This window comes from Lepus europaeus, chromosome 19, assembly GCF_033115175.1.
Source record: "Lepus europaeus isolate LE1 chromosome 19, mLepTim1.pri, whole genome shotgun sequence".
Lineage (NCBI taxonomy): Eukaryota > Metazoa > Chordata > Mammalia > Lagomorpha > Leporidae > Lepus > Lepus europaeus.
Window position 1 is genome coordinate 16,387,913 of NC_084845.1, and position 112,702 is coordinate 16,500,614.

The following is a 112,702-nucleotide window of genomic DNA, read 5'->3' on the forward strand; positions in this document are numbered from 1 at the left end:
AGGAGGGAGGGGAGCAGGGACCGAGCACTCCGCACCCCGGTCTGCTCCATCATTCATTCATTCATTCATTCATTCGCTGACACTCTTACTGAACGCCTTCCACCTTAGAGATACTATTCCAGGTGCTTTGGGCACAAAAGAGCCAAATAACTAAGTGCTGGCAAGTGCTATCAAGGAAAAGACAGCCGGAGAGGGTGCTGGAAGCAGGGCTTGTGATTTTAAATAGAATGGTGGAGAAAAAAATTGCACCGGGGAGATGACCCTTGTGCAAAAGGCTGCAGGTCAGGGAGCCAGCCAACTGGCTCTCCAGGGGCAAAGTTCAGCAACTGCGAAATTCCTGAAACACAAAATTCCTGTGGCCCAGCAGGTCAAGCTGCCTCCCATATCAGATTGGCCTCTCGTATGGGATTGCTGTTTCCAGTCTTGGCTGTTCTCCTTCCCACCCAGCTCCCTGCTAATGTGCCTGGGAAAGCAGCAGAGGATGGCCAAGTGTTCGGGCCCCTGCACCGACATGGGAGACCTGGGTGGAGTTCCTGGTCCTGGGTTCGGCCAGGCCCAGCCACAGCTGTAGCCGTCATCTGGGGAGTGAACCAGCAGAGGGAAGGTGCCTCTGTCTTTCCTCTTCCGTCACTCTGTCGTTCAAATACACGAATTTTTTAAAACAAACAAATCATGAGCATGCTCAGATGTTCCAGAAATGGGAGAAGGCAAATGTGCCTGGAGTGGAGAGGAAGTGGCAGGAGATGAGGTCGGAGAGGGCAGGGGCGGCAACACAGGGCCTCCGAGTCATTGCGAGGACTTCACTTCTGCCCTGAGAGGGGCAGGAAGCAGAGGACCGACATCACCTGGCACGGCAGAGAGAGTCCGACACCTGGGCGCTGGGCCGCCAGGGTCATGCAGGCCAGAGAGAAAGGGGGCTTCGGTCGGGGCAGTCGGCGGTGTCCTGGTCCACGGGACCCTTCTTTACCCAGAGGCGTTCGGGGCCAGCTGCCAACTCAGTCTGGACTGAGTGTCCACCCAGCACAGCCCGACCGCACTGAACAGAAGCTGTTCCGCTGGCGTTCCCTGGGACTCTCTCCCGCCTGGGTTTCCGGTCCATGCCAGTAACTCGTCAGCACTCCCACCCCAGGGCCTGCGCTTCTTTCTGAACACAGCCTCAACCAAGGGGAAGTCCTGTCTCCTAGCCACTGTGCCGTGAGCCACCTACCTGGTGATTCCGCAGAGGCCTCTCGGCCAACAGTAGCCACAAGCTCCCTTTTTCTAGTAGTTTCTTTGTGATGACGTCAATCACCTTTGTCCAGAAACACTACCTCCCGCCCTTGTGTTCCATCCCACCTCCCTGATTGCATCACGGATGAGCACACGGACCCAAGCCAGCCAACCAGTCATTTCCTGAGACCCTGAAGCCAGAAGTCTCTGCTTTGCTGAGGGTGCTACGCCGCCCATCGGAAAGGACAGACCTGAGGCTCAATCCCTGGTCTCGAGGAGAGACAGAATGACCCCCAGAGACACGCCACAGCGACCCGCACAGGGCCAGTGTTCCTGGGGTCAGGCCGCCGGCAGCCGATGTAAACCAATGATTCCCTTAGAGTTTGAGTCGTGTTGAGTTACTGCTTGTAACTCCTGAGTCTTGCCACTGATCGCGCGGGTGTTCACCTGCCAACTGCCACCCTGTCTCCTCCAGGGTCCTTTCCCACCCTCCCAACCCACAGGAGGAGAAAGAGGGGAAGCCCAAGATGGCTGCCACTTCAAAAGTTTTGCCCTTTGACATTTCCCCGTACACCTCCAGCAGTTTGGCGTCTACAATTCCCAGCAGCTGCAGATCTCCCCGCACTATTTTAGGTCTCACCTCGTTACTTCGAAATTCCAAAAGTTACCTCGCTTCTCCTTCTCAGTAAGAAACTCAAGTTCAGATCTGAAGGGTGAGAAGTCCTTGCAGCTCAGGAAAGCACAAAATGGAGGACAAAGGAAGAGCACCAGGAGCGGGAAGCCACCCGCAGTGAGACGAGGAACGGGGAAACCGCCCGGGCCAGGGTGTCTCCTATGAAGCTCCTGGCGGATCCTCTCCCACGTCACCCGGCAGGGGCCTCCAGCTGTCCTCCCCATTCAACACAGGGTAGCAGAGTTGAGAAGGGCCAGTCTGTGGGAGGCAGAGAATCAGCCCGGGGTCGCCTGACTCCTGCCTGAGCCCTGTTCGTGACACTTGCTTGCAGCCGTGGCACACAGGTCCAGGGACAGTGGCAGAGCAGGCAGGCCCCTTCCCCTCATCAGCCTCGTTCTAGTGCGGTACCAATGAAGCCTCTATGATACAGGAGACTTCAAAAAGCTTGTGGAGGCCGGCGCCGCGGCTCACTAGGCTAATCCTCCACCTGCAGTGCCGGCATCCTATATGGGCGCCAGGTTCTAGTCCAGGTTGCTCCTCTTCCAGTCCAGCTCTCTGCTGTTGTCCGGGAAGGCAGTGGAGGATGGCCCAGGTGCTTGGGCCCTGCACCCCATGGGAGACCAGGAGAAGCACCTGGCTCCTGGCTTTGGATCAGTGCAGTGCGCCAGCCACAGTGGCCATTTGGGGGGTGAACCAACAGTAGGAAGACCTTTCTCTCTGTCTCTTCCTCTTAATGTCTGTAACTCTACCTGTCAAAATAAATAAATAAATAAATCTTTAAAAAAAAAAAAAGCTTGTGGAAAGTGATACTAAAAGACACATTAATTCTTGCTCAAGAATTTTGAAATCCATGCATTTTTAAAGATTTTGCTTATTTATTTAAAAGGCAGTGTTACAAAGAGAGGGAGAGACACACAGATCTTCCTGGTTAATGCCCCAGGAGCTTCTTCCTGGTCTCCCACGTGGGTGCAGGGGCCCAATCACTCGGGCCATCCTCCACTGCTTTCCCAGGCTATTAGCAGGCAACTGGATCAGGAATGGAGCAGCCGGGACTTGAACCGGTACTGCAGAAGGGGCCCCACATAGTTCTTTCATAGTAAGCCCTAGAAGCTTCTTCCTGGTCTCCCACGTGGGTGCAGGTGCCCAAGCACTTGGGCCATCCTCCACTGCTTTCCCAGGCTATTAGCAGGGAACTGGATCAGGAGTGGAGCAGCCGGGACTTGAACCAGTACTGCAGAAGGGGCCCCACATAGTTCTTTCATAGTAAGACTCTCCACTAAGGTTCTGAAGACCCCTACAATAATCCTGATTAACAGGGAGGAAATTTACACGCGCCATGGGGCCAGTGCTGTGGCGCAGTGGGTTAAACCACTGCCTGCAATGCCAGCATCCCATTGAGTGCCAGTTCGAGTACCAGCTGCTCCACTTCTCATCCAGCTCTGTGGTGTTCGCTGCTGGGAAAAACAGCCCAAGTATTTGGCTTCCATGTGAGATGGAGTTCCAGGCTCCTGGCTTTAGCCTGGCCCAGCCCTGGCCGGTCTGGCCATTTGGAGAGTGAACCAGTGGATAGAAGATCTCACTCAGTAACTCTGACTTTCAAGTAAATAAAATAAATCTTCAAAAAACAAAAAAAAAAACCCTTATACGTGGAAATGGCCAAGGGAAAGGACAGCAGGGTGTGCAACTGCAGAGGCAGGAAAATCCCAAAACTTAGAGCACCAACACTGGTCCTGTTGGCCTGGATCCAATGACCTGTGAAGGCCAAGAGTAAGAAAACCATCCAAAAAAAAAAAAAAAAAAAAAAAAGGGCAGGGCATGATCAGGCACCAGTGTGGGGTGGTGTCAGTGCAGTGGCATCTTTGGGAATTCAGTGTTATTTTACGTTCTGAACAAATGCTAAACCCATGACACCTGTCAGCGGGCAAACGGCTGGGTCCCGGGCTCAGGATGCCTGGGATCCTGGAAGCGCTACACCGGGAATCCTGGAGCTGCTGGAAGCGTCAGGTGCAGCCGCGAGGCGGTGGAGGCTGGGTGAGGGCCAGATCAGGGCACACCCGACGGGCAGGCCAGTTCGGACGCGCAGGGAGAGCCCCGTCCCCCGCTCACTGCAGCGCGTGGCGCGCACAGCCCCCAACAAGAGACGGTCTGAAGACCGGAACCCGAGGCACGGGTCTGGCAGCCCAGGGACGGGGTCTGTCCTGGGCCCCGGAGAGGCCGTCCGCAGGAGGGCGGGGGCGGGCCGCCCCGGGGATGCTGAGTCACGCAGCCTCAGCCCGGCCAGGAGACCACACCTCCGCGCGCCCCGCGGGGCTCCAGGCGCGGGAGCAGCTCACGAACCCGGGGCCCGGGCCGGCCTACGTGCAGCGAAGGCGGGCGCTGCGGAGCGCTGCGCACGCGTCTGCGTGTAGGCAGGCACGTCCGGGGTGGGCGGAGCGCGCGCTTGTGCGCATGTCTCTGCGCAGGGCCGGGGACGGTAGCGAGGAAACCTCTGCGGCCGCACGTCTGGGATGGAGGCGTTAGCGCTCGTGCGCATGCACCACGGGGCGGCGGCCGTGCGCATGCGCCATCCAGAAGTCGTGTGTGGTGGGACCCTGGCGCGTGTAGGAACTTGGTGCCCTGGAGCACATAGCTGTCCTGAAGACTACACTTACTGAAGGGCTACGTACGTACTCGCAGCCCTACTTGCAGCTCCTAATGTCAGTCCTTTGCTTGCCAGGTACAGGCTGGTTTAGTCCGGCATATGCCTTTTTACGTTTAGTTCTTTTTCGCTAGTAGAACTTGCCAATTCTGGCCACAGCGACACCTTCCATCTACCCCGGTTGCTAGGCAGTAGTCCGGGGTGGTCAGCCCTCACGCTGCACTCGTGGCCGTGAACAGGCCCAGCTCCCTGCTCTCTCTGGGCCTTCATCCCGACGAGAGGGGCAGATGCTAACGGATTCCAGGGTGGTGGGAGTGTTAAGGGCTGTGAGAGGCAAAAGCCAGGTTGCAAGGCGGGCTCTGGCTTGAGACCTGGTGGAGGGGGCGAGCAGCTGTGGGGGGACCTGAGGTTGTGAAGGGAGAAGCCCGGTGAGGACCGGGTGATGGCAGTGGAGACACAAGAACGTGGAATTCGGGTGGGCTTGGAGGTACGTTTATAGGCCTTGCTGGTTAACCGAGTAACGAAAGGAACAATCTAGAATGTCCTCCAGGTTAGCCTGCACAACAGCTGGGAGGACGGATGGGCAGTGGTATTCTTCCAAGGGTGGGGAAGATGGGGTCGTGTTGCCCAAGTTTCAAGGCCTGGCTGCGTCTTCTTTGCAGTCCTGGCTCCTAGGGACGATTTGGCCCCTTCTGTGTCCTCTGGGCCCACATGACAGACTCAGTCTCGACACTAGCCACATCCACAGGCCTGGGCACAGCCAGCTGCCCCTGTGGGGCTGCGAGGCCAGCCTTGGGCGTCACTTCCGGCGGCTTGCCCGGGGATGAGCTGCTTGTTGCTGGGGCAGCCAGTCAGCTGTCCACCGGGAGGGGTTTATTTCCTGTGTCCGGATCAGGGAACAAGTCACAACCCAGACCACGTCGTGCACCATGGGCCGCCCCTCACAGGCCCTTGCTTGGTATGTGGCGGTCCCCAAGCTGGAAGCGCCACTCTAGCTAGCCCTCAGGTGGGAAAGGAGGCTCACAAGCCTCACAGACACCTGGGCTGCCTAAGCGTCCTCCATCTCCGACAGCCCGGCTCCAAGGAGCCTCCGGGAGCTCAGGTGCACCGTGCATTCTGCTTCCATCCCCTCTCACCAGGAACACAGGCAGCACTCTAGCTCCACCACTGCTGTGAAAGCAAAGCCAGTGAACAGCGCTGGGTGCCTGTGTTACACAGAACAGATCTGACCCCCCCGGCCCCCACCCCCGCTAGCTTTAATATTAACTCCAGTGTATCCCCTGGCGCTCTCCTGCGACGTGGCTGTTACTAAGCAGTCTTGTTGTGAGGTGCATTTCAAAGGCTCAACTCGAGGGCACCTCAGCACACAGAAGCCAGAGTGGTATTTCCACCTGTGGTTATACCCTAAGGCTCACTCCCCTATCACCCACCCTCCAGTTGGGGTTCCATCATAGTTTTCCTTCTGCTTGGCACGATGGCATCACCAAGCGAGCCAGGTTCTTCTTACCCCTCTGCTGCAGGCTGCTGGGGGAGCATGTGGGTCATGGCATCCATACTTGGTGGGCTGTGGGTGTTGCAGACCCCAACCCAAACAGTATACATCCTTTCAGGAGACGGCCTCCTCGACACTACGTCATCTTCACTTGTGCAGGGGCCTAAACCAGCTGCAGCCTTAGGGAAGCCAACAAGAGAGCTGCGGTTGGTCACTGTTTGCTGCCCATCCACTGCAGCCCCTCCTCATACCCACAGTGGTCCTTCTCCTTGCCAGACCTCAGAAATCGGAGGGTGATCTAAAAGCCAACTCATGTGCAGCTTTCCAAAGTGATAAGCCAGCCATGGATTCTAATGGTGTCTGCTGCAGTTCATTGTAAACAAAGATACAAAGTATTATTAAATGTATATTTTTAATAAAGCCAATAGTTATTTTACTTATAGGAGCTTTAAAAGTAAGATACAAAATGTAGAGTTCCAGTTTGGAAGCATTATAACTATTCACACTGTGTCCTGCTGATGCCCGAGCAAGGCAGCCACACCCGGCCATGCAAAGGACACACACACTCACACACGCACACACATGCGCACTGGCGAGACCCCTCTGCCGAGCGCAGCACCTGGAATTACCAGTGTTCAGAGCAAGTGGTGCTGGGAACACAGCACCTACATGGAGACCACACAAATAGCTTCACACAGTCTCACAGCCCATGGAGATGCAATTACAAAATGTCAAACTGGAAAGTGACAATTAGCAATGCCACCTGCACTGGGGCCTCAGGACTGATTTCTGTCCAGGGTGAGGTCTTTGGGGAGGCACTATTAAAACAAGAGTACGTCAGTATAATAGAACTTGGAATACAGGGTACTATGGACACATTATTGAAGAAAAAACTATCTTACAAGAAGAACAGCCACAAACGACTTTAACAGACTGCGTACACTGTGACAGCTAACACAACAGACGAGAGCCACGCAGGGTCGGTGCAAAGCACGTGCCTGAAAGAGTCTATGTACAAAAGAGTTCTCTGTAAACATGGTGAGGTGAATGTTCAGAACCCACGGTGAAAGGATCATAGGAACAGGCAGCAATGGCATCCCCACATAGCACAAAAGACAACACTCGAGGCCTGGAAACAGCCTAACAACACAGTACTAAAAAGTCAGGTGGCTGGGCTCAGACACCCTAAGGGTCCTCTATAATTAGTGTGTGTGTATGTGTGTACGTACATACATACATACATATATATATATTTATTCTTTTTGGTATTTTTAAATATAAATTTACTTATATCTGTAGAAAAATGAGAACATAAATGTGTTATTACAATCTTTGCTGGAAAAGCTTATATGGAGTTAGAAAGAATAAACCATTTATTAGTAGTTAACATATATTAAAATGGTTTAATGATTTAAGAAAATATAAAAAAAATATTAATACTGTCAAACTTTCATACCAGAAAATATTATGGATTTTTCTCAATTAGATTTTTTCAAAGATGAAATATGAAAAATTTAAATAAGTTTTATATAAAGAACTTTCTGTAACCTCAATTAATATACAGTGGGATATCTACTCTATATAGATATATTTATTATTTCTCAATTTAAGCACCATTCAATTCTTCTGGATCCATTCTGGCTGGAAAATATCCCTAAATCCACAGGATGTTATCTATTTAATGGCACATAGCAACTGAAAATGAGGCAGAGTTTTATTTTTTTTTTAAAGACAAGACTAAACTGATTCCTGTCTACACTGAGCCAGCTCACAAATGCTGCCAGTGCAGGCATCTGCACAGCACTGCTCTGCCCTCATCCTGGAGGTCCCTGTCGATGCCTCTGGCCACATGCAGGGTCTGAGAGCAGCCAGCTGGCTCACTTCCAGGATCATCAGGAAATGCCTCCAATCCTTTTCTGAAAATCTGGTAAAGGCTGCACCCCTACGGTGGCAAGGAGCTGGTCACCCTCAGAAAACCCAGGTGATTGCTTCTGGTCACAAATATTCTAAACTTTGCCCTTTTTGTGGAAGCTTAAATAAAGATAGTGTTGAACAAACTCCAGCCAGTGTATCTGTCATCTTAAATTATTCAATGTATTTTAGGCAGGAGATGTTTTAACTAAAAAACTAAAGGAAAAATAGCTAGAAAATACAGTGATTGGTGTGGTCATCACAACTTGTTAAAGAGAGGGTCTCAGAACATGGTCAGTTTGCTCCCAGCCTTCAGTCCTGGTGCCTTCCCACACACAGTGGGACTAAAATCTTAGAGCTGTGTTTCTCAGAGTGTGGCCCAAGGCTGCTTACATCAGAATCCCCTGAGGTGCTTACTGAGCCTGCAGATGCTCCGGCATCCCCCTGAGGGCCAGAAACCGTCTGCAGCTGGCTCTCCGGACGTCTGATGCCTCCAAAGTCTGTGAAGCCAGGTTTTAAAGGTTTGGAGCTGCCAAACATCCCCATCCCCAAGAAACCACCCCTGGGACAGGAGTGCACTGGTCCTCTGGGGAGCTGGTGTCAGCGAGTCGCCCTGGGGTGGGGATATTCACCCCCACAACCTGGGAAGGCATTCAGACTGGCCCTGGTCAGTACTGGGGCAAGTAGGCCGGCCTGCGCTCAGCCTTCCCAGGGAAGGCCTTGAAGCCCTTGGGTGCCGCCTTGTGCGCTGGTGGGGGCGGGGGCTGCGGTGGCGTCTGCACGTAGCTGAAGGAGGCGGCACTGCAGTCGCTGGTGGCAGCCCACACTGGCGACTGTAGCATCTGCATGGTGTCATTCCACTGGCTGCCGGGGCTGGCGACGGCATAGAGCGGTGTGCTCGGGCTGGGCAGCGTGCTGGGCAGTGGGGAAGGGTGCTGCCACGGTGCTTTGGGCGGCCACGTTTTGGTTTTGTTTTCCTGAGACACAGAAGAAGGTTTGTAAGTGGCATTCCTGATGTATCTTTTCCCGCCTCCCTGGGCCTCTGTCCCTTGCTCCTGGCTAGGAGGCAAGGTGAGAACCCCAGTCCTGTCCAGGACAGCAGTGGTCTCCACCTACACTGTCCAACACAGCAGCCATCTGCCATGTATGGCTGGTGCAGCTGAGCAACTGAAATTTTATTTGTGCTTAACTCAAACAGCCACATGCAGCGAGTGGCTGTTGTACTGGCCATTGCAGCCCTGAAGAGTCCCCTCCGTGTGGCTCTGAGTCAGCCAGACAGTGTTCACTCAGATGAATCATGAGAATATAAAGCTATTCACCACAAAGAAGCCCCCGGGCTCTGAGGCCCCCTTCACACTGAGGTTCTGCAGTCGTGCCCACAGTCTGCACCCACGGGGCCAGCCCACGTACCTGGCTCATGTCCTCCACTGTGGTGAGGAGAGGCGGCGAGGGCAGCGTGCTGGTTTCCTGCTCTCCGCTGCTGTGTTTCCTGAAAGAACCAAGAGCTCAGAGCACTGATTCCCCGCCTTCCTGCTCAGCTTCTCTTCAGGGGACAGACATTCTTGCTGCCTGGCTCCAGTGTCTCCAGGTCTGGTTCTAGCTACGAGAGGGAGACCCTGGATCCACTGTATTCAGGATAAGGGGTCAGCAATAAATGGGGCATTCCTGCAAGTTGGCACAGGCAGGTGGGGTGGGAGGCACCTGCGTCCACCAGGTTTGGCTTTCTGTTCACTTAGTCACAAAGTAATGGTGTTACCATGCACTGCGGATATGCGACTCAAAGACAAAAGCCTGTTGATTTTACTGACACCAACGGGTTTGTGGGGCAACAGTGGAGGAGAAAGGCAGGAAGCAGAGGACAGGCTCAGCATCTCTTACGCAGATGGCAGTTTCCGCAAAGGCGGCGCAAGGGGCCTTCTGAGATGTCTGCTTGGTTGCAGTCTACAATGAAGTCAAACTCCTCGCTGGCCTCAACCTGCCACTCCTGCAAATGTCCCACACCCCTGCCACACAGCATCCTTGATCCCTCTCTTCCCAGCATCCCACTGCCCCTTCTCCACCAGGAGCTCCCCCACATCGTTCAGCCCCTGCTCATCAGAAGACTCTCAACTACCCTTCTGAAAACAAACCCTGCCTGTCCCCGCCTAGCCTACCTGACTTTTGTTCATGGACCCGACCCAATCTGCTCTTGTTTATCTCCCATCCCTCACTGGAATGCAAGTTCCACATGGACAAGGGTTTGTCTTGTTTGCCTTTGGACCACCAGGGCCACCAAATGAATGAATGAATGAATGAATGAGTGAACTTCTGAGCCTCAGTTTCCCTACCATGTAAGGGGAGGGATGTTAAACAGTACTTAGAAGGTGGTTGTTAAGGACTGAATTGTGTCTAATTTCCCCTCGCCCCTTGCAATTAAAACGCTGAAACCCTAACCTCCTATACCCCAAATTGTGCCTATATAGAGACACAGGAGCTTTAAAGATATGATTATATTTGAACTCATTAGGCTGGACCCTAAGTCACTATGACTCACAGAAGCAGCTTAAGACACAGGCACACACACAGGCATGACCTCGTGAAGACACAAGAAAACAGCTGTCTACAAAGCCCTGGAGAGGGGCTGCAGGAGAAACCAATCCTATCCACATCTCAATCTCAGATGCCTGGCTTCCCGGACTGTGAGAAAATGCTTGCTGTTTAAGCCCCCAAGCTATGGTACTTGTTATGGCAGCCCTAACACACACATACAGCGATTGTGAGGCACTCAGCCCAAACCCCGGCATCCAGGAAGCACCCAACTTGTGTTAATGATCACCATGATCTCCAGCACCACCATCACCACAGTGTGTCCTACTAAGACATCCTTCTGTCTTCACCACCCACTCCCTACCACTTATCCACTGAAGCCTGACCCTGGCCTCCCTTTCCACACCACAGCACGACTTCTGGGGTCTAGAGGCCCCTGCACGTGCTCCAGTCCTGCCCAGTGCACTGTCTGCCACCTCTGGGCTCCGTTTCCCCATGCTCACAGCAGTATCTCCAGTTCTCTTTACCCAATTTCTTCTCATTTCAAGACCCATTATTTTTCTCAACTTTGAAATATTCTGCAGAGGTCATTTTATCTAGTAGCACCTTTGACAAAGAAGCTGAGGGGAGACCTTTGTCCAAACTGCAGAACCTGCTGACGAGTCCAGATCAGAACTTGGTTGTCCTGGCTCTTCTTCTCCCACAGAAGGGGCTGCCTCCTACAAGGCAGGGCCAGCACCAGCAGACCCTGTCTCCCAAATCTGCCCTCACTTGCCATAATAATTCTGGTTACCAGAACACTGCTCTGCTAGCAAAAACTTAACCCAACATTAAGTGACATGGTACCAGCTCTTCCTCATAGAAAACACATTCTGAAGGTGTTCAGAGGCCTGGAGCCAGGCAGTCCTGAAAGTTCCCCCACCTTTCCACCCCAAGATGGGCTGGGAGGGATGCGGTTCCTGTGGCCTTCCCAGAGGAGTAAACTGTGGGTCACACCCACATGTCCCTTTCTCCTCTCTTCAATTTAAAAATCCCGTCACAGGGCAGGCGTTGGGCACAGCAGTTCAAATCCTGGCTCTGCTTCTCATCCAGCTTCCTGGTAACGTACACCCTAGGAAGGCAGATGATAGCTGAAGTACTTGGGTCCCTGACACACATGTGGAAGACCTGGATTGAGCTCCTGGATCCTACCTGGCCCAGTCCTGGCTGTTGCAGGCATTTGGTAACTGAACCAGTGGTTAGAAGATGTTTGCCTGTCTGACTTTCAAATAAAATGAAAATAAATAAAATAAATAAAAATTACAAAAAAAATCTCTTCATACCTTCTCTGCTTGACAGCAGCAACGAGGTCAGGCCCTGAAAACATGGAGAACAAGCTGTCGCCATTGGCTGAGGACGTCTCATCGCTCGAACTGGCAGAGTCTCCCTGAGCACCAGACCAGCCGCTGTGCAGGCCATCCCTGAAAGCCAAAGAGACAAGTTGGTACTGGGCCTCCTACAGCCAGTCCTCAACAGAGCCGCGGCCTCCAGCCCGACAAGAGCAGTCCGTTCCCTGTACTCATCTCATGACCACACAAAGGTCTCTTGTGTTTTCCTTTAAAAAATGTGAGGTTTTCTTTCTTTCCCTTATTTCAAAATAATACAGATCTATCACTTTCTTTTATTCCTCTCAGAAGCCTATACTTTCAATATGAAATTTATCTTAGAGAAAACAAAAAAATTGAGATGGTCTCTAGCTGCCCAAGCAGCAATATGGGGACATGAGAAATCCACAGGTGTCATTAGGATCCAAACCCACAGTTCTTTCAACACGCTGGAGTAAGAACCTAGAACTTTGCTTGTGGTAGGCTGTGAGAGCATTCCCCAAACCACAGAGCCCTGCTCATGGCAGTATAAAGATGGTGGTAAACATGCTACTACCTCACAAACGCCATCAAGTAAGCTCCTGTTCCAGGGCAAGACGGTCATGAATTTATACCAAAGGCGTATTCACAGAGACACATCACCTCATCTGGCACCCTAGTCTAGTCACCACACTGTGACCCCACATGGGGGCTTGGATTGAACTGCCTGACAAGAATGCACAGAGGCCGAGGAGGTAGCCTTCCCACCAGGCTCCACGGGGGCAAACCCAGCTCCCACCTTTGGCTTTACTGTTGCACCTGCACTCACCCTTCTGTGAAGAACTCTGGGAAGGGCCAGGTTCGATGGGCATCATCCATGGGAGGCCAGTGGCCCCGGGGGTGGCCTGGACGGCGACCATGCTGGGCTTGCCGCTTCTGCTGCATTGCCTGGCTCACTCCAGCCACGTAGCGTGCAAACTCTGGGTCTGAGCCCACTGTGTTGAGACAGAGGGACAAACAAGGCTTGCATCCACATTGGCCTGTTTGTGCTTCTCTCTCTACCCTCTGAGGATGTGCTGTTTGTGCACAAAGCAAAGTCATGAGCTGCCAGGCTTGTGCCACACAGAGCTGCTGGCGGCCTATGCTTGGTACCCTGCTATGGGGAGATGGGGTTCTCAGCACATAGGTCTGAAGATGGGACATGATGTGAGCAGAGACTGTCAGGATGGGCTACAGGACAAAGGCAGGCTGACTGTGAAAAAGAAAAAAGGTTTGATTTATCCACAACTACTTTAAAGACAAATACTATTTAAAGTTTTCAATGTCTTGGTGCTAAGTACTTACACAGCCTATACCCATCAATTTAGAAAATCAATGATGACTTTGGTCAGCTGGATAGCCTGAAAGTTATCTGAGCATCAGGGTCAACCAGAGAGAGGACACGTGTGATTCTCAACTGAGCCAAACTCTGATCCAGTATTTACCTGGATATTAGACAGCAGACTCACCCATTCAGTCTGAAGATAGTAAGAGTGCCAAAGAATTAGAAGAAATTCCAAGTCAATTAAGAGGTGGCTAGAAACATACAGAGCTGATGTGCAGGATAGTACAAGTGGGAGAAAAAACCCACAGATGGTATTTACAGAAACTGCCAGACAAAACGACACAGCAGGAAAGCATCTCTGGAGCACAATTAAATGTGATTCAGCAGCGCACACTTTTGGCTTCCAACCAGGAAAGACGTGGGGGCACTATTCCATAATCAGCTTGTTCTTATGGCTCTGTCACAGGACCACTGCGTGAGGCCATGTGATCTGTGCACTGAACAGAATACCCTCACTAGTAGGAGCAGAGATCAAGGCCTTAATCTCAGGCAGTCAAGTCATGCCCCAGGGGCCATGTCTGCCAGTCCAGAGGGGTGGTGTTCTTTTTTTTTTTTTTTTTTGACAGGCAGAGTTAGACAGTGAGAGAGAGAGAGACAGAGAGAAAGGTCTTCCTTTGCCATTGGTTAACCCCTCAATGGCTGCTATGGCCTGCGCACTGTGCCGATCTGAAGCCAGAAGCCCGGTGCTTCCTCCTGGTCTCCCATGTGGGTGCAGGGCCCAAGGACCTGGGCCATCCTCCACTGCACTCCCGGGCCACAGCAGAGAGCTGGACTGGAAGAGGAGCAACTGGGACAGAATCCGGCGCCTCAACCGGGACTAGAACCTGGTGTGCCGGCGCCGCAGGCGGAGGATTAGCCTAGTGAGCCATGGCGCTGGCCTTGAGGGGTGGTGTTCTAACTGCTCCTCCTGAAGAAGGCACCTTCTCTAGTCCACCTGCCCAGAGAAGTGCCCTACCTTCGTTTGCACACCAAGCCATGCGGACTTCATGCAGACTTTTTTGGTTAAAAAAACCATAGAGACCAGGAGCCAGTGTGGTGGTGCTGCAGGATAAGCAGCTGCTACCTGCAGTGCCGGCATCCCATACTGGAACGCCAGCTCAAGTCTGTTTTTCCATTTCCAAACTAGCACCTGCTAATCCACCTGGGAAAGCAGTGGAAGATGTTACCTGCACGGGATACCTGGATGAAGTTTTTGGCTCTTGGTTTTGGCCAGGCTGAGCCCAGGCTGTTACAGGCATACTGGGAAATGAACTAGTGGATGGAACGCTCTGTTTCTCTCTCCTTCTCTCCTGCCTTTCAAATAAGTAAATAAATAAATCTTTTTTTAAAAAGATTTAAAAAATACAAGCAGTAGGAGGAATTTTTAACAAGGCAAAAGAAAATATTTTCTTCCCGGCCGGCGCCGCGGCTCACTAGGCTAATCCTCCGCCTTGCAGCGCCAGCACACCGGGTTCTAGTCCCGGTCAGGGCACCGATCCTGTCCCGGTTGCCCCTCTTCCAGGCCAGCTCTCTGCTGTGGCCAGGGAGTGCAGTGGAGGATGGCCCAAGTCCTTGGGCCCTGCACCCCATGGGAGACCAGGAGAAGCACCTGGCTCCTGCCATCAGAACAGCGCGGTGCGCTGGCCGCAGCGCGTCTACCGTGGCGGCCATTGGAGGGTGAACCAATGGCAAAAAGGAAGACCTTTCTCTCTGTCTCTCTCTACTGTCCACTCTGCCTGTCAAAAAAAAAAAAAAAAAAAAAAGAAAATATTTTCTTCCTATATTAATAAATGTTGGGATGTTTAGCAAGGAATCACCTCTTCTGGTGGTTACTTACTTAAACAAATATTTGTATATTTATTCACAATATTTCACATGCCTCTTGTGGGTGGAAATTTTCCACTTGTGTGTGCCTTTTGCTAAATGACAGAAAAAAGTCTCCAGCTATCTACCTTACCTGACTCTCAAACTCTAGAAGCCTTTTGAGAGGGTTGTTTTTTCTGATTCTAATACCAGCAAAGACATGTGATATATATATATATATATACACACATATATATATTATGTATACATATATATGCCTATATCTATGAATGTATGCATTTAAGGTCATTTACTTGACAAGCAAAGAGACAGAAAGGGACACACAGAGAGAAAGCAAGCTATCGCTAACTGGTTTACTCCTCAAGTGCTTACAGATGACAGGCTGGACTGAGGTTTGGCTGGGGTGAAAGCCAGAAGCCTGGAATTCAATGCAGATCAGCCACATGAGTAGCAGGAACCTACAGTAGAGTTGTCACCTCTGCTTCCCTGAGTCTGCATTGGCAGGAAGCTGGAGTCAGGCGCCAAAGCCAGAAATTTAACCCAGGAGCTCAGATGTGGTATGAAGAGATCTTAATTATTAGGCTAAACACCTGCTCCCGTTCTGCTCACTTTTAATCAGGTTCTTTATAAATTGGCTCATCTACTGTATTGATCTACAAAAGATCTTTTTTTTTTTTTTTTTTTTTTTTTTTTTTTTTGACAGGCAGAGTGGACAGTGAGAGAGAGAGACAGAGAGAAAGGTCTTCCTTTTGCCGTTGGTTCACCCTCCAATGGCCGCCGCGGTAGCGCGCTGCGGCCGGCGCACCGCGCTGTTCCGATGGCAGGAGCCAGGTGCTTCTCCTGGTCTCCCATGGGGTGCAGAGCCCAAACACTTGGGCCATCCTCCACTGCACTCCCTGGCCACAGCAGAGAGCTGGCCTGGAAGAGGGGCAACCGGGTACAAAAGATCTTTTAGATGTATTTATAATAGGGAGGTTAAGACTCCATTCATGGCGGTGGCATCCCATATATGTACTGTTTCTAGTCCGGGCTGCTCCACTTCCGATACAACTCTCTGCTAATGGCCTGGGAAAGCAGTGGAAGATGGCCTAAGTACTTGGTCCCTTGCAACCCACATGGGAGACTCAGAAGCAGCTCCTGGCTTCTGGCTTTGGATTGATTCAGCTCCAGCCATTGCGGCCATTTGAGAAGTGAACAAGCGGATGGAAGACTGACTCTGTCTCACCCTCTATCTGTAACTTTGCCTCTCAGATCAATAAATCTTTAAAAAATTAAACATTATCTTACTGATCTTCAAAAACAGTCAGAAAATAGTTCCTGCCTGTCTCTGACCTTCTCAACCTCTGCTTCCAACTCTCATTAGATTGGGTCTGTACTTGCTTCCAGTAAGGTTGTAGCACACAGGCCTCATGAAATCCTCAGTGATTATATCTTACATTGAAACAGGGCGAGGAGGTCTCACATACCTGCAGGATCGAAAGGGAGAATCTCTCCCAACATTCCAAAGACTCCATCACTTTGGTCACGGTTGGGCCAGGTGTTATTTCTAGGTCCCTGTGGCTTCTGTCCCAAAACTTCTGACATTACATTATCCATATAGCTGCTCACCAGACCCAAGCTGTACAAGTCAGAACTGAGATCAGATATGCCAGGCCACTGGCCAAGAGGAGACAGACCTGGTCCAACGGGCTGTGCTGGCTGCTGAGAAGAGCCATGTACCCATTTCCCAGGAGCCCGAGGCTGGGGTGGGGGCTGCTGTGTTCCAATGGGTTGGAGCAGGTGTTGGTAGTATTGAACCTGGGGTTGTTGCTGCTTTGGGGACTGCTGCTGAGGTGCCAGTCCTGGCTGGGGTGTCAGAGGTGTATGTGCTCCAGCCTGGGGTGGCCGTGGTGCAGGGGGCACTGGCAGTGATGACGGCTGTGGCTGCATGGGTCCTGCCTTCTGCTCCGTTACCATGGCTGTGGCAGCAGAATTACGCCTTGTCACCAGTGGAGAACCTTGATGTGACTGGCCCATGTTAAAGCCCGAGAGAAAATCTATCACCTCTTGCATTTCCTGATCGGTTGGTAAGTTCATACCCTTCTCATCCTTGCCATCATCCCCATGCAGGAAGTTCTCATGCCTCTCCATGAGAAAACCATTGGCCATTGGATTACTGGAATTCGGAGCCGACTGTGATGGGTCTGTAGTCCTAGGGAAGTTACCAATGTTCAAAATGCTTTGTAACCTTGTATCAATATTACTGGGCATTTTGGCCTTCTCTTCTGAACACCCAGCTATGAAGATGTTTTTGGAAGGGGTACTTGGGATGGAATAATTTGTGTTGCTGCTTGAGCTGGTACATGAAGCTTTCTTGGTGAACCGGGATGTAAGTTTAGAGAATGTCTTCTGCAAGCCACCTGGAGGTTTGTTTCCATTTCCAGAAGGCAAGTCAGCTTGATTCCCAAAATCACAGATTTCCCTTTGGAGCTGGATCTGTATGCAAGGTAAAGCTTGTTCCCTATTTAGACAGAAGTATGTTTACAGAGGGGGGAAAAGACAAACATACACATTGGAGAATGAAATGCACCTCTTTTTAAGAAAGACTTTGAAAAAACAAAGATCTCTTATTTTATAGATAAATACTTAGAAATGAATGCCCTAAGGACTGTCAAAGTGTCTGAGACATGGCTGTGAAAACCGTAACATCCAGGTTCTGGCCCGAGGATTCAGACTGAGTGAATCTCTACGTGTAGCACAGGAAGACAAAGCATGCGTCCAGTGAGGAGGCCAGGAGCTCTGTGTATGGAGCATAGGGACTGAGAGCCAGGCTGATCCAATACAGGGAAGATGCAATAACCCATGAGGCATGGGGTCAGGGAGGGTTTGGGGATAGCAAACCCATGGCTGCTTCCAAAGTTTTCTGAGCACTGCTCCTGTAGCCCTCTAGACAGAAAGGGCACGGGACAGCAGCTGAGGCAGGAGATGGCCGGTGTGACCCTGAAGAAGTCACTTTACTGTTCAGCACCCCCAGGTGCTTACAGGCAGGAGAAGAGACATATAAAGATGTCTAAGGTCCCTACCAGTTCTAAAATTAACAATTCACCCGGAGGTCATTTTGGAACCGTCAGCTATATGAATACATTTCATGAATGATATGTTTTCTAGACATTTCTGTTTTTAGTTCATAAGAAGGTTATAAGTTGGGTTAAAAGTCCTCTGAGTGGATTTATTCTCAAATGATAAAACCAATGAATGTGAAAATGTAAACAAATTGGGGAACCTGGGTAAAAGGCATTTAGTTCTTTGTACTATTCTTATAACTTTTCTGCAGATTTAAAATTATTCTAAAATAAAAAGGTACAAAATGCCTTATTTATCCATGCCTTAATTACACGATCAGTGTAAGCACACAGAAATTATATGCAGTCAAGTGCAGACCACCTGCACACCAGGGCAAGAGGCTGAGGGGTACACCGACCTCCCTGTTCTCCAGCGGTTTAGGTCCAGCACAGCAGTGTAGAGCACGTCCACCAGCCCCAGCGTCTTCTCAGGGTCGAGGCTTCTCTGCAGCAGGGACATGGTGGCAGGGTCTTCTTTCAGGCACCTGGGCATAAATCAAATTAGTTTTGGCTGCCCTTCTTTGCAAAGATGTTTAAACAGGTCTCACAGAAAAGGTTACAACTGAGTCCAGTGTCATGGGGGCAGCTGTTTAAAGCCACTGCTTATGATACCAGCATCCATGAGTGCCTGTTTGAGTCCTGGCTGCTCCACTTCTGAGCCAGCTCCCTGTTAACACACCCGGGAAAGCAGTGCAAGATGCTCCAAGTGTTTGGGCCTCTGCCACCCACACAGGAAACCTGGAAGCAGTTTCAAGGCTCCTGGCTTCACTCTGGCCCAGCCCCAGCCATTGAGGCCATTGAGGCTGAGTCAGCAGATGGAAGATCTCCGTCTCTCCTGTTAGGCAGAGTTAGAGGGAGAGAAGAGACACTTCAGAGATCTTCCATCCGCTGGTTCACTGCCCAATGGCTACAATGGCTGGGGCTGGGCCAAGTGGAAGCCAAGACCCAGGAGTTCCATCCAGATCTCCCATATGGGTAGCAGGGGACCTAGTACTTAGGCCATATTCTGCTGCTTTCCTAGGTGCATTAGCAGGGAGCTGGATTGGAAGTAGAGTAGTCAGGACCTGAATCGATACTCATATGAGATGTCAGTGTTACAGGTAGTAGCATAACCACAACACCAGCCCCAAAATAAATCTTAAAAAAAAAGTAAACAAAAAAAGGCTACAACTTACATACTTTGGGCACCCAATAAAAATTCAATAATTATCAAAAAAATTTAGAGAACAGGGCTTAACATGGGCACCTGCTATTCTTTAGGAGAAGGAAGCAATAGGGCCCATTGGAGTCCTCCGACAAGAAATACAGATGTTTCTTAACTTATGATGGAGATATGTCCTAATAAACCCATACTAAGCTGACAATATCCTAAGTCAAAAATGCATTTAATACATCTAACTTACCAACCATCGCAGTTCATCCAAGTTTGCCTTAAATGGGCTCAGCGTATATGTATTAGGCTACAGTTGGGCAAATATCTAATACACAAAATGCATTCTAAGAAAATGCTGAGCATCTCATGTAATATTGTACTGGAACTGAAAAACAGAACGACTGTATGAACAGACTTCTGCAACACCCTATAACTGAGCAGTCTTAAGTTGAACCACTGTAAGTCAGGGACCATCTGTATATATTTGGTCCCTGCCTCCAATTCCTGACACAGAGCTCCTAAAACCTTAACTTCCATGGTGATGGGGGGGACAGGAGCATCTTTTGTTCTGATATTTGGTCTTTGATCCCAGTCCCTGACACAGAGCTCCAAAGGCCCTCAGAATTTCCTGGGTGATTGGTGTATCTTCTGTGCTGCTGAGACTATCTGTGTGGAGCTAAAGATAGCCTAAGAGCAAACCAGGACTAAAACCTTGGGACTTTTACCCTCTGGAGATGGGAGAAGAGTTCTGACTGAGTTTACAACCAATTATACCTACACGAAGCAGCTGCCATAAAAATTCCTAAATTAGAGGGTTCACAGAACCCCCAGGGTGGTGAACACATTGAAATGCTGGGGGGGGGGGGGTGCTCCTGCAGGGTGAACGGAACCTTTGGCCTCTCCCAGCATCCCTTGCTCTGTATGCCTCTTCAGCTGGCTGCTCACCTGCATCTATGCTAACAGCCTTTAAAATAAATCAGTAAATGTAAATAAATCTTTCCTTGAGTTCTGTGAGCCATTATAGCAAATTGCCAAACCTGAGGGGTGGATTATGAGAACCTCCAGTTACAGCCAGTTAGTAAGAGGGACAGGTGACAGCCTGGGATTTGGAATTGGCATCTGAGTGGAGAGCAGTCTTATGGGATTGAGCTTTTAATTTGTCTGCACTAATTCCAAGTAGGAATTACCTAAGAAACTAAGAGTCAACGGGGGAAAAAACACTCATGGTCTTCCACCTGGACTCACCACAAATTTCTGTGTAGTTAAGAATCATGGGTGGTGCTGTGGTGCAGCAGGTAAAGCTGCCACCTGTAGTGCCAGCATTTCATATGCCAGTTCAAGTCCCGGCTGCTTCACTTCTGATCCAGCTCTCTGCTATGGCCTGGGAAAGCAGTGGAGGATGGCCCAAGTGCTTGGGCCCCTGCACCCACGTGGGAGACCTGGAGGAAGCTCCTGGCTCCTGGCTTCGGATCGGGGCGGCTCTGGCTGTTGCGGCTCTGCTGTTGTAGCAGATGGAAGACTGACTCTCTCTCTTTGCCTCTCCTTCTTTCTCTGTGTAACTCTGACTTTCAAATAAATAAATAAATATATCTTTTAAAAAAAAATCAACACTAAGTTGCCAGGGAGTGCCAGGCATTTGGTACAGTGGTTCAGATGCCACCTGGGGCATCCACATCCCCATAGAAGAGTGCCTTGGTTCAAGTCCTGTCTCTGCTTCAGATTCCAGTATCCTGTTAACGCACTCTTGGTGGCAGCAAGATGACTGCTCAAGTACTCGGGTCTCTGCTGCCCATCTGGGAGCCCCAGACTGAGTTCTGGGCTCCTGGATCTGACCTAGACAGGCCTAGCTATTGCAGGTATTTGGAGAGTGAGTCAACAGATGGAAGATCTCTCTCTCTCTCTCCCTCTCTCCCTCTTTTAGTCTGCCTTTCACATAAATGAAAAATTAAAATAAAAAAAATTAAGCTGTATGATACTAAGTGTCCAAAGTAAATTAAGAGAGATGTTTAGTGTGAAAAACACATGCAACTTGGTTGTTAGGAGTGTTGTGTGAGTACAGGAAACAATGGTTTTCCTTGTAGGTCTCCATGGATTTCTATCTTTTTTGTTTTGGTTTCATTTTTTTTTTTTTTAAGATTTATTTATTTATTTGAAAGTCAGAGTTACAGAGATAGAGGGACAGAGTAAGGGAATCTTCCATCCACTGCTTCACTTCACAGATGGCCGCCATGGTTGGGACTGGGCCAGGACAAAGCCAGGAGCCAGGAGCTTCTTCTAGGTTTCTTAAGTGGGTGGTAGGGGCCCAAGTACTTAGGCTATCTTCTGCTTCTTTTCCCAGGCCATAAGCAGGGAGCTGGATCAGAAGTGGAGCAGCCAGGACTCAGATCAGTGCACATATGGGATGCTGGCATTGTAGGCAGCGGCTTTACCTTTTTCTTTTTTAACAAAGATTTATTTATTTATTTGAAAGGCAGAGTTTACAAAGAGAGAAAAGGAGAGAGGGAGGAAGGGGAGGGAAGGGGGAAGAGAAAGGGAGAGGGAGAGGGAGAGGGAGAGAGAGAGAGAGAGAGAACACTTTCTATCTGCTGGTTCACTAATGGCCACAATAGCAAGAGCTGGGCCAGTCTGAAGCCAGGAGCCAAGAGCTTTTTTTGAGTATCTCAAGTGGGTGGCAGGGCCCAAAGACTTGGGCCATTTTCTGCTGCTTTTCCAGGCACATCAACAGGCAGGTAGGTAGGAAAGAGCATCTGGGACTCGAACCGGTGCTCATATGGAATGCCGGCATCACGGGTGGTGGCTTAAACCACTCTCACAATGCAGGGCCCTTGTGCCTGGATTTCTAGTAGGAAGGAAAGGACTCAACGAGGAGCTGCTTTTCGACATCCTGATGTCCTCTCACCATCCAACATCTGGTCTGGCCCTGATTTTCCTCCCTGCCCCGTTTGTATCTGAGGCCTGGCACAGTATGTGCCACTTCCATAGCATGCTGCACCTATACCCAAGAATCTAAGAGTCAGTGTGGGAAAACACACTCCTGGTCTGCCCCCGGACTCACCACTGATTTCAGGTAAGCAACAAATCCAGCCTTCCCATAAGCCATACTTTATTAATTATCACAAGCTGATTTTACCCTTTCCATGATGACTACTTCATCCCCCCTCCTCTCCCCTCCAAGCTGTGATATCGGTCACCTCTCTCATCTCAATTCTCACTAAATTGAGAAAACGCCTGAAAGCAGATGAGATCTGCTTCGTGTTGCCTCACCACTAACTCTAACAGTTCACCTGTGTCTGTGTCCACATACTGCCCTCCTTCCTGTCTTACCTAAGATGTGGCCTGATCTTACCACCAGGGTGCCAGATGCCACATACCCTTGGCTTCCCAAGCATCATGTAATCACCCCATTGCTTCTCAGAGAAACTCCTATTGGCACTCAAATCAGCCTCACTAACCGCCTTCTCTAGGCCCCACATTCCACTATAGATGCTGACCTATTTCTCCACTTGCTGCTTTATCTCCTATTCTCCTCTTCCTCTACACTAATGGGGCTGCATTCCCTAACTCCACTAAAACAGCTTTTATCAAACTTAGATCTTGCCAAGTCGAGGGTCATTATCTGTTTGCACTTGACTCGGTCTCTTGGCCACATTCTTCAGTTTCAGAGACCCCATATCCACATCCACATCCACTCATTCCCTCCTTCCCACCTCCCACCTCACTGGCAGCTCCTTTTAGGTCTTCTCTGCCACTCCCCCTGCTCTTCTTCTCTCCTAACACCTCTGGAGGGTGAAATGTTCCAGGGCTGTCTTGCGGCTTTATCTCTAACACTCAAATTTCCTTCAACAGCCTAGACACCTTACTCCTGAGTTCCATCATCCTATACCCAATTGTATCCCGAACGCTCTTCTTACATACCTTATGTATAAGCATCTCAAAGGTAACCTGATCAGCTCAACTCTTTTTTTATTTTATTTTTTTTATTTTTTTTTATTTTTGACAGGCAGAGTGGACAGTGAGAGAGAGAGACAGAGAGAAAGGTCTTCCTTTGCCGTTGGTTCACCCTCTAATGGCCGCCGCGGTAGCGCGCTGCGGCCGGCGCACCGCGCTGTTCCGATGGCAGGAGCCAGGTGCTTATCCTGGTCTCCCATGGGGTGCAGAGCCCAAACACTTGGGCCATCCTCCACTGCACTCCCTGGCCACAGCAGAGAGCTGGCCTGGAAGAGGGGCAACCGGGACAGGATCGGTGCCCCGACCGGGACTAGAACCCGGTGTGCCGGCGCCGCAAGGCGGAGGATTAGCCTGTTGAGCCACAGCGCCGGCCGTTCAGCTCAACTCTTGATTCTCTCTCTCCCTGCCAAAGCCACTACACACATACACACAGAGAATACTAGGAACTTCTCCAGAAGTAAACAACACAACTGCCTACTTCCAATCTATAAATCAGCTCAAATTCCCTCACATGCTACATCCAATCCATCCGCAAATCCTGACAGCTCTCCTTCCAAAATATATTCTGAATCCAAGCACTTCTCACCATGCCTCTTATCACCACCCCCTTCCAGGAAACCAAAACCTCTTGTGCCTCCGGACCAGGATCCCAGGTGATCCTCACTCTCCTCCTGCCCCTCCAAAATCCTTCACACAGCTTCCTAGAGGGTGAATCAAATCCTATCACGCCTCTGTGTAACACCTTCCAGTGGCATCAGATGGTGACTGAAAAAAACAAAGGCCCTCCCCACAGCTCTCAAGGCCCTTTGTGACCTGGCCTTCCAACTTGGTATAGACCTATGGTCCTCACCTGTTCCCTGAATGGTCTGACCACATCTCAAGTCCTTTGCTTTTGTTGATGCCTTCATTTGGACTTTTCTTCCCTGAGATCCTGGCATGGCCAACTGGTTGTCCAGGTTTCCACTGTCTGTTCAAGGCACCTGTACCAGAAGCCTTTTCTGAGAGGGAGACATGAGCAACATAGGTCCTAGAGGAAGACACTGCTAGATCCTGGGAACTCTGGGGGTTAAAAGTGAAAGAACTGAACACCTGTGAAGCCACCCTAAAGAGACATCAGGACTTCCCAACAGGAATTTGGCTTGAGAAGAAATGCATCTTCAAGGATGAGACCTGGCCAGTCCCAGATGCAAGCCAGACTCTGTTAGTGCCTCCTCAACCTTGGGAGAGAATGGATTCTCTCAGGCTGTGATCAGTGATGATCAGGACACACCTGCTCCAGGCTCTCAAGCCGATTTCTGGTGGTGGCTTTGCGTGTCACTCATTTTGCTCACTAGGAGAGCACTTACTGCTCATGCAAAAAGGAGTACTATCGTACCTGGTGGCAGTAATTTCTTTTTTTGAAAAAAAAAAAAAAAAAAATCAACCGACATTTTAATTTTATTCACCAGCTTGAGAACTGATCAACGAAATGGTTTTAAACCTGTCCTGCTGACAAATCACCAAGACTTGCTTAAGATTAAAAACTCAGTTCCCTCAAGGCCCCCATAATTCTTGACTTTAGCACCTACATCTCCATACAATGCCAGTTCATTCCTCAGGCTGTGTTTGCTATCCTTCTGACTGGAATGCTCTCCCTATGTGCTCTCCACAGGGCTGGCTCCTGTCAAATCAAATGTCACAAACTCGAAGAGACCCTTCCTGCCTGAGTTCTCATCCTACATAGTCTCTCCTCCATCTCAGTCGCGATTGTTCCCCATCACAAAGCGTCCTCCTCCTCTGCACGCCTTCCTCCATCTGCCAGTGTGAACTCATCTCTCACACTGTCTCGCTGCCTCCTCCTCTCCACTGCTAAGCCAGCTCTGTGAGGCACAGGGACCCTGTCTATCCTGAGTTCTCATCCTACATAGTCTCTCCTCCATCTCAGTCGCGATTGTTCCCCATCACAAAGCATCCTCCTCCTCTGCACGCCTTCCTCCATCTGCCAGTGTGAACTCATCTCTCACACTGTCTCGCTGCCTCCTCCTCTCCACTGCTAAGCCAGCTCTGTGAGGCACAGGGACCTGTCTACCTTGTTCATGATTAACTTCCCAGAGCCCAGAAGAGTGTTTGGCTCAGGGTAGGTATTCAGTAAGTATTTGTTGAAATAAAGGATAGGTTAAGCACAAAAATTATGACAGCTTAAAAACGTAATATATGGGCCAGCACTGTGGCACAGCGGGTTAAAGCCTTGGCCTGAAGTGCCAGCATAATATATGGGCGCCAGTTCTAGTCCCATCTGCTCCTCTTCCGATCCAGCTCTCTGCTATGGCCTGAGAAAGCAGTAGAAGATGGTCCATGTCCTTGGGCCCCTGCACCCATGTGGGAGACCCGGAAGAAGCTCCTGACTCCTGGCTTCGGACAGGTGCAGCATCAGCCGTTGTAGCCATCTGGGGAGTGAACCAGCGGATGGAAGACCTCTCTGTCTCTACCTCTCTCTGTAACTCTGTCTTTCAAATAAATAAATCTTTTTTAAAAATGTAATATATTACTCTAGAAGAAAACACATTTGGCAGCTAGACCCTAAAAGCACAGCATATAATAAATTCTTGACTTCGGCCGGTGCCGTGGCTTAACAGGCTAATCCTCCGCCTTGCGGCGCCGGCACACCAGGTTCTAGTCCCGGTTGGGGTGCTGGATTCTATCCCGGTTGCCCCTCTTCCAGGCCAGCTCTCTGCTATGGCCCGGGAAGGCAGTGGAGGATGGCCCAAGTCCTTGGGCCCTGCACCGCATGGGAGACCAGGAGAAGCACCTGGCTCCTGGCTTCGGATCAGCACGATGCACCGGCCGCAGCGGCCATTGGAGGGTGAACCAATGGCAAAAAGGAAGACCTTTCTCTCTGTCTCTCTCTCTCTCTATCCACTCAGCCTGTCAAAAAAAAATAATAATAAAATAAAATAAATTCTTGACTTCCTTTTTTCATCAATATCATTTTTCCTAAGATACAATAAGCAACTAATTCTGTTTGGATTCTTCTCAACAAGCCCATATTTTGTAAAGGTTGAACATCCCTAATCTAAAATGTTCCAAAACCCAAAAACTTTTGAGCACTGACATGATACCACTTCTGGAAAATTCCACAGCTGGCCTCATGTGATGGTCATAACCAGAATTCAAGTCACTAAAGTAGACTATAAGATGACCCTGAGCCTTTGTGTATAAGGCATGTATGGAACATAAATGAGTTTCATGTTTAGACTTGGGTCCTACTCCTGAGATACCTCACGCACGTGCAAATATTCCAAAATCATAAAAAATTAAAAACACCAAACAACTCTGGTCCCAACAGTTTCAAACAAGGGATAGGCACCCTAAAATTCAAAAGAGAAACAAAACAGAAAGCTAAAATTTTGTATCATTACCAAAAGCAGACAGCAGAGGGAGCCTTTGCAAAGAAGCCCAGTTTTCAAGGTCTTTTTTCAAGCAGGTGAAAGGGCCAAATTTTGCAAGTAAATCTAAGTGTTAACCTTTTAGTATTAGCTGTTCACATTTACCCAACTATCCAAAAGTTCAAACTGGTTTCCTCAAAATGGGAAACTTGATGAAGTTTAATTAGTATTTTATTAATGAGAACTTGAGTTGGAAAAATGAATTCAGAATCCAGAAACAAAAATCTTACAGAAAAGAGTTTCTGCTGTTTGATGGAAATGAAGTTATGTAATATAAATTTACCATGAATTTCAGGACACGGTATACCACCAACAATAAAATTAGAGGCCAGCATTGTGGGGCAGTGGGTTAAGCCACAGCTTGCAAGGCGGCATCTCACACTGCTTCCAATCCAGTCTCCTACTAGTACTCCTGGGAAGGCAGTGGAAGCCAGCCCAAGTGCTTGGGTTCCTGCTACCCATGTGGGAGACCAGTATTCGGTCTGGCCCAGAGCTTGCTGTTGCTATCATTTGGGGAGTGAAGCAGGGGATGACAGACCAGTATCTCAACCTTTCAAATAAATAAATCTCAAGAACCCAAAAAAAAAAAAAAAAAAAAAAAAAAAAAGCATGCAATTTAAACTTCTGGATAGGGGATACTCATAGAAGGATTGGGGACACAAAATACAGTGCTCACCCTCACCCTTACTTAATATAATATTTCAACAAATTCTGGGGTTGATGTTTACCCTAGAAGTAGGATGCCCACACACCACACCAGAGTACCTGGGCTCAATTCCTGGCTCTGACTCCTGATTTCAGCTTCCTGCCAATGCAGAGCTTTGAAGGCAATAGTAGTAGTTCATGTATTTGGGTTCCTCTTATGCATGTGGGGCACCTGGATTTCCTTACCGGCTCTTAGCTCTAGTCTGTAGCTGGCCTGGCCCTGGACATTTTGGAAATTTTTGGGGAGTGAGCCAACAGATGGGAGCTTTCTCTCCAACGCTTTTGGTAGAATCTACCTTTGCACCCTCACATTGGGATGCTGGTATCCCCTATCAAAGAGTACACAGTTCACATCCCAGCTCCTCTTCTGATGCAGCTTCCTCCTAATGAGTATCCTGGGAGGCAGCAGATGATGGTTTAAGTACTTGGATTTTTACCACCAATGTGGGAGACGCAGAACTACTTTGAGATTCTTGGTTTCAGTCAAGTTTATAACTCTGGCTGTTGTAGGCATTTGGGGAGTAAACCAGCAGAGAAGGGTCTCTTCCTCTCATTCAAATAAATAAATATTAAAAAAAAGGTGGTTTAAATACAATTTGTTTGCATATGCAGTTACCACTTTAATCCACTTAAGCACGTGGGGGCCAGCATCGGGGTGCAGCGGGTAAAGCTACAGCCTGCAGTGCCAGCATCTCACGAGGGATGCTCCATTTCTGATTCAGCTCCCTCCTAATGATCTGGAAAAGCAGAAGATGTTAAGTGCTTCAGCTCCTGCTACCCACATGGGAGACCTGGAAAAAGCCCCTGGCTCCTGGCTTTGGTCTGGCCAAGTCCTAGCCGTTGTGGCTACCTGGGGAGTGAACTAGTGACTGGAAGATTTTTTTGTCTGTCTCTCCCTCCCTCTTAACTCTTCCAAACAAATAAGTAAATCTTAAAAAAAAAATTTAGGCAATGATAGTAACTCTGTTCTTTACTATCTCCATCTCTTCCTACTTAAATGATTTAAATGTTTTCTCCATGGTTAATACTCATTCAGATTACAATTTTAATAGCAAATGTCCCCACAAAGGGAATTTTTCTATAGTAAATATTTAAAATTCATGATGAGAGATTACTATTTAAAGGAATTCTTCATAACTTAAAAAAAGCAAATGTCTTCCAATAGATATTTAATTTTTGCTACATTCCAATAAAGCTATGAAGCCAATCCTTATAGTGAAACACAGGTACCTCTCAGACAAATACCTACAGGTAGAACTGGGAACTGCTGAGGTCGCTGAGCTCATATCCCTTAGAGTTTTTTTTTTGAAAATTTCTTTATTTATGTGAAAGGCAGAGTCAGAGGGAGAGACAGACAGGGGAGAGAGAGATCTTTCATCGATGGTTCACTCCCCAAATGGCCACATGGGCCAGTAATGGACCAGGCCAAAGACCCATCCAGGTCTTCCAAGCATGTGGCAGGGTCCCCAAGTACTTGAGTGATCACCCACTGCTCTTTCAGGCACAGTTGCAGGCAGCTGGACTGGAACCAGTGTTCATATGGGATGCTAGTGTCATGGACAGTGGCTTAATCTGCTATGACATAATGCTGGCCACTATTTTAGACTTCCGATATACTAAACTGCCCTTTAGAAAGGCTGTGGGATTTGTTCTCCATTTAACAATCTCTGCCTGTTTTTGTAGTCTGACCCAAAGCACTACTGTCACATTAAATATTGTTACTCTAAAGCAATTTAGTATTTTGGACAAAATGACATCATATTGTTGGTTTTCTTACTTGTTTCTTATGTGTCTTCTTTTCTGGTTTATCTGATCATGTTCCATGCCCATTTTCTGATTTGTAGGAGCTTTCTTTTTTAAAAAAATATTCTTTATTTTTTTTTTATTTGACAGTGGAGAGACAAAAACAGAGAGGGAGAAAGAGCTCGCATTCACTGCTTCATTCCCCAAAGCCTGTACTGACCAGCTCTCTCAGGCTCCCAAGGAAGCAGGAACCCCATTACATGCATCATCATCCCTGCCTCCCAAGGTCTGCACTGGCAGGAAGCTGGAGCTAGCAACTGAATTCAGGCCCTCAGTGTGGGACACGGGTGTCTCAACTGCTAACTACAGGAGTGGTTCCTACCAGAGCATTAAAAACAAACGAAAAAGAACAATCTTAATTGTGTTACAAGTATTGTAACTGAAAATGGTTCAGTTTGTATCCAAATTGACACTGAGTGTGTAAAGACAGGAGCTCAAAATCAGCAGGGTTGTAGGAGGAACAGATGAAGGAGAAAGAATTTTATGCTCTCCACTCAGCTTCAGAGAAACACTGGAGACATAGAGGAAATGATGTACGACGTTTCAAAGCTGTGACTCTTCTAACAAAGAAAGAACACTGCTCCTTATTCAATGGTGTAGACCGCGTCAGTTACATAGGGTCAATGAGACTACTTGCAGACATCACTGCTTCCTCATCGTGGACTAGTAACCATGACACAGGCCACTGGCAGACCATTGGTGCTCACTGACCTGCACATGTAGAAAGACCTGCCATGTCAAAGCAATCATTTAAAAAATGTGCAAGCTTCAATCAGAGCTTAGGCTTCAGCTAACTTAAGAGTCACATTACCATGTGGATGGGACTTGAACCACGATTCTGGAGCCTTCTAAACTGATCTGGGGTGCATAGGCTTCTTTATTCTCAATCTGTGCTGTGTCGACCACCACCTGAGAGAGAAACAGAAACAGCAACCAGCTTGCAGAGAGGAAAACATATCCAACACACAAGCCTATGGATGCCGAGTGACTGGCAACAACTTCCCTGGCCACGCAGCTATGCCAAGGAGAGTCACGGGCCCCATGAAGACAACAGTGAGTAACAAAGACGACTGAATGTACAACACTTCTTTAAGCAGAAACCATGTTCTGGGTGTGGCATTTGCTGAATATCGTAAGAACCTTTCCAAACCATAAATATATTAATTAGGAATGACTTTATTTCCTTTGTTCTAGTTATTTTTTATACTATACACTTGAAAGAAATAGAAATGTCACTAAAAGTCAAACTAATACCTCAGAAAAGCTCAACTGTAATGACGACTACAAGCCAAAAGTGGATGAAGTTTTTCAAAAATTCTTTTATCCTCAATCATCAACAGAAACAGAACTACTTCAGGAAAAAGAACCAAACCTTGTTTCAAGGATTTCCTCTTATTTAGGAAGGGGAGTTTCTATATACAATCTAAAGAGTGACAAAGTAATGAATGCATTTTCAAATGACAAAAAGAATTTCAAGAAAATCCTAAGACACCTTGGATATCAAACCTGTAAGATTTCAGACGGGGTGCAGCCGTGCAGCGTTCTTATCAGGGCTCCACGCCGAGCCTCTACTGGAGCCAATTTCCATTCCACTGCTGTAAACAAGAGTTCCCACAGCTGGTGCTTTGGAAAAGGCTTCCTGTCCAAGGAACAGCTATTATGGGACCACACAGGTGTTTCCTCAGGCCTCCCACCCCAGAACCATAATCTAATGGTTCTTTGTCACACACAAAGGTGCCCTACAATCAAGGGCTAAAGAACCAGGAAGAATGTCTGCTCTCTGAATAAGACAATTTTTTTTTCTTTTAACTTACAATGTTTTCTTAAGACTGCCTGTGTGTGTGTGTGTGTGTTCTCCCACACGCCTTTCCTGAGAGCACACGGCCACAGGGCTCACCCTATTTCAGCTCCATGGTCTCTGTACCATGCATCACTCCCCTAAGCATCCTCCACACTGCAGCAACTGCAGCAGGGGAGAGCAGACTAGATTTCTCTTGGGGGTTCCTGTACTGAGGAGCAGATCCTACAGGACATCACTAGTGAGGACAGGCCCATGCCGACCTGTACAAGGCCGCACTGTGACGAGCTGGGCCACCTGCACGAGTCCTCATCTGAGTGAAACTGCAGGACAGTAACCTCCCCCTCCCCACCGCTCTTTCTATGGGGACAGTTGGGACTCACACTAAATATCCGCTCTTTCACTTTCTTAATCTCTAGTTAACTTCCTCTAACTTCTGACTGAAATGCTCTATCTTTTTCAAAAGAAAGCAGATATAATGGCCTGGGAAAGCAGCAGAAGAGGTCCAAGTGCTTGGGCCCCTGTTCCCATGTGGGAGATCCGGAAGAAACTCCTGACTCCTGGCTTCAGCCTGGCCCAACCCCGGCCACTGAGGCCATTTGGGGAGTGAACCAGCAGAAGGATGATTTCTCTCTATCTTCCTGTAATTCTTTCAAATCAATAAATAAACCCTTGAAGGAAAGAAAGGAAGATGTTTACAGGGATGGCATTTGGTGCTGTGGGCTGCTTAAGATGCCCACATCCCATAGCAGAGTGCCTGGTTGAATCCTGGCTCCCTGCTTCCAAGCCGACTTCCCACTGGAGTGAACCCTGGGAGCGACAGATGATGACTAAGGTAGCTGGGTCCCTCTCCCCACAAGGGAGACCCAGATGAGCTCCAGGTTCCTGGCTTTGGCCTGGCCCACCCCCGGCTGTTGCACGCATTTGGGGAGTGATTCAGGGCATAGAAGATCTCCCCCTCTCTCTCTGTTACTCTGCCTTTCAAATAAATAAATAAATAAATAAATCTTAAAAAAAAAAAAAAAAGGCAATGGAAACAAAATGGGGGGGTGGTGTTTACTAGAAAATGGAATGGCACCAAGAAAAATCTAATGGTGCTTTTAGCTGTTCTGATCCCACCCAACTTTGGCAAAAGTTTTTTCTTCTCTGAAAGGTCAGAGGATCAAAACATTATTTTTAGTTGATGCAATTTAATTGCTAAGAGGGAGGTAAACAGAAAGCTAGGGTTCAAAGGGACTGGTTAGAGCACTACTTATCAGCATGGTCATGGGAGGAGACCTGGAGGAAGTGCTATTGGAACTGACACCAGGAAGATGAGGAGTGAGCCAACATGGAAACTGGAGTGAAAAGTATTTCCAGGTAAAAGGGCATCGTGTGCAAAGGTTTGACACAGGAAGAAGTTTGGTAAATCTGAGCAAAAGAAAGGACATCCACTGTAGCACCAGAATAGGAAGGCCAGGTCAAGGCTCCTGTCAGATTGGTACTAGTGCAATGGTTTTCTTAAAATGAGCAATGCCCTCAACATAACTTTGCAACTAGGTTCTCTGCAAGTATATACTACCAATCTGTAACACAAACAAAAAAAGGTTTTATAAAGCTGTTCTTCCTTTACTATTTTCTACCTTGTCTGAATTCTATAGCACTGAAGAACTTGGTAAAATAACCACATCCTTTCACATGTATGTGCTCACCAGTCCAGCTTGGCCAAACAGCAGCTGCACAGCAGTCTTGCAGGCGCCCCGCCACGTGGACGGGCACACCTGATTTAGAACTTCAGTCACAGGAAGATCTTCCCTGGATGTGATTCCATTATAGCAGCCTGCATCCTTGATCAGCTGTAACATTGTATGCTGGAGATGGAGAAGAAAAGAGTTCACATCTAACACAATGCCATGCAAGGTTCTAAAATGTGTGGAAATGTGTTTACATAATCATCTTCAAGAGAAAAGCATTTTATGTACACCCAAATCATGTCATTTCAGTTTCTTAAATAGTTATTTTGGGTGGCCAAGTGGTCAGGTATGCTCTGTAGGCTCTGGAAACCACATAAGTTCAGATTCCAGATTTCTATTTTCTAGCTATGTGACCGGGGGCCTCAGTTTCCCTAACTGTCAAATGGGGGGAAAAGGCAGTATCCACTTCATAGGTAAATATTAAATAAGACAGTGTTCAGGAAGCCATTGGCACAGTGCCTGGCAAATACAATGCTCCACAAATGGTCACTGTTACTGCAGTATTATGACAAAGTTTCTCCTCACACATCGTTCATAGAAGTCTACTGATAATCATTAAACAGAAGCAATATTTCATAGCATACTTTCAGCTCTTTATGTTAAACATTTGAATAAAATTATGAATAAAACTAATGTTTCACAAGTATCTCATTGAAACAGTCACCACGGTTCTGCTTTTAGGCCTCGGTTTACTGAAGAAGATCAGTGTCTCCTTCCTTGGCCTTTGTTCTGTTTTTTTTTTTTTTTTTTTTTTTAATTTTATTTATTTTTTTTACAGGCAGAGTGGATAGTGAGAGAGAGAGACAGAGAGAAAGGTCTTCCTTTTTGCCGTTGGTTCACCCTCCAATGGCCGCTGCGGCCGGCGCATCTCACTGATCCGAAGCCAGGAGCCAGGTGCTTCTCCCGGTCTCCCATGCGGGTGCAGGGCCCAAGGACTTGGGCCATCCTCCACTGCACTCCCGGGCCATAGCAGAGAGCTGCCCTGGAAGAGGGGCAACTGGGACAGAATCCGGTGCCCCAACCGGGACTAGAACCCGGTGTGCCGGCGCCGCAAGGCGGAGGATTAGCCTGTTAAGCCACGGCGCCGGCCTTTGTTCTGTTTTTTAATCTACATTCTTCACAAGCCCTTGAGTTTCCTTTAAGAACTCTATTTCCAAGTGCATGCTCTGTTGTTGGAACCCCACGGAAAGCTACCGTCTTGAGTTTCAGATTGTCAGCGGCCGACTCGTTAAAGGAGACACCCTTCAGGAAGTGCGATCCGATCTGCACGGGGACGGTGGGAAGCTCACACTGCATGGGTTGCGGGGGTGTCTGCCTCCGCCCTGTCTGCTGGGCTTCCGCCTCACTGCAGCAGCCCTGGATGAAAGAGGAGAGGTGACCCAGAGCACACCTTTCAGAACACTCGATCGCATGAATTTTCCCACAGCACCTGACAGCTCCCAGGAAGAAGAGCATACCTGCAAACTTGCTTCGATTGCCTTTGGATTCAGGTGGAAGCCAGCTTTCATTGCATATTCACAGTGCCCTAAGCTTTCCAGAGCTATCTTATATGCCTACAAATAAATCATTTCCAAGAATCAAGATTGTATAGCAGATTAAAAATGAAAAACTCCAATTAAAACAGAAATTTAAAATTTCTATAGTTATTAAAAGACTTGAGATCAGCTACTACTTTTTACCCTTTAAACTGGTTCAACATCACAACTTTAACTCCCTCCCTCATTTCCATCCCTTCCATTTCAATATGCTGGTTCTAAAAAACATACTTGTAAAGCACTGTCAATTTTTATGTTCAGCTCCTTTAGCTGGTGCTCAGGAATTGCTGCGCTTTGAGAACAAAAGAGCTGTTGAACTTCAATTCCTGCCAGGCGGCCATCACAGCCTCTCTCTCTCAGTCTGCATGTTGCCTGCAACATAAACAGTGGTTGATCGGTAAGGGAGAATGCTACAATTATTAGCAAAATTGAAAAATAACAACAAAAATCTAAAACTAAAGGCAGTTATTAGCAAAATTAAAACAATAACAACAAGTCTAAAACTAAAACAAACAAGAAACCACCTTAGCATTCACTATAAAGCAGAGGTTTGGATTGTTTGTATTACAAAATGAGCAGCTTGAAATTTTGAAGGCCTAAATGAATCATCTTAAAGAGAAAGCAACCCTGATACAGCTCTTATTTTAGGTACCTTGAAAAAACACTTCTCTATTTGTTATTTGTTTCTAATAGATGTAATTCACACATTTACCATTTTCCCTGCTTTAAAAAGATAACCTTAGAATATAGGCATTTGGAGTTTCCAGAATACAAAAAGGAAGATGATACATGGTTGGGCGTTCCTATACACCAAGGTAAAAAAGTACACCAATACAGAACAGGAAAGAACATAAACTGCAGTATTACTGGAGAAGTAGACCCTTTAAAATTTGACTATAAAAATTAAATAACTATTGTTCAGTCATTAAATAGATTTATGGAAAAGACAGAAAAACATGGAGTAACTGATCTATGTAATGATGAAATGCAAAAGTTATACATAAGTAAGGATTAGATGAGAAAACAGAAAAATATTTGACTTATTAGAGGGTTGAAGGATTCAGGATAAACTTTCAATTTCCTTTTTTTTTTTTTTTTAACAATAATATCTGTGAAGCAAATAAAATTTTTTAAAGATTTATTTATTGGAGAGGTAGAGTTACAGACAGAGGGAGAGACAGAAAGGTCTTTCATCCGCTGGTTCACTTTCCGAATTGCCACAATGGCCGGAGCTGGGCCTATTTGAAGCCAGGAGCCTCCCAGTCTCCCATGAGGGTGCAGGGGCCCAAGCACTTGGGCCATCTTTCACTGCTTTCCTGGGCCATAGCAGAGAGCTGGATCAGAAGGTAAGCAGCCAGGACCAGAACTGGCGCCCACATGGGATGCTGGTGCTGCAGGTAGAGGCCTAGCCCACTAAATCACAGCACCAGTCACGCAAATAACATTTTAAAACTATTAACTTCTTAACAATTTGACACTCCTGTTCATGGCGTCAGTAATCTCCCTAGGCTCTAGTCATGAGTTGCCAGGGCTATGGAAGCCTTTAGAGTTCGCTGACTTTGGTCTTATTCCGATAGGGTCATAGTCAAAGTGGAGGTTCTCTCCTCCCTTCGGAGAAGGGTATCTCCTTCTTTGATGGCCCCGTTCTTTCCACTGGGATCTCACTCACAGAGATCATTCATTTAGGTCTTTTTTTTTTTTTTCCCATGATATCTTGGCTTTCCATGCCTGCTATACTCTCATGGGCTCTTCAGCCAGATCTGAATGCCTTGAGGGCTGATTCTGAGGCCGGAGTGTTGTTTAGGACATCTGCCATCCTATGAGTCTGCTGTGTCAAATTGTTAAGTCAGCAACAGGAGTCACTGTGTACTTACACCCCATGCGGGATCTGTCCCTAATGTGTCGTCTAAAGCCAAGTGATGCTATGACTGGTACTGAAACAGTATTTTTATACTTTGCGTTTCTGTGTGGGCGCAGACTGATGAGGTCTTTGCTAATTATATACTGAAGTGATCTTCTGTATATAAAGAGAATTGGAAATGAAAAAAAAAAAAAAACAACCTGGTGTTAAAATGGAAATGGCATAGAAAATTAATTATTTTGAAAAAAAAAAAATTATGTAGGATCTCTGTCTTTAATGTGCTGTACATTGCTATTTAATGCTATAATTAGTAATCCAATGGTAGTTTTTTCACTCGATGTTGCTATATGGGCAAAATGTTGAAACCTTTACCTAATATATACTAAATTGATCTTCTGTATACAAAGAGAATTGAAAATGAATCTTTACATGAATGGAAGGGGAAAGGGAGGGGGAGGGGGGAGGGTTGCGGGCGGGAGGGAAGTTATGGGAGGGGGGAAGCCATTGTAACCCACAAGCTATACTTTGGAAATTTATATTCATTAAATAAAAGTTTAATAAAAAAAAAAAAAAACTATTAACTTCTGTTCTTATAGGCCACTGCAGGAGTTCTAATATCTACTAACTTGTAATACTACAGGAAAATAACTAGCAACTATAGTGCTATGATGTCCCAAAGCATCACAAAGCATAAATACCACTCCAGCCACTCCCTAAGTCCTGACAGTCTCAGTGCTGAGAACCACCTGACTCTCAGAACCTTCCAGTCACAGCCCACAGGGTGTGGTGTCAGGTACCACCAGATACACGGCGGAGAACAAACCTGGACCCTGCCTTCATGGAGCTGTAAGCCCAAAGGTACATAAGTAAAACAGACAATTAAAAATGCAGGTAGACACAGTGAGAGCACGCCTACAAGGAGCACTGTTAGCTGAGATACCAGCGTACAGGCTGAGAGTTAAAGGAGAAGGGAGTCACTCAATGGAAATGCAAGAGTTGTAGTAGGTGGCATGAGGGGTTGGGACCAGCAAACAGGTCCTTGATACAGGCCGGCAGCCAAGGCAGCCGTGAATAAGACAGCTCCAAGGGACAGGTTGGGAGAGTGGCCACAGATAAGGCTGGCAATCAAGGCAGGAGCCAGCTTAGGCTGGGTGAGGCAGGTCACGGTAGGAGGGTCGACACTTTACCCTAAGAAAATGAGAAACAGAGGGCTGGCACAGTGGCGTAGCAGGTAAAGCTGCCGCCTGCAGCGCTGGCATCCCATATGGGTGCAGGTTCGAGACCCGGCTGTTCCACCTCAGATCCAGCTCTCTGCTGTGGCCTGGGAAACCAGTAGAAGATGGCCCAAGTCCTTGGGCCGCTGCACCCGCGTGGTAGACACGGAAGAAGCTCCCAGCTCCTGGCTTTGGATCTGCACAGCTTCGGCCATTGCGGCCATCTAGAGAGTGAACCAGCAGAGATGGAAGACCTCTCTCTCTCTCTCTCTCTCTCCCTCTCTCTCTTTCTGTGACTGTGAATTTCAAGTAAAATAAATAAGTCTTAAAAAAAAAAATGAAATGAAAATGGCCAATATCTAATAATGCTGGATTCATTAAAAAAAAAGAAAATGAGACACAAAATCAACTAACTTTAAAATGAAAGACTGGGTATTATGTTATAGCTTGACAGGAATAAGAATTTCTGGGGTTCCACTGCACAGTAGAGTAACTATAGGTGATGTACTATGTATTTCTCTATTAAAAGAAAAATTCAGAAGATAGGATTTTGGATGCTTACACTACAAAGCAATGTTATTACCTGACTGGATACTGCACAATGTATATACATATAGAATGAAATATCACACAGTATCCTATGAATATGCAAAATTTTCACGTGTCTGTTACAACTTTTTAAAATAACAAATAAAATAGAGCCTAGGGGAAAAGAGAAGAGCACCCAGTAATCTCAGCGAGGCAGTGATGATTAACATGGATAATGGACCTGCAGGGTTTTCTGGGTGGATTAGCTGTAGACAGGACAGAAGTGAAGGATAAATCTCAGGTTTCTCAAATGAGTGATCCAATGGATGGCCCCACTGCTAGCACAGGGAAGATGTGGGGGGGAATTAGGGGCATGGGAAGATGCTAAGCCCGAGCCACCTGGGAGACATAAGGGAAGCAGCAGCTGAATTCAAGGGACTGGAGCCCACAGGACATAGCTATTCTCACACCTCTGAGGCCCTCCCTGAGAAACAAGTGGTTTTTTAAGTCCTAAAACTGAATGGAGACTGCAAGGAGAAGGGCACCTGAAAGTGAGCCCAGGGAGAGCTAGCAAAGCAGAGGAAGAAAGACTGGCCCAGGTCGGGGGACGGGGTAATGAAGAAAGATGCCTTCTTGGATGCCGCAAGGTGGTATTTCTGCAAGGTGCTGAATACAGCCAGAAAGGTTCCCTGGGTCTGACAACACAGAGAGCAGAGCCTCTAACCTTGATGAGAAGAGGCGTGTTCTTGTGTAGCAGTGGAAGCCAGACTGCAGAGAGATGGATGGTGCTTATATACAAAGTTTCAAAGTATGCCAAATGATCCTTAACATTATACATGTATGATACATGTATTATACAAAATACTTTACATGCACATACCGTAAACTCACACAAGAGTCATAGACTTCAAATGTGAAAGAAGTCATTTATAGAGAGGAAGGGAGATGAGCAAGAGAGTGGAGAGGTACTAAGCAGATCCAATGCCATCTGTAACAATACTTTTCTGATGGAAATAAAGGGCACAAAGCAAACGCTGGAAAAGTTAAGACTGATTTGCCAAAGCTAGAAGGAAGACACACTGAGGTATATGATATTTGCTATATGCTTGAGGTACTTCATATTAGTTACTTTTTAGAATGAATACAAGCTGAGAAAAAGGTTTTTTTTTTTTTTTGTATTCAATTCTTTTAAGAAATTGGCTGTGAAAAGAGCAGAGAAACAGGGCAGGGTAGATTCTGCTGGAAACATGTTTGGGCATTGGCAGAACAGGCTGAGCGTGAGAGGAGACACAGGGTCCCACCACAGAGGTCAGGCCCTCAAGGATGGGCGCAAGGTGGGGTGAACCCTGGACAGGAGGAGAGGATGCCTCCTCATTTGTTGTGAAGGGGAAGGAAGAAAAAATGGGTCTGAAGTGGGGGTGGTGGTGGAGGGGCTGCTGCTGGTGGATTCTATTTTCTGTGCAGTGTTGGGTAGAAGCAAATGGAGTGCAAAGGGGACAAACTGAATTCAGTGGAGAAAAAGGTCATGGTGAGGCAGTCAAGGGGTGGCCAGGAGGCATCTTATGGAGTGGGTTTTTGGCGGGAATGATGTCAGCAAATGGGGCAGAGAAGACATGGTCAAATTCTAAGGTCTGTGAATGTAAGCTCACTAGGAAGAAGACTGGAACCCAGGAGCCAGGAAAACCTGCAGGGTTGTAACGCCAGAGAACAAGGTGAAGTGGATTTGGGGGCACTGCCCAGCAGACAAGGCCCGTCCCTATATGGCCTCGACTGACATTTCAAGGCCTTTCTGATAAACAGCAAGAAACCCTTAGGAAAGCCTTTAACATGAAAGACCAAAACCAAACAAGCCAACAGGAAAAAAGAAACTGAAAGGAAATTCAAAAGAAATGGCAACAATCTAAAAACTGAAATAAGAAAATCAGACATGGTACAATGTGAAAATGTGAAAAATCATATTTAAAAATTTGATTAAAGGGAATTTCTAAAACATAAAATATTTTGCCAATTTAATTAGGAGTGATTCAAACTAGAATCATAATAAATCAATATGAATTATCTTTGACTTTGTAAATGGAGCAATAATCATAACTTGGAAGGATATATTTTCTTTCTCTCACTGGAAACGAAGGGGTACTAAAATGCCTAGAAGAAATGTGTTATCACTGGTAACTGGGCAAGTCTCCTTTTTTTTAAAAGAGCTGACTTTGATCAGCATGTATTTATGTTTAAATTCTAATGGTGGAAAAGGTACAGAGACCAGAAAAGGAGCTCACTCTAGCTGGGATCCCCCACTCAGGGGCTGAGGGAATGCTGTGGCCCGCCACTGTGGCAGGTCCTCTTCAGTCAGGAGGCTACATGAGAAAGCAGTTGTGCAGAAGAGGAGAAATCTTCGCTAGTGAGCTCGTCTACTCCTCCTCACTGATAACGATGCCAGGCTATCCCACGTTACTGCTGTCTCTGCTCACTAGTGGAGCCAACCTTTTGGTCCGACTCTTGCTGGTAGCTGGATTTTTAAAAAATTATTATTATTTTTGTTTTTTAAAGTTCAATTTATGGGGGCCAGCGCCGTGGCTCATTTGGTTAATCCTCCACCTACGGCGCAGGCATCCCATATGGGTGCCAGGTTCTAGTCCCGGTTGCTCCTCTTCCAGTCCAGCTCTCTGCTGTGGCCCAGGAGGGCAGTGGAGGATGGCCCAAGTGTTTGGGCTCCTGTGACCACCTGGGAGACCGGGAGGAGGTGCATGGCTCCTGGCTTCGGATCGGTGCAGCACGTTGGCCGTGGCGGCCATTTGTGGGGTGAACCAATAGAGGGAGGACCTTTCTCTCTGTCTCTCTAACTCTGCCTGTCAAAAAAAAAAAAAAAAAAAAAAAAAAAAAAAAAAGTTCAATTTATTCATTTGGAATTCAGAGTTAAAGAGAGACAGGGAGAGATCTTCCAAACACTAGTGCACTCACCAGATGGCCACAACAGCTGGATTGGAAGTGGAGTAGACAGGACTTGAACCAGTGCCCATAGGGGATGCCGGCATTGCAGGCAGGGGCTTAACCTGCTACACCACGATGCTGTACTCCTGATGGCTGAATTTTATAAACATATCTGTTGTTCTAGGCAGTATAAAGTGATACTGGAAAACTGCTCAAATCACATGCACAGCAACTCACAGAGAGAACCTAGACAGAGTTTTAGACCACTTAAAATAGTGAAGAACTGAAAAAGCTACAAAGGTGCTACGCACTTCTAAAGAGAATGATTTGGCTACCAAAAAGCAGACAAAGCTCCCTTGTACATGGAGCTTTCATGGTGGTGTAGCTGTGGCTTTGGGGCCTTCCACTCCAGCTGTGCGCCAAGCACCCCTCTAGCCCTCCAGCTGTCTGCCGGAGCACTTCCCTCCCTGGCCAGCTCCACCCTGCCTTTCCCGACTCAGAATACAGCCTTTTCCCAGGTGTCACTCCATGCAGAGTCAGGGCCCTTCTTCCAGGCTCTGTTCATCTCCATCACAGGCCCATACCCTCGCTTTTGCGGATCAGTCCTTTCTCCAAGCAGGCTGTGAGGAGAGGCTGTCAGTGCAGTGCTGGGGGCAGGCCTGGCACAACATGGACACTCACAAAATATTCACTGTTAAATGAATGAGCAAGCAAGTTTAAAACTTCCATTTCCAAAGAAAACGGCTGTTTTGAGAATCAACAGGCAAAGGCCCTGTGGAGCCTCTCCTCTTGGAAACCAGGGCACCCACTGCCAAAAGCCAGGGTTACCTCAGCAGCCCCTCGCCAGGACCGTACAGCTTCCTCCAGTTCCGGTGTATGGCCCATGCTGGATAAACTGCTGCCACTGTTGCTATTCTTTTTTTCTGGCACAATGACCTCAGCAAAACATGAGTGAGCCACTGGCTGGACCTTCTGTAATGCATGAGTCAAAAACTGGAAATGGACTTGCACCACTGTCAGGAAACATCTCCCCAACACCTGTGAAAACAAGAGTCAGGGATTTTTAGGTTGTGGGTTGCTGCTGGATTAACACAATAGATTTTTTTTTTTTTTTTAATTTATTTGACAGATAGAGTTAGTGCAGTGAGAGAGAGAAAGAGAGAAAGGTCTTCCTTCTGTTGGTTCACCCCCCAAATGGCTGCCATGGCCAGAGTTGCGCCAATCCGAAGCCAGGAGCCAAGTGCTTCCTCCTGGTCTCCCATGCGGGTGCAGGTGCACAAGCACTTGGGCCATCCTCCACTGCCTTCCCGGGCCACAGCAGAGAGCTGGACTGGAAGAGGAGCAACCGGGACTAGAACCCGGTGCACATATGGGATGCCGGTGCCACAGGCGGAGGATTAACCAAGTGAGCCACGGCACCAGCCCCAAACACAATAGATTCTTAACTATCAACTTGGAATTCCCAAATCATACAAAGTTAAAAAGTCACCATGTGGCCAGTGCTGTGGTGTAGCGGGTAAAGCTGCTGCCTGGAGTGATGGCATCCCATTGGGGCACCGGTTCGAGTCCTGGCTGCTCTACTTCCAATCCGGCTTCCTGCTTATATGCCTAGAGAACAGCAGAGGGTGTCCCAAGTGCTTGGGCCCCTGCACCTACATGGGAGACCCGCAAGAAGCTCCTGGCTCCTGGTTTTGGCTTGGCCCAGCCCTGGATATTATGGCCATTTGGGGAGTGAATCAGAGGATGGAAGACCTCTCTCTCTCTCTCTCTGTCTTTCCCTCTCTCTCTAACTCTGCCTTTCAAATGAGTAAATAAATCTTTAAAAAAACCATAAAACAACAACAAAAAAACCTTTGTTCTTATATATGGATCTAAGGTGCTGATGCCTAGAAATCAAAACAATTCAATTGAATAGCAAGTCCCAGTGTTCACATGGATGTTGCAACTTCCCACCACGCCTTCCCCACCTGTGTTCTCCACTCTTCTCATTTGGACTGCAGCTCATGGCAACCCTGGTTGCTTTTGAGCTCTTGCTGAACCACAGCCATGCACAATTCCAATAATATCCACATTAATTCAGAAGGCAAAGTAAAAAGCAGGATTAAAAAATATGAAAGGTCACGGGAAGGTGTTACAGTGTAACAGGTAAAGCTGCCACCTGTAATGCCAGTATCTCATATGCTTGCCAGTTCATGTCCCAGTTGCTACTTCCAATCCAGCTCCTTGGTAGTGGCCTGGGAAAGCAGTAGATGTCCCAAGTCCTTGGGCCCCTGCACTTGTGTGCAGACCCAAAAGCTCCTGGCTCCTGGCTTCGGATCAGCACAGCTCTAGCAATTGCAGCCAATTGGAGAGTGAACTAGTGGATGGAAGACCTCTTTCTCTCTCTGCCTCTCCTTCTCTCTGTGTAACTCTGACTTTCAAGTAAGTAAATAAATATTTTAAAAAAATAAAAGGACACTGCCACCCACATGGGAGAACCGGATGAAGCTCCTGGTTCAGCCCTGGCCATTGCAGCCCCTGGGGAGTGAACCAGCGGATAGAAGATATCTCTCAGTACCTCTGACTTTCAAATAAAAAAATAAATAAAATGTTTAAAAAAAATCCAAAAAGTCAGTTTGGCTAAAAGATGTTCCATTGGAAGTGGAATGCAAAGATACGGGTTGTTTTAGTAACAGAGCTACTGCATAGTTATACAACATATTTCCACTCTTACAAAACAAAGTTGACAGACCAGTCTTCTAGGAGTCAACAAAACATACCAGGCAATTGCATTCATTAGTACAACAGAAACCCATTAGCCTGACATGGATTAGTTTATTAATAGTCCACACAGAAAATTAATTTTTAAAAGAGATTTATTTATTTGAAAAGCAGAGGTGGATAGGGAGAAGGGGACGACACTCCCTCTTAACGTGCCTGGGAAAGCAGGAGATGGCCTAGCTTAGCTAGGAACTTCTTAGTCTTTCATATTTCTAGAGGCCACCTGAGATGGCTCTCTTGATCCACAAGTCTGATCCGAAGAGTCTCCCCCCATCCTGCTCTAGGTATGGTGTGCCCAGATGTGCACAGAGGCTTTCTTCCTGTACTGCTCAGTGCCCATTCACTTTTCCTAAATGGGTTCTCAAAGCCACCCCTAAAAAAATGGATGGTGGACCCCACAGGCCCCTCTGTTTTCACTCAGTTAGCTTATGAGCCCCACTGGTCTAAAGGTCAGTACTGTTTCTGATGTGGGTGTGTCTAGTCCAAATAAAGGTAGCTGCCGCCACCACCACCACCACCACCCAAAGTAGGGAGGGCTGGGTCAGAAGTGGAGCAGCCAGGCCTTGAACTGGCACCCATGTGGGATTCTGGCATTGTGTGCAGTGGCTTAATCCACTGCACTACAACACTGGCCACAGGAAATTCATTTTAAAAAAAGATTTACTTATTTGAAAGGCAGAGTGACAGAGAGAAAGAGAGACAGATCCAGAGAGAGGTTTTCTATCTGCTGGATCCCTATCCAAATGAGGACAACAGCCCAGGCTAGGCCAGGCTAAAGTCAGGAATTCCATCCAAGTCTCCAACATGGATGATAAGGACCCAACTGCTTGAGCCATCACCTACATCCCCAAGCACATTAGCAGGAATCAGGACGGAAGTAGAGGACTTGAAGCAGGCACTCCAATGTGGGATATGGCATCCCAAGTGGTGCCTCAATCTGCTGTGCCCCCACACCTGCCCCGGAAATTCATTTTTAAAATATACTATACTGATAGGTGGTATTGACATGTAATTACAGTAACACAGGTATACTAGAGATACGATGTAACATAAACATTTTAAGATACCAAGGTACATCTACCCAGCAACCTCTGGCTAAAGCTGTTGTCTGATACTGTTGCTCCCAGTTGTCTTCCTTGTGCTAACCACAGCTATAATGTGTTCTCTACAATTCCCAATTCTTCTTTCTTTAAAGTACGGCAAGAATTTGCACCTTGCAAAACACAGACACCTTCCAGATTACTGGTATTCTCTTCCTATTCTCTTACAGTTGTTTTACATCAAGCTTGACAATACAAAATAATCTTTTGCAAATCCTTTATCATGTTCCATAATCTTGTGGCTCCTATTTTTATATTTCACTGGCTTACATAGTAGATTACTTACAAAAATATTTTATTTCATCCAACTGGTTAGGACCAAACCTCAGAGGGGCCACTTGCCCCCAGCCGCCAGTGCCCTGCCTTGGGGAGATGGTGAAGGTTGGGGAATGCTTTACCCTGCTTTTACAGGGAATGAAACCCAGAGAGCACGCGTGCGCCAGCTTAGTCCTGTCCACAGACCCCTTAGCTCCCAGCACACACACCAGGCACTGCCCTCTCCATCCTTGCTGGGCAGAGCTTGGTTTTCTGGAGAAACCAGTATAATGCTTAATTCTTTGGAATTCTTTTCTCCTCTGTGGAAACCCCCAAGATCAAACTAAAGCAAGCAAAGCAAACACCTCCTAAAATCTCACACCAAAGCATCCTCCCACCACAGTGAACAATCAGGCTCAGGCTGGACTCCCCGCCCTACCTCCCTCAAAGCTCCTCCCCACTCCCCATCAATAATCTGTGCTGGATTGGGCAGGGGCAGGAACAGAGGCAAGAGATCTAGGAATCCAGCTAGACGTGTGATGTAAATAGCATTTATTTAGCATTGTATACAAAAAGCCAGCTTTAATTCAGCACTCAGAATATACTTGATCTCCGCTAAAGATTTTATTTATTTATTTTTTTTACAGGCAGAGTTAGACAGTGAGAGAGAGAGAGAGAGAGACAGAGAGAAAGGTCTTCCTTCCGTTGGTTCACCCCCCAAATGGTCGCTAAGGCCGGCATGCTGTGCTGATCCGAAGCCAGGAGCCAGGTACTTCCTCCTGGTCCCCCATGCGGGTGCAGGACCCAAACACTTGGGCCATCCTCCACTGCCTACCCAGGCCACAGCAGAGAGCTGGACAGGAAGAGGAGCAACCGGGACAGAATCCAGTGCCCCGACCGGGACTAGAACCTGGGGTGCCGGCGCCACAGGTGGAGGATTAGCCTAGTGAGCCGCGGTGCCAGCCTGCTAAAGATTTCACATGGGTGTCTCATTTAATCCTAGGAACAACTCGATGAAGTCATCCCCATTTTATAGACAAAGAGACTGAGGCTCAGAAAGGTTACAAAACTGTGAAAGATACACAGTGGATGTGGCATCGTCACTTGATCCAAACATCATTGCCTTTAGCCAGTAGGCCCACTGCCTTCAACCCTCTAAACACTGGAAGCAGCTGTGGGGTGGCAGCCCTGAGACCAGTCACAGGACAGAAACTCAACATCAGCTGGCATAGGCTGAGGACATCCTGAAGCTCCTCACAGGGAGGAGGAGAGGAGCTGGCTCCCCAGGCACAAACTCGGCTGCTGCAGCCTCCTCCTACACTCTTGGCAGGCTGCAGGAAAGAGGGAGGGGAGAAAGTGAAGATAGCACGTACCACTTGCCTGCTCTGGGGTCACATTCTCACAGCCTGAGTCATTCATTCTTCAGCAAATATATACCACATGAGTGCCTAATATGTACATAGTACAAGAAGCCTGAGGATGCTATGAGAAAGAGAATAAGCAAGTCCCTGGCCTCGTGTACTTCACATTCTAGTGTGTGTGCGTACGGGGGGGAGTGACAGAAAGGAAAGGTTCGAAACTACTGCAGAAGGAACACCTCCAAGGGGCATGGTAGGAAGAAAGAGGCTCTCTGAGGGAATATCAAAGGAAAAGAGAGGGCCTCCCCTCCTGTTCTAAAAGGAAAGATTTGGAGAAATGGCTCTGAAGACCTGGCACAGGATCCCTAGGTGCAGAACAGGACACTCTCTGACATGCCCACTGCTCTGACGTATGGTGGGGAGAGTCTTGCTGCAGAATGGCAGGGCGATGGGAGAGGGAGGTGCGGCTACTGAAGCAAGCAGGGGAAGAGACACAGACACTGTTAGTATGTGACCTCCACCATTCACTACACATTTGTCCTTGAACAACTCGTTTAATCTAAATTTCTTCCCTATAAATTCAGAGCTCAGGGGTCGGTGCTGTGGCGTAGCAGGTGAAGCCGCCTACTGCATTGCTGGCATCCCATATGGGCACCAGTTCAAGTCCGGCTGCTCCACTTCCGATCCAGCTCTCTGCTATGGCCTGGGAAAGCAGTGGAAGATGGCCTAAGTCCTTGGGCCCCTGCACCACACAGGAGACCCAGAGGAAGCTCCTGGCTTGGGATGGGCACAGCTCCGGCCATTGTGGCCAATTGGGGAATGAACTAGCAGATGGAAATCCCCCAACCCCCCCGCTTCTCCTTCTCTCTGTGTAACTCTTTCAAATAAATAAATCTTTAAAAACAAAATACAGAGCTCAGATACTGTGGACAACCCCCTCCTACCCATGATATGTGTGTAGCATCAATCCTAATTATGATTGTGACAAAATTATTTACAGGTCATTCCTTAAAGCCAATCAGGAGCAGGTGTTGTGGTACAGCAGGTTAAGCTGCGTCTTGGGACGCCCACATCTCAGATCAGAGTGCCCAGGATCAAATAGCAGCTACTCTTTCAACCCAGCTTCCTGCTAATGTGCCCGAGAGGCAGTAGATGACGACTCAAGTACTTGGGTGCCTGCCACCTACATGGAAGACCTGTGTTGAGTTCTGAGCTCCTGGCAGAGTTCTGCATGACCCAGCTCCAGCTATTAGAGGCATTTGGGGAGTGAATTAGCATATGGAAGAGCTCGGTTACTCAAAAACATATTCTCTCTGCTTTTCACATAAAAATAAATATATAAATAAATATTTTTAAATGTAAAAAAAAGTCAAGCAAACCAATGGTTACCCTGCACCTTGGGAACATCTGTTTTTCTAAACTAATAGAGGCATAGACACCACCTCTTAAGAAGGCAGAGTTCAACTTCTAGCATGCGTCTGCCCACCTATTTTCTAAGATAACTTGTGTATCGGCCCAGTTCCTCTCATGTGACAGACCCCACTTTTTCTAACTCAGGTATGGGTCAATCCTTGGGGATGTACCCAACAAATCTGGAAGACTGTGTGTGACCCCTGGACCATAGAGTTTTCCCTTTCATGCAGAGAAACTTTTTTGGATTCAGGGGTTCAGTAAGCTTGCAGAACAGATACAGTATGAATAGATACCGTATGAACAGATCAGATGGGTGGTCAAAGACACATAGTGAATTTTAAAATGTCAGTGAAGCTCTATGAGTAGCTACCATTTAAAAACGTTTATTTTATAGGTCAGCACTGTGGCATAGCGGGTAAAGCCACTGCCTGCAGCACTGGTACCCCATACAGGCACTGGTTCAAGTGCTGGCTGCTCCACTTCTGATCCAGCTCCCTGCTAATGCATCTGGGAAAGCAGCAGAAGATGGTCCAAGTACTTGGGCCCCTGCACCTGTGTGTGAGATCCAGAAGAACCTCCTGGCTTCGGCCTGGCTCAGCCCTGGCTGTTGCAGCCATTTGGACAATGAACCAGAGAATGGAAGATCTCTCTCTCTGTCTCTCTCTGCCTCTTTATAATTCTGCTTTTCAAATAAATAAATAAATCTTTTAAAAATGTTCATTTTATCTACTCAAAAGGCATACACAGAGTAGGGGGAGGGTAGAGAAAGAGAGGATCTTCTATCCACTGGTTCACTCCCAAATGGTCAGATCGGCTGGGGCTGGGCCAAGCCAAAGCCAGGAGCTCCATCTGGGTCTCCCACATGGTTTCAGGAGCCTACTCACTTAAGCCATCATCCATTGTCTCCCAGGAGGCATTAACAAGAAGCCAGGGGTCAGTGCTGTGGCATAGGGGGCAAAGCTGCCACCTACAGTGCCAACATCGTATATTGGCACTGGTTTGAGTCCCAGGTGCTCCACTTCCAATCCAGCTCCCTGCTAACGTGCCTGGGAAAAAAACAGAAGATTGCCTAAATGTTTGGGCCCTTCACCTATGTGGGAGACCCAGAAGAAGCTCCTGGTTTCAGAATGGCCCAGGTCTGGCTGTTGTGGTCATTTGGGGAGTGAACCAGTGGAAGATCTCTGTCTCTCCCTCTAGCTCTCTCTGTAATTCTACCTTTCAAATAAATAAATAAATAAATAAATCTATAAAACCAAAACAAAACAGGAAGCTAAATCAGAAGGCGAGCAACTGTGACTCAAACCAGCAATGTGATATTGGATGTACCTCAAGAAGCGGCTTGAGTGTCACAACCTCCACCCAACAGCTACCATTTATTGAGTGTTTAACCCACACCAAGCACTTTACATGAGGTGAAGTGACCACAAGATGTGAGTAGTTAACCATTTTACAGATGACAACACTGAGGTTAAGAGACAGAAAAACTCGCTAAATGTTAAGCAAATAGTAAGTGGGGGTCTCCTACCAGGTCCTTTTGACTTCAGAAGCTGTGCTCCTAACTACCAGGATAGCTCCTAGGACAAGATCCAGGATGTATTCAGACTAGTGGAGGGATAGTAAGAAGAACAAAAGGAACTCTAGAGTACAGACAGCCATCAGAGATCCACTGAGATGGAGCCCTGTTCTCTGGGGATCCTAGATGGTAGAAGAGAAGGACACATTGTTGTTTTCCCATTTCCTGTGTGTGCTTCACATACGGTTCCAGATGCGGTATTCATAGATATAACCAGCATATCTATCTATCTGGCCATTTTTATATCTTAGACTATACAACAGATTTAAATTTAAGGTCATCCCACTTTATTTATTATTTTATTATTATTATTATTTTTGACAGGCAGAGTTAGACAGTGAGAGAGAGAGAGACAGAGACAAAAGTCTTCCTTCTGTTGGTTCACCCCACAAATGGCTGCTATGGATCTGGAGCCAGGAGCCAGGTGCTTCCTCCTGGTCTCCCATGCGGGTGCAGGGCCCAAACACTTGGGCCATCCTCTACTGCCTTCCCGAGCCACAGCAGAGAACTAAACTGGAAGAGGAGCAACTGGGACAGAATCCGGCACCCTAACTGGGATTAGAACCTGGGGTACCGGCGCCGCAGGTGGAGGATTAGCCTAGTGAGCTGCAGCGCTGGCCCCATCTCACTTTATTTTTAAAAATTCATTATTATTGGCCAGCGCTGCGGCTCACTAGGCTAATCCTCCGCCTTGCGGCACCGGCACACCAGGTTCTAGTCCTGGTTGGGGCGCCAGATTCTGTCCCGGTTGCCCCTCTTCCAGGCCAGCTCTCTGTTGTGGCCCGGGAGTGCAGTGGAGGATGGCCCAAATGCTTGGGCCCTGCACCCCATGGGAGACCAGGAGAAGCACCTGGCTCCTGCCTTCGGATCAGCACGGTGCGCCGGCCGCAGCGCACCATCCACAGCGGCCACTGGAGGGTGAACCAACTGCAAAGGAAGACCTTTCTCTCTGTCTCTTTCTCTCTGTCTACTCTGCCTGTCAAAAAAAAAAAAATAATAAAATTCATTATTATTTATTTATTTGAAAGGCAAAAATAGAGCAAGAGACAGAAACTTCTAACTGATAGTTCATCCCTCAAATGCCTACAACAGCGGGGCTAGGCCAGGCAAAAGCCAGGAACTCAATGCAGGTCTTCCATGTGGGTGGCAGGGAATCACTTGAGTCATTGTCTGATGCTTCCCAGGGTCATTAGCAGGATGCTGGATTCAGGAGCAGCACTTGAATCCAGACACTCTGAAATGGGATGGCAGCAATCCTAAGCTCTATGCCAAATGCCCATCACTAAGGTCATCCTATTTTAAGACCAAAAGACCTCCCCCCTTTCTGTTCCACTGTAGTTGTTGAGGCTCGACTTATCTGTCAACTTCTACCTTCCTAAAATCTTCCAAAATTTAATTTTAGTGATTCTTTTCCTAGGGGTTCAGAACCCAAATTAGTCCTTAATACCTGCATGTGGTTGGAAACATGGAGTGTCCAAGTCCACGCTATCTCCCAAAACACTTTATGACTTTTTTGGGTAATGCTAAGTCAATTGTTCTACTCAATTTCACTCAACAATTCACCTTTCTCATATGCCTCCAGAGTGAAGAATAAGTAAAACTGACATACACACATTTATTTTGTTCAATCTGAAAGTCTAGAGGGAGTGAAATGAAGTTGATCCAGATTGTCTGCTGTTATTACAAATTCCAAAGCCATTCAACAATTTCTTTGTCTTCAATACTTACTTATACCTAACATTACACTTGGTCCAAAGTGTCCTCAACCTCATTAAGGCCTCTTTTGTTTGTATGGTAATTCCAGAGTCATTAGGTAAGGACCAAGCCAACAGACCAGAATACAATACAGAGATTTAAATGTGTCTCCAGAGAAACAGAGAATGCAGTAGACCATGCCTGGGCCATGGAAAGTACTTAGGAAGATCACACTACATTACAGAAATGGAAAGAACAAGCTTACTAAAACATGTAAAAAAAAAAAAAAAAAGTAACAAAGTACAATAGAACCTTCTTTCCAGCCAGAGTTAACCTCCAGTCTAGAGAAGCTGCTATGCTATGTGCAGGAGAAAGAGCAGGGAAGGACAGAAAGCACCAAACACCACTAATTCAGATGCAGGATTACATTCTGCCCTGGGCAGGCTGCTTTACTATGGGTGAACACACCAGCAAAGACAGTTCGTGAGCTCTATTAACTTCACAGGCAAAGCACTGTAGAGTACAAAACCTTTTAAATCAGTAATACATATTTGTTGTGAATAAACTAGGGAGGAAAAGATCAGCTAAATAAATAGGGGCTTGCGCTGTGGCACAGTAGGCTAAGCCTTGGCCTGCAGCGCTGGCATCCCATATGGGACTGGCTCAAGTCCTGGCTGCTCCACTTCTGATCCAGCTCCCTGCTAATACATGCCTGGGAAAGCAGCAGAAGATGGTCCAAGTCCTTGGGCCCCTGCACCCATGTGGGAGACCTGGATGAAGTTCCTGGCTCCTGGCTTTGAATCGTTGTAGCTCCTGCTGGTGCAGCCATCTGGGGAGTGAACCAGCAGATGGAAGACCTCTCTCACTGTCTCTCTAACTCTACTTCTCAAATAGATCAATCAATCTTCAAAATAAACAAACAAATGAATAGTACTAAAAAGTCCTAAATAGATAAAATGGCTGATTGTGTGTTTTCTATACAGCCTGTACTTGCTCCTATGGGTGATTTTGCAAAAAGTAGTTACTTTGTTTTCAAGATAAAATATACCAAAAATTTATTACCATGTCAACACACATTGGAAGCTTTATAATTCAGCTGCACTGCTATACTTCTTACATAACTAATGTGAAAGGCCACTCCAGGTAACAGTCCACATTAATTACTGTAGACAAAACTGCAGTCTTGAGTAATTTTTCCTATTCACAACCCAAGTTTTCTTCAAAAACAAACAACTTTATATTGTGTGCTTAAACAGGGCAGAAATAAAAATATATTTAAATTATCCAGATATCATATGACCTAGAAATCCATTAGGGTTGAGGCAATTCTTTTGTTGATTAGAGTGTATTTTTTGGTCCAGCAAGAACACTAAAGTATCTCAATTGATTACAAAGACAGAGTTCACAAAAGGAAAGTGGTCTCCATGAGCACTACCCTCATCATAACACATCACTCAGGAGAGGTTCCCTCTGCATGCCAGATCCTCCCACATTAGCTCACCGAGACAGAGACCACCACCTCCATTGGACAGCGACACTCCCAGCCACGGTGCCAATTGGTAGCTACTGTGTCAAGTCTTGGGCCATGTTAAGGAAGAGGCCCTACCTCCTCTGGGCAGCATCTTCCCAGAAACCCTTACTTCCCTTGGCCAGTCTAGGATGCCACACCTGCTTCATTTTCTTCCTCACTATTTCAGACACTCTGGCTACCTCCTGTTCACCTTCTGATTTCTAAATGTTAGAGGGCCCCGTGGCTCACTCATCCTCCAGCTACACTCACTTCCTTGATGATTCTTCCAGTTTTTTTTAAATACCATCTACTGACTGGTAGTCCTCAAGTTCTGAACCTCAACCTGAACTCCAGATTTGTTTATCCACCTACCTTCTTTTTTTTTTTTTTAATTTTATTTAATGAACATAAATTTCCAAAGTACAGCTTATGGATTACAATAGCTTCCCCCCCCCCATAACTTCCCTCCCACCCACAACACTCCCCTCTCCCACCCCTCTCCTCTTCCATTCACATCAAGATTAATTTTCAATTATCTTTATATACAGAAGATCAATTTAGCATATATTAAGTAAAGATTTCAACAGTTTGCACCCACACAGAAACACAAAGTATAAAACACTATTTGAGTACTAGTTATAGCATTAATTAAGCACCTAAGAATAACTGTGTATTAATTACAGAGTTCAACCAATAGTTTTAAGTAGAACATAAAAAATACTAAAAGGGTAAAATATTAAGTTCTTTTTTTTCTTTTTTGTTTGTTATATAGTTATTATTTTTTTTTATTTAATAAATGTGAATTTACAAAGTGCAACTTTTGTATTGTTTCCACCTACCTTTCAAAAGTTGCATGTTGGATACCTACTATGGAACACAGACCTATTACTCAAGCTTGTTCTGCTGCTGCTCCCCATTTCAACAAACAGCAGCACTAGTGATCTGTCACCTTTGACTCTCCTCTAACAAACACACATGTGCATGCCAAGGCATGACATTCAAAACACAACTGCTAAAATATTAATCAGCCTTTTAGAAATTTCTGATATATGCTATGACATGGGTACACCTAAAAGACATTATGCTAAATGAAATAAGCCAGTCACAAAAGGGCAAATATTTCATTTACACAAAATTCTGGGAAGAGTCTAATTCAATACAGACAAAGTAGAATTAGAACTGCCAGAGGCTGAGGGGAGAGGGGAACCAGGAGTCATGTTTAACAACTCTGCAGTCTGTTTGGGAAGAAGAAGTTCTGAAGATGGATGGTGCTGACAGATGTACAATGCAATTTTTTTCATTTTTCTTTAATTTACTTATTATTTATTTGAAAAGTGGAGTTACAGGGAGGGAGAGGCAGAGGCAGAGCCATAGAGGGAGAGAAGTCTTCCGTTCACTGGTTCACTCCCCAAACAGCCACAATGGTCAGGGCTGGGCCAGACTGAAGCCAGGAGGCCAGGAGCTTCTTCCAGGTCTCCCACATGAGTGCAGGGGCCCAAGTCTTCCACTACTTTCCCAGGTGCCATTAGCAGGGAACTGGATAGGAAGTCGAGCATCCAGGACTCAAACCAGCAAACATATGGGATGTCGGCACTGCAGGCAGCAGCTTTACCCACTCCACGAAACAAGCTCCAATGTGAATGTTCTTAATGCTACTCAACTATACACTTAAAAATGAATATAATGGCAAGTCTTGTGTTATACTTTACTACAATAAAAAATAAACACCTGGGGCCAGCGCTGTGGCGTGGTGGGTTAAGCCACTGTCTGTACTGCCCACATCCCATATGGGCACCAGTTCAAGTCCTGGCTGCTCCACTTCTAATGCACCTCTGCTATGGCCTGGGAAAGCAACGGAAGATGGCCCAAGTCCTTCGGCCCCTGCACCCACATGGGAGACCCGGAGGAAGCTCCTGGCCTCAGATCAGCGCAGCTCTGGCCATTGAGGCCATGTGGGGAGTGAACCAGCGGATGAAAGACCTCTCTCTACCCTAGCACTGCTGGTACTGCCTCTCCTCTCTGTTTAACTCTTTCAAATAAATAAATCTTATATATATATATATATGTGTGTGTGTGTGTGTGTGTGTACACCTGCTTCTAGTTACTTCCTCTGCTACCATTATATTCCAATTGAGAATATCTTGCTTGGATTATGATAACAGCCTCTGAACTGGTGTCCCACTTGTACTCAATTAATACCAGATCTACACATAACAAAACAGAAAAAACACAGACGCTTAAGTAAGAGTGATGGCTTGGCTTTTTTCCCCTAAGGTAAAACAGATCCAGGGGGAGGCTGTCCAGAGCTGGACTGGAGACTTCAGGGTATCACAAGGAACCCAGCTGCCACCTCTCTGCTCTGTATCTTCACAAGGGCTTCCATTCTTAAATAGTTCTAAATGGCTAACTGACCTCCAGCCATTCTGCCTATGTACTAGACAGAAGACTGGAGGAGGAGGGACCGCCCCTTTTCTTCTAATAGGACTTTAGTCTCACCCATTACTTTTTTTTTTTTTTTTTTGACAGGCAGAATGGACAGTGAGAGACAGAGAGAAAAGTCTTCCTTTGCCGTTGGTTCACCCTCCAATGGCCGCCACGGCCGGCGCACCACGCTGATCCGAAGGCAGGAGCCAGGTACTTATCCTGGTCTCCCATGGGGTGCAGGGCCTGAGCACTTGGGCCATCCTCCACTGCACTCCTGGGCCATAGTAGAGAGCTGGCCTGGAAGAGGGGCAACTGGGACAGAATCTGGCGCCCTGACCGGGACTAGAACCCGGTGTGCTGGCGCCGCTAGGCGGAGGATTAGCCTGTTGAGCCACGGCGCCAGCCCCCACCCATTACTTCTTAGTTACATCTTCATGAACCAAATCTTATTCAAGTGACCACTGCTAGCTGTAAGGGAGACTGGGAAGAAGTATAATTGTGTGTCCTATTCCAGGTACTGTGTATCTAAAAAGAAGAATCAGTGTTGCAGCATCTCCTGTCTCTTGGCAGGGCCTATGAGGCTCTCTGCCGGGCCCTGCCTCACTCCTCTTTCTTCCAGGCTAGGTGGGAGGGTCTGGCATGAAGACTGTGTGGTCCCAGTGAGCTGGGAGGGGAAGAGGACTAGCTGGAAGTTGAAAGCACCAAATCCGCAGTCAGGATTGGGCCACTTCCATCTGCAGCACAGCACGTCTCACACCTAGTGCCGCTGTTTATTTACTGTCTCCTCTACCAGGCCTGGAGCGCTGCCGGCTGTTCTCTCAGCTCTGCCTGCCTGTAGCCAGCTCATCTGTGTTTTATGGAGGACGGTGAGTGAAGAAGAGACCTGGAGCTCACTAAGGAGGGGTTCTAGAGGGCACATGGGCTCACAGGGGTTCCTCCACATCAGGCCGTTTCTTTCTTTTTAAGAAATGTACTGGTTTTCTTTTTTAAAAAATGTTTGTTTATTCATTTTTACTTAACTGAAAGACAGAATGGCAGACAGAAACATCTTCCATTCACTGTCCCACTCCCGTAACAGCAGGGGCTAGGGTAGGTTTGAAGCCAGGAGCCAGAACTCCATCTGGGTTTCCCATGTGGGTGGCAGGGACTCAAGTACTTGAGCCATCATCTGCTGCCTCCCAGGTCCATGAACAGGAAGCTGGATCAGAAGGTGGAGGTGGGACTTGATCTTGGGCACTCATAGATATGGGATCACAGGCATCCCAACTGTCAGTTTAACTCCTCCAAGCCACAATGCCCGCCCCTCACATCAGGTTATTTTTACTTTCCTGGCTTTGATATCTCACCATTAGCTAGAAGGACACAAAGCATGGTCTCACACAGAGATGGACTCAGCCAACAACCCCCCTATTCCTAGACTGTACACCAGCCTGAGGCAGCGAAGAGGTAGCAGACACACAGCACACTTACCCTAGCACTGCTGGTACCAGAAGGACTTTTAGGCAAATGCCACTTTTAGGTGCCCAGATTTTTGACCTGTAAAGATGAGTGAGGCTGCAAGAACAGGCTATTGTCCAATGCTGTGGAATCTCTGAATAACTCTAAGAATTAATTCAGGGGGCCAGCACTGTGGTTCGATAGGTTAAGCTGCGGCCTGTATTGCTGGCATCCCATCTCATATGAGCACCAGTTCAAGTCCCACCTGCTCCACTTCTGACCTAGTTCCCTGCTAATGTACCTGGGAAGACAGCAGAGGATGGTCCAAGTGTTTGGGCCCCTGCACCCACAAGGGAGACTCAGATGAAGCTCCTGGTTTCTAGCTTCGGATTGTCCCAGTCCTGGTTGTTACGGCCTTTTGAGGAGTAAACCAGCAGATCAAAGATCTCTCTTTTTCTCTGCCTCTCCCTCCCTCTAACTCTGCCTTCCAAATAAACAAACAAGAGAGAGAGGAAGAGAGAGACAGAGAGAAATTAATTCAGGAAAACTGGTTCTACCTAAAATTATTCTCATATTCTATAAACTTTCTATGTTCCCTTAGAATTTGTCTACCAAATATAATTTTCTCTTAGATTCACTTGTCTTTTTTAAAAAAGCAACTCTAAAATTTTAAATTGTATTCTCCTTTTTTTTTTTTTTTTTTTTGACAGAGTTAGAGAGAGAGAGAGAGAGAGAGAGAGGTCTTCCTTCCGTTGGTTCATCCCCCAAGTGGCTGCTATGGCCAGCGCGCAGCGCCGATCCAAAGCCAGGAGCCAGGTGCTTCCTCCTGGTCTCCCATGCGGATGCAGGGCCCAAGCACTTGGGCCATCCTCCACTGCCTTCCCGGGCCATAGCAGAGAGCTGGCCTGGAAGAGGAGCAACCAGGACAGAATCCGGCGCCCCAACTGGGGCTAGAACCTGGGGTGCTGGTGCCACAGGCAGAGGATTAGCCTAGTGAGCCATGGCGCCGGCCAGAAACTGTATTCTCCTAAAACAAAGCAACACTGCCACTCATTCACAATTCACTCATATTAGGAACACATTATTTCTTCTTGACTTCTATCTGCCTTTGGGCTCCTGCCTGCAGAAGTGTCTTTTCTATTCACATTTCTCCCTTGATTCACTTTTATTCTCTTAATTTTTCTGAAGACTTCTTCCTTTTCTCTTTATTCTTCTACCTTGGTTTTCTAACTGTTCTCCTTGCTGTCAGACCACTTCTTATGCACAAACCCCTTCATGCAACAAAGCCTTTGTTGGGTATTCTGACAGATGACCCCTATCGTGTTTTCAGAAGTTTCCTGCTCCTTTGTTTTAAGCTTGGAAAATGTCCAAACATAAGCAAAAGCAGATCATAAAAAACTCCCATGTATCAGACAAAAAGATCCAATAATTCATCAACATTTTGCCACACTTTTTCACCTATCTTTCCCATCTTTAAAAAAAAATTTTGAGGGGCCGGCGTTGTGGCATAGCAGGTAAAGCTGCCACCTGCAGCACCAGAATCCCATATGGACACCAGTTGGACTCCTGGCTGCTCCACTTCTGATCCAGCTTTTCCCGGCCTGCGAAAGCAGTAGGAGATGGCCCCTACACCCATGTGGGAGACCTGGAGGAGGCTCCTGGCTCCTGGCTTCGGATCAGCGCAGCTCCGGATATTGCAGCCAATTGGAGAGTGAACCAGCTGATGAAAGAGCTCTCTCTCTCTGCCTCTATCTCTGTCTCTCTCTCTCTCTCTCTGCCTTTCATTCTCTCTCTGTATTACTCTTTGAAATAAATAAATCTTAAAAGAAATTTTCTTTGAAAGGCAGAGAAACAGCACACACAGAGACAGACAATTTTCCACCTGGAAGTTCACTCCCCAGATGCCCACAACAGCCAGGGAAGGCCAGGACAAAGCCAGGAGCTCTGCATTCAATCCAGGTTGGCTACAGAGAAGGCAGCGACCCAACCACTAGGGTGAGCGTTAGCAAGAAGCTGGAATCCGGAGTAAAACTGGGACTGGAACCCAGGCACTCTGATACGGGACGTGGGTATCCCAGCCTGTATCTTAAATCACTAGGTCAAATGCTTGGCCCCCACCCCCACCAATTATCTTTAATGTGGTTTGAATCTTAATGTCAAAAAAGGTAATTTTATTTGATTACTATATCTCAACTTTGTTTTAAAAATATATTTTTAGGGTTTTTAAATGTTTATTCTTATTTGAAAGGAAGAACAAAAGAGAGATCTTCCATCTACTGGCTCACTATCCAAATATCCACAACAGGATTGAGTCAGGCCAAAGCCAGGAGCCAGGAACTCTATCCAGGTCTTCAACATGGGTCACAGGGACTCAAATACTTGAGACATCATCTGCTGTCTCCCAGAACATTCATTATCAGGAAACTGGATTGGAAGCAGAGTTAGGAATTGAACCAGGCACTCAGATATAGAATGAGGGAGTCCCAGGCAGTGGCCTAACCCATTGTGGGACAATGCTAGACCTTCTTTATTCTCTCGTATTTATTTAACCTATCTTTCATCTGCTGGTTCACTCCCCAAATAGCTGCAACAGCTGGGGCTAAACCAGGCAAAAGCTAGGGGCCTACAACTCCATCCATATCTTCCATGTGGGTAGCGAGGACCCAAGCACTTCAGCCATCCTTTACCATTTTTCCAGAGGCATTAAGAGGGAGCTGGATGGAACTCAAACCAATACTCTGACATGGGATGTCAGCGCTGCAGGAGATGGCTTAACCTGCCATGATACTAGCTCCTAAATTTTCTGAAACAGCACCTCCTAATTTTTTTGCACACCACTGGCTTGTTGAATAAATCAGGTCAACTGACTACAGAATATAATACATTCTGAGTTGGTTTTAATTCTTTATAACTTGTTCCACCATGCTCCATATTTCCTGTAGAAATTAATTCTGCATTTTAAGGGGGGAATCGGAAGAAATACAGGAACACATTATAGGGGTGCTGTGTAGTTTTTACTGGATCACATCGGGAGGCATCATCATCTGTCCATCTAATTTCGCTGGCATCTGGGTGCAGAGGGCCTAATCCCTTCCTTACATCATTTCCCATTAACCTTTCACCAAATGTTTTATTGACCACTGTTGGAGTCATGAATTCATCACAGTCTGCAACATGGAGATTTTTCTAACTGCATCATCCCTTTTACACAGAAGAATGCTAAGATTCTTTTACACAGAAGTTCCCCTCAACTACTAGGGCTATTTGGTTACCTCCCCAAATGGTCTATAATATAGTATAGTATATTACATATATATATATATTCTATATATATGTTCTATATATGTAATATATAATATAGCAAGGAATATGCTTATTGATTAATCCTTTACTTCTCTCCTTTTAATTAGCAATTTTCCAGAAATAATGAGTTGGTTGCTCAAGCATTTCTCAACAAATCAAAGCCAAGGGGTCCAGCCCCTCCAGTGCAAACGCCCTTTGGCTCTAGTGGCTTCCATCCACGTAGGAGGAGCCAGGTAGACAGTAAATCTTGTCCACAACTCAAGTTTGCAGAATCACCCAAGTTGCAACTGCTTAACTGATACCAGTTTATTCTAAAGACTAAAGTCTGAAGACAGTCTACATAACAGCAAATTCACCTCAGTAAAAAAATAAACAGGTCAAAAAGAGTGATGAGAATTTAGCGACAGTCTGAAAGCTGGATTTCTGTAAGCTTTTTATGAAGTGAACTTCAGTCTCAGATGAACCACAGCAATTTGGATTTTCATTTGGCACATATAGTTAGGAAATATTTACTCCATAAAATCTGTTATAGAAGAACTACTAGTCAAAAAATAAGTAAGACTAAATCTTACCTTTAGGAAACAAAAAGGGAAGAGTATGCCAAGTCATTTAATTCCATTAAGGTTAATGAAAATCACATTTTGAAAATGGCTTTTAGTATTTTCCATTACTGTTGCTCTACAGTATTTTTGGCATATAGCTATCCAAAATAAATGTTAATATATCTGAATTCAGATCTTTTTTTTTTTTTTCTTGGACAGGGAGTTATAGACAGTGAGAGAGAGAGAGAGACAGACAGAGAGAAAGGTCCTCCCTCTGTTGGTTCACCCCACAAATGGCCGCTACAGCCAGAACTGCGCTGATCCGAAGCCAGGAGCCAGGTGCTTCCTCCTGGTCTCCCATGCGGGTGCAGGGCCCAAGCACTTGGGCCATCCTCAACTGCCTTCCCGGGCTACAGCAGAGAGCTGGACTGGAGGAGGAGCAACCAGGACTAGAACCAGTGCCCATATTGGTTGCCGGTGCTGCGGGAGGATTAGCCTAGTGAGCCATGGTGCCGGCCCCATGAATTCAGATCCTTAAGAGTCAGTACTCACAAATAAGTTATTTCAAACACACTCATAAGTAATCACATAGTACACAACAGGAATTTGCCAGCACATTAAACTGAAAACCAAAGTTTAGTTATGCAAGGATTTGAAAAAATGTTTGCCTGCCCATTCACAAAGTGGGGAAACTCGGGAAGCCAATAAAAATGCAGGAAAACAAAGACATAGGCCCCTTAACAGCATTCAATTCCTGGGAGCCCTGCAGCTGCCCTGGATGCCACAGGAAACCAAAAGCCCTCTAGCTTTCCAGGTATGAGAAACCAAAAGGAGAAGTAGCAGCATCAGTATCCACTGCACAACGCTGGCAGGGCCCAACCTGCTGCCCTCCCTTATCCTTCTCTTTAGGAGCTGACCTCACCCTTCCAACCTGGCTACCCTAGGAGTGACAACCTAAGTGGCCCCTCTTTATCTTTCTGCCCCACTCCTACTCTCTCTTTCCTTCACTCCACTTCAGCCACAGTAGGTCCCTCATTGCTCTTAAAACATGCCAAGGGGCAGGTGCTGTGGCGCAGTAGGTTAAGGCCCCAGCCTGTAACGCCAGCATCCCATATGGGCACCGGTTCGAGTCCTGGCTGCTCCACTTCTGATCCAGCTCTCTGCTATGGCCTGGGAAAGCAGCAGAAGATGGCCCAAGTCCTTGGGCCCCTGCACCCACGTGGGAGACCCGGAAGAAGCTCCTGGCTTCAGATCAGCTCAGCTCCAGCCGTTGTGGCCATTTGGGGAGTGAACCAGTGGAAGGAAGACCTCTCTCGTTCTACTTCTCTTTGTAAATCTTTCAAATAAATAAAATAATTCTTAAAAAAAAAATGCCAGGTTGGCCACAGGGACACTGTACTAGCTGTTCCTTCTGCCTGGAATTCTCTTTTCCTGGCTACCAACAGGGCTTGTTCCCTCATCTTCTTCAGGTTTTTACTCCAATACCACCTGCTCAGTGAGGCCTTTTCTAACCATCTTATATGAGACCACAATCCTCCTCCAGCTACACACACGGAATGTCTGTCTTGCTCACTACTGTATCTTTGTGGCTAGAAAGGCACCTGGCACAAAAAAAGACATGTAGTAAATATCTGTGGAGTGAATGCATGACTCACAAGTCAATTTGATCCTTTGATTTATATACACTTGTACTGCATAATTTATTTAAGACAAATGATTGCCTTAAATTAACATTTAAGACAAATGTTTTTAAAAGAGGTATAGATTTGTGACTTTCTAAAAAAATAAGAAACCCAAGTTACACAGATATCTACACTTCTTTACTATGACATACATGTTTTTATTGCAATGGTCCTTAGTTATGAAAAGAGATTTCTAGAAAAAAAGAAACCAAGGGAGATGAAACCAAAGAGAAATCAGCCAACTCAATTCAGCCAGCCTGGCATTTTTATAGACTGCTGGAATTAACACCATCACAAACATCACCAGTGGAGGTACTCCACAGGAAAGACAAAGACAGCAGGTCCCATGCCATCCACCTCTACAAAATGTTTGAATGGGATGTCAAAGCTTTGTAGAGGCAGACATTTGGCAAAGCAGTTACAACAGTGTTTGGGAGGCTGGCATCCCATTATCAAGTGACTGGGTTGGAATTCCAGCTCCACTTCTAGTTCTAGCTACCCTGATAACAACACACCCTGAGAGGCAGTGAGTGGGTAATGACTCAAATATTTTGGACTCTGACATCCATATGAGAAATGTAGATGGGGTTCCCATCTCTTGGCTTCTGCCTGACCCAATCCTGGCTGCTGCAGGCATTTGGGAAGTGAACCAGGAAATGGAAGATTTCTGTCTGCCTCTGTCTCTTTGCCTTTCAAGTACATTTAAAAAAACATTTTTTTAAAAAGAAAACTTTTAGACAAAGAACAATCCTCAACATGGGAAACTCTGTTTTTCCTAAATTCACATTTTGCTGGACTGACAGATTAAGACTTACATATAAAGGAATTCCCATGAAGAATATGATGATGATCCTATTTCTCATTTTAGGCAAAATTCTAAATAAACCCTAAATTTTCTAAAACCCTGTTGAGGGATGTGGGGAAAGAATCCTACCTAAACTGTCAGTTGGCTTGTCCAGTGGCTCCTTGCTCCCCAGAGTGTATTCAATGGACACATCCCTGATTTCCCTCCGAGGCCTCATTCCAAGGCAAACAGAACAGTGGTCACTGGTCCAAGAGGCCCCTCTAGCTTTTTTCTCTCAAAAAGGAAAAAGGTCCTGGCAGTTCGACATCAGGTAGGAAATACTACTGCTGCCCTGGAACGCCCAAGAGAAAGGCTAACACAAAGGGGAAAGGACGGCCCCTAAATCAGAAGCCAGACAAGAAGTGAGCAGGGCCAACTGAAAGTGATGCAGTTGGAGGAGTAACTTGCTGTATACTTCTCTAATGCTGGTTTCACACATAACCATCCACCATACTTCAGAGGAGGGCTAATAGCACCTTTCAAGCCACACTGGAAACAGTTTTATGATAATGAAAACTAACTGGGGTACAGCGAGTACTCTACACACACTGATTGCTTCTGATCTTTACAACAACTCTGGTAGATGAGTGGTAACTCCATTTTCCAGATGAGCAAACCGAGGCTCAGAAATGTTAAGATTTTCTCAAGGCTATGAGGCAATAAGAAATAGATTCAATTTCTAAATGAATATCTGATTCTGCCCCACAACTCATTTCTCAGGCCAATGCACTTGAGAAAGTGTCAGAAGCACTGTAATAAGCTAGTGAAACACCACAGTCACAACTTATTCCACTACCAGAGAGACTGAGGGTGAAGCATGAGGCTAAGGGACCAAGTCACCAATGAAAAACTAGACAGGACTTCTGCCTGCCCCATAGCAGAGCGAGAGAGCTCACAGCCAGCAAGTGAAGTCTTGGAACCAGGCATAAGTAAATCAATGAGCACCTCTCAAATCTGGCTGTAGGTCAGAATCCCCTGGGGAGCATTAGAAGACTGCACTGGCTACCTTAAAGGCTGAGGGGTCATACTTTGTCATAAGCTTAAACAATTAAGCATCAGAATATTCCCGAATTTAAGGCTTTTCCTTACCCACAGTCAAGTTCAGCAACATTAGGCCACAGATTCCTTTCCCTAGGGATGAATGTTAAAGTGCTTCTTAGGACTTTGCTTATAAAACTCCAGAAAAGCCAACAGGAAAAAAAAATCCAAATGCTTAACTATTTCATTTCAGTTGGTGGACATTCTAATAGAGAGCCTTTTTGGCTTATGGCTAAACCCCCTGACAATACCCAAAGTCCACAAACAACAAATACTGCTCTGGGGAAAAAGTAAAATGTTAAGTCTGCAGACAGAGCAACTATTTCTTAGAATTCATTTACAAGGGGCCAGAACTGTGGCAGAGTGGGCTAAGCCATCACTTGCGATGCCAGCATCCCACACCAAGGTGCCAGCTCAAGTGCGGTTGTTCCACTTCTAGCCCAGCTTCCTGAGAATGTGCCTCAGAAGGAGAGGAAGATAGCCCTAGTGTTTGGGCCCATGTGGGAGACCAGGATGAAACTCCTAGCTTTCCAGATTCAGCCTGACTCAGCCTTGGCTGTTGCAGTCATCTGGGGAGTGAACCTGCAGAAGGAAGACCACTCTCTCTTTCTCTATGTCTCTCTGCCCTTCAAATAATCTTTTTTTAAAAATTCACTTATACCTATCCCGGTTGCCCCTCTTCCAGGCCAGCTCTCTGCTGTGGCCCGGGAGTGCAGTGGAGGATGGACCAAGTTCTTGGGCCCTGCACCCCATGGGAGACCAGGAGAAGCACCTGGCTCCTGCCATCGGACCGGCGCGGTGCGCCGGCCGCAGTGCGCCTACCGCGGCGGCCATTGGAGGGTGAACCAACGGCAAAGGAAGACCTTTCTCTCTGTCTCTCTCTCTCTCACTGTCCACTCTGCCTGTCAAAAATTAAAAAAAAAAAAAGAAAAAATTCACTTATAAGTTAGCTATCTGAAATCTATAAGACTCAGATTCTAAAGTGTATCAATAGCACTTAGTTTCCAGACTAGCCTTGGAAAGTCCCTTTAGTCCATTATGTACAAAAACATGGGAGTATTCCAACTATCCGCATCACCATTTCAAAGAGGAAAGCCAAGTCAAAATTCCAGACTAAAACAGTAAAAAATATTTCCCTTCTAAACTCAAAGGGGTCCATGCTGATCCCAGGAAAGCAGAAGGGACAAAGCAGATGCTGCAATATCCCTGTAATTTACTAAGTCCCCTACACTTCATGACTAGTCCAGCACTAATTGCCCTGGCAAACAAGGACAGTTGCCCTCAAGAATTGGAAAGCAAACAGCCATGCAGCTCCAGCTGTCTCCTCCAACACCTGGGGCAAGGCCTGAAGAGGAGCTCAATAAGGTTCAGGTTAAAATAAAAGCCTTTGGCTTTCTTTTTCAAACCGTACTTGCTTGAAATCCTAAGTAAAGCTAAAAGTGCTTACATCACCATGAAGTGGTGGTCTCATATTGTTCAATATTTCCCACAAGTGGGCAAAGTGTCCCTGACTGCTATTGCCAGCAGTGAGCATGTGGTACTTTATGTACAGCAAATAAAAGCTGAAGCCACGCATGTGTGTGTACACAAGTATGTACCTGTGCATGCAGTAGCCGTGGTAGTCTGGAGTGGCACATACCAGCCAGTTACCAATGGTCACTTCTGGCTAAAGGACTGGGAATGGAAGAAGTAAAGCAGAAGTTCCATTGCTTAAATTTCTTTTGAGATGTACATGTAAAGGCAAGCTTTACATGTGTAATTTTTTTTTTTCAAAATTTTATTTATTTGAAAGGCAGAGACACAGTTACAGAGATGAAGTGAAAGAGAAATCTCCCAATTGCCATTCACTTTCCAAATGCCCACATTAGCAAAGGCAGGAGCCAGAAATTCAGTCCAGGTCCCCCATGCAGGTGGCAGGAACCCAATTAATTAAGACATCACCACTGCCTGCCAGGTGTGCATTAGTGGGAATGCTGGAATGGAAGTGGAGCCAGGTCTTGAAAACAGGGACCCTGATATGCAATACAAGTAACGGAAGTGGCATCTTAACCAAAACCTGCCCCCATGCATATAACCCTGAATATATTTTAAACTTTGTCAAGCCATTTTATAAGCACTTTAAAATAATAATTTTCAGGGCCAGTGTTGTCGGGTAGTGGACTAAGCCCCAACCTGTGGCGCCAGTATCCCATACAGGCGCCAGTTCTTATTCCAGCTGCTTCTCTTCTGACCCAGCTCCCTGCTACAGCCTGGGAAAGCAACAGAAGATTGGGCCCCTGCACCCACATGGGAGACCCAGAAGAAGCCCTGGCTCCTGGCTTCAGATTGGTCTACCTCCAGCTGTTGCGGCCATCTGGAGAGTGAACCAGAGGGCAAAAGACCTCTGTCTACCTCTCTCTGTAACTCCACCTCTTAAATAAATAAATAAGTCTTTAAAAAAAATAATAATTTGGGGGGCTGGCTATGTATCGTAGAGGATTAAGCCGCTGCTTGCAATGCCAGCATCCCATATGGGCACTGGTTTGAATCCCGGCTGCTCCATTTCTGACCCAGCTTCCTGCTAATGAACTTGATAAAGCAGCAGAAGACAGCCAAAGTACCTGGACCCTTGTACCCACATGGAGATCCGGAAGAAGTTCTTGGCTTCAGCCTAGCCCATCCCTGGCTGTTGCAGCCATTTGGGGAGTAAACCAGTGGATGGAAGGTCTCCCTTTATGCCTCTCCCTCTAACGCTGCCTTTCAAATAAATCTTTTAAATCCCAAAAATCTTTTAAATTTATTTTCCTGGATATAAAATATGATCACAATTATGGAAATAATCAGAAATTATAAATATACTTGCACAGATTCAAAGTAGAAATGACCCAAAGAGGTTACACATTTATACCAGCAGGTGCAGGAAACTACAATCTATGGGCCAAGTCCAGTCCACAGAACAGACAGATCTATGAGATAAAATTGGCTTTTATATTTTAAAGAGGTTATTTAAAAAATAAAAGAATATTTTACAGAGACCACATGTAGCCATGAAACCTAAAATTTCCTATATGTCCTTTATAGAAAAAGTTTGATGATCCCTGATTTGTACTAACACTGTTGTATCTATTTAAAAATTCTAAGTTCCTCTTGGTAACACTTTCAAAATCACTTTTATTTTTGAAAGTTTATTTTAGTTTATTTGAAAGTCACAGAGGGAAAGACAGAGTTCTTCCATCCGCTGGTTCACCCCCCAGATAACCACAATGACCTGGACTGGGCCAGGCCAAAGCCAGAAGCCAGGAGCTTCTTCCAGGTCTTTCACATGGGAAGCAGAGGCCCAAACTGCTTTTCCCAGGCAGTTAGCTGGGGGGCAGATTGGAAGTGGAATGGCCAGGACACAAATAAGCACCCATATGGGATGCTGGTATTGCAGACAATGGTTTTACTCACTACGCTACAGTGCTGGCCCTCTCTCAAAATCACTTTTAAACATAGTAAAAAGTAGTTTATTACTTAATGGTAGTTTTTCTTAAAACCTAAAGCAGTATGAGCTTTTTCATCATACTCAGCTCAAAAGAGTAATAATTTCAGTACCAGGATAGGAAGGGGACATTCTTAGAGCACCTCACATCAGGAACTTAGCCTGGATGTACAAAGACACATAGAAAACCAATCTAATAGTAGCTCTCCTAGAAGCTAAAAATAATATTGAAAATCTTCCAAACTAGCATAATAGATCAAAGGTTTAGTAAATTATTTTCTGAGGATAGTGCTGTGGTATAGTGGGTAAAGCCACCACCCGCAGTACCAGCATCCTACATGGGCACTGGTTTGAGACCCGGCTGCTCCACATCCAATCCAGCTCTCTGCTATGTTCTGGGAAAGCAGTGGAGAACAGCCCAAGTGCTTGGGCCCCTGTGCCCACATAGAAGACCTAGAACAAACTCTAGCCCAGCTCTGTCTTCAGCCCAGCTCCGACCGCTGCAGCCATTTGGGGAGTGAACCAGTAGATGGAGAAGCGCTCTCTGCCTCTATGTAACTCTACCTTACAAATTAATTAATTAATTAATTCCTGGAGCTGGGACTGTGGCACAGTGGGTTAAGCACCTGCAACACCAGCATCTCACACAGGCACTGGTTCATGTCCTGACTGCTCCTCTTCTGGTCCAGCTCCTTGCTAATTCATCTGGGAAAGCAGTGGAAGATGGCCCAAGTGGTTGGGCCCCTGCACCCACATGGGAGACCTGGATGAAGCTCTTGGTTCCTGGCTTCTGCATGGCTCAGCCCTGGATTTGCAGCCATTTAGGGAGTGAACCAATGGCTAGAAGATCTCTCTCTCTCTAACTCTGCCTTTGAAATAAAAAATAAACTTTTAAAAAATAAATATATAAGTAAAAATAAATCATTTTCTAAATAAAGACAAGAAAAAAGGTCATCTTTATTCTGATGAAACTCATATTCTAATCTGCTACTTTACTCTAGAGCCCCATGCATGGGAGAATATGATCAAGGACCCTAGGAAATGTACTGAATAAGACTCAAATGTGAGGCCAGCACTGTGGCACAGCGAGTTAAAGCCCTAGCCTGCAACACCAGCATCCAGTATGGGTGCAGGTTCGAGTCCCAGCTGCTCCACTTCTGATCCAGCTCTCTGCTATGGCCTGGGAAAGCAGTGGAAGATGGCCCAAGTCCTTGTGCTCCTGCACCCGGGTGGGAGATCCGGAAGAAGCTCCTGGCTCCTGGCTTCAGCTCAGCCCCAGTTGCTGTGGCCATCTGGAGAATGAACCAGTAGATGGAAGACCTCCTTCTCTCTCTCTCTACCTCTCTCTTAACTCTACCATTCAAATAAATAAGTAAATCTTAAAAAAAAAAAAAACTCAAATGTGAGGTCGGTGTTGTGGTACAGTGGGTTAAGCCTCATTACTCCGGCATCCCATATGACAGCTGGTTCATGTCCTGGCTGCTCCACTTCTGATCCAGCTCTCTGCTAATGTACCTGGGAAAGCAGTGGAAAATGGCTCAAGTGCTTGGGCCCCTGCCACACTTGTGGGAGACCCAGATGAAGCTTCTGGCTCCTAAAAAAAAACAGTATGCTATATGGAAAGTAGTTTCTGGTCTGAAAATTTAAAGGACACAGACATGACACACAGGCTTGTTTGTTTACTAATCTTTTAACCTACTTAATTTGAAATAAAAGCAATTTAGAAGCTGGTAAACACAAATTTTTGACAGGGAGAGAGTATCAACAAAAGAGGACAAAGACCACCATTAGAGAGATTTGAAAAAAACTCAGACAATGCCCTCACTTTCCTCTGGAATGTACTTTTCACCCAGGTATGACACAAAAGATACACTACCTCAATGTCCTGGAGGCTGAATTCCTTCTGATCTGTGAAGTTTGCAGCCCCAGCACTAAGTTCCATGAGCATCTTGGCAATCTCAGGCTTGATGGCTGAGGTCAGCCGACTGGCTGCTTCCGTGACGTGCTCCTGCACATCTTTGAGCTGCATGGCCGCCTTGGAGTAGTGAGAGTTCCTGAACACAGTGCTGAAGAGATCTGTGAGGAAGGTACTGGCACGGCAGAAGACGTTGAGGGCATCCAGGTACTTGGAGATGCCTTGCTGGATGTCAGCAATGGGAGTGGAGTGGGGCACAGCATGGTGGCAGCTGCCTGCAGCAGTCAGGCTGCCCAAGGGGGCAGTGGTGGCCGTAGATGCCAGGGGAGCACTCAGTGCTCGGCCCAGCTCGGGCATCGGGTACTGCTGGTGCTGCTGCACCTTCTGCTTGGACCCGCCAAGCAAGAAGCGCCGTTTGTAGTCCATTTTACTGTCCTGGGCACTGCAGCAATACATGCGGGAGGGGAACTGTCCTAGTGACTACAAGCAGGTCAGGGTGTGGATATTTTTCCTTTTTTTCCCCCAAAACTGTAGCTAGGTATAAAAATAGTGAACCTCTGCAAATGTAAGTTTTAAAAAAGACATTTCTAAGAGGCAGATGACCATATGACCCAATGTAGATGTAAGAAGGGCAGCAGGTTTTATATAATTATTATTTTCAGTGTATGCAGAACCACTGACAAAAAATAAAAGTGTGTCCCAAATGCTGTATAAGAACTGCTTAGCATTCCACTCTCAATAAAAAGATATGCTTGCGGAGAAAAACGTTTACCTATAATTGCTATGCAACAATATTTTGATAATTCTATTTACAATGGCAGAAAAATAACTTAACTTTTAAAAATGTAATATAATGTATCTTCAATATATCAAAAAAGTTAGAACCCCAAACCCACAAGCTGATCAACAGCAATTTTAAAAGCAGTACAGAATTACGTCACACAAAGTCCTGAAGAAGGAAGATCACGTCTCTGAAGAACCTTGACAGAGCCTGCTCGTCAAATCCATTTACTTACAAAGGTTCTCCCCAACGCCAAAAATGTCCAAACTTCCTCTAATGTTTTCTGAAAACAAGTTTGTTTTTTTGTAAAGATGTCATTTGTTATCGTAAGTCTTCTACTCCTTTCCTTTTGTTTGCTGAGGTAGTGGTTTCCTTGCAACATGAACAAGAGGTACTTCCAGACTGGGCTGGCCCTCAACAGTAAAGTCTGAAGCAAGAATGCACAAATGTATTTGTAAGGCCTCTAAGTCATTTCCTGTAAGGAGAAAAAATAGGATAAAGTTAGGAAAGCTATAGGACAATGAGTAATTCCAGAACATTAGCTCCTGTTATGCTATCATCCACATAGGTGGGTTACAAATCAAAGAAGTAAGAAATCACATGACAATCTTACAGGACCAGATACAACAATGAAAGCTGAACCAGGAAATGACTTGTAGAAAAGTCCTCAAGTTGTCATACAAAAATCATGCATTCTACATTAAGCACTCCAAAGCTGAGGCTAAAAAGTGATACATGAAACAAGGCCTAACTCAGTGTGTGGCATTCCCCGGCTCCTCCTCAAAGAGCTCACACTTCCATGATGACAAAGAAAAGACCATGACCTGCAGCCTATTCACTGCAAGAACTGCCTTGCCTGTAGGATAGATTCTGACAAATGCAAAAGGGATATGTAGGGCTCATCAAGTGAAAGAACCACCTCGGTAAAGGCCTAAAGCAGGACAACAGTTTGTTCAGAACACCAACACAGCACAGAAACACAGCCTGGAGAGGCAAGCAGCTAGCTGGCTAGTGCTCTATAGACAGGGTTCTTCTCATCCTCATCCAGGTACCAACCTAAACAAATAGTGCTCAACCAAGTAGCCACATGTAAAACCTCACTTCCTATTAAAAAATTGACTCAAAATTATAAGACCTAAAGACTATAAAACTCTCAGAATAAAAACACAGATGCAAATCTTTGTGACCTCAGATTAGACAATGATTTCTTTTTTCTTTTCTTTTTTTTTTTTGACAGGCAGAGTGGATAGTGAGAGAGAGAGACAGAGAGAAAGGTCTTCCTTTTTGCCGTTGGTTCACCCTCCAATGGCCGCTGCGGCCGGCGCATCACGCCAATCCGAAGCCAGGAGCCAGGCGCTTCTCCTGGCCTCCCATGTGGGTGCAGGGCCCAAGGACTTGGGCCATCCTCCACTGCCTTCCCGGGCCACAGCAGAGAGCTGGCCTGGAAGAGGGCAACCGGGATAGAATCCAGCGCCCCAACCGGGACTAGAACCCGGTGTGCCGGCGCCGCAAGGCGGAGGATTAGCCTGTTAAGCCACGGCGTCGGCCTAGACAATGATTTCTTAGACATGACACCTGAGGCACAAGCAAAACAGAAAAAAATGAACTTTATAAAAAGTAAAAATCTTGTGCATAAAAGAAGGTAAAGAGACAAACCACATTATGGACAAAAATATTTCAAAATCATATATGTGTTAAGTATCTAGTATCCAAAATACATATTTATTCAAAAAATATTTATTCAAAAATAAAAGATGAATAGGAGCAGGCCTTTGGCCTAGCAGTCAAGACTACATCCCATAGAGGAATGCCTGAGTTTGAATACCAGCTCCAGCTCCTGACTCCAGCTTCCCTCCAGCACAAACCCTAGGACACAGCTGTAGTGGCTCCAAGTAACTAAATTCCTGCTACCCACATGGGAGACTTGGGTTGTGTTCCTGATTCTTGGCTCCAGCCCAGGCCCGGCTCTGCCCAGTCCTGGCTGTTGCAGGCTTTAGGAATGAATCAGCATATAGGAATTCTCTGTCTCTATACCTCTCAAATACATAAATAAAAATAAACTTTAAAAAAGATGAAAAACTCAATAAAAATATAAGAAAAGCATGGATTACAAAAATCAAAATCATTAAAATGTCTACACCTAAAGCAATCTACAGATTCAATGCAATCTTTATCAAAATATCAATGACATTCTTTACAAATTAGAAAAGCAAATCCTAAAATTCAAATAGAATCACAAAAGATCTTGAATAGCCAAAGTGATTCTGATCAAGAAAAAAATCAAGCTGGAGGTATCACAATACCTGATGTCAAAGCTTACTACTACAAAGCTATAGAAATTAAAACAGCTTGGTACTGGCATAAGAACCAACACACAGATCAATGGAACAGAATAAAGAGCCCAGAAATTAATGCACATACATAGAGTCAACTGATTTCTGACAAAAGTGCTCAGACCATACAGTAGAGTAATGATAATCTCTTCAACAAATGGCACTGGCAAAACTGGATATGTGTATATATATATATATATATGAATTATATATTTCATTTATATATATGTGTGTATATGTATATGTGAATTATATATTTCATTCATATATGCATATATATGAATGATATGCATGTGTATGAATGATATATATGAATAAATTGGATCCATACCTCTCATCAAATGCAAAAATCAACAAGATGGATCAAAGACCAAAATTAAAAAAAAAAAAAAAAAGACCTGAGACTACTATGTTGCTGGAAAAAAAAACAGGGGAAACCTGCAGACATTAGCGTAGGGGACGACTTCTTGGGACAAGAATCTCAAAGCACAGGCAACAAAAGCAAAGCTAAACAAATACGACTACAGCAAATTCAGAAGATTTCGCACAGCAAAGGAAACGATCAAGAGTGAGAGACATCCAACAGAATAGGAAAAAATATTTGTAAGCTACCTATCTGACTAAAGATTAATATCCTAAATATATCAGTAACTTAAAAAACAACCAATCCAGTTAAGAAATGGACAAAGGGCTTCAAAAGACAGTTCTCAAAAGAAGTACAAATGGCCAACAATACATGAAAAAATGCTCACCCATCACTAGCTATCAAGGAAATGCAAATCAAAACCACTATGCGGTATTACCTCATCCCTGTCAGAATGGACAAAACAGGGAGAGTAACAAATGCTGGTGAGGATGTGGAGAAAGGGGAACACTTATACACTGTTGGTGGGAATGTAAATTAGCGCAGCTGTTGTGGAAAAGGGTGAAGATTTCTTTAAAAACTAGAAACAGACTTGCCATATGCTCTAGCAATCCCACTGCTGAGTATATACCCGAAAGACATAAATACATCATGTCAAAGAGATACCTGCACCACTATGTTTAAAGCAGCACTGTTCACAATAGCCAGAATTTGTCATCAATCAAGGTATCTGTCGTCAGACAAATGGATAAAGAAAATGTGGCACACAATGAGGTTTCACCTCACCCCAGTTAGAATGGCTAGTATACAGAAATCGGCAAACAACAAATGCTGGTGAGGAGGTGGGGCAAAAGGTACTCTGATCCACTGCTGCTGGGAATGTAAACGGGTGCAACCACTGTGGAATACACTATGGAGATACCTCAGAAACCTGAATATAGACCTACCATATGACCCAGCCATTCCACTCTTGGGAATTTACCCAAATCAAGAGATCAATACATGAAAGAGAAATCTGTACCCTCATGTTCACTGCAGCACAATTCACAATAGCTAAGATATGGAATCAACCCAGATGTCCATCAACTAGTGACTAGATAAAGAAATTATGGTATATATACACTATAGAGTACTACTCAGCTGAAAAAAAAAATACTGAAATCTTGCTTTTTGCAAAAAGATGGTCACACCTGGAAACCATTATACTTTTGTGAAATAAGCCAGTCCCCAAAAGACAAATATGTGTTTTCCCTGATCTGATGCAACTAACAGAATACCTGAAAAGTAATGTACTCAAGCAAAACAGACATTTGGAGAATGGATGATTACTTATAGCCCTTGTCTCTTCCATTCAGGAATAATCTTTTATTTGGTTTTGCTTTATTTTGTTTTCTTTCTCTTCATACTATTTGCTGAACTCCTCTATTTAGAGCAGGGCTAACTATAAGATTACCAGGAAACTGATAATAGATCATTGTAAAAATTAAGAATGGAATCCAAGGGCAGGGGGGAGGGAACATGGGCAGGAGGGAGGGGAAGCCCCACTTTGTTCCTAAATCTCTATATATAAAGCATATGAAACTTCTATAACTTAAATAAAATTTTAAAAAAGCTAAAGAAGGGGCCAGCACCGTGGCTCACTTGGTTAATCCTCTGCCTGCAGCACTGGCATCCCATATGGGCGCTGGGTTCTAGTCCCGGTTGCTCCTCTTCCAGTCCAGCTCTCTGCTGTGGCCCAGGAGTGCAGTGGAGGATGGCCCAAGCGCTTGGGCCCATGCACCCGCATGGCAGACCAGGAAGAAGCACCAGGCTCCTGGCTTCGGATCAGCGCAGCGCCAGCCATGGCGGCCATTTGAGGGGTGAACCAACGGAAGGAAGACCTTTCTTACTGTCTCTCTCTCTCACTGTCTATACTCTGTCAAATAAATTTTAAAAAAAAAGCTAAAGAAAAAGAAAATGTGGTATATATACACAATGGAATATTATTCAGCTATTAAAAAACCCAAAATTCTACCATTTGCAGCAAAATGGATACAACTGGAGGCCGTCATGTTGAGTGAAATAAGCCAGACATAGAAAAACAAATACTGCATAGAACTCTTATAAATGAGAGCTAAAATTAAAAAGAAAGAAAACTGTATCAATATTGTTGCAAATAAAGTTCACAAATTTTGCTTTATATCTTTGTCAAAAAATAATTAACAATGTTATACTACTATAGTTTTGAGGTCCAGCATTGTGGCATAACAGGTTAAGCCTCCACCTGCAAAACCAGCATCCCACATGGGCACCAGTTCAAGACCTGGCTGTTCCACTTCCAATCCAGCTCCTTGTTAATGTGCCTGGGAAACCAGCAGAAGATGGATCAAGTGCTTGGGCCCCTGCACCTACGTGGGAGACCTGGAAGAAGCTCTGGTATCCTGGCTTTGGCCTGGCCCAGCCCTGGCCATTGCAGCCATTTGGGAAGTGAACCAGCAGATGGAAGGTCTCTTCTCCTCTTTGTAACTCAGTCTTTCAAATAAATAAAAAATAAATATTAAAAAAAATTTTTTTAGGGGCCGGCACCGGGGCTCACTTGGTTAATCCTCTGCCTTGCGGCACCGGCATCCCATATGGGCATCGGTTCTAGTCCCAGTTGCTCCTCTTCCAGTCCAGCTCTCTGCTGTGGCCCAGGAGTGCAGTGGAGGATGGCCCAAGTGCTTGGGCCCCTGCACCCGCATGGGAGACCAGGAGGAAGCACCTGGCTCCTGGCTTTGGATCGGCGCAGCGCCGGCCATAGCAGCCATTTGGGGGGTGAACCAATGGAAGGAAGACCTTTCTCTCTGTCTCTCTCTCTCTCACTAACTCTGTCAAATTAAAAAAAAAAAAAAAACTAAAAAAAAAAAGAATATTATGCTACTATAGTCTTAATGATCTGTGATTACTTTAAAATTTCCTGTATATGCATGAAATGGTCAATTTCCCATTCAATTATTGTCAATAGCCTTTGTCTATATTCCCACTAACCTAGGGTCTTTTTGCATTTTACTTATCAAACTTCTTATGCAGTGTAGTATTAAGCCTTTCTAGAAAGTCCCCAATACTCTGCTTTCAATCCAGCTCTCTGCTAATGTGCCTGGGAAAGCAGCAGAGGATGGTCCTTGGACCCCTGCCACATGGGAGATCCAGATGAAGCTACTGGTTCTTGGCTTCAAACTGGCCCAGCCCCAGCCATGGCAGCCATTTGGGTAAACCAGTAGATGGACTCTCTCTCGCTCTCTAAATCTACCTCTCAAATAAATACATAAATCTTGAAAACATTTTTAAAAAGAAATCTATATTCAAATGCTGCTATACAGAATCTGGAATATAAATGCTCAAAAAAGTCCTGAACGTCTGGCTCTAAACTCATATTCTCAGGATCAAACTTGAGTACTGTGATTCTCAGAATTCCAAAAATATAAATGTTCTGTTCTGAACTACCCAGACTGACAGATCAGGCTAAGCTGCAGGAACAAATCCTGAAGTGAGTGGCTTAACCCAATTTATTTCTTTCTTGCTCATGTGAATTTCAATGTGGGTCTGGTGTCCCACTCTCCCCCTCTTTTTAAAAGACTTATTTGAAAGGCAGAGTGACAAAGAGATAGAGAGAAGAGGGGAGGGGAGGAGAGAAAGAAAACAGATCTTCTATCCACTGGTTCACTCCCAAAATGGCTGCAATGGCCACAGCTGGGCCAGGCTAAAGCCAGGAGCCTGGAACTCCATTTGGGTCTCCCATGTGGGTGGCAGAGGCCTAGGCACTTGGGCCAACTTCTGCTGCTTTCACTGGCACATTAGCAGGGAGCTGGATCAGCAGTGAAGCAGCCAGGGCTCAAACCAGTGCTCATATGGGATGCTGGTGTCACAGGCGGTGGCCCAACCCACTGTACCACAATGCTGGCCCTGGTGGCCCTTCTTAAACATGCAGGGACATCACTGAACTTTTACCTTCCATTTACCCCAGCGCAGAAAAAATAAAAAATATACCTACTCAATGACCCACTAAAATGACACACATCACTTCCCTGTGGCCAGAATTAGTCACATGATGCCGATTTAACTACAAGAAAGGTTGGGAAATTCAAAGGAACATATGGAACAAATTATGCAGGCATCACAGCGGGTCACAGCTGTACACTCAGCCGTGTGACACACAGTTCTGCACAGATGGCAAAGCAATTCTGACTGCACACAGGGGAAGCTGCCTGTACTGCGGCATTCTTGCAGTGGCTCTCCAAAGGCTGCTCCAGGACATGGTTCTTTGGTGTCCATATATACAGACAAAGGGGGAATGGAAAGAAGGTAGCCAAGAAGGAAAGCTCACTCATTCCTTTGAGAAGTTGATAGAACATTCCTTAGTCAAATGTACATCCAAAACACCAAAATTTCCATTCAGTTATGGAACTGGAGCCCTAGGTGAAGAACCAATTGCCCTCCACACTCCCCACGTTTCCCTTTTCTCCTGAAGAAGGCTACCGAGAGATGGAAGCAACAGATAACTTCTTGAAAATGGAGTCTCAGGCCGGCGCCGCGGCTCACTAGGCTAATCCTCTGCCTTGTGGCGCCAGCACACCGGGTTCTAGTCCCGGTCGGGGCGCCAGATTCTGTCCCGGTAGCCCCTCTTCCAGGCCAGCTCTCTGCTGTGGCCAGGGAGTGCAGTGGAGGATGGCCCAAGTGCTTGGGCCCTGCACCCCATGGGAGACCAGGAGAAGCACCTGGCTCCTGCCTTCGGAAAAGTGCAGTGCACCGGCCGCAGCGCGCCAGCTGCGGCGGCCATTGGAGGGTGAACCAACGGCAAAGGAAGACCTTTCTCTCTGTCTGTCTCTCTCACTGTCCACTCTCTGCCTGTCAAAAATTTAAAAAAATAAATAAATAAATAAAAAAGAAAAAAAAAAAAGAAAATGGAGTCTCACTTCCGGCACCTAATGTTGGTCTGGCAAGTAAGCAAGCATGGTAAGGCCAAGGTTAATGCTACAGCATTTAGTGGAACCACAGAGAAATACACATGGAACCCTTTGTACCTCATACGACCACAAGCAGAACTGAACTTCCAAGACCAGGGGCGTATCTGTGTTGTGGACTGAATGTTTCCCAACAAAACTCATATGGTGAAATCTAATTTCCAATGTGCTGCAACTTGGAGCTGAGGCCTTTGGAAGGCAGTAAGGTCATAAGGATGTAGTCCTCATAAATGGGATTAGTGCCTGTGTGAGAAGAGACCAGGAAGCTAGCTCACTCTTTTCTGCTATGTGAGCAGTCGCCAATCTGCAACCTGGAAGAAGGCCTTACCAGAACCTCAAAAACAATTGTACTCTTGAGAACTTTGAGAAATAAATTTCTGTTGTTTCTAAGTCACACAATCTATTGTACTTTGGTTCAGCAGTCTGAACCTATATGATAGTCAATCTGTCTGTAGGTCATAATAGTATACAAGGGAGTGCTTACACACTCACTAAGCATGTTATTAAGAACAGAAACTCAGCAACTTTTTCACAGGATTACTTGTTAACATTAATCTTATTAAAACTAGGGTAAAAAGAGGGCCGGTGCCGCGGCTCACTAGGCTAATCCTCCACCTTGCGGTGCCGGCACCCCGGGTTCTAGTCCTGGTCCGGGCACCGGATTCTGTCCCGGTTGCCCCTCTTCCAGGCCAGCTCTCTGCTGTGGCCAGGGAGTGCAGTGGAGGATGGCCCAAGTGCTTGGGCCCTGCACCCCATGGGAGACCAGGAGAAGCACCTGGCTCCTGCCATCGGATCAGCGCGGTGCGCTGGCCGCAGCGTGCTACCGCGGCGGCCATTGGAGGGTGAACCAACGGCAAAGGAAGACCTTTCTCTCTGTCTCTCTCTCACTGTCCACTCTGCATGTTAAAAATAAAAAAATAAAAAATAAAAAAAGATTAAAAAAAAAAAAAAACTAGGGTAAAAAGAAACAACCAGTTCAGAAGCAGCCAACAATGACTTAAATTTCTTCTCTGGGGGCCACCACTGTGGTACAATGTGTTAAGCCACAGCTTGGGGCACCAGCATCCCATACTGGAGTGCTGGTTTAAGTCCTGGCTACTCAGCTTCTGATCCAGCTTTCTGCTATGTGCCTGGAAAGGCAGCAGAAGATGGTCCAAGTACTTGGGCCACTGCACCCACTGGGAGACCAGGCTGGAGTTCCTGGTTCTTAGTTTTGGCCTGATCCAATCCTAGCTTTTGTGGCCATTTGAGGAATGAACCAGGAGATTAAAGATCTCTCTCTCTCTCTCTGTGTAATTCTGCCTCCCAAATAAATAAATATTAAAAAAAGATGAAAACTTGTTTTTACTTAACAGATCTAGTATATTTGTGCCGATCTTTGCTGTAAAAGAGAAACATGGAGGGGCCAGTGCCGGGTGCTGGGGTGTAGCAGGTAAAGCCACTGCCTGCAGTGCCAGCATCCCACATGGGTGCCGGTTTGAGACCCAGCTGCCCCACTTCCAATCCAGCTCTCTGCTATGGCCTGGGAAAACAGTAGAAGATGGCCCAAATGCTTGGGCCCCTGCACTTGCATGGAGACTTGCAAAAAGCTCCTGGCTCCTGGGTTCAGATCAGCCCAGCTCTGACTGTTGTGGCCATTTGGGGAGTGAACTAGCAGATGGAAGCTCTCTCTCTCTCTGCCTCTCTGTAACTCTGCCTTTCAAATAAATTAATTAATCTCTTAAAAAAAGAAAAGAAAAAGAAAGAAATATGGACTGAAACACACAAGTTCATCATTTCACAGAGGGATTTTTGCCAAGACACAATATGTGGAGAGGTAGTGAAGCCTTTCCAAGGAACCACTTCACAGCAGTGAGCAGACATCTCACAAAACACCGCTGGAAGGCAAGTCATGGCTACACAGAGGCCATCATATTATTTGCTCTAATGTATATAACTGAACAGTTCTTAAAAATAAAACATTTAAAATACACACATGCACCTAGATAATCCCTTTTATTTATTTTTAAAATAAAATTCTTACCAATGCTTTCTGAATATTTTTCAAATGCTTTTCCCCCACATTTATCTGTCTGAAGGGCTAAAATATGTTAAATCCATTTAAGGGCATTTCTTTCCCATATTTTCTTAAAAAGAATTTTCACTGGAAAAACATTCATCATTTATGAATCCACTATTCATGGTTGCATGGAAATAAATACTCATTGTGAGAAACCTCAGTAGTTAGTGCAGCCAAGAACTTGTAAGATTTAAGTAATGTATTCATAAGCCTTAATGCTACTTAGAATTCTCAAACACACAGCAGAAAAGGACATTTTAATAAGATAAGTTACTTCTTTTCAAACACCATAACAGTTTGCGAAAGTTCTTTTTTTTTTTTTTTTTTTTGACAGGAAGAGTTAGACAGTGAGAGAGAGAGACAGAGAGAAAGGTCTTCCTTTTTCTGTTGGTTCACCCCCCAAGTGGCCGGCGCACTGCACCGATCTGAAGCCAGGAGCCAGGTGCTTCTTCCTGGTCTCCCAAGCGGGTGCAGGGCCCAAGGACCTGGGCCATCCTCCACTGCACTCCTGGGCCACAGCAGAGAGCTGGACTGGAAGAGGGGCAACCGGGACAGAATCCGGTGCCCCAACCGGGACTAGAACCCGGGGTGCCAGCACCGCAGGCGCAGCACCAGTTAAAAAAGTTCTCAACAGGTTAACACTTAACCCAGATCTGATCACATCATTTAAAATATTTATTTATTTCTATAAAGTCATCAGCAACTTTTATTGCAAATAATTAAAAATATGCTTGAAATTAGATGAAAATAGAGTACAGGAAGGTTTTCTTCTACTTAACTGATAAGAAAATAGGAAAATTGGTAAGTCATCCTGAGAAAATATCCTGAAGCACTTCTCTTACAGAGACTGAATACCAAAGTAAGGAACAGTAGCTAGCCCTGGGAGCTTGCTGGATGAGTGGTGAGATCCTGGCCCTGCCACTTACCAGCTACGTGTTCTTGAGCAAGTTCTTAACCTCCCTCTGCCTCAGTTTCATCATCTGTAAAATAGGAATAACAACAGTAACTACTGTTACTGAGTTAAATGAGTTCACACATATAAAGCACTTAAAATAACGTCTGGCACATATTAAGCACTACACATTCGATGTTATCATGATGTCCACAAAACCCAAGAGGTCCCAGGCTTTATTACCTCTGCTTGTTTGGAATAAAAGTACTAACAAGTTGGGGCCGGCGCTTTGGCATAGAGGGTAAAGCCACCGCCTGCAGTCCTGGCATCCCATATGGACATCAGTTCGAGTCCTGGCTGCTCCACTTCCGATCCAGCTCTCTGCTATGGCCTGGGAAAGCAATGGAAGATGGCCCAAGGCCTTGGGCCCCTGCACCCACGTGAGAGATCTGGAAGAAATTCCTGGCTCCTGGCTTTGGATCAGCACAGCTCTGACCCCTGAGGCCAACTGGGGAGTGAACTAGCAGATGGAAGCTCTCTGTATCACTCTCTGCCTCTCCCTCTCTCTATATGTAACTCTGACTTGCAAATAATAAAAAAAAAAATCTTTAAAAAAAAAAAAAAGTACTAACAAGCAATAAGGGTATTGTAAAGTTCCGCAATGCCTGAAAGAAACAGAAAGCCACCTCTCCTAGGGCAGGAGGCTTAGGATCAAATGCTTCAATGAGTGAGGTCTAACTTCTACTCAAACATACTAAATAAAAGAAAAAGTGAATCCCCGAGTTAACTAAAATTTCTCATTAGACTAAAGAGTGCAAGCTATAATTTGTGAATTCAGAGAAGTATTTTTAAATGTTTATTTAAAAGGCAGAGAGAAAGAGAGAGATTGATTGACTGACTGATCTTTCAACTGCTGGTTCACTTCCAAAATGCCCCCAACAGGCCATGCTGAAATCAGGAGCCCAGAACTTCATTTGAGTCTGCTACATGGATGGCACAGTCCAAGTACTTGAGCCATCATCTGCCGCCTCCTAGGATGCACTTGCAGGAAGCAGGATCAGAAGCAGAGAAGCCAGAACTCCAACAGGCACTCTGATATGGGATACGGGCATCCTAAGTGGCAGCCCAACCCACTGTGCCACAATACCCAGCCCAGAGAACAACTTTAAATCCATTGCATTCATCAAGACAACTAAGAAGACAGACAGGCAAGCAGTCTTGTTGTCAGCAATGGTATGCACTGCTTCTGGCCTTTTGGCTGAGATCAAGTGTAGCAATGGTATGCCACAAGGAGCTTCATCTCAACGCAACAGGCTAAATAAATAGGTGGAAGCAATTACATCTCCATACTTTTCAAATCCTAAAGACATAGCAGTAAAGATATTCACAAGGGAGTCACAGCTAACAGCAACGAGAAAGTTTAGAAGATGGAAAGAAAGTGGAGGAAACTATTACAGGACAGACCACAGCAGAGCTGGCTACTTCCTAGATCGAAAAGAAATGAAAGAGGGCAGCACAGCAGAGTCCTTCTTCCTAGAGGAGCTGGATAAATGCCCAACTTCGAGTCAACAGGTACAGAAATCAAGAGTAGGAAATGGGCTAATCAGCCTGATCTAATCTGAACTTCCCACTCTTGATCACTGAATCCACCAACTCCCGTTAAGATCAGACTGCTCGGAAAACAGGAACCTCCTGCCAATTATCTACACACATAACCCATTCTTCATTGATAAGGATCACCAGACAGTGAATGAAAACTAAGAGGACAAAACAAGGGTGAAAAGCAGATCAGCCCTCAGAAGAAACACATTGTATGATTAGAAAATTTGGCGGATACCCTAAGAGAGATTAAAACAGTGTATCCTTAATACAAAAGCAAACAAATGATAAAGAAAACAGAAACCAAGAAGGAATTCTTGAGATAGGCATGTGGCACAGCAGTTAAAAATCACTTCATGGGATGCCCACATCCCATATCAGAGTGCCTGCTTCAAGTCCCAGCTACTCTCCCTACAACCTAGATTTCTGCTAGGCAGCAGCATGCGATGCTTCAAGTATCTGGGTTCTGGGCTCTTGGCTTTGGCCTAGCCCAGCACCAGCTACTGCAGGCATCTGTGGACTGAACCACTGAATGGAAGATTCTTCTGTCTTCTCTGTCACTCTGCCTTTCAAATAAACACAAATAAACAAAATTTTAAACATAAAATAATGAGATCATGAGACATTAAGAAATTCATTAGTTATCTAGCTCTGACAGTGTTAAGGTACTGAGTTACTATTCTAAAAATTAATGAGAGGAAAAAAAAAATCAGTCAATTATCCTGTCTTTCCAGTGTATACTATTTTTAGAATACATCACTTGGGAAAGTTCTTTATTAAAGAAAACTAGCAGGACTCACACTGTGGCACAGTGAGTTAAGCCACTGCATATGGCATGCAGTGCTGGCATCTCATATGAGCCTCACTTCAAGTCCTGGCTGCTCCACATTTTTTTAAAAAAAGATCTTATTTATTTATTTGAGAGGCAGAGTTACAGACAGCGAGACGGAGAGACAGAAAGAAAGGTCTTCCTTCCATTGGTTCACTCCCTAAATGGCTGCGCCAATCTGAAGCCAGAAGCCAGGCGCTTCTTCCTGGTCTCCCACATGGGTGCGAGGACCCAAGGACTTGGGCCATCTTGTACTGCTTTCCCAGGACACAGAAGAGAGCTGGACTGGAAGTGGAGCAGCCAGGACTAGAATCGGCACCCATATGGGATGCTAGCACCACACACGGTGGGTTAACCTACTGCGCATGGCACCAGTCCCCTGGGCTGCTCCACTTCTGATCTAGCTCCCTGCTGATAGCCTGGGAAGGCAGTGGAAGATGGCCCCTGCACCCAAGTTGGAGACCTGGTGTAGCCCTGGCTCCTGGCATAGCCCTGGCTGTTGCAGCCATTTAGGGAATGAACCAACGGATGGAAGATCTGTCTCACTTCTATCCCTATAACTCTGCCTTTCAAATAAATAAATATAATTTTTAAAAAGAAAACTAGCTAATAAATATAGAAGAAATGCTAGGAAAACCAACATTTTCCTACCCTAATGAAACAGTGGATCTAGTCAATTATCAATCATTGTGAAAATGAGTAGGTAAAAATTTGATGAGAAAATTTATGATGAAGGAATCAAGTAATACCTGAACCCACTGATTAATTTTAACATCACTAAAAGTAAAGAACCAGACATATCAGTATATACTTATCTTTTAAAAACAAACAAAAAAGATTTCTTTACTTGAAAGGCAGAGTTACAGAAATAGAAGAGAGACAGACAGAGATCTTCCATCTGTTGGTTCACTCCCCATATGACTGCAAAGTTTGGGGCTGGGCCAAGCCGAAGTCAGGAGCTTCCTCTGGGTCTCCCATGTGGGTACAGGGGCCCAAGGACTGCTTTCCCAGGCATATTAGCAGGGAACTGGATCAGAAGTAGAGCAGCCAGAACTTGAACCAGCGCCCATTATGGGATGCCGGCACTGCAGACAGTGGCATAACCTCCTGTGCCCCAGCACTGGTCCCATTATAGTCCTATTATACTGATGAAACACAAAGTATACAGTCCCGCTCATGAAACATTTTTGTCTAAAATACTAAAGCAAAATCTAATCAAGTCTCCATATCTAACTACTGATTTACAGGAAATGAAGGAGAAAATCTAAATTTCAAGTATTTTCTGTAGATCTTTTCAAACTCATTGGTCATGAACTGTTCTAACTAGTGACCATTTGGCCAAAGTGAATTATGATCTTCATAGACTTCTCAGAGCAATTTTTACCATGTCCTCATTTCATTTGTCTTGTTTTCTACCAACCTTTTTCCTTTTCTGTACGTAGTTTATAAAGAATTTATAAGCAGAGATGTAAACTTCTCCCCATGGCCTGAACAGCCCTGCCCATCTCTCCAGCCTCACTCAACTCCACCTATACTGCTCATCTTCCAGTTCTTTCAGCACACCAAGCTCTGTACCCATGCTCCTGCCTCCCTCCTACTCGCAGCACTCCTCCCTGTCATCCTTCAGCTCTCAAAACAGGTGTCTCACCCTCCAAGAAACTTTGCCTAGTCAACCTGTGTAAACAAAGGTCACCTCATTCCTACAGTGCTATCTTAATGACAACTTCCAATCATCCTACCACTTTATTTGTGAATGTATACTTTACTAGTTGGCATATAAGTTCCTAAGAACAGCACTGGCTTGTTCACTGTTGGGTCCCCAGAATCAACAGCTGCGCTGTCAGACTTTGGAAATCTGACATGGATTAGTCACTGATTGTTTTCAATGGTATTCTCTTCAAATCCCAGAAATGTGTTCCTGTGTTAGGCAACCTTTATACCTGAAAAGTGACTGGTCTATAGAAACCTGGCAATGGTTGCAATATTAGTGGTCTTAAGATACAAACATACGGCCGGCGCCGTGATTTAACAGGCAAATCCTCCGCCTTGCGGCGCCGGCACACCGGGTTCTAGTCCTGGTTGGGGCGCCAGATTCTATCCCGGTTGCCCCTCTTCCAGGCCAGCTCTCTGCTATGGCCCGGGAAGGCAGTGGAGGATGGCCCAAGTGCTTGGGCCCTGCACCCGCATGGGAGACCAGGAGAAGCACCTGGCTCCTGGCTTCGGATCAGCGCGATGCGCCGGCCGCAGCGGCCACTGGAGGGTGAACCAACGGCAAAAAGGAAGATCTTTCTCTCTGTCTCTCTCTCTCTCTCACTATCCACTCTGCCTGTCTAAATAAATAAATAAAAAAAAAATTCTATGAATATACTAAAAATCACTGAATTTTATATATGTATGTATATATATATATATATACACACACTTTCAGAGGGTGAACTGTATGGAATGTGAATTATATTTCAATAAAACCACTTCACAAACAATTCCCTCCTCAAAGGGAAAAAAAAAAAAAAAACCACAGAAAATGTTCTCTCCTCTCAACCCCACGACAATGTAATTCCGAGTATCTAGCCTTGATAATGCGGAGACACTACAGGAAATTCTTTAGGCAGATTAGTGCAGTAATTGTCTATAAAGTTCAAAGCCCAACCATTTCCATGTTTTCAGCTGGTTCAGACTGACACAAACCATATTTAGAAATGCACTGCAGAAAAATGCTTTGAAGAATTTTATTCTCAACATTCATAAATTTAAAATATCCATCTAGGCAAGAGAAATGCCAGAAAGACTCCATCCTTTGTTCTGTCCCTCCTAAGAACTCGTTTTTTTATTCTTATCTGCTGCCACATTCAGATGTGAAGCAGCTCTGTACACGCTAATGTGAAAATACGCTTGTTCTCCTAGCTTTCCTGAGCCACTCCTCTGACAGACCTCAACTGCTGGGGTTGCTCAGAGCTCCATGCTGTCAGCATGCCATCCCTAGGAGGACTAGGTAACACATGTACTCCTCCTATGCTCCAAATTCTAGCCCACATCTGTCTCCTGGTACCAGACTATTTTTTGGACCCCTAAATCAAAGCCCCAAACCAAGCCCCAATCTTTCCGTGCTCCTTACTTGCCTTGGCAAATGGAATCACCATGTGCTGACTTAAACAAGGCAGGCACCTGGGGAGCTATCTCTACTCCTTCTCTCCTTCACACTCTATGTAGTCTTTGATCCTTCCTGCCTTCCTGGTATCCCTCAAATCCTTTCCCTTCTATCATCACTGGCATACCAACACTCAAGCTGTCTTTACTGCTTATCTGAATTACTTAGACCTATCAAATGCCTGGACTATCCCTCTGGCTGCTGTGTGACTGCTCTAGAACAATCATGTCACTCTCCTGCTTAAAATTCGCAATTGCTCTCCATTTCTCTCCAATTTCTTAACCTCCCTTAGCTTTCCCCAGCACCATCCACTTCTTGCATGTCATCTCCCCTCTCACCGCCTGTCTATGTGCTCCACTCTGTCTGGAAAGCTCCCTGTGCTTATTCCCATTCCTACATGTCTGAGAAGTCACTTCCTCTAGGAAGCTACTTCTTTCTATCTATCTATCTATCTATCTATCTATCTATCTATCTATTTATTTGAAAGGCAGAGTGAAAGAGAGACAGACAGACATCAATCTTCCATGCGGCAGTTTACTCCTCAAATGGCCTCAATGACCGGAAGTAGGTCAGGCCAAAGCCAGGAGTTCAGAGCTTCTTCTGTGTTTCCAAATGGGTACAGGGGCCCAGGGACTTGGGCCATCCTTGGCTGCTTTCCCAGGCAGGCCAGCAAGGAGCTGAATCGGAAGTGGAGCGGACAGGACTCAAACCGGCGACCATATGGGATGCCACCACACCAGCCCCGGAAACTACTTCTATAAAGACTGAGCTAGAAGTCCTCCTTGTGCTACCCTAACACTATGTTTTTAGCCCCATTTTAGCATTCACTTTGCCATACAATAACTCACTGTATTACAACTACCAGTTTCCTCCATCTTTTCCTGCTACCTCTAACTCCCAGGATCACTGAACTCATTCAAAATATTCATGAATACTAAGTACATTATAAATATTCAACAAATATCCATTGAATGAGTAGTTTATCCTTGGTATGTATTTAATGGTTATTTCTGTACAAAAACCTTATAATCTACAGGGACAGTAGTTCAGTGCTAGAAGTAAGAATCTACTTTAAAAAAAAAAGCTACTAGGCCCACGCCGCGGCTCACTAGGCTAATCCTCCACCTGTGGCACCAGTACTCCGGGTTCTAGTCCCGGTTGGGGCGCCGGTTGTGTCCCGGTTGCTCCTCTTCCAGTCCAGCTCTCTGCTGTGGCCTGGGAAGGCAGTGGAGGATGGCCTAGGTCCTTGGGCCCTGCACCCGCATGGGAGACCAGGAGGAGGCACCTGGCTCCTGGCTTCGGATCAACACAGCTTGCTGACCGTAGCAGCCATTTGGGGGGTGAACCAACGGAAGGAAGACCTTTCTCTCCTTCTCTCTCTCTCTCTCTCACTAACTCTGCCTGTCAAAAAAAAAAAAAAGCTACTGATTACAGGCCATGTTCACAAAAATATTCTTCAACAAAATGGGCCATTAAATATCTACAACACATCAAGCAACACAGTTGGAGCTTTAGAGAGACCATCTTACTTAATCCTCACTAGACTCTATAATGAAGACAACTGATTATCTGAACTAAGTGCCGAGCCTGTGGTATGTGCTTTACATGTGCTGTGTAACTTCTCACAAAGACCCTGTCAGCAAAGTGAAACATCTCAAAGAGCGTGAGTGAGTTCTCCAAATTCTTACCACCTGACTAAGGCAGTCATCCCCAGCAGAGCTGGGTCCCTGGCCTGGTGGTCTGCCACCAAAAGCTGCTCTAGCACAGCACTGCCGCCTCTGTGAAACACCGAGACCATGACGTTCAGCTCGTGCTAATGAGATGCTCTTCCAAGACAGTTAAAGCTGCAGGCTTCTTGGAACTGACAGGAACAATGAGAGAAAAGTGAGCTCTCCTTAGGAGACTATACTCCGTATCTATTACTGCTGACCGCCAATTGAATTTCCCAGCAGAGTGCCCTTCTAGAACTGGACCCATGAGACATTGCCTCAGGCCCTTCACATTTTACATGGTCATCCTTCCACTCCCTGCTACTCCTGCTGTACAGGCATTACCAATCCTGAATCTAAAACATGTTATCTAGGCCGGCGCCGTGGCTCAACAGGCTAATCCTCCGCCTTGCGGCGCCGGCACCCCGGGTTCTAGTCCCGGTTGGGGCACCGATCCTGTCCCGGTTGCCCCTCTTCCAGGCCAGCTCTCTGCTGTGGCCAGGGAGTGCAGTGGAGGATGGCCCAAGTCCTTGGGTCCTGCACCCACATGGGAGACCAGGATAAGCACCTGGCTCCTGCCATCGGAACAGCGCGGTGCGCCGGCCGCAGCGCGCTACCGCGGCGGCCATTAGAGAGTGAACCAACGGCAAAGGAAGACCTTTCTCTCTGTCTCTCTCTCTCACTGTCCACTCTGCCTGTCAAAAAAAAATAAAAAATAAAATAAAAAATAAAACATGTTATCTCAAATCATTCCTGGGCCGGCGCCGCGGCTCAATAGGATAATCCTCCTCCTTGCGGCGCCAGCACACCGGGTTCTAGTCCCAGTTGGGGCGCCGGATTCTGACCCTGTTGCCCTCTTCCAGGCCAGCTCTCTACTGTGGCCCGGGAAGGCAGTGGAGGATGGCCCAAGTGCTTGGGTCCTGCGCCCCATGGGAGACCAGGATAAATACCTGGCCCCTGGCTTCGGATCAGCACGGTGCGCTGGGCAAAGGACACCTTTCTCTCTGTCTCTATCTCTCACTGTCCACTCTGCCTGTCCCCCCCCCCAAAAAAAAATCATTCATAACCTGTTTCCTCATTTTGCTACCCTGTGATTTTAATTCTGCCAATCCTTGTTGACCAAAGTGCCTAGTCTGAGGTAACAGCTCCATAAATCTTTTTTTTTTTTTTCTTAAGATTTATTTATTTACTTGAAAGGCAGAGATACAGAGAGAGAAGGAGAGAGAGAGATCGAGATCTTCCATCTGCTGGTTTACTCCCCAAATGGCCACAAGCAGCCAGGGATGGGCCAGGCCAAAGGCAGGAACCAGGCCTTCTTCTGGGTCTCCCGCGTGGGTGCAGGGGCCCAAGGACTTGGGCCATCACCTGTTGCTTTTCCAGGTGCATTAGCAGGGAGCTGGGTTGGAAGTGAAGCAGCCAGGACTCAAATCGGAGCCCATATGGGATGCTTAAGCTTATACACCACAGCACAGCCCCTGCTCCATAAATCTTAGCTGTTGTTACTGTACACACCTTAAATGCCTCTCATTCTCTCCTTTGTACCAGTACTGTTCAACTTCCAAAGAACTAGCCTTCCAGAACAAGCAATTTCAAGGTATAGAACCTGAGCGAAGTGTCTTCTAAGAGTCCCAAAAGCCAGCCTTGCAGACACGTAGGCCCCTATTCATTCAATGAATGCACATAGAAGATACACCTGAGCCATGGTGGATGGAGAATAGTAAAATCTAATTTACTGGGGCCAGCGCTGTGGCATAGTGGGTGGAGCCACCACCTGCAGTGCTGGCATCGCATATGGACACTGGTTCGGGCCCCAGATGTTCCACTTCTAATTTGGCTCTCTGCTGTGGCCTGGGAATGCAGAGAAAGATGGCCCAGAAGCTCGGGCCCCCACACCCACATGGGAGACTGGAAGGAAGCTCCTGGCTCCTGGCTTTGGATTGGCGCATTTGCCAAAGAGTTACTTCTGAGGAGACATTACAAACTTTCCTGGTAATTTAAGCTATAACAAGTCCATAAGATAGTAAGAGGTATGGCTGGTAAAGAGATGGGCAAATAATAAGCAGTGCAGAAAACAAATACATGAGTTCAGAGGAAGGAGAGAGCCACAGAGACTGGGACCCTCCTTAAAGATCTCAGAACAAGCTGAGCCCTTCAAGTCCAATCCAAACCTGTAAATCAGCCACCCTCCCCCAAATGGTAACCAAAATCCACTTTCCCAGCCTTATCTGCAACAAGTTCCATCCCTTCAGTCTACTATTTGCTCCTGTTCACACAAGACAACCTCTGGGCCACAATATCCTACCCCTATTGCTACCACTGGAAAACAGCCCTCATCTACTTCACAAAAGTTCTTTCAGTCCAGCAGCAATCCCTCTACCCTAGAAGGCTAAAGAGGACATGACATCATCTAATCCAAGCACAAAATCATGTTTCCTCCTATAACTCCTCCTGAAGAAAGCTGTGAAGACAGGGTAGACAATGCTTTAAGGGCCTAAGGCCTTGTCCTCTGCTACCTACAATCAGTGCTTGCAGTAGCCAGTCAGGAACCGCCTCATTTCCTGTGCAACTACAGTAAAAATAGGAAGTGGGGAAGGAAGTTCACAAAGCAGAAACAAAAGTGATTCCTGCCTAGCTTCCTGAACACAAACCACTGAGCAGGGCGGGCATCACCAGAACATCAAAATGAAAGGCAGGTACAGAGAGCCAAGGCCAGAGGAAAGGAAGTGACACTTCTGGGTCCACCAAGCCCAGACTATTTCTGTGTCTGGGAGACTGCCCTGAAGAAAAACTGAACAAAACCAGAAACTAAGTCTATTATACAGAAATGCCTTCTAAGGAAATAATTCTAAAACACTTTAATGTGAAGGCTCATGCAAAACTCCTGAAATATTAAAGTCCTATCAGAATAAAAACTATCAATGAAAAATATTTAAGAAAGCCAAAATGAAGCTATTATTTTTTTTCTAATCAAGAAGTGGCTATTAAAACTGCTGTTAAAACAATTACTAAATAATTGATAAGCCAACAAAATCTGAAGCCCATGTTTCCTATACTGAGCTTTGAAAACTCAAGTAGGAAAAATCCTATTAGTAAAAATTCAACACTAAGAATCTACCACAATGGAGCTGCCTGCAGTGCCCGCATTCCATAAGGGAGCAGGTTTGAGTCCCAGCTGCTCTGCTTCCAATCCAGCTTCTTGTTAATGAGCCTGAGGAAGCAGTGGAGGATGGCCTGAGTGCTTGGGCTCCTGCCACCCATGCAGGAGACCTGGATAGAGTTCTGGGGTCCTGGCTTCAGATTGGCCCAGCCCTGGCTGCTGCCGCCATTTGGAGAGTGAATCAGCTAACAGAAAGTCGGTGTCTCTCTCTTTCTTGCCACCTTTCTTAACTCTGCTTTTCAAATACATCTTTAAAAAAAAAAAAAAACACGCTGAAGTTTTTGTTACATGCAGTACACTGTGAAAAAGCCCCATGCTATCATCTAATCTGAAAACACAGGAACAACAAACTCTCTGCTATCCTCTCATAACACATCTGTAACACCACATGCATGGGCAATTTCCCCCAAACATCAAGCAAGCAATTCTGCAGATTCTCCAGTGGAATTTGCTGGGTGTCTTCTACTTCAGCCCGATTCTGACACTACCAGCAAAGGGCATCAGATCCCACACAGACTATCCTTCACTTGCCAATCGCAAGTCCATGCGCTAGTTACCTGTGCTAACTGCTATAAATCAGGGTTCCCACAGCTCCCTCCCTCCTTGCATTTGATTAATTTGCTAGAGTGGCTCCCAGAACTCAGGGAAACCTGAGTTTACTTACATTTACCAGTTTATTATATGCCAATGCATGCAGGAAAAGGCTGTGGAGCTCCCATGTCTTCTCCAGTATCCAACCTCCAGTCAGCTCCCCATGTTCAACCCTCCAGACTCTCTCAACCCTGTCCTGTTAGGTTTTTATGGAGGCCTCATTACACAGGCAGGATTAAATAAATCACTGGCCATTGGTGATCAATTTAACCTTCAGTCCCTCTCCCCTTTCTAGAGGTTGCGAAGTGGGACTCAAAGTCCCAACCTTATTATCCTTTCTGGTGACCAGCCCCCAACCCAAAGCTACCACGGCTTGTGAGTCACAGCTAATGAGTTAATCAACTTATTAACATACAAAAAGATATTTATTCCTTTGGTGATTTCTAGGATTTTAGAATTGCATGCCAGGAACCAGAAACAAAGACCAAATATGTATTTTGCAATATTACATCAAAAAAAAATTTTGCAACTTGCAAAAGAAGTTGGGCTGGTAAAAACTGCATTAGAAAGGTAAACTTAAAATTCTATACTGAGGGGCCAGCATCGTGGCACAGTGGGTTAATCCTCAGCCTGCGGGGCCCGCATCCCATGTGGGCGCCGGTTCTAGTCCCAGCTGTTCCTCTTCCGGTCCAGCTCTCTGCTGTGGCCTAGGAAGGCGGTGGAGGATGGCCCAGGTTCTTGGGCCCCTGTGCCTGTGTGGGAGACCAGGGAGAGGCGCCAGACTCCTGGCTTCGGATCGGCGCGGCTCTTGCCGTTGCGGCCATTTGGGGAGTGAACCAGTGGAGGGAAGACCTTTCTCTCTGTCTCTACTCTCAAATAAAAAAAATTTTTTTTTAAAATTCTATACTGCTACTCATTCTTAGCAACTCTGGCCTGTGGGACCTATCCAAAATTAACATCAAATGAGGAAAAATACATATCTAGAAACATATATAAATGGATAAACCAAACTATAGTTTGGAAATTATTTTTCTTACTATGGAAAAAATATGCTTTAGACAAATAACATTCAGTTTAAAGATCAATTCTGAAAATATAAGGCACCCATGAAAAATTTTATCAACAGGTAACTACGGCAACTCCTTCCTCCAGGCTGGAAACACTGTCTCCAGTACAGCAACTCCAGCAAGCTTCCCATCCCTCAAAAAGGCCAGCACGTCAGTCACAGATGGAAACCTGTTCCCCACAAGCATTTCAGCACGCCAAACATTTAGAAATAAAGAAATTCTAGCAGCCTCCTGACCATCTACCTGAGGATAACTCAACATACTCAAACATTTACTGAGGTCCTACTATGTGCACAGCACTTCTCCAGGCATTAGGGATGCAATGAAGAGACAGAGACACGGTATATGCTCTCAAGGAGTTTATAGTCTACTAGCAGACAAAGGAGAAAACGCTCATGTGCTTAGCTTTGGGTAAGATGCTCCATTCCAAAGAAAAACTTCATGGAAACCAGGTACTGCCAAAGCACAGTAGTTACTGGTATGGGTTATAAGAGTCAGACAGACCTAGACAGGAATACTTGCTCAAAATATCAGCTTAATGAGTGGCACTTACTGTATGATCTTAAGTCACCTGAACTCATGAGCCTCACTTTGTTCAGTAGTGTGGTGACAAACAAATACATAAAGCACAGCACCTGGCACATTTTGAGCCTCACTAAATGGAAGCAACTGTTGTGCAAGAAGCCTAGCTAACTGACTAGTTAAGAGGCTAAGGACTAATCTACTACAATTCTTGTTTGTTTTTTCCCTTTTAATTTTTGCTTGAGAGGCAGAGAGAGAGAAAGAGAGAGAGAAACTCCATCTGCTGGTTCACCTTCTAAACTCCCACAACAGTCAAGCATGTAAAGATTAAAGTTGGAGGGGCCTGCGCTGTGACGCAGCGGGTTAACGCCCTGGCCTGAAGCGCTGGCATCTGTATGGGCTCTAGTTTGAGACCGGGCTGCTCCACTTCCGATCCTGCTCTCTACTATAGCCTGGGAAAGCAGTGAAAGATGGCCCAAGTCTTTGGGCCCCTGCACCTACACGGGAGACCCGGAGGAAGCTCCTGGTTCCTGGCTTCAGATCGGCGCAGCTCCAGCCGTTGCGGCCAGTTGGGGAGTAAACCATTGAATAGAAGACCTCTCTCTCTCTTTCTCTCTCTCTCTCTCTCTGCCTCTCCTCGCTCTGTATAACTCTGACTTTCAAATAAATAATCTTTTTTTAAAAAAAGATTTAAGTTGGAAATGGAGAAAACACATGTGCGCGTTCCCCAATGACTTGAGCCATCACTGCTGCCTCCCAGGGTCTGCATCAGCAGGAAGCTGGAGACAGGAGCCAGAGTTGAACCGAGGCACTCTGACATGTGACACAGGCATCTTAACCAGCTTCTTCTTTGTTTTTTTTAAGATTTATTTATTTATTTGGAAGCCAGAGTTATATAGAGAGAGGAAGAGACAAAGAGAGAAATCTTCCATCTGCTGGTTCACTCCCTAAAAGGCCACAACAGCTGGAGCTGGGCTGGTCCAAATCCAGGAGCTTCTCTCTGGTCTCCCACCTGGGTGCAAGGGCCTAAGCACTTGGGCCATCCTCTGCTGCTTTCCCAGGCACATTAGCAGGGAGCTGGAGCAGCTGGGACTCAAACTGATGCCCATGTGGGATGCCAGTGCCACAGGTGGCAGCTTTACCGGCTACAGCACAATGCCGGCCCCTTAACTAGTTTCTTAAATGTCTGCCCTTCCATTGCAATTCTTCACCTGGACTATCATTAGCAAAAACAATCCTCCACCCCAACCCCAGCCAATACCTCACAGTTACAGCAACTTTCAGAAATACAACTTAACTTCTTACAGCTTTGGCCCCAACTCCCTAAGTCCAGCCAACAAACTAAAAGGCTCTGTGTGCCTACCATTCCCACTTCCTTCAGCCCTAAGCTAGAAGGAAGAACAGCATGCACACAGTTGAGGAGGATCCACCAAGTTACATTACAAAGTACAGGACAAAGTTACTCAGGCACAAGGATGTGGTGCATTCACTCTCACATTAAGACATGGGGGCGCAGCTGGCGCTATGGCGCAGCAGGTTAAAGCCCCAGTCTGCAGTGCCAGCATCCCATATGGGTGCTGGTTTGAGTCCCGGCTGCTCCACTTCTAATCCACCTGTCTGCTAATGTGCTCGGGAAAGCAGTGGAAGACGACCGAAGTGCTTGGGCCCCTGCACCCACGTGGGATACCCAGAAGAAGCTCCTGGCTTCAGATGCGCCTAGCTCCGGCCGTTGCAACCATTTGGGAAGTGAACCAGTGAATGGAAGATATCTCTCTCACTGCCTCTCTCTAACTCTGCCTTTCAAATACATACATAAATCTTAAAAACAGGGAGCAGGACAGGTCTTTGGGTGCTGATGAGAGGGATCAGGTTTACTTCTCCCTGTGTAGGACACCAGAGTCTGCAGCACCATTTTTTAAGATTTATTTATTTGAGAGGTAGAGTTACAGAGAGAGAGAGAGAGATAAGTCTTCCATCCACTGGTTCACTCTCCAAATGGCCACATCAGCCGGAGCTGAGCCGATCTGAAGCCAGGGGCCAGGAGCTTCTTCCAGGTCTCCCACATGGGTGCAGGGGCCATCTTTTGCTGCTTTGGCCAGGCCATAGCAGAGAGCTGGATCAGAAGAGAAGCAGCCGGGACACAGACCGGCACCCATATGGGATGCTGGCACTGCAGGCAGAAGCTTAACCCACTATGCCATAGCGCCTGACCCTGCAGCACCCAAGTTTAGGAGTCAAGCCATCTTTCCTCTACTGCTGTTCCCCTAAGTGTCTGGGACCTGGGAGTTGGGTAGCAGCACACCCAGATATCTCCAGGTTCCCCAGCCATAATTACATCTGACCAGAACCTAACCTCAAAGTCATCTTTAATAAGAAAATGAGGGGCCAGTGCCGTGGCGCGGGAGGCTAAGCCTCTGCCTGCAATGCCGGCATCCCATATGGGCACCAGTTCAAGTCCCAGCTGCTCCTCTTCTGATCCAGCTCTCTGCTATGGTCTGGGAAAACAGTGGAAGATGGCCCAAGTGCTTGGGCACTTGCACCTGCATGGGACACTCAGAAGAAACTCCTGGCTCCTGCCTTCAGATCAACCCAGCTCCGGCTGTTGCGGCCATTTGAGGAGTGCACCAGTGGATGGAAGACCTCTCTCTCTCTAACTCTGCCTCTCTAATAAATAAATAAATCTTCAAAAAAATAAAATGAAATTTTAAAGTAATATATTCAAAAACCCTCTAATTAAGATTCGCTGCACCTGCCAATTTTGTAAAACACTCATCTGACACTGGCCCAGACACAAGCAACACAAAGTAGTTTTTTAAAAAGCAGTATTGTATCTAGGAAAGAATCCTAGAGATAGATTCACAGTAAATGTAGATGCCTATATCACGAACACTCACTGCTAGCACTGCCTACAGGCATCAACCTGGGAATGACCCACATGCAGTGTACTAAGGGGCCTGTTACATTACATAAGAACCCCTCTTAGACACTTCAAAGGTCTAGGTAGAATCACCGCATCTAAGATCCACTGTTTATAAATCGTCTACAAACCATATTATTTTCTGTATGTTAGGAAATCTGCCACGTAATGACAACATGCCATGTCATAACATACTTTAATTGCAGACCCCCTTCAAAGCTCGTTTGTTTTTCTGATTCTTCTGCCTCAGGCTGTCTGGGATACAGCACCCTTGGAGCCAGTCCTTTTGTGCTTCCCCCTCATTTTACTAGACGTTATTCATATTTAAGGTTCACCGTTTCAGTGAAACTACTATCTTGAGCCACCCTGGCTTCCACGGAGCCTCCCCTGAGCGCCTGTGGCCTGTTGTCAATACTTGTCATTAGCTTGTGTATGTTCCCACTCCAAACAAACTAGAAGCACCAAAGACAGAGGCTGCACACATCTTCACACTTGTTGTAGTGCACGGTGCTGGGCCACAGCACCACCGACAACAAAAACCACACACCTAAAAAAGAAACACAAACAACAACAACAAAAAACCCATACCCCTGCCAGCAACAGTTCTAAGGGATGTACAAATACTAACTCAGGAGAGCCTCACCGTCACCACAGGAGGTAGGTGTTATTACCTCCCCCGTGGTCAAATGAGATAAACTGAGGAAAGCTGTACTTACGCGTGACTTACGATTCGCTAGTAAGCAGCAGAGTCAAGACTTGAATATAGAGTCCCAGCTGCTCCACTCAATCTCTTTCTCCCTGCCTCTCTGTGACTCTGCCTTTCAAATAAATAAATCTTTAAAAAAAAAAAAAAAAAAAAAAAGGACACCTGACGGACTGCCTTGTACACCACAATGATTTTTAAATTCGTTAATTTTAAAACTGAGAACACAATACGTATACATAAGATAAAAAAATCATGCCCTACGAAATGGTATTTAAGTAAAATCTAAGTCCATCCAACAGCCTGGTTTTCTGAGGCCTCATCCCCAAAGGCAACCACTGTTTTTTCTTTTTTTCTATCATCCTGGAAATTTTGCATGTACTTAGGAACTGATCACATATCTATTTATAGGTTTATTTATTTATTTCACAGAGTTACGGAGAAAAAAAGACAGAGACAGGTCTTCTATCAGCTGGTTTATTCCCTAGGTGGCTGCAACTGCCAGGTGGGCTTCCTGAAGCCAGAAGCCAGGTGCTTCATCTAGTTTCCCACATGGGTGGCAGGTGCCCATACAGTTGGACCATCTCCTGTTGCTTTTCCCAGGCCACCAATAGGGAGCTGGACTGGAAGTGGAGCAGCCAGGACATGAACGGGTACCCACACGAGATGTCCGCATTGCAAGGAATGACTTTACCTGCTGGGCCACAGCACTGGCCCAAGATTTCTTTTTTTGTTAAAAAAAAAAAAAAAAAAAAAAAAAGTAACCACATATACATACTGTTCTGCATTTTGTTTTTTCCACTGAATAATTTCTCTGAGTTTGATTCATATCTACAACTATATTGTTTTTATTAACTTTTGTAACTTTTTTTTTTTTGACAGGCAGAGTGGACAGTGAGAGAGAGAGACACAGAGAAAGGTCTTCCTTTGCCGTTGGTTCACCCTCTAATGGCCGCCGCGGCTGGGGCGCTGCGGCCGGCGCACCGCACTGATCCGATGGCAGGAGCCAGGTGCTTCTCCTGGTCTCCCATGGGGTGCAGGGCCCAAGGACTTGGGCCATCCTCCACTGCATTCCCTGGTTGCATTAGTCAGAGGTCATTGGTAGGCTTGGCCTTCATCAGGATCACTGAAAGCTTTCCTATATACAAAAGATAGTGAGGGTTGCTTTACATGGTATGCAGGCTGAAACATATCACTTGTGTAAGTACCTACATCATAGAACTGCTGTGAAGACTAAACAAAGTAATATACAGAAGGCATTTAAAAGCCAACCTGGTCAGCACAGTAGGACCTGAATCATTGTCACTGCCCAATAAATCAGATGCTACTTCTTTAGAGCTGGGCTGGGAGCCGGCAGTGTGGCGCAGCAGGTAAAGCCGCAGCCTGCCGCAACGGCATCCCACATAGGCGCCGGTTGGAGTCCCGGCTGCTCTGCTTCTGATCCAGCTCCCTGCTAATGCACCTGGGAAAGCAGCAGAAGATGGCCTAACTGCTTGGGCCCCTGCACCCACATGGGAGACCTAGATGAAGCTCCTAGCTTCAGCCTGGCCCAGCCCTGGTTGTTGTGGCCATCTGGGGAATGAACCAGCAGATAGGTCATTCTCTCTCTCTCCCTCTAATACTGTAGCTCTTTCAAATAAATAAATACAGCTGGCCTGGGGCCCGTGTTGTGGCACAGTGGGTAAAGCCACCATCTGTGATGCCAGCATCCTACATGGGCGCCCATCCAAGTCCTAGCTGCTCCACTTCTCAGCTAGCTGCCTGGGAAAAGCTGCGGAGCTTGCCTCAAGTCCTTGGGCCCCTGCATGCATGTGGGAGACCCAGAAGAATCTCCTGGCTCTGGCCTGGCCTAGCCCCAGTCCTTGTGGCCACTTGGGGAATGAACCAACAGATGGAAGACCTCTTTGTCTCTCCTTCTCTCCTTATAACTCTGCCTTTCAAATGAAAAAAAAAAAGAGAGAGAGAGAGAGAGAGATGGCCTACTTTCTTCTCCAATCTCATTTCCCTCTATTCCCTATTCATAGCTGTGCACTCTTTACCCTAAATCTCCTACAGCTCAAATATCTCATGCTTGCTCACCTCTATGCCTTTGTACAACTACATGTCATGCTCCTGCCTAAGAGTCCTCACCCCTAACTGTGGTCCTGGACTAATTCTTCCCCACAGTACTCAAGAACTGCCCTCCCCAGGAAGCATTCCCTAAAAACTGCAGGCTGGATTCCTCAGTGAGCCAAGTGAGAAGAGGCTATCTGGTGTTACTTACCACAGTGTGGACACTAGCTCTGCCAGTACAGCAAGGAACAAGTAGGTTCACAAGGACTGATTTAAGTTCTCTAAGTTCAAGATGACTGATGTATTACCTAGAAGGTCAGTTACTAAGTTTATAAATACCAGTGAGAGCCACTACTTGCTGAGCACTCACCAGGTGCCAAGCAGCAGTGCTCAAAGCTGTAGCAGCACTGGGAGAAAGGTGCTATTATTATCCCCATTCCACAGATGGGAATATGAACACAGTAAGCTAGCACCCCAAGACCAGAATCTGACCCAAGCAGTTTGGATGCAGAGCTCTTAACCATTCACCTTCTCTCCTTGGCAAGAAAGTTCCACGTGAAATCATGTCCTAACCAGAAGGTATCAGGGAGACAGAAGCTAAGCCAGGGACAGACCCTTGCAGGTAGAGTAACCAACAGGGACACACCCATTCGTTCCTTGGACCTGCTCCACTCCGGAGCTCCAGACACACCACATAATTCCTCTCCTGGACGCCACAGTTCAGTTTCCACAATCATCCCTACTCTCTCCTAGGAACACAAGTCTTTCTTCCGAGGATACAAAATTAAGTTTAAGCTTTCTGGCCACAAACACATTCCAATCATGCTTTCCCAGGGTTAGAGCTGGGTCAATTTGGTTGAATTTCAAGTTTTCCCTAAAATTCTTTAAACTACATTTATGAAATGTCTCTTGGCTTATATGTTTCCTATAGATAGCAGATTTGTGTAATATTTATTTTGGTACCATTCTCAGATGGTCATTCATTCATTCATTCAACAAATACTCAAGCATTTCCAGAACACTGCATTCTAGGCCTTGGAGATAAACACAGTGAACCAGACTGGAAAGAGTTCTGAGACCTGGCAGAGTTCATTCAGTATCTCTCCTTCCAGGTACTTACACATTATGGCAACTCCTTGTTTGACTTTCCCTTCTAAGGTGTACCTTTCAGCTCTATATTCTGATCTCCCAAGAAAGCAAGTGGATTGTATCGTAAGTACTGCAAAAATGTGAGCTGACTAAATTCACTGCATCTCCTCTTGCTCATCCACACCAGGACCAATAATGTCTTCAAAGTCCCTTAGAAAAAAGGTACAACAGGGGCCTGTGCTGTGGCGTAGTAGGTTAAGTCTCCACCTGTGGTGCCAGCATCCTATATAGGCACCAGTTTGAGTCCCTGCTGTTCCACTTTTTTTTTTTTTAAAGATTTCTTATTTGAGTTACACATAGAGAGAAGGAGAGGCAGAGAGAGAGAGAGAGAGAGAGACAGAGAGACAGAGAGACAGAGAGAGAGAGGTCTTCCATCCACTGGTTCACTCCCTAGATGGCTGCAATGGCTGGAGCTGCACCGATCTGAAGCCAGGAGCCAGGAGCTTTTTCCCGGTCTCCCACGTAGGTGCAGGGGCCCAAGGACTTGGGCCATCTACGACTGCTTTCTCAAGCCATAGTGGAGAGCTGGATTGGAAGTGGAACAGTTGGGATTCAAACTGGCGCCCGTGTGGGATGCCGGCACTGTAGGCAGTGGCTTTACCAGCTACGCCACAGTGCCGGCCCTGCTGCTCCTCTTCTGTTCTAGCTCCCTGCTAATGGCCTGAGAAAGCAGTAGAAGATGGTTCCAGTGCTCGGGCCCCTGCACCCACATTGGAGACCCAGAAGAGGCTCCTGGCTCCTGGCTTTGGATCAACCCAGCTCCAATTGTTGCAGCCATTTGGGGAGTGACACAGCAAATGGAAGATTTTCTCTCTCTCCCTCCCTCTGTAACTGCCTTCCAAATTAATAAATAAATCTTAAAAAAAAAAAAAAAGGAGAAAAGGTACAATATCTAATTAAAGGTGTAGGGATAAAAAGCAGATGACAAGGGGCAGACATGCAGCACAGCGGTCTTAAGACACTGCTAAGGATGCCCGCATCCCTTATTGAAGTCCCTGGGTTCCAGTCCCTGCTCTGCTTCCTGCTAATGTGCACCCCAGATGCACTAATATGCAACAGGTGATGGCTCAAGCAGTTCAGTACCTGTCATCCATATGGAAGACACAGATGGAGTTCCAGGCTACCAGTTTTGACCTGGGCCAGCCCCAGCAGTTGTAAGCATTTACAAAATAAACCAGCAGATCGAAGATCTCTCTTTTCTGCGTGTCTCTCTGTGCTTTTCAAATTAAAAAAAAAAAAAAAAAAGAAAAAATTTTAAAGCAAAAGGCCAATCAGGGCTGGCGCAGTAGTGCAGTAGATTAAGCCACTGCCTGCAATGCCTACATCCCATGAGCATCAGTTCGAGGCCTAGCTGCTCCACTTTCAATCCAGCTCCCTGCTAATGCACTTGGGAAAGCAGGGGAACATGGTCCAAGTACTTGAGTCCCTGTCACCAATGTGGTAGACCTGGATGGAATTCTAGACTCCTGGGTTCCAGCTTGGCTCAGCTCTGATATTGCAGAGTGAACTACGTTGGGGAGTGAACCACGGATGGATGACTGATCTCTCTCTCTCTTTCTCTGAAACTCTGCCTTTCAAATAAATTAAAAAAAAAAAAAAATTAAAGATTTCTTTATTTGGGCCGGCGCCGTGGCTTAACAGGCTAATCCTCCGCCTGCGGCGCTGGCACACCGGGTTCTAGTCCCAGTTGGGGCGCCGGATTCTATCCCAGTTGCCCCTCTTCCAGGCCAGCTCTCTGCTATGGCCCGGAGTGCAGTGGAGGATGGCCCAAGTGCTTGGGCCCTGCACCCCATGGGAGACCAGGAGAAGCACCTGGCTCCTGACTTCGGATCAGTGAGAAGCGCCGGCCGCGGCGGCCACTGGAAGGTGAACCAACAGCAAAAAGGAAGACCTTTCTCTCTGTCTCTCTCTCACTGTCCACTCTGCCTGTCAAAAAAAAAAAAAAAAGATTTCTTTATTTGGGGCCAGCGCTGTGGCACAGTGGGTAAAACCACCACCTATGATGCTAGCATCTCACACGGGCGCCAGCTGGAGTCCCAGCTGCTCCATTTCTGATCCAGCTCCCTGCTAAAGCAGAAGATGGCCCCAGTGCTTGGGCCCCTACACCCATGTGGGAGACCGGATGAAGCTCCTGGCTGGTGGCTTCAGTCTGGCCTAGCCCTGGCCATTGTGGCCATTAGGGGAGGGAACCAGTGGCTGGAAGATCTGTCTCTCCCTCTCTGTAACTGTGCCTTTCAAATAAATAAAAATAATTGTTTAAAAATAAGTATTTATTTATTTGAATGGTAGAGTTAGATAGAAACAAAGAGATCTATCTGCTGGTTTACTCCCCAAATGGCCACAACAGCCGGAGCTGGGCTGACCCAGAGCCAGAATCCAGGAGCTTCTTCCAGGTCTCCCATGTGGGTGCAGGGGCCTAAGTACTTGGCCCATCCTCCTCTGCTTTCCCAGGTGCACTAGCAGAGAGCTAGATTGGAAGTGGAGCAGCCAAGACTTGAACCAGTGCCCATGTGGGATGCCAGCACCGCAGGCAGCAGATTTACCCACTACACCACAGCGCCAGCCCCAATAAATAAATCTTTAAAAAATAATAATAATAAAGAGCCAGTGCTGTGGCGCAGAGGTAAAGCCACCGCCTGCACCCGTGTAGGAGACCTACAAGCAGCCCCTGGCTCCTGGCTTCGGATAAGCCCAGCTCCAGCCATTGGGGCCATTTGGGGAGTGAACCAGTGAATGGAAGACCTCTCTCTGCCTCTCCTTCTTTCAAATAAATAAATAAATAAATAAATAAATTTTTTTAGAAAAATAAGAAAAGGCCAACCAAAAACAAGGTTGCTCACGAAAGAATGGCTTACCATTCACAGTTAATGACAAGGGAAATGAGCTAGCACCAACTAGGGGACCCGCAGGACTGCGGTTCTAGTACAGAAAAGACATGCAGAGCGCAACCCCTGAGACTTCAAGCTCTCTGTGAACTTACACTGAGAAAATGTCAAGGTGCTTTTCTCCAGCTCCAGAGCAAACAATTCCTTATTCAAACCAACATTCTTTGCCCAGCTGGGAAGGTCCGTTTCTGACTAAAGAACAAGTCATAGGAGTGAAAGACGATGGGTAACCAAGCCTAACCAAACCGTGTGATGCCCCACCGTCCTAGCTCTCAGGTGCTCTTATTTTCCCATAGACTTGGAAGAGCTACTTGACATTGAGCTCCTGGGGAATGAGGCTTAAGTTTTTCAACAGAATAGTGAGTAAAATTTTCACAGAATCCTGTGCAACGTTCAAAAAGGAGAAAAAAGGATGCTTAAAACATGTTGTCTTCCAAAAAATCCAGAGATAATTTTAGATTGAAAAATCTAGGCTTGCCAAGGGAATCTGAGAACTTTTCTATCTTGGTCTCCAATGCTAACCTACGTATTCGTGTGCAAAAATAGAGGAAGATTAGAATCTCAAATGCCAGACTGAAAAGTTGCCACAACAAACCTGAACTCTTCATATGGAGCTTATTGTCCTGCCAGCAAGAAAGCAAATGAAACAGCAGTAAACTGGACTTCTGCTTCAAAAGACAGTAATAAGGGAAAATAAATTTCAAATATGAAATCATCCCTTGGACATAAACAAAATCATTGAAAGAGAAAAAAACAGAGGCTATTGAGAAAACACTGTGATATTTTCAAGGAATCTGAAAACATCTAAGCATCCACAAAATCTAAATATGAAATTTGTAAGTAGCCCTTTACAAACACATACTCAAACCGTCAGCTCTAAAATACGGCAAAATGCTGATGCTACAGCATATTCAATAAATAAACGACTAGTCATTTTGAAAACATTTCATAAAGTAAAAATAAATTTTAAGTGATTAAATGGCTAAAAGTAAAAAGAATAATTATAAATAAACCATGAAACGAGAAGAAGCAAACACGGATGGAATTTTCTTATAACAGAATTTCCCGAACACGTAAACAAAAGAAAAAAAAAAAAAAACTGTATTTCAGTGTTACCTTTCACCCTATTCGTAAATCTATCACGACACGATAATCGGCCACATCTTGGCAGAGCTGCTTATCTTGTGACAAACGGGAAGCAACCTAATGTTCATCAACAGGGCTTGGTTAGATCACGGTGCACGACGGTCTACTACGAGGTCCACACACACACAACACAAATCGACATTTACTGATGTCACCCAAACGTTCGCAGTGGTCGCTACCGAGCGGCGGGCTGGCAGATGACTGTCATTTTCTCCCCTACGCTCTCCGTGCTGTGTCCGAGGGTTTTACGAGAGAACAAACTGCCTTTAGAACGGGGGGGGGGGGTGAGGGGGGGGCGGGGACAAGCTCTTTTCTAACCCGGGGCCCCCGCACGCTGAGGTCTTCCTGGCAAATTTTCTGAGAAGTATAAACAAAATTCTTATCATGCCAGCCAGGCTCGCTGCTTTCCCCGCGCGGCGCGGAGCAGGAAGACACGCCCCTGACCCTGCGCTCGCCCCGCGCGCGTGGGTCCTCCATCCCGAGCCCCGGGCCCTGCCCGCGCCCCCGCGGGACCCTCCCCGCCCCCCGCGGCGCCGGCCGGCTCCACGGGCCGGCGAGTCACGTTCGCGGCGGCTCGGCACGACGCGGAAGGCGCTCGCGGCCGGCCGGGCAGCCGCGGGGCGGCGTGAGGGCCGCGTCCGCGCCCAGCCCCGGCGGACCCCGGCCGCCCGCCGCCCGCAGGCCGCCGGCCCTCCGCGGACGGCCCAGCGGGCTTCCGGCAGCGGGAACCGACGCCAACCGACCTCCCGGGCCCTGCAAGCCACAGGCGTGCCCGGTGCCGACCGCATCCGCCGCCGCCGCGCCCCCCGGCCCCGGCCCGCACCAGGAGGCCCCTCCGGGCTTCCGTCCGCTCGGCCGGCGCCCGCACAGCCCGGCGTCCTCCACAGCGGGCGGGCGAGGGGCGGGAGCCCACGGCCCCGCGCCCCGTGGCCCCCGAACGGAGCGGCACCCTGCGAGCTGGCCCGGCCGGCAGCCCCAGCCGCGGCCCGCCGCCCGCACCGCCCGCCGCCCAGCCGCGCCGGCCCGCGCCGGCCCGCGCCCGCTCGCGCCCGCTCCTCACCTGCGACGCGCCGCGGCCCCCAGCGCACCGCCCGGACCGGCTGTGTACACCGGAAGTGACGTCGCCGGGCCGGCCCCGCCCCCGCCCCCGGCGGACGCCCCGGCCGCTGCGGCTCCCGAGGCGGGAGTGGACACTCCCCTCGCGCGAGCGGGCCTCTGCCCGTGGGGACCGTGGAGCTGCCCGCGGGATGGCTAGGCCGAAGCGGGGTGAGGACTGACGGCCTGAGTCCTCGCGGCCAGCCTTGGCCTCCGGGCGGGGGGCGCTCGGCTGCGTCCCCTTGGATTTTTTGGTTCCTGAGCGAATGAGCGCTCAGCAGGTGCCAGGCCCTGACCGGCCGTGGAAGCGCTGGGTAGCACTTTCACCCTCATAGGTTTCATTTTTTTCGTATTTCGTATCACGACAATGGAGTGCCAGTAGTGACAAGTGCCAGAAGGGGAAAGTGGAGGAGGGAGGGAGGAAGTACCCTGACCTAGTGCCGGAGGGCGAGCTGGGAATTCCCGGGCTTGGAGCAGGCACTGAGGTCCGCAAGGGAGGGTTGCAACAAAAAGAGACAGTGCAACGGAAGAAACAGCAGGTGTTCCCGACTGTTCTGTGTTCAACAAAGCTCTTAACCTGATCACCTTGCAAAGCTAGGGGAGTGTGTGTGTGTGTGTGTGTGTGTGTGTGTGAAGGGACTATCTGATTACTCTGGCTGTGGGGTGGAGGACCGGGCAAGGGAGTTAAGATAGAGGTAAGGGTTCATGTGAGACCCAGCCAGTAAGGATACCCACATCTCCTATTTGAATGCCTGGTTCACTTCTTAACTACTCCAGAGTCCGGCTAATGCTCACTCTGGGAGGCAGCAGGTGTTGGCTCAAGTACTTTGGTGTCTGCCACCTGCTTGGGAAACCTGGATTGAGTTCATGGGCCCAAGCTTCAGCCTGCCCCAGGCATTTGGGGAGTGTGAGCCGGCAGATAAAAGCTCGCTCTCACTCTCTCTATTGAATAAATAAAAAATAGTCTCTTTTGGCCAGCGCCGTGGCTCACTAGGCTAATCCTCCACCTGCGGCGCTGGCACACCGGGTTCTAGTCCCAGTCGGGGCACCAATCCTGTTCCGTTTGCCCCTCTTCCAGGCCAGCTCTCTGCTGTGGCCCGGGAATGCAGTGGAGGATGGCCCAAGTGCTTGGGCCCTGCACCCACATGGGAGACCAGGAGAAGCACCTGGCTCCTGCCATCGGATCAGCGCGGTGCGCGGCCGCAGCGTGCCAGCCGCAGCGGCCATTGGAGGGTGAACCAACGGCAAAGGAAGACCTTTCTCTGTGTCTCTCTCTCACTGTCCACTCTGCCTGTCAAAAAAAAAAAAAAAAGTCTCTATAGTCTCTTTTTAAGTATATGTGTGTTTGAACACTCATGTTCGTAGTATTATTAATAGTCAAGAGGTGGAAGCAACTCAATGTCCAGCGATGAATCGATAAAGAAAGTGTGGTATACGCCTATAATAGAAAATATTCAGCTTTTAAAAGGAAGGGGAGCAGGTGTTTAGCTGTAGTGGTTAAGAACCCCACATCACACATCAGAGTGCCTGGGTTCGACACCTGGCTCCGACTTCTCAGTCCAACTTTCTGCCAGTGCAGACCCTGGGAGGTCCTGCTCGTGACTCCAGAGGATTCCTGCCGCCTGGGGGAGACCCGAATAGCACCCCAGCTTCTGCTCCCACCCAGCCCAGTCCCAGCCATTCTGGGCATCTGGGGAGAAACCAGCAGTTGGTAGCTCTTTCTTTCTGTAACTCTGCCTCTGGAATAAATAAATACAATATTTAAATAAATAGAAAGGGAATGACATTCTGGGGCTGGTGCTGTGGTGCAGCGGGTTAACACCCTGGCCTGAAGCACCAGCTTCCCATATGAGCGCCGGTTCGAGACCCGGCTGCTCCACTTCTGGCCCAGCTCTCTGCTATGGCCTGGGAAAGCAGTAGAAGATGGCCCAAGTCCTTGGGCCCCTGCACCCACGTGAGAGACCTGGAAGCGGCTCCTGGCTCCTGGCTTCGGATCGGCGCAGTTCCGATCGTTGCGGCCAATTGGGGAGTGAACCAGCGGTTGGAAGACCTCTTTCTTTCTCTCTCTCCCTGCCTCTCCTCTCTCTCTGTGTAACTCTGACTTTCGAATAAATAAATAAATCTTAAAAAAAAAAAAAAAGAGGGGTGACATTCTAACTTGTGCTGCAAATGGATGTGATTATGCTAAGTGAAAAGAGCCAGTCCTGAAAGGACACATGTTCTTGATTTCACTTACATGTGGGCCCTAGAGTGTTAAAAAAAAAAAAAAAAAAAAAGAGAGAGAGAGAGACAGAAGGTAAAATGGTAGTCAGGGACTACCTCCAGGGACTGGAGGGAAGGCATGTTTAGTGAGTGTTTATTGGGTACAGATTTTCAGTTGAGGAAGATGAAAAAGTTCTGGAGATGCATGGTGATGATGGTTGCACCATGTGTGCACCATGTGTAACACGGCAGAACTGTACATTCAAAAATGGTTCTAATGGTGTTTGTATTAAAAGGTTTATTTATTTGACAGGTAGAGTTACAATGAGAGGGAGAGACAAAGAGAAAGGTCTTCCATCCACTGGTTCACTCCCCAAATGGCCACAACGGCTGGAGCTGGGCCGAACCGAAGCCAGGAAACAAGAGCTTCCTCTGGGTCTCCCATGCGGGTCCAGGGACCCAAGGACTTGGGCCATCTTCTACTGCTTTCCCAGGCCACAGCAGAGAGCAGGATCGGAAGTGGAACAGCCTGGACTCGAACTGGCGCCCTATGGGATGCCCACGCCACAGGCGGAGGATTAACCTACTGCACCACAGCACTGGCCCCAATAATGCTAAGTTTTACGTTATGAATATTTTACCATTCCTTCCTCCCAAAAGAGTAGATGCAGAGGTTGGTTAGGAGACCAATTTTTTGATTGTCCAGACTACAAGTGATCTTGATTTAGACCAGGGCCCACAGATTTCTTGTTCATGAACATCTGTCAGAAAAAATGTTACCTATAACCTATAGTTTACTCATAAATATATGTAGATACCTATAGTATTATATTATTTACACTATTAAACATATAAAAATGATTTTTATTTATTTAATTAGAAAGAGTTCTCAGCCGGCGCTGTGGCTCACTAGGCTAATCCTCCGCCTTGTGGTGCCGGCACACCAAGTTCTAGTCCCAGTTGGGGCACCGGATTCTATCCCAGTTGCTCCTCTTCCAGTCCAGCTCTCTGCTGTGGCCTGAGAAGGCGGTGGAGGATGGCCCAAGTCCTTGGGCCCTGCACCCACATGGGAGACCAGGAGAAGCACCTGGCTCCTGGCTTCAGATCAGTGTGGTGCGCTGGCCGCAGTGCACCGGCCGCAGCGGCCATTGTGGGGTGAACCAATGGAAGGAAGACCTTATTAAAGTCTCCCATGTGGGTGGCAGGGTCACAGCACTTGAACCTGCTATCTCCCAGGGTAGCACCTTCACACATCAGCAGAAAGCATGAACCGGAAACAGTTATGGAACTTGAACCCAGGCACTCTGATACAGGATGCAGGTGGCCCAAGTGACGTGCGAACTGCTACACCAAACGCACACCACACAAAAATAATTTTTTAAAGATAAAAAATACAGTATATATAGAAGTTCTAATATTTTCTCCCAGTAACCCAGTGGATTGCCTTTTCACACTACAAAATATACAAACCTCACTTTGAAAGCCATTCACGAACCATGGTAATGATGATAAGGAGGGAGAAAATTGGTCCAATCTGAGGACAATTTTGGAATAAAACTGATGCAAGCTAGTGGTAAAATGGAAGTGAAGAGTTAGGCAGTGGAGGGAATCCTGGTGTCTCCTGGGTCTCTGAGATGAGCCATGATGGTGATGACACTCCCAGGGGTGGGAAGGACACTGGGGGAGCCAAGAGTAGGAAGAAGCCCATGAGTTCCAGGTGGACATGAGGACAAGGACGAGGCACCAAGATGCAGCTCGGGTGTGGCTCTGGCGCTGAGAAAGGAGGTCTGTACTGGAGATGTCACTTTTGATTGAGAGGAAGATTTTTTGATAGTTGATTTTTTTAAATAATTTTTTCCTTATACATGTTTTCTGTGAATTTTTAAAAAAGATTTATTTTATTTGAAAGGCAGAGTTACACAGAGAGCGGGAGAGAGAGAGAGAGAGAGAGAGAGAGAGAGAGAGAGATCTTCCATTAACTGGTTTACTCCCCAAATAGCCACAATAGCCAGGGCTGGGCCAGGCCGAAGCCAGGAGCTTGGAACTCCATCTGGGTCTCCCATGGGGTAGCAGGAGCCCAAGCACTTGGAGCAGGATTGGAAGTGCAGAAGCTGGGACTTGAACCAACTTTGCAGGCGGTGGCTTCACTGGCTGCACCACCACCCCAGCCCCCACAGTTGAGTTTTTAAGGTGTCAGCAGGATCCTTTTGAAAGAAAAGGGCTGCTGAGACAGGAGGAGGAGGATCCGGCTCACCTCGGGAGGCTCTGAACGTGCCTGGTGATGGCTTCACCTCAGCCTGCAGCACAGTGAAGAGGGCTCTAGGCAGAGGTGTGAGGAGGGCGGGAAGGCTCTGAAGGCAGTGAGCAGGGTGGACAGGAGCAATATGGTAGACTATGCCATCAGTAGTGAGGGTCTGTGGCAGGTTGATAGGCAGAACTTCAGAGGAGACCCCTCCTTCCAGCTGTGCGACGCCCTAGTAGCTGATTGGTAGAAGGGAAGAGAGTGGAACAAGGTGTCATGGCGGGGAGGGGGAGGGGAGAGGAACAGGGAGAGGGGCAAGAGTGTTCCTGACATCATAGGCAGTGAAACCCAAGCTACAGGAGGAAGGCTGTGAGGTGGAACTGGACCGCTAACTTGGAGGAAGTGCCCCTGGGTGCCAGTGTCATCTTGCCCATGGAGGCTGCAAAGAGAGCCAGGGATGTGAGGGTAGCAGGTTTTTCAGTGAGTTAATTGTGGCTTCTAGAGTCTCAGCTCCTGCTATAGGCCCCAGGGGCTACTGGACCTGACCACAGAAGCCTCCAGTGACGCCCCCCCCCGGGGGGGGGCACCTAGGAACCCAGGATGAGCCTTTCCAAGCAGCCCTTTCTCCATAAGGCAGGTCTGACCCACCTGCCCGCTGCACCCCAAACCCACAGTGCCAGAGTTATGTGCCGTAAAACACTTCAGCTCACAGCATTTGGGTCCCTTCCTAGAGGCTTCAGTCCAGCTCGGGAGGCCCTGGAGACCCACACAGCCAGCCATGCCATTCTGAGTTGAACGTGAACATTGCCGACCTTGCAACTCCTTCGCCTCTGTGGCGCTCCAACCACCGGGCGGCCTTGGCTCTCTTGCCCAAGACCTGAGAACATTTTGTACTGCGAACCTAGCAAGGCTGCGCTGTGAGTCCTCCTGCAGATATGCCTTGTCTTCATTCACTAAACACACAAACATATGGATAGGAAGGGAAAAACACCCAGGTACCCGACATAGGTTTGAGACATTTGTTGCTCTCCTGTCACCTCTTTTTTTTTTTTTTTTTTAAGGATTTATTTATTTATTGAAAGGCAGAGTGACAGAGAGGGAAAATCGGAGAGAGAGGGAGAGAGTGAGAGAGCGAGCAAGCAAGAGAAAGACAAATGGCCACAACAGCTGGGGTTAGGCCAGGCCAAAGCCAGGAGCCAAGAACAGCATCCGGGTCTCCCATGTAAGTGGCAGGATCCCAAACACGTGGGCCATCTGCTGCTTCTCTCACAAACACATTAGCAGGGAGCTGTATCTGAAGTGGACTAGCAGGGACTCGAACTGGCAATGCGAGCAGTGGCTTAATCTGCTGTGCTACAATGCTGGCTTCCCTGTCATCTCTTCTTCTTTTTTTTTTTTTTTTAAGTTTATAATACAATAATCTTACTATCTGTTTTTGTTCTTTTAGATTTTTATTTATTTATTTTAGAGGCAGAGTTACAGAGAGAGACAGAGACAGAGACAGGTCTTCTATCTGCTGGGTTCACTCCCCAAATGGCCACAATGGCTGGAGGTGGGCCTTTCCAAAGCCAGCAGCCAGGAGCTTCTTCTGGGCCTCCCATGTGGGTGCAGGGGCCCAAGGCTTTGGGCCATCTTCTACTGTTTCCCAGGCCATAGCAGAGAGCTGGATCAGAAGTGGAGCAGCTGGGACTCAAACCAGCACCCATATGGAATGCTGGCAATGCAGGCAGAGGCTTCACCTACTATGCCATAGCGCTGCCCCTTACTCTTCCCTGCCCCGTCACCTCTTCATTGCAGGCTCCTTACTGAGAAAAAAGAGTAGAACTCACAGGTCTAGAGATGGTGCAGGTCCTCCTGGAGCCCTCATGAAGCTGAAGCCATGGTCTTAGCTCTGCAAAGAGACCTGGGAATTGGAGCCTTGACGTGCATACAGGGATGGGATGGAATGGTGCCTCAGAGACCTCAGTGTGCCTTATAGGAGGCCAAAAAGGTCAAGGTCATGGACCAGGGTCTTTCCCTGAGTCCACCTGGCACCCCATGTATCTGGCTAGAGTCAGCGTGACAGCCAGGTCCGGTGGGAGGGGCGAGAACCACCAGGGCTGCTGCCTGGGGAAGTGAGCAGGGGGTTTCAGGGGCTTTTTGGTGACTGAGTCAGAAGGGAGGAGCCCTGGGGCCAGTGTCGTGGTGCGGAGGGTTAAGTTGCCGCTTACAACATCGGCATCCTGTATGAGCACCAGTTCAAGTCCTGACTGCTCCACTTCCAGTCCAGCTTCCTGTCAATGGCCTGGGAAAACTCGTGGGAGATGTGGATGGAGCTCCTACCTCCTGGCTTTGGCCTGGCCAAGCCTTGACCAATATAGCTATCTGGGGAGTGAAACAGCAGATGGAAGATCTCTCTCTCTCTCTCTCTGCCTTTCAAATAAATAAATCTTAAAAAAAAAAAAAAAGAAAAGAAGAATGGATGAGACCTGCATGAGTGAGATGTGCCACAGAGCTGCGCCTTGACCTTGCGAGAGACAGAACCCCTTGCTGAGAAAGCAAAGCTGATTTTCTGAAGGAGTCATACCCCTAATGTCCGAAAGGCTGCAGAGGCGGACCTCCCACCCAGAGGGCCTCCTAAGGGACCGCAGCAGTGATTTCTCTGAAACTGATGCCCAGTGCACCTGCATGGCCGTGAAAGCAGGGCTTCCGGGTTGAGTTTGCACACGTGGGAAAGGGTTCTTCCAGCCAAGTGGTCCTTGATGGAGGAGGGGCAGTGGAGTTCAGTTCAGAGGCGCCTACACTTTACCTACCTGATCCGCCTTGGCCAGAATGTGCAAGCTTTAAGATGGGCTGTGAGCCCTAGGCAGGGCTGCTGCATTCCAGAGTCCACAGGATCTGGGAGTGGGTCTGGAAAGGCCTGGCCAGACATTCTGGGCACAGAGCAACTGGCTGCATCTGCTGGGTATGGAGAGAGGCTGGAGCAAGGCCAAGCCAGCAGCTTAGGCCACGTGGCCCAGGCAAGGACGATGGTGGCATGGCATGGGTTATGTACAGAAAGGGGGGTCTCTCCTCCAGTGTCCAGACTGCTTCCCAGAGGAAACAGCCCCTGCCCCTCCTTTCCTCTGTGCGGATCCATCTGAGCATCCTGTCCCCCTCCCTCCAATCTACCCCTCCCACCCTCTGGCTGGAAACGGCTGTGCATGGCCAAGAGGCCCTGGCCAAGCCATCATCTGCTTTTGTGTCATCACACCTCTAAGATCTCAGCTTGCCTTTCCTTGT

At 46.8% G+C, this 112,702-nt stretch overlaps 1 protein-coding gene across 7 annotated transcripts; it reads right to left on the bottom strand.

Annotated features, from left to right (window-relative positions):
* Nucleotides 1-6,426: 6,426 nt before the first annotated feature.
* On the bottom strand, nucleotides 6,427-105,026 carry GARRE1 (granule associated Rac and RHOG effector 1). Of its 7 annotated transcripts, none has more exons than XM_062177356.1 (16): nucleotides 104,963-104,990; nucleotides 103,873-103,959; nucleotides 80,463-80,516; nucleotides 68,982-70,276; nucleotides 41,540-41,749; nucleotides 34,412-34,552; nucleotides 34,103-34,198; nucleotides 33,840-34,001; nucleotides 32,604-32,762; nucleotides 29,926-30,023; nucleotides 18,440-18,565; nucleotides 16,446-17,479; nucleotides 12,622-12,787; nucleotides 11,772-11,909; nucleotides 9,334-9,412; nucleotides 6,427-8,900 (listed from the first exon to the last, which is right to left on the bottom strand). In XM_062177356.1, exons 4-16 carry the CDS (start codon nucleotides 69,474-69,476, stop codon nucleotides 8,592-8,594), a joined length of 3,213 nt encoding a protein of 1,070 aa, XP_062033340.1. In that variant the 5' UTR covers nucleotides 69,477-70,276; nucleotides 80,463-80,516; nucleotides 103,873-103,959; nucleotides 104,963-104,990; the 3' UTR covers nucleotides 6,427-8,591. The 7 variants fall into 7 exon arrangements, with proteins under 7 accessions (XP_062033340.1, XP_062033343.1, XP_062033342.1 ...); XM_062177359.1 differs by lacking the exon at nucleotides 104,963-104,990 and adding an exon at nucleotides 80,672-80,819 and having other exon boundaries at nucleotides 103,873-104,315; XM_062177358.1 differs by lacking the exon at nucleotides 104,963-104,990 and adding an exon at nucleotides 102,852-102,948 and having other exon boundaries at nucleotides 103,873-104,315.
* Between the last annotated feature and the right edge of the window lie 7,676 nt (nucleotides 105,027-112,702).

Excerpts from the sequence above, each read along its gene's own strand:
- GARRE1 (XM_062177357.1), bottom strand. The coding sequence starts at position 69,476 with ATGTATTGCTGCAGTGCCCAGGACAGTAAAATGGACTACAAACGGCGC. Across the intron at positions 34,199-34,411 it reads AAATTGACAGTGCTTTACAA|GCATATAAGATAGCTCTGGA; the intron begins GTATGTTTTTTA and ends ATTTATTTGTAG. Across the intron at positions 32,763-33,839 it reads ACAATCTGAAACTCAAGACG|CATACAATGTTACAGCTGAT; the intron begins GTAGCTTTCCGT and ends CTCCATCTCCAG.